At 38.5% G+C, this 143,870-nt stretch overlaps 9 protein-coding genes across 22 annotated transcripts in view; 6 read left to right on the top strand and 3 right to left on the bottom strand.

Moving 5' to 3' along the window:
* LOC112559929 overlaps positions 1-6,096 on the top strand; it is a 46,181-nt gene extending 40,085 nt beyond the window's left edge. For 2 of the 5 annotated variants that reach the window (XM_025231429.1, XM_025231431.1), the window contains exons 2-6: positions 2,973-3,067; positions 3,389-3,914; positions 4,917-5,166; positions 5,400-5,555; positions 5,962-6,096. In XM_025231429.1, the coding sequence (XP_025087214.1) occupies positions 3,041-3,067; positions 3,389-3,914; positions 4,917-5,166; positions 5,400-5,487 (891 nt within the window). In that variant the 5' untranslated portion in view covers positions 2,973-3,040 and the 3' untranslated portion in view covers positions 5,488-5,555; positions 5,962-6,096. Of the gene's footprint in view, positions 1-435; positions 1,059-2,972; positions 3,068-3,388; positions 3,915-4,916; positions 5,167-5,399; positions 5,556-5,961 lie in introns of those variants that run through there. The other 3 variants (XM_025231428.1, XM_025231427.1, XM_025231432.1) reach the window with 3 other exon arrangements.
* Positions 5,962-11,095, top strand: LOC112559930 (ETS homologous factor-like). The gene is made up of 4 exons (XM_025231433.1): positions 5,962-6,124; positions 6,298-6,483; positions 6,999-7,191; positions 7,344-11,095. Exons 2-4 carry the CDS (start codon positions 6,360-6,362, stop codon positions 7,453-7,455), a joined length of 429 nt encoding a protein of 142 aa, XP_025087218.1. The 5' UTR covers positions 5,962-6,124; positions 6,298-6,359; the 3' UTR covers positions 7,456-11,095.
* Positions 11,096-15,504: 4,409 nt separating this feature from the next.
* On the top strand, positions 15,505-47,656 carry LOC112559211 (Na(+)/H(+) exchange regulatory cofactor NHE-RF1-like). Of its 5 annotated transcripts, XM_025230257.1 has the most exons (7): positions 15,505-15,994; positions 22,729-23,178; positions 23,558-23,695; positions 26,438-26,500; positions 28,685-28,843; positions 42,013-42,059; positions 42,394-47,656. In XM_025230257.1, exons 1-7 carry the CDS (start codon positions 15,610-15,612, stop codon positions 42,610-42,612), a joined length of 1,461 nt encoding a protein of 486 aa, XP_025086042.1. In that variant the 5' UTR covers positions 15,505-15,609; the 3' UTR covers positions 42,613-47,656. The 5 variants fall into 5 exon arrangements, with proteins under 5 accessions (XP_025086042.1, XP_025086043.1, XP_025086044.1 ...); XM_025230258.1 differs by lacking the exon at positions 23,558-23,695 and having other exon boundaries at positions 15,507-15,994; XM_025230259.1 differs by lacking the exon at positions 28,685-28,843 and having other exon boundaries at positions 15,507-15,994.
* A 2,162-nt stretch (positions 47,657-49,818) lies between these two features.
* LOC112559228 (transforming growth factor-beta receptor-associated protein 1-like) lies at positions 49,819-64,204 on the bottom strand. Its single transcript, XM_025230289.1, is given in 28 exon segments — positions 49,819-50,930; positions 51,324-51,514; positions 51,779-51,851; positions 52,643-52,803; positions 52,958-53,069; positions 53,392-53,492; positions 54,162-54,296; positions 54,806-54,878; positions 55,248-55,316; positions 55,584-55,777; positions 56,655-56,846; positions 58,258-58,362; positions 59,143-59,238; positions 59,953-60,067; positions 60,069-60,107; positions 60,345-60,414; positions 60,417-60,504; positions 60,844-60,950; positions 60,953-60,977; positions 61,545-61,559; positions 61,562-61,651; positions 62,043-62,107; positions 62,110-62,128; positions 62,449-62,547; positions 62,890-62,924; positions 62,927-62,982; positions 63,313-63,365; positions 63,967-64,204. Coding segments are annotated over 28 exon segments (2,595 nt in total). The 5' UTR covers positions 64,042-64,204; the 3' UTR covers positions 49,819-50,788.
* A 7,463-nt stretch (positions 64,205-71,667) lies between these two features.
* LOC112559217 (beta-sarcoglycan-like) lies at positions 71,668-77,691 on the top strand. 2 transcript variants are annotated; one of them, XM_025230275.1, is made up of 7 exons: positions 71,668-72,946; positions 73,896-74,126; positions 74,482-74,673; positions 74,992-75,031; positions 75,548-75,699; positions 76,059-76,172; positions 76,468-77,691. In XM_025230275.1, the coding sequence occupies exons 1-7, from the start codon at positions 72,908-72,910 to the stop codon at positions 76,675-76,677; spliced, it is 978 nt and encodes a 325-aa protein (XP_025086060.1). In that variant the 5' UTR covers positions 71,668-72,907; the 3' UTR covers positions 76,678-77,691. The 2 variants fall into 2 exon arrangements, with proteins under 2 accessions (XP_025086060.1, XP_025086059.1); XM_025230274.1 differs by having other exon boundaries at positions 71,673-72,946; positions 76,035-76,172.
* Positions 77,692-78,935: 1,244 nt separating this feature from the next.
* Positions 78,936-91,522, top strand: LOC112559220 (dnaJ homolog subfamily C member 5-like). Of its 2 annotated transcripts, XM_025230279.1 has the most exons (7): positions 78,936-79,092; positions 82,585-82,666; positions 84,554-84,610; positions 85,455-85,607; positions 86,007-86,138; positions 87,546-87,635; positions 88,310-91,522. In XM_025230279.1, the coding sequence occupies exons 1-7, from the start codon at positions 79,064-79,066 to the stop codon at positions 88,511-88,513; spliced, it is 747 nt and encodes a 248-aa protein (XP_025086064.1). In that variant the 5' UTR covers positions 78,936-79,063; the 3' UTR covers positions 88,514-91,522. The 2 variants fall into 2 exon arrangements, with proteins under 2 accessions (XP_025086064.1, XP_025086065.1); XM_025230280.1 differs by lacking the exon at positions 87,546-87,635 and having other exon boundaries at positions 78,937-79,092.
* Positions 91,523-91,749: 227 nt separating this feature from the next.
* LOC112559225 (60S ribosomal protein L27a-like) lies at positions 91,750-94,171 on the bottom strand. The gene is made up of 5 exons (XM_025230286.1): positions 94,109-94,171; positions 93,187-93,253; positions 92,924-92,999; positions 92,115-92,286; positions 91,750-91,916 (listed from the first exon to the last, which is right to left on the bottom strand). Exons 1-5 carry the CDS (start codon positions 94,109-94,111, stop codon positions 91,788-91,790), a joined length of 447 nt encoding a protein of 148 aa, XP_025086071.1. The 5' UTR covers positions 94,112-94,171; the 3' UTR covers positions 91,750-91,787.
* LOC112559207 (DENN domain-containing protein 2A-like) lies at positions 94,156-115,997 on the top strand. 4 transcript variants are annotated; one of them, XM_025230248.1, is made up of 18 exons: positions 94,156-94,216; positions 95,128-96,862; positions 97,377-97,511; positions 97,842-97,962; positions 98,320-98,393; positions 98,644-98,784; positions 100,134-100,184; positions 101,945-102,024; positions 102,404-102,473; positions 102,925-102,996; positions 103,410-103,529; positions 104,447-104,509; positions 105,557-105,663; positions 105,979-106,156; positions 108,061-108,184; positions 108,471-108,589; positions 109,046-109,172; positions 109,534-115,997. In XM_025230248.1, the coding sequence occupies exons 2-18, from the start codon at positions 95,162-95,164 to the stop codon at positions 109,653-109,655; spliced, it is 3,405 nt and encodes a 1,134-aa protein (XP_025086033.1). In that variant the 5' UTR covers positions 94,156-94,216; positions 95,128-95,161; the 3' UTR covers positions 109,656-115,997. The 4 variants fall into 4 exon arrangements, with proteins under 4 accessions (XP_025086033.1, XP_025086032.1, XP_025086034.1 ...); XM_025230247.1 differs by having other exon boundaries at positions 94,178-94,268; XM_025230249.1 differs by lacking the exon at positions 100,134-100,184 and having other exon boundaries at positions 94,178-94,268.
* A 208-nt stretch (positions 115,998-116,205) lies between these two features.
* LOC112558692 lies at positions 116,206-143,077 on the bottom strand. The gene is given in 30 exon segments (XM_025229280.1): positions 116,206-120,787; positions 121,869-122,020; positions 124,157-124,290; positions 125,118-125,207; positions 125,695-126,399; positions 126,789-126,949; positions 127,226-127,304; positions 127,400-127,495; positions 127,789-127,994; positions 128,200-128,356; positions 128,859-128,966; positions 129,238-129,387; positions 130,023-130,103; positions 130,489-130,623; positions 130,995-131,028; positions 131,030-131,094; positions 131,653-131,749; positions 132,065-132,189; positions 132,323-132,403; positions 132,567-132,631; positions 133,142-133,835; positions 134,250-135,753; positions 136,896-137,005; positions 137,250-137,350; positions 137,739-137,814; positions 138,196-138,268; positions 138,395-138,454; positions 138,695-138,775; positions 139,731-139,788; positions 142,894-143,077. Coding segments are annotated over 30 exon segments (5,781 nt in total). The 5' UTR covers positions 143,063-143,077; the 3' UTR covers positions 116,206-120,653.
* Positions 143,078-143,870: the final 793 nt, after the last annotated feature.

Raw genomic sequence — 143,870 nt, 5'->3', positions numbered from 1 at the left:
TGATCGCGACAATCCCTTGATGGGGCTTTCCTGCCTGACCCTGTGATGGCCCCGCTTGTAACCCTCGTACATTTTTCATCGCAAGTTCATCGTGTCCTTGTAGCGTGTGACCCGGAAACAAGCTGAGCTGACCTTACAAATCTCTCTACTTTACACCGCAATAGACAAATGAGCTTATATAACATAACTTTGACTAAACAACATTAGCCTTGTTACCTGCAATTTTCATCTGTAACCTTTCGCCGGTGTTAGTACCTTTCGCACGATCAGGGAATCATTCAACATCATATGACGATGCGAATAATACATGAATTTTTTTTGTCAGTTAAGGTTGTTGTACTAGATAAACTAAAGGTGTCTGTCTGTGTCTTAGTCTGTCTGTCCATCCGTGGACGCTCACACACAGACACAATATAATTTCTGGTGTCATGAACACATACGAAGCACACATCAAAGTCAAGGATACTATTCTTCTATCCGTATTCTCCCCCCGCTTCCCTCCGCCCCTCCCAGTGTCAGCGAATCGTCAACTGCAGGCGAGCAGACGATCTGAGTCAGTGAAGCGTGACTGCATTTACAGTGGAACCTGAAACGACCAATCAGCGACGGCGAGACTCCCGCGTGCAGGGTGGGTGTGCGCGCCGCGGCTATGAATAGCCTTCTGTCTTTCATTTAAGTTTTCATCGCCGGCTCATGTGTCTAGTAAGTTTCTTCCACTCCGACCAGGGGGGACTTGTGCTTGCTGCGAGACAACAACGATTTGTTGACAATGTAGCGTGACTCGGGTGTTTATTTATTTGTATATCTCTCCATTCCACTTCGCTGTTGTACTTCTGAGTTTTGCGCAATTCTGCGGAGCTCGCAGTTCGATTCCGGTCGTGGGGAAAACGAACAGAACTGTGAAAACATTTCTTATCGTTTTTTCTCTGTGTGTAGTCGGGTGTGGGTTCAGTGGAGCAGGTCGGTGGAGTTTTGTGGTTACTGCTGGACGATATTGTGGTTTTTGTTCACGATGGTCTGGATAAACCGTTACCATGGTTATGCCCTGGCTCACAGAGGTATGAATTTCGAAAATCATGTTATAGTAACATTTCTTTAGCAAATGTGTTATCAAAAAGAGAACTATGTATTAATCAAAAACTAAGTGATTGACTCTTGTCCGTGAAACTAATTTTGTATCCACATTAATTTGTTATTCATTATTCTTTTCCAGGTTTTCAAACTCTCTTTCTCTCTCTGACTCTTTCATAGCTTGTGTTACATATGCATGTTTGTCATTCATGCCCTCCTGCAGGCACACAGCACACTCGTATCTACAAACACCTGTAACTCCAAATCTGTACACTCACGCGCGCGGACACACACACAAAAGAAAGAAACCACACACACATACAAACAAGTGCCCGCGTGCGCAGCTTCTCCCTCGACTACAGCGAGGCGCGTTTACTCGCTTCGTCGACCATCTGTATCGAGTACTTTTTTTTTTTAACGGAAGCCTAGCGCTCATTGCCACATGTCACCATGGCAACAATCACCCGTGACGTGCAATCTGACTGAGGAGATGGCGGAAATGTTCTCATTCCCTGAAACGGGATTTGACCCGCTGGATGGCGGAGACGATGGAGAGATGTGGATGTCTGACAGTCGCCTGTCGATACCAGGATCTGCTCCCAGTCACAACCTTGAGAGTCCTCGTAGGGTGCAGTTTTTAACGGCTTTGTGCACCTCGGTGTCATATACTATCTGGCAATATCTGGATGAATATTCCCTTCTATTTTTGAGACACACGCCCGCGATGATTGCCGTCCACAAAAAGGACGTTAAACTGGTGACGTCACGTTTGCTAAGATAACCGTTTGATTAAGTGTGGTCCCCTCTCTTGGAGGTAGCTTTGTACACCTTTGACATCCGATGCTGATGACCTGCCTCTATGTATGGTGTGATATTTGTAGACGTTTATCTCGAGAAAAATGGTGTAGAAACAGAAACTTGCACTGAACTTTAGAAGATGGAGGGAAGAGGGCACTCCATTAGACCTTTAAATGTGCAGTTCATGTCATACTTTACACTTTCCGTTCATTTCTTATGCTTATAATTGTTCAATATGTAAAGATCAAGTGTGGGTCCAATTCAGGAGTTAATTCATCATTAGTTTCAACAAAAAATTTTTAGGAAATGAGTTCGTGACAACAAAAACACCGCAAGAAAATAGTTGTAGAAGAAAGAAAGCTTTTAACAGAGATGAGGTTCAAAGATGGAAGCATGTCACTTCAGTGTAGTGCTGCTCGTTCAAAGATCAATCCGAAACCTTTTGTGCTCTCGCTCACCGAGAAACCACGAGATAGACCGACAGAGAGAGAAGAGGGAGGAGGAGGTGCACTGATGCGAGAATTCGTTGCTCGTTGATTTTATTAACATGGGGTGTCCCAGCCTCCACTTCCCCACCCTGCAGAGTACAACCCTGCTTTGGATATTGTTCCTACTTAACGGCTCTGTTGTATTATGTGGGTGGTGGACACGTGAGGGTCTTCTGTTGGAGCAAATGTAGTTTTTATGGTCTCCGCGGGACTTCATCAGCGGTTCACGAGAAAACATTTGACAAGTAGAGTACCATGCCCTCCACGGACAGGTGCTTGTCATCAGTTCTATGTCAGTGGTTCGAGTTCATCCAGCACAATTCATCAGGTGCATGTCATCAAGCACATCAAGCCCACTCCATCAGACACTTCACCTGTCAATGACCCCCGTCTTGTTCCACTGCTCATTGCAGCAAAGCACGGAACTCTTCACTGTCGTCTGCCTCTCGACCTCTGCCAGAAGTGTCTGATGCTTGTAGACATATTCTTTTGTGTCCTGTCTCTGGTTGTTGTATTAAGAGTTCACTGAGCTCGCGACACGTGTTGCTAGGAGATGGGAGGCGCAGGCAGGAACAGCAGGACATTCGATGATGTTTTGATGTTGTTGTGTTGCAGAACTCAAATTCCGACTGTTGTCGGCGTCGCAGCACCGCCAGCCCACAGAGGATAGCTTACTGCAAGCCATGCCATCAGCGAGTCCCCTGTACAATGTAAGTTCTCTCCCCTTCCATCTTACCTCCCTTTTCATTCTTCCTTCCTTTCTAGACGATGTAAATTTGTTTCTGAGCAGACTATTAGCTGCTATCACTAACCAAACGGTTTCCGTTGTTGTGAGGAATAGACATTTGTTCACTTTTTAAGGCCCAATAAAAGTTGCTTGGTGTTAGAGTTCTTTGTTATATCCGAAGAGCACCATCTTGCCAAACTCGTACGCTCTTCTTTTGAAGTTGAGTTTCACGAAAGGTGCACTGAACTTTAGACTCTATAATATAATATAATTTTATATTATTATGTTATATTATTGTTTACAGCAGTTTCCAAACGGTTTGGTCGATCCAGATTGTCCGTACCGATACCCAGGCAGCGGGGACCATGTCCCGTTCTCCGGCTGCCCGGTCCCCACAGACGCAGTGACCGGTGGAGGATCCAAGCTGCCCGCCGAGTACGATCCCTTTAAATACCTGTCCGCCATGACAGAGCAGAGCCTGTCGGACAGCTTCCCGTCCCAGTCGACTCACGCATGCGCGGCCGCCGCCAGCGGCTCCCAGTTCCTGTTCAACCAGAGCGCACAGATACACGGCGGCTACCAATGCACTGCCACGTCACCTCCGGCCGCCACGTCATCGTCGCAGCAGTTTTTCGCGTCACAGTCGCCAGGGTGCTGCATGTACTCCTCGGAGAATTCGCCTCACGCGCAGCGGATGGGTGGCTTCACGCCGGGTGGCACGGACGCAGAGGGCTTCGGCATGTCACAGACCGTCCGAGGAGCGGGAGGAGGCGGGGATCCCCCAGCCTGCAAGAAGAACTTTCTCTGTTCGACGGAAGAGCTGATGGAAAGTGAGTATAGGTCATTTCCTCTGCGCCATAGACAAACCAATGTTATGTAATTATCACTTAATGTGGTTTCACCGTTTGAACACTACTTGGATGTCAAGACGTTTGGCTAGTGGGCCCAGGTTCCAAGTCTGTGGGTTTGAAACTCGGTCCACCCATCGAACGAATGGTAGCTGAAAAGTAAGCAGAAGGATGAGTCTTCGTGATAGTCTGTGCTTTTGCCACAGCGATCTACTTATAGTTCACCGCCTCTAGTAGGACTAGACCATTCGACTTTATTTTATTTATTACATTTTTTTTTTTTTTTTTTTTGCTCTTTGATGCTAATATACTTATGACAACAATAAAATGGCGATTCCTATTTGTAAACAGTTCTTACCCCTTATTTTCTCTTTATTGCCGATCTCTCTGTTCTCCGTTCTGCTATTAGTGTGTCATGTCCTTCAAGGACTTAAAGAGCCACTTCACCTCCCCAGGCCCCTCCGTTACTGAAATATTTATCTCAAATAACATCACTTAACTCCCGCCCAGCTTAGATCATAGCTATACACTGGAGATTTCTATCTACCCCTGAGGTTGCTTTTCCGTAGAATTACAGTCCATAACACTAGGAGCCAAGTACTCAACATGCCGCAAGGCTGTGGGCTGGAAGTCGAATACGTGGTGAACAGGATCTTAGCTGACTGCCTCAGGGTTTAACCGTCCAGCTAACGCCTAGCGAGGTGTCGTGTCCCGGGCCCCAGAAACAGGACCTGCACCTGCTTGCATTTGTTGTTGTCCATAGTTGGCCCCTCTGGTCTATGGCTACGGCCTCACGAATGTCGGAAAATAATTAGTTCGTCAGTTTATAAAATTGAAAAATGAGTCATCATCATGATCATCATCCTCATCATCATCATTAGCATCTTATAATTTGCTTGGCGCTTGTGTATTCCACCTATCTACCACTATGAGGCTTAGAGCATCCCAGGATACAGTGACTGACATGACATGACGTCATTGCAGGCGGTGACAGTGACAGCCTCCTGAGCTGGACCAGGCAACATCCGGAACACTGGTCCCGGGCTGAAGTGCTTGACTGGCTCTTCTTCGTGGCGCAGGAGCGCGGTCTTCGACATGCAAGATTTCAGAGGCGAGGCCTTTCAGTCTCTGACCGGAAGTCAGCTTTGTCACATGACCATGGACGACTTCATGCTCCTGGAACCCAAATACGGAATCCTACTTTATCAAATGCTCAAAAAATTACTCAGTGGAGGTAAATATATTTTTACTTGGGTCTTGCAAAGACGTTTGCTTAAATCATTTAATTATTTCACGTGCTAAGACTGCAGTCATCATTTGAACTTTCGTACATCCAGTAAAGAAACTCTGCCATTCTTCATTGACACAGAACATTTTTTAGAAAAAAATTTCGCGATGAACTTGTCACTACAAATTCGCTTATTATGTATCTTTATTTATTTACTTATTTATTTATTTTTTGGTCAGTGTTGTTTTCGAAACCGGCAGAAAATCAGAATCTGCAAGCAGCTGGGGACTGCACAGACCTGTCGCCATACTCAGCAGTGTCATGTGACTCGTCACGTGACTCTCCGGACGCGGCTACGTTTCAAGGTTACCTGATCCCACGCAAGCCTTGTCCAAGTGAGTTACCCTTGCTTCTCTTCGTCTTTCCACCGGCATGTGAAATAACAAACAACATTTCAGTTCAGTTCGGCAAATGCATGTTCAGTCCAAATTCCATTTAAGATCAACACCTGCAATGGCGTGAAAAACTTTACCGTGCAATTCAATGCATTTTTTCTGGAACTTTCGTGTCCTTCTCTATGTAAAGCTTTCCTTTTAGTACCTAACATTTTTACCTTTTTGTGGAAAGTAGAAATTGTAACAGATTTACCAGGTCTTCTATTTGGAACATCGATATTTCTATGTCGTATTTCTTTTAGTTTTTCTTTCTCTTTCTTGTCTTTTTTCATTTTTGTCTTATTTTACCGTTTGTTTATTCGTTTATTCACTCACTATTCTTGTCTTTTTTCCCTTGTGCATCCAGACTTCTCGGCGCACGAAAATTATTGGAAACAGGAGAGGACAGAGTGGAAGCCTCAACGAACTGACCCTCTACAGTCTGACGTCATCGACATCGACTCCTACATCGATTTCGACCCCACAGAGGCGCCCAAACATCCCCGCCACGGCTGGGCAGCAACCCTGTTGTAAGTCCACGTGTTTGTAATTTATTGTGATGAATAGGGATCGTGCTGCTGCGTCTGGTAGGGGGTCGTTGTCCTCTTGGATGATAGTCCACGTCTGGTAGGGGGTCGTTGTCATCCTGGATGATAGTGCCGATGATAGCATTAGTGAAGGTCTCTGCTTGTGTTTGTTGCAGCGATCGAGCCCTGTCCGTCAGAGTACGAACCTGTCTTCACTCCCAGCTACCCGACTACTCCCATGAGGACATTTTGTTACTATCCTGGAAGCTCCTATCCACCGCAGTTGCCTAGGAGACGGCCAGGTAGACCACGAGTGAAAAGTTTACCTGAAGACGAAGAAAGGTCGAGCAGAGACAAAAAAGGTAGGACGAGAAAAATGTATGTGATGGAGTGGGTGCAGAATACATGTGATGTAGGCTTTTCCACCTGTTAAAACGGAAACAAAGAGTATCTTAATGGAACATTAATATGCAGAAAACACTGTAGTCCAGTTCTAAATTTGTTTATTTCTTTTTTTTTTTTTTTTTTTTGTAACAAGAGTGGCACCCGTATTTCATTATCGTGGGCTTAGTTCTTAATGTTAAGGAAAGAAATCTTTTTCAGGATATGATCTTTAGGACAATCCAGTTAATATGGCAAAAAAAGAGAGATAATATCTTTAATATCAGCACAGAAATCACAATTTGTATCTAACAGGAGATTGATATACAGAAAGTCATAAGAAGCCTGAAATTTACTATTATTTCATGTTTTTCTTTCTTTCTTTCAATGTATGGATGGATGGACGGCAAACTAGTTGCTTGCATCGATGTCTTTGTCGTCATTTTCTTTTTTATGATTAAATGGAAATTATTTTCATTTTCGTTTTCATTTTCAGTCAAAAACCAACACCTGTGGGAATTCATCTACGAAACGCTGCTCAATCCGCTGTACAACCCACAATACTTACGGTGGGAGAACCAGAGGGAAGGAGTTTTCCGGTTTGTCCAAAGCGAGGCTGTGGCCCAGTTGTGGGGTTCTCGCAAGAACAACGAGAACATGACGTACGAGAAACTCAGCCGAGCAATGAGGTACGAGCACTTCTACTTCGAGATACATCTACTTCGTAAATATTATTCCTTGATGAAACTTCTGATAACTTCATTAGTAATACTTATCATGATCTGCACGAATTATTGCAAACAGTGAACACGGAGGGTAATCTCTCCTTTTCTGTCTGCAGGCACTACTACAAGCGGGGTATCCTGGAGAGGGTGGAAGGCCGACGACTCGTGTATAAGTTCTCGCGCAAAGCTATGGACAGAGTGAGAGAGAAACGTCACAATTCCGTCTGATGTACGTCACTGTCACGCCACTTGGTCACCGCCGATTCTTGACGTCACACCGTGCAGATGCTGGACACCAGCGTGGACACTGTCGACAGAGATCGCCGTTAACCTTTTCCCTTGACCTTTGTGCTAATGACGGGCGTGTGTCATGATTTGTCTGACCTTTGACTCTTGCGATTGACACGTTACCTGTACAGAACGGTTGTCGCGTCTGCAGACTATTTCACTGAACCCCTTCCCCCCTACTGTACCGGTCAGTACATATGTTGGTGGCCTTCACCTTGGCCTTCACCTTGGCTCAATTGCTCTGTCTTATTCAGATATTTGTGCTTTCGTATTTGTTGACCCTTTGCTCGGCCCCTCTCAACTTTGGCCTTTGTCTGTACCTCATTCTTTATCATTGCAGGCTTTGAAACTGATATAGTTTTATAAATGACCTTTTCAAATGGCCTTGAACTTTGCTTTAGAAATGCACTCATTCCGTTAGCGATTCATATCATTGTGAATAATTTGAAAAGAAAATGGTTTTACATTAGAAGTTTGGTAATGATGGTGATCTAGGGTCTTACGTCTGGCCATCACTGGCTGCCTGTCTTTAATACTTTAGTCTCAATGAATTGAACCTTGTGGCCTTTGAATGTTGACATTTGACCCTCTTTATCCACGACTCCCGCACGTGAGAGTTTGTAATTGAGGTTCCCTCCCCTATGAATCTTACAGAACGCGTTACATGGTATGGTTATTGACTTGCTATGTTTATTGCTTTGCCCGAGAGCATTGTAAACACTTCCTTTCTGTCGATACCTGACTGTGTAAACATATTCTTGAAATCTGATTTCAAGAGAATAGCATTCAAATGCTGTTGCGCTGATGTTATGTACAGCATCCTTGTCTGTCGACTTACTCTTTGAAGTCTAGGGATAAAGTTTATGCCTTGAATTTTCTGATTACGGCTAATTTCCGGCAGCCAGGAAATGTTAATCATTTGATAAGCAATGCTAAGTTTTTTTGGGGCAATCTTAGAAAATATTTTATCTGTTGTTTACTGACACCAGAATGTGAGATGAGTGAAGTACGGCACCTCCAACCCTCCCTGTCTTTTGCTCTCTCCACCCCGTCCTTCTGCCCCTTCCTTCTCTGAAAGGACACGAACAAACAAAAAATAATGTGTAAAAGACTGAGCAAGGGTGGAGTTCTTTTATTTTTAGAGATCCTGGATGTTTTAGCTTTTGTGATACTTTGTGAAAGCACGACATTTTAACATAATATTGAAAATCGACAGTTATCCTGCCGCACTCACTATAAAAGTTGATATTGATTCCAAACGACGACAGTAGAATTTATTCCTGAATTTCGTATACGTTTAGGATATATTTTACTCCATCGCCATCTCCTTTCATCCTACTTTCCCCCACCACCCCTTCCCTCTCTCCACCCCGTCTTTCTTCTCTTCCTCCTACTCTTTACCTCCTCTCTCGCTCTGTTGTTCTCTCGCTCTCTTGTATCTATCTCTCCCGCTCTCTCTCTCTCTGTCTTTCATTGTTTTCATGATATCTCTCCCTCCCTGTATCCCCCCCCTATTGTTTCCCTTGTTTTCTTGCTCATAGAATGACAAGAATGAGTTTCTGTCGTCCCAACTGTTGATGGTGCTACCAACTACAATGTCCCAGTGCAGCGTGGTACCTGCACTTTAGTCAGTTTCTTAGGCAACGAAAATTCCTGGGTGGATCTGCAAGCGGTTGTGTCTCTGTGTACACGAGGTGACAAGATTTTATCCGCTAGGGTCCTCAAACTAGCTGCGAGCTCATTTCCAAACTTTATTTTCCTTCCACAACCTTGGGAAGCTGGACGTCACGCAGTCCGTCATGTCACTATAAAATCTGAAAAATGTAATGTAACCATTGCTGCTCTTTGGAGTGCTTTAACTGTTGTATTTTAGTAACAGTTGTTTGCTCCTGATTTTATTGGTTTGATGTACCATATGCTTCTTGATACGTGGTCTGGCACGATTGTCCTGCTGAGCTCAGTGCGACCGCCCCAGCGAAAGAATTTCTGTCCCAAGAAATTGCGCCAGAAATAAGAAACTCGATCAGCATTGAGCAAGTTGCTAGACTGAATGAAATCTCTCTGTCAGTGCTGAATGGGCTAATAATGTATGGACTCACAAATATGTATTTTTTGACTGTAATGAACAAGAACTGGAAAGAGAGAGAGAGAATAGAAATGGAGGGTGAGGGAGGCTGAGAACGAGTGAGAGAGAATGCTACAAATATTAACAAATATAACCACCCAACTACATATCAGAAATTGTTTATATACCAACACATAAATCGATTTATGGATTATGGAGACGTTGAATTTTTAGATAAATATTGTAACAATATAATTTATTTTTTACCACGAGCGAGGTCTGCCTTATGAAATATAGCCGTAGAGATCGCATCCCTGTTTGCGTTGTTTTAGCATGTCAATTATCGTGGATTGTATATATATATATACTTGTTTTAGTATTCAGTTGCTGTATAGATTGCAGTGAACTGTATATACATGTTATCTGCGGTAAAGATTGCGGCGTTGTATGTAGTGTTTCATTCAACGTCTCAATTGCTAGAAAAAAAAAACAAAAAACCTGGCAGCATTCTACAAAAGTCGTGTGGAGGACTGTGTAACATGTTAGCACATTTAGCATGTCTGTTCTTAACATGATCTGCACCATGATCAGCTGCGAATCCAAAATTTAAAAAAAAAAAGAACAACGTCAGCGATTGGCTGAAAATTTCCACTGCAGATATTACGTTTCTCTGTGCAACTACGTCACCGCTTATACTGGTATATCCTTCCGCCTGTTACGTCACTGGAAAGATGGGGAGCAAGCATGTTGTCAGTTGCTCCAACGATTTCTTGTACTTTTGCCCTGTTTTAGCTGCTGGAGGCTGTACAGTCGGCGTGTTATAAATATATACATATTTTTCAATTAAAGCTGTATAAGCGAAAGTAATGTATAGTGTCCTGGTGATTACATTGCAATGAGGAAATCTTGTATTTTACAACTTTTCGAGACATATCAGACTTTACTTAAGTTTTCTGCAGCTAAAATTAACAATAGTTTTGCCACTGAAGCTGTTTGTTTTGTGATAAAGTCGTTGTGTATTTGTTTCCTTCGGTGATGTAGCCAACTCGTTACATTGTGTCCACCAGCTCTTGCTAAACATAACATCCGTTTCTCGTGGAAAGATTACAGACAGGGGGAATAAATGTATAAAATAATGAATGTAAGTTTGAGGTGAAAAAGAAGTAAACTACGGTGATACCTTCACACTCAAACTGCTCCGGGCTCCAACATTTCGGTCCTTGACCAATATTTTCGAGAGAATCCTGTTTGGGTGCTCGCCCACTTGCTCACAATTCAACCATCGTGCATGAGATGCCACGCATACCCGTCACGCTTCGGGGTGAAACAAAGTGGCAAGCAACACCTCACCAGTTGATTTCGAGCAGTAAACACCTGTCCTGGTGCTATTTCACGATTTCGTGTGTTTTCCTTTAAACATATACATATATACATACACATCCGTATTCTCTACGGTCATGACAGCATCAAGACTCTTTCTAGTGCTAAAAATGAAGGAAGGAGAAAAAGTTATTTTAAAAAAAACTTACTGCCAAGTACGAGAGTGGCATGCGTGTGTCTGAATTAGCCAGACAAGTTGATAATATATAAGTTGGACAATATAAAAACATAAAGAAACCATTGAAAAGCAGCTGATGTAGGAAAGGAGTAAAGTGGGAATAAAGTAGAGGTCTTGTCTAGTTGAAGAAATAGAGTTATATTGGTGTGGATAAGGGAAAAATAGATATCCGGAAACAAATTCTTTTTATTTATTTTATTATCATTATTTTTACATATGACGTACGATAAAATGGGAAAGCTGATAGTCGACTGGTTAGAGCTCTGGGGTCAGAACTGATAGGCGCAGCGGTTCGATACCCGTGTAGCGCAGTAGACTTCCTCCTGTCGACCTAGCTGGTAGAAATAGGTACTTGACTCCTTAGAGGGTTGGGGAGAGGGAGAGGAGATGGGCACCACCCTCACGTAAAGCTGGCCCCGAGAAAAGTGAAGTCTTTCACGACCTTTCCTTTACTATAAAATACTACGAATAATAAAGGGTAGCTAGCTACTGGTGGGCGCCGGAACTAATTAAATCCTTCTTTATTATTCCTCATGGGTTTGACACTCGACAACCTTCCACAAAGGATTGTGTTACTCCACCTTGTTACACCCACACACGAACACGTGCATGTACTCACTAGAGAGAGCAAATATACAACAGCACTAGTCCACACACATCAGATTTAAATAGTTGCAGTTGTAGACATGAGTGAGTGTGATATATAGACACATACACATACATATAACACTAACATAGGCTGGCCAGTCTACCACATTCATGGCTGTGATGTCTTTAAAAGACTAACGTACCTGTTTATCGTATTTAAAGTAGATTTTATCTGTGGAAGCCCATTTTTCTTGCTGTCCCGTAAGAGGATATATTTGACACTTTCTTCAGTCGCTGGTAAAAGGTGATCCTTTTAATGACATGAAGACCAAGATGTGAACAACACACCCCACACGGACCCAAGTTTCCGGTGAATGTAGGGCAAGTCCTGTTTTTTTTTTTTTATGGATTCATGTGTAAACAAGCGGTATTTCTAAAGTAGGGCTCGCCTTTGCTACTTCTTTCCCTATTTTTGTACATCACAGTTTTCTCTTCTTCATTTTTGTCCGATTTTGGGTAGCATGTCGATCATGTCCCTGTTTCTTTTCAGGGCACTAAAATTGCCAGGTTTTTGGATTACCATTGCCTTCTAGTCCATCTTGAGCAGAACCTATCTGCTTAAATTGCATAAATGATTTTCATCGTTGGTGTACATCTCCTTATCCACTGTCAATGTTCTTACGAGTGCCATACTTTCCTGACCCAGAGGCCGCTCTCCCTGCGAGCTACGATATATCTGTCCTTGACCTAATCACAGATGCTGATGATCGCAGGTGATCCACGAGCCTATGACGGTCCCAGGTCTCGGCTGTTGTTTGTTTGTTAACCAGGAATTGTTTGCCTGTTTATCTTACATGTAATTTTTATTTCGTTTGCCGAGCGCTGTTATGTGACCGACTTCTCGAACAGGACCAGCAACGTTAACAGTAAGAAACGGTGTCATTGTGAATACAAATATTTCTCATAATTATTCACATGTTTCGTTTTTAAGACATTTACTATTATGTTTTCCAGCTTTTGAACGTTGGACAAATAAACGTTGCATTTTTGAACACCATAGTGTTTTGTGATTTGTATGCAGCTGCATTTCTTTGTCATATAAAACTCCCTATTTCACTCATTTGCTCTCTCGCTTATGCATGCACACATTCACTGACTCTTACTTGCAGGCACTCACAACACGAACTTGTATACACATCCATGCACACAGTGACCACTGTCGAGCTTTTCAAGTTAAATATCGCTTTCTCACTTTTCAGCACTTTGGATGCGCTGGTGGCAGCATAAAATGACTGATTATTTCTTTTTTCCGTTAAATCTGTCGATTAACACACTTCGAAAGAGAATAGAAACTCTTCCGACTTTTGTCTTTGGTTGGACAAAGGTTATTGTGAAAATATTTCCGTTTCGGTAAGCGAGTGTAAGCAGCTATCAGGAGTGGAAAAGTGATCGTACTTTTTATAAAAAGCGAAAGTTAATTTCTATAACAGCTTTTATTTATATACAACTATGAAAATAAACAGAACAAGTTTTTTTTAATGGTCTTAAACTGTAATCAAGTAATAAAATAGAGAAGGAAATGCTAATTATAATAAAAAGCTCTGAAAAGAAGTTGCGACGGCGATTAAAGGGAATGTAATCGCAAAAGTACTGCCTTGTCCTAGTTACGTCCCTTAGAACTTACTGCTGTTCGTCCTCTGAGTGAGAAACTTCGGGAAAACACCATATTCATTGATCACATACAGAATGCAACCGATTATCTTCTTATCCTGTGGAACAATCGTGGTCATTTTCATTAGTCTACGGCTAGGTTAAAACTGAGTGCCTTTGTCATATGTTGGTGATGTGATTACTCCTCAATAATGCCCCGCACCGCCACCAATACTCAAGCTTTCCTCCCCTTGATTGTTGAATCGTTGCACTCTCTCACACACACACACCTGTACACACACATATACAAGCAAATGAAATAAAAGTTATTTTACCTTTTCAGCGATATAGGTCAGTACTTAAAAGTGTCTCTTCAAGGCAGAGGGGATGTTCAGGGAGGATGACTTCATTTTGAGTCTTTTTGACCAGTTCCTAGCAAAGAAAGAAGACAGAAATAAAAACTTGTTTCTTTTCTCTCTTCTTGTTGGTTTCCTTTTATAAACTTAGATTTTTGCTTTGTGTTCTTTAAAAACACGAGTTCCCTATCAATGCCCAGAGTTACCGAAGTAGAAGAGCTATGTTCAGTCAGGCAAGTATATGACATCGTCAGCTGTAGTCCTCATATCAATGAAAGCACAACATTAATTAATTAATTTTTTCCAAATATACCATATATGATCATTTGATCCAAATTGTCAACTTGTACAGTATTATAGTGTTGCTGTACAATGCTGACCTCTCGACAGCCTATCTTTAGCTCTGCCTGGACCACCGATTGAAGAATCAATCTAAAATTTATTTGTGTGGTGAAAGATATATAACACTTTGCATAAAAATAAAAACTCATTTACACTCACGCTCGCAATTTTCAATAATTTGAGGACAAGCAGGTAAAATCGAGTAATTTTCTTTCTAAAAGCCATAGACGTCTTTTTCCGTACTTTGACAGTTATCATCAAACTCGATGCCAACTTTCGTCTGCTATATGCATCGACACACTTTCCTCTTTTTTTTTTTCCCAGTGATATGCAGGTGTGAGAAAGTACATGGTGGAAAATCTTAAGCAAATCACGTCGTTTACTCAAAGGAGCGGAACTGTGGGGCTGAACGGCTATTTCAAAGGGGCGTTTCTAGGGTGTAAGCAGTCAGGGCTGAAAAACACAGGCTTTATAATTATCCCGATGGCATTAGGACAGTAACAAATACTCTGATTATGCAGGGGACAATAAGGTGCTGAGTTGTGTGATTCGATCAGAGACGTTAATTTAACGTCTCTGACTCGATAGACGAGGAAAATCTCCTCAGTCCGTGTGCCCACCAAATCAGAAGTCACACGTTTGACAAAAGTCGAACAAAGCTGGTAGTCAAAACCAGGAAAACACACAGTTGACCCCAGCAGTTAGGACTTATTACAATGGATAGCATTTTATTATTATTGCTTTACACCACGATAAGACGTATATATAGTGGGATAAATTTTCGAAACTGTAAGGACCGAGGGTGGACATATAGTGGGTCAAAGTTTAACGGCAGCTTATAGTCGGGGGCGTGCTCAGAGCCAGGACTATTCGAAACGTAGATTTTTCCCCACTGTATGCGATGTACAGCGGCCCTTTACAATGAGTGTTGTATAGGCAGTATCACGTACGTACGTTGAATGGTATAAGTACATGGGTGATGATTAAAGTCACGCACTCTGACGAAGGATTTATGTGATCAGCTTTACACTTTTCAAGATCGGGTAGCAATAGCTAGTGCACCTCCTGAAGTTATGCGTGGAAAGTAGACTTGAGCAGCCTGGGTTGGTTATACCACATACTTGTATACACATCATGGTTGTACACTTTTAACCACCATGCACCACCACCCTAAAATATAATTGCACTGTAACAGAGAATAAGCAAGAAAGGGAAATTAAAAGGAATAGTTTGAATTAAGTAAACTTTTCCCTATCGTCCTCCTATTACGAGTATGTTCGTATGAAACTATATGAGATTTTAAAATCATAGCATGTTTCCATCTTCGTCCTAGAAATTTCGAGAGACTACTCTTTGACTTTCGTCGTCTGCATTTGAGCATCTCCACGTTACTAACTCCCGACGTACCTGATTGGCTGAAGCTGTCACATGACAAAAAGCTGGGCAGACGCCATTTTCAAGGCAGTGTCCATATTGTTGTTGCGACAGGTGGGCAGGGCAAATTTTCCAACAGGTACTTGCTTTGGCAGCTCAAGATGGACGACGTGGACGGCAGGAAAAAGCTCGTGCCTAGACTCTGCCACATCGTGCGGTGGTCAGATTTTGTGGGCTATGGCTTTAATTTGCACGCCGAAAAAGGCAAAGCAGGCCAGTTTATCGGCAAAGTTGACGAGGGGTCGCCAGCAGAGGCGGCGGGATTGAAACAGGGTGACCGCATCGTCGAGGTAAATGGTGTCAACATCGGAAACGAAAATCATCAGCAGGTCGTGGGAAGAATCAAAGCTGGAGGTGATGAAACCACACTGCTTGTTGTGGATCAAGAGACTGATCAGTACTACAAGGAGCAGAAAATAGTGGTTCGGGAGGATCTCGATGAAGTTCTGCGTTTGACTGCTCTTCGTGACATAAATGACACACCAGGTAGGTAAACCTAGCAGCTAAAGAAAAGACAAGAAATATTTACTTTTAAAACTTAGACACATTTATTTTCTGTCCTCCCTACCAATCGGTTAATGTTCATTTTATAGAATTTAGGCTGCTTGGTGACAATATTATCAAGAAACATGTAGATGGGAGATATAGTGTCGGGTAAGGCCAGGTGGCTTCTGCTCCCTACTCGTAGATATAAAATCACATGCAGTGACATGTTTAAGTGTTATACGTGTATAGTCACCCCTCCCAGTATTGTCTAGCGACGTCTTTGGATTAATAAGCAGACATATAACTCATACAATGAATAGAGAAATCACAGCCATTTCACTTGTTACGATGAGATAGTGTTTTGCGATTAATAGTCAAAACTCAGAAACTTAACAGCTAAACAATAAATCGTACCAATTTTTTTAAACTTGGATATCACTTTTATATCTTCCAAAGTAGTCAAGTCATATATGCTACATTCTTAAGACATTGTGATAGAAAGAACTTGCTTAATACTAATAGCATGTTGGGGAAAAGCAGTAAGATATAGTGTAGCTTAACTTTGTTTTCAAGTTACAAACCTGGCTTTTTGCAAGCATTGTTATAGTTGTTACTCTTAGTCCACAGGGTATTGTAAATCAGAATGGTCACACGGACGGATGAGGATTTGGTTTAACATTATGAAAAGCGTTTCAGATTTGCATTTTAAATAAAACTCAAATCAAATGCTTAAGAGCTACAAATGTTTAAAGATTAGTAGATGGTGTTGGCATTTTCAAGAGTAATATTTATGGTATTTTATTCTGTATTGTATTTGTACTTTCTATCCTGAGGGGGGGTGGACTGTTAATAAGCAGTTTGTGGAATCAAGACAGCACTTTTAAGTTCAGTACTTACGTTTGTATTACTTATATGCTAAACTGTGCTATGAAATAGTTCTTTTTTTATCATTGAGCTCATATATGTGTGATACCACAAATAGAGAAGTGTTTGACATGAGTGAGAAATAACATTTACTCCCATGACACAAAGTGTGCTTAAGAGAGTGTGTATTTGGTGGGTGTATTTGTAGGTGGGTGTGGAGTAGGTCAGTAGGTGTGTCATAAATGTGTACAGATATGTACATATAGTCTATGAATAGAATGCCCACTTTATGCTATCAGGAGACATGAGCTGGTAGATCTGTATACACAGACCAGTTTAATCAAGGGCTGCAGGTAATAGGTCAGCAGTTTAAAGTGTGATTTGCTTATGACACTAACCATGGATTTTAAATAAGATGGTGTAGGAATTAAATATTTTTCTGTAATAAAGTATTATAATATGGCTACTGGCAACATTAAACATAAATGCTTGGTCTGATTATCTTTTTTGTTTTTAGTGTACTAGGATTGTAAATCATTGTGAGAGCAAGTTATTAGAGAGTAACATTTCCACCGCGTGAGAGTTGCTAAATAAGCATCCAAGTTGTTATGTGGCCACTATATGGCTATTGGGTGTAAACTGTTTAGCTTCCTTCTTATCAGTTCAAACAGAAAATACACTGTTTGTTTAAGCAAAATGTGCTACTATACTCTTTGACTCATCTGTCATATTATTATAAACTTACAGAAGGGTGGAAAGATTGTTCAAAGATATATAACAACATTAGTCCCTATGAAAGATGGGCTTATATTATCGTTTACTCTGCAAGCTTTTCATTTTATCTATGAGTGAAAATATATTCTAATACATTTTCATCTGTTAACAACCAGATATTAGGTGTACATTAGACTGATCAGTTCTAAGCTGTGTACTAAAAGTCATGTAATGAATGAAATGGCATGCCCTTATGGTCATTAGTATACATGACTGGTCATTGTTTTCAAAATCAAGTATGAGATGGCCAATGTGAATACAACACAAGTTAAATTTTCAAATGGTTGGGATATGGTTAATTCAGTTTATTCAAACAGCTGTTGACACCTATAGACTGTTGGTTAATGAAAATGCCTTAAATTATTTGCTGAGTAATAGCATAACTTTTTTCACTTCTGGTCTTTTACTAAAGTCCATATTTCTTTTCAAGCTACACATATGCTTTTATAAAAATGTCTCAGCTAATGTTATCCTTTACACATACATAACACTTGACAGTTTATAATTATTTATGATGAAATCTGAATTAAGCATTGAGAATTAGTACTGAAGCATCTTTTAATGCTGCCATCCCTATTCATAGTATTCTTATCTATTCTTGGTAGTGGTGGGATTTTTTTTTTTTTTTTAATGTTGTCAAACTTTTGAGGAATATGTAGTTTAAAGTAGAAATGGTGGTAAGAGTAGGAAATACATCTGATTTAACTGATCAAAATAGTTATAATATAGTAGTTACCTGTGTTTTCCAAACACCACTTTAGATATACAAGTACATAAGAGAGAGGCAGGGAGAGAGTGAAAGAGAAATGACCAGCTCATCATTCCCTGTCAGCCTCAGGGAACGAAAATTTCACATACCTTCCCGCCCACCTAATCCACCCTGTCTGTAGCCCAAAGAGGTTTCTCCTAGACAGCTTGCCTCAAGTCAAAACCCAATGCTCATCCTTTTCTGATAGCAAGGGCTTGCCCTCCTATTATCAAACATGCCTCTGTGTAGCTGTCTAATGAACATCAGCAACACAACTATTACCTCACCCCCTTGACCCTCCAGAGTAGCAGCTGATTGGCTGAGGCTTGAAACTGAGCACTTTTGATGGTTTGCAAGGCTAGCTTAGGGTGACACCTTCTCCTGGATTTCCTTGTGATCGGTGAAGAAGAGAAAGAGCGCTATCATCAGTAGCATTATTACCTCAAGAAATTAGTGTGGACAACCACATTGTAGAGCTTAACTAGCAAGCATAAGTAGCTCTCTGTAACGTTTTTGGAGGCAGAAAGAAATAAAGCAGAACTGTTGACCTCAGTAATCAGGAGCTAATGGGTAAGGATTTAATCTCTTTTACTGATTTAGCTTATTTATTGATTCAGTTATTCATGGTGTTGACAATATTAGTTTCCAATAATGCTTTAGACAAAGGTGTGTGTGGCAAAGATGTATAATGCTAAAGTTATTGGCTACTTGTGGCATGTGTAAAATCATTTTTTAGTCCATAATGCTATCATTGCTTTGGGTCATTTTTGCAGTGGCACTATCTCATGAGGAAGTAAATAAATCCTATATTATTGTATAATTCTTGGAAATGTGGAATATGAACATTTGCTTACATTTAGAATTGTAGAAATATTTTGGTTCATTTTATTTCTTTTTAAGCTCTACTAAGTTATTGTTTAATTAGTACAGTGGCTTTTCCTAGAATGTTCTGGATCAGCACTGGTTTCATGTAGGGATGTACTTAACAGGAAATCTTTTATGGCTTGGATTTTCACTAGGCTGTAGACTTAAACAGTAACTTGTTACTTACCAAGGAAAGATTTTAAGAAAAGTATTTCATGCAGTTCACAAATGTTAATAAAAACAACTACGTTTGAGCAAAATCATTATAACCATAAAATGAGCTACTAAACTATTCAAAAATTTCTGTAGTTTTTACACCTTCACTTTTATTATCTGTTATTGTTATATGATTTTATTAATTATTTTAGGCAGCCCTTTTGGAAAAATTTGTATGATTAGCTTCTGCATCTTGTTATAAATTTCTCTTTCACTTGAAGGTAAATCAGTTTCTTTTGACTATGGAAATCGTACCACTCTGCCATGTAGCATGTGGTTTCTTCTCATGCCAGTCCATTACGTGATTGTTTCTCTTTCCTCTTTATCAGTTTACACCAGATTGCTTGTTCTCTTAATCTTTACCGACTCATCTATTTTTCTTCCTTCTTGTCAGTCTGCCAAAATCTTCCATTTATTCAGTTTTTCATATCTTTAGAAGATAAGCTGTTATTTTCTGTGGATTTTTTTAAATATTTTTTTTATTTAGTTTAGTTTATATGGTATTACATCTGATCTGAAACATTTTTTTCCCTAAATGTGTTTTCCCACATCTGCACACTGATCCAAAAACCTAAATGCCCAGAAAGATGGAGACATATTTTTTTTTAGAACAGTGGATGTTGTTTGCCTACTATCAATATTTTGAAAAGCATTGTAGATGCTGGGAAGGAGGAGGAGGGCAGTAGTGAACTGAATGGAATTTGAGAAACAGCACTTTAAGTGCATTTATCCTGCATGCATGACCAGCTGTCATCTCTGAAAACATCCTCAGTTTGGCCATCTCAAATACACTTGGCCTCATGCTGTTGTTTGTCCTGGCACTTCACATTGTCTTTCTTGTTGTCCAGAGTAAACGGCTGCACGATGAGAGTGATGTGCAAATTCTGGCAGACGCTTGGTTCTTTGCAGAGTTCCTCTCATTTGTGGACTTTGGTATGATGTCTGAATGCCAGAAAGGTGTGGGAGAGATGAAGAGAGCTTTTCTTGACTGAAGGTGATTACAAACCAAGTTGTCCAGTATTCAAAGAATGGCCTCCCAGTTTCTTTTCTTTTATGAGAGGCATTAATGCAAATAATTGACAAGTATGTCAGCAAGATAATATATGATATATAACTGATATATCAGTTTTGGCTTTGCTTGTTTTTCTCGGCAGTAAGGGTCATGTTGGGAGAAAATAATAAATTTCCAAAATAATGTCTGCAAACAAGGGACACAAAGACGTACACATCTACACATGCAGTCAATCATGTGGTTAGATATTAAAAATGCACTTTGTATCATACAAACATTCATCAATATCATGTTAGTATCACATAAGGGTGGAAGGAGCATAGTCATGGAGGATAACTTTTAATGTTTTGTTGGAAAGTTTTCCATAGTTTTAAAAAAGGGTTATCAGCAAAACTTTTGTCATAATAATGTGCTACAGTGGGAATTTGGTCACCACTAGTTGCCTTTAGAGTGTTTCTAAATGAATGGTCAACATGTAAATACACAAGTTTTGTGACATTTCCCTTTTCATTTTCGTCTTATTTGAGCATGTGTGCTCCCCTCCCTAATCTAACCAGACAGGCATACCTCAGTGTACCCTGCCCACAATCCTCTTATTTCTATTTAGCTGTTGTTTGTTCTCTGTCTTATGTGACCATGTCAGTTTCATGCTAATTTGCTGTTTTGGGGCCAGCTAGTGGTTAGATGACTAGGGACTGCTTTATCAGTGTGTGTGATTGCATGCATGCATGTAGTATGCATATACATTTATGATGGCTGAATGCAGGTAAAATGCTGCATGCAGTCAAGTAATCTATGGCAATACTATATCAGTAGAATAACCCACACACTTTTCCTACCCCTTTTCAACTCAGTCTTTCATGCCTCACAAAAGTATTTAATTTCTCAGTTTGCTTTGCTATATATATATTACTCTAAATGTTTGATGGATTATGCATTGCACAAATTTGAAATTCTTAAAAATATTTTGCTCTAGATATGCTTGCCATAAAAGACGAGGTGTAAACCTTTCAGAAAAATTGTCAAGCCCTTAAGGACAATCATTTTGTTGTAATCTGTGGCATAAATTGGCAACTTTCCCACAGGTTCTTTCTCTGGTCTCTGTTAAGCAGGTGCACACATGCATATGCATATTATGAGGCATTGACAGCTTTTGTGCAGTCTCTCTATTTTTCACTCAGGGCGGTCCAATGACGCCATGGTTAGTGCATGTGACCAATAAAGTGAAGTTAGGGTGTCTTGGGTTCAGCTCTCATCTTGGGCACATTGTTCTTTCTCTGCATATGGCAGATGTTTACAGGGCTGACTGCCTTGCTATGATATAGCCTTAGTTGCTGGCTCAGTGTAAAATACCAACCCTCCCCCCTCTTTTCACTCCCCTTGTCCCGCATTTGCTTTTAGCTAATCATGTTTGAATGTTGGTGTTATGATGGTAAAATGGAGGGAATCACCACTCATTATATCTTAGTGAGCGACAAGTCATTCATTCAGTGACCGCATTTTACACCCCCAAAACTTAAAAAGTAGTGTTTTAACTCTAGTACCATGTTTTTGATAACGCCTACTTCAGTATCCAGCAGAGAGATTTGTGAAAAGGAAGTCTCAGATAAAGGGTGTCCAACAAAAGCACAAGTACAGTTTTGCAAGAAGACAATATGGAATGGGTGTGTTGTGGTACTTCATGACCTACAGAATTAAGGTTTCAAGGCGTTGCAATGTGTACTAAAAGAATGTTTTACTCTCTGCATGAAAGACATTAATTTTCATTAATAACTCATTATTTCATTTATAAACAGTTGGTCTGTTTATGAACTTGCTCTCACCTTAGTACAGCAGTGGATAATTTTGTTGCATTTTCTGTAGAACCTAGTTTTATCTTCCTTTGGAAGTTCCTATGTATTAATGGTTTTCCAGAAAGGTCATCTTGATGTGAACTTTAACCTTTAGGAATGCCTGCACCCCTGCCAGAAGGAGAAATATAAGAAGCCATTTTAAACTTGTATTAAAGATGATAAATTACTCTGGTATCAAAATGATGCATGTGTAGTTTAATAAAGCATACACAGCCACACACACTTGTGAATGACATACTTGTCGTGTTTGAAATTTCAAAAAACAATTGGTATGAATGTTCAGGAAGACCAGATGTTCCTGTAAGCCATCATTTTTCAGTTTTGCTTTCTCTTATTTTTTTCTAGAACTATTTTCTGTAATACTTATAAGATATGTACTTTTTGTCTTTGTAACCTTCTCCAGAGCAAGAAACTAACACCAGAAGTGAATACAACAGAGAATCCGTTGCTGGTTCTAATGGAGATGCCCTTGCTGATTACTCATTGCCAGATGAGAGTTTAAAGCACCAGCCAAGACTCTGCAACCTCTGCAAATGGCCTGACTTTGATGGTTATGGGTTCAACCTCCATGCTGAGAAAGACAAGCCTGGGCAGTACATCGGCAGTATTGACCCCAACTCTCCAGCAGAGACTGGTGGGCTGAGGGAGAATGACCGCATCATCGAAGTAAATGGTGAGAACATCGAGAGCCTGGCACACTCTGCAGTCATTCAGAAGATAAAGGCTGGAGGAGATAAGACCAGCATGCTGGTGGCTGACCAAGAGACCGACAAGTTTTACAAAAATAGGGGACAAAGAATCTCCAGCTCTATGCCCAATGTGCGGGTCTACACTACGCCGCCACGATCATCGGGTGAGTGTTGTGTTTCTTTTAACTTATGAACATTGTGTATTACTGAAACTAAAAAATATTTCTTTCATTTTTCTATGTGTATGGTTTTGTTTTGGATCTGTCGTTCCTTGCAGGACAAATGATGAAGAAAAGCTGGGGGATTTTGTGCATAGCTGTGTCAGCTGGATGTGTAGCATACTTGTTTTTGCATGGTTACCTGGTCTGCATTTATGTGATTTTTTTTTTTCAGCTGGCCTGTTGGTAATTCATATTTTCCTGCTTCAAAATATATTTTGTTATGGTTTAGCTTTTGTTAAAAATTTAACAGTTAAACCATTTTACTATGATTGACCTGAACCTATGCTAAAACCACCAGTACAACATGACACTTGGTATTCAGATGTGATTTTGGACCCACAATGGTCCAAAGATAGGGGGGTATTGGAGAATTCTGCAGCTGAGGAAGGCACTACAGAGGTCCAAGAAGACATTGTCATAGCAGAGACTTCTCTGCCAGAAGCAAGGATTTCATTAGAGGGTAATTGTAGCAATTTTGTGCTTTCTCAAGGTAACACTGCTCAGACAGCACGGCCGTCTGAACATCAACATGCTTAAGTAAAATGGGAGAGAATAAGGCAAACTTGTTTTTCCATGCAGTGCAGCTTACAGAGACAATAAATTGTTGCATAACGTTTGCATTTACCTGGATATGCATGCATGTTCGTGTTCATGCACCTGCTGTACATGCACAGGGTTGTCCATTCCTGTGCACACATGCACAGACATTAGAATAGCAGGTAAGTTACTGTATTTGTGAAGTGCTTCTTTTTATCAACTCTTATTGCATGATTTATTTTTTGTAACTGTCCAGTATACATCTACAGGCTTCATACAGTATTCAAAACTGTTTGTATGTGTGGAATGTTGTGAAGCACATTGGATGCTAAGTGCTTGGAGTATGAAGACAGGAATTTTTATTTACTTTGAGAAGCGTGTCATTGTTTTGGTGGATTTCAAATGATAACTGGATACTAAGAGACTGTGGACAACTGTACTTTATAATGGTGTGTCTGTCTAGATAGAGCACAGCACTGGATGAAATGCAAACTCTAACAGTTCACAAGTAAATTCTTGTCATGAGAATGTACTTTATAATGGTGTATCTGTCTAGATAGAGCACAGCACTGGATGAAATGCAAACTCTAACAGTTCACAAGTTAATGCTTGTCATGAGAATGTGTTCACACACCCAAGATTCATTGTTCATTTCTTAACTCCTCAGGTGTGGCATTTGATTCGGGTAGCAATAATGATAGTTGCTATCTTTTATTAATATCTTGAGAAAAGTGAACTTATTCAAGTTTTAGGATGGTGAAAATGTATGTAAACATGTGTTTGTGATATTTACATTTGGCAACAGTTTGTAGAAATTTTCTGGATATAAGAGCCTTAAGAAATGAAGACAAATGTCAGAGTATCTTTGAGGACTTAACACCTTTATCATCTAATCCAAAAAGCAATAAGCTATTGAGGTTGGTTTTTTTTTCTGAAAACCCCATCCACGCCTTGTTTCAGTTGTTTAAACTGTTGTGTTGGATAGCAAAATACACAGTGCTAGCTTTGTCTTACTGTATGTTTTACATATTCATGGACATAAACATTTGTTTACTTTCACGTTGGGTTTGGGCAATACCATGGCCTTAATCATATGTTCTGTCCCCTGTCTCTGCATGCAGACAGTTCCATCCAAGTTGGGTTTTGGAGCATATATATATATTGCAGAAAATATTGCTTCAGTAAACTGTTTGCTATAGATTTGCTCTTCTTGCTGATTTTTAGAGCTATTGTTTTTCCTTATTTACAACGTACATTTGTACATAAGATATAGAGACCAAACTTCCTTCTAATTCTTTTCTGTGGCATTTTAGCAGCTATTAGGAACTATGTTGACATTTATAAGGGAATAAAAGTGCCACATCATCAGTCATACACACAACTATAAGAAATTGGAAATTAAGAAGAACATGTTTCTTCATAATTGTAATTTCTAGAGAGGTGTTTATATTCAGAACACATTTGTTGAGAGAAAATCACATATTGCTTTTCAAAGCAAGGTTAATTCATCATTTGTATGAATTAAATATCAAATTGGATGGCACACACTCATTTGGGGCCAGTCATTTTACCCCAAGACCATATGCCCCACGTGAGTCAGATTATTCCAGGCCCATAAGATAGGTCTGCCTCTCATAAAATGAATAAAGTGGATAAATAACATCTTTCTCTCCTCAAGCCAATGCTTTTCTATCAGATTAAATACATGTCTGTAATTCAGTGGCTCAGTCATTCTCCTAAGTTTTCATGACACTTGAAATTTGTTATTAGTAGTAGCTAATATATTAATGTATAGCAGTGATGTCAGTTTTGGCTTTACAAGTAACAGATCAAGTTTTTTTTTTACCGTATAAAAGGATATGTTGTAAAATGCTTATCAGATACTAGTTTTTTTTTTTTCTTATCTAAGCTTTTATGGCAGTCAAAATTTGTAATTAGTAGCTATATGTTGATGTCAGGGTTAGGGTTAGCATTGGTGATGTCAGCTTTGGCTTTGCAAGTAACACATCTGGGGTTTTCATGCTGTTTAGAAGATATTGTAAAATGCTTGTCAGATAAAAGCTTTATTCTTGACTGCTTTTGATGGTTTAGTGTCAGAGTTCTGATATATTAGTGCCATACCTCAGTGTTATAATAGCATGTCTATCCAACTGCTTCCTCTTCCTAGAGTTAAATGTCATTACTTCTTACCCTTTCCCAACTTCCACATTTTGAACTGAAAATACATTTGATTCATTTTCAAGTGGCATGTATATAGTAGATAACAATATTTCTCAGAACCAGAAAGAGTGGCTGAGCACAAGAAGTGGAACCTGCTCAAGAACCAGAGAGAAATGGTAAAATAGTCTGACCAACAGCTAACCTTTAAATTTTAATGCAACCGTCTGTTTATTATTATTTTTTATATCGGCTTTTCTTTACATTTTTGCTATTATTTTCGTGTGGTTTGGTTTTCATATATTTATTCTGTTTAAAACATTTTGATGACTTTTTTGTTGATTATAACATTTTTTCTTTTGTGGGATTTATAAGTTGTGCATCCATACGTTTGTCACGTATGGAGAAATATATAGTAAATACATCCACATACACACTTACATATTTGTGGATGTTCAATTTTTTCCTGACAAATTTAAACTACATGGTAGATGACACTATTTCTCAGAAACAGCGAGAGTGCCTGAACCTGCACAGCAAGAGGAGTCTGCACATGAACCTGAAGAAAATGGTATAAAACAACAACAAAGCTGCACTAAATATGTGTAATGTACCTGTCTTGCACCCTTGTATACAGCTGATGCAGCACCTGCTATTCAATGTGTGCATCAAAATACAGTCGTTGCATTTTAATTATCATATTCATGAGTTTTTGTTGAACTAAAAACTAAAGCAAAGGCAGCCGTTCAAAATGCTTGGTTATTTTAACGAAGGTCTAAACACTATCTGTTTACTTAACACAGATTCGAAGAAATAACTTCATTTCTAAAGTGTCAAAGAAAAGAATAAGTCATTGTTAGATTTCTCTGTGATTCGCCCCTTTTTAAGTTTTCAAGCTCTGATACATTGTGTTATCATTTCTGATGAACAGTTTGCTATTGGCATTAAGATTTAGTTGCAGAAATGTTTGATCTGGTTTAATTCTCTACTTCACTTAATGTGAAAGTATTTTCTTTTAAATCTGAAAAAGGACATCAGAATTTTAATACCAGGAACAAAACAGCTGAATGTGCTCCATGCAGTTTATTGTGTAGTTGCTTTATTTGTTTCAGCATGCCAATATTTGCATGTCTTACTGCAGAGTTGGGGCTGTGTATTGCAACATTTGCTTTTCCTTCTGTTTCTTATCTTATCATTATTACTACTATCATTATTCATGAGTAGGGAAGAGGGCTAGGAAGAACCTAAAACTTCTTTGTTGTAGTGACACAAAACATGTTGGGTATGATATGTGAACATAAATCTGCATTAGAAGTATTCTCAGTTACTAGCAAGTTAAGCAGTTTCTGTAGGTGGGGTCCTACATTTGTCCATGTATTTGAGAAATACCTTTTTAAAAACAAAAAATAGTCACGGATCAGAAGGTTTAAATGTGATACCTAAGTTCAGCGAAGACAAGAAATATGATTTTGATTGCAACTGACAGCCTGAATTATACAAAATGTCTGAAGATGCACTGCTGCGAACAAAGAGAGGTTATTTTAGAAGCCTAATTTGATGCTGCTGTAGTGTACAGCAAGCAGCCATTGTTTTGTGCTGATAAAGAAAACTAAGCCATTCACTAAGACTTTTCACTGAGAACTATTTGAGGGGTGGTGGCATGTCTTTTCTTATTTCTTTTGAGTTTTCCTTTAGAAAAAAAATAAAAGCACATATCAACATATAAAACACATAATTTATCAGCTCATTTTCACTAGAATTTCTTTCCTAATTTTTTTTCATTATTTCCTCGCTACCTTGTTCATGGGAAAAACTTAATACATTTATCTGTAAAGCATACATACTTATTTAAGATTGATGGTGTATGAACAAAAACTTGGAAAAAAACTCACATATCCATTTCATGCATGTGCAAAGGAAACCAGCCTTCATATTACTTGCAAAAGGAATGTTCAGATGACAATGGCCAGGGGTGTCTTTTCATATCTGAGTCTCATCGGCTTACAGGTGTTTTACTTGCTTTTGTTCGGCTTTGGGTAAATAAATGCTGCGGAATGTCCTAAAGCTGAATATATGATCAGTGCAGTCCCCCACAAGCTTTTTGCAGGGTCTTGATATAAAGTCCTTGTCCATCATCAGTATTGTTGAATTATTTTATCCAGGTATTATGCAGCCTTTCAGAGTTATTTTCCCTTCCATGCTTGAAAGTATTTTTACGTGCATGTTGAAATATTCAGGCATGCGTGCTTTACATTCCTGCATGAATCGTTTTATTATTATGAGGGGCCAACAACATGGCGCTTGATAACCAGATCTGAATGTTGCATCATGCTACTGATGACTGAAATTGATTATTACTAAAGTTCAAGAATGCCCTCTACTGATAATGTAAATATCTGTTTGGATAATAACTAATGGGAGGATATTTTAAGATTCTTAGATGGCACAGAATGCCAGTTCCATTAAGTTTTGGCTATGGTATGCAAAAGAAATCACACCTTCATACCAAATTTTCTGGAGAATAAAGGATTGAGAAGTAACTTTGCAAGAAGTCAATGCATGTGTGTGTGTGTATATAGATTTTGAACACTCTCTGATGGCTCCTGCTGCTTTCTTTTGTGACCTAAGAGCATGCCATTGGCAGCAATAGTGTAATATTTTTAGACTTTTTTTTGGCTGTTTTGTTTATTTCTTAAGACTATTGGTTGCGTACAAAATCCTCATTTTCTGCATGTTGCCTGGTGACCAATTGAAGGTACAGAAGAGGTGGGGGCCTTGAATGAGGTTGCTGGGCATGCAGTAGCAGAGACCCATGAAACTGTGGTGACAGCAGATGAGGCCCCAGTGGACCTCAATGCTTATGAGGAAGTCACGATCACAAGGTCAAGCCCTCCACCCACAGATGCCCTAGACGGTAAAAGCCACAGATGCTTTCCTGACACAAATTTTTTAAACTTTTAGCTTCCAGATTTCTTTTAGTTTATCTGGACTTGATCTTTTTGTTCCTGAGTATTGCTGGCGCATGGCAAAAAGGCTTTTCTGTTGTCTCAACTCTTACATAGAAGTCTTTATAGGAGTCAGCCCAATAGCATCATTTTGACATTGGTTGCCATTGGCGACTTCATAAAGTTTTGCTTTTTGCTTAAATTGCTACACTTTTTGTTTTAGAATTTTGCTTGATCATATGCTTTTTTATTTACTTTTTCACATTTTTCATTAGCATTTGATGTTGATTGCTCTTCTCACACAGATTATTGATTTCTAGTTACTTTTATGTCATTTTCGTCTGCATATAATGTTTGCAGTTTTTTCTAATTATAATTTTTGAAGAGCTGCAGCTGGTGCTTTTTGGAGGGGAGGGGGAGTGTCTTTTATTGTACTAGCAAAACATCTACCCGCTACTATTAAGATTTTCTTTTTACATTTTGCATTTTAAAAATGTAATTTCACCTTTTCCCCTTTTCTTGCCTGCACGCACTGTAAGAATTCTTTTCTTTCTTGATATAATTTTTCCTGGTATTTTTTTTTTAAGCTTTACTGAAATGGCAGTGTTTGCTTTCTGGTAGTTTTTCTCTTCAATAAATACTTAACACCGTTTGGGTCACCTTCAGTGCAAGCAGCATAAGGAAAAAATCTTGCACATGATCACAAGCACTCCTTTACTGATTAACTATCATCCTGCTTCTGTGAATTTCTTCTGGCAGTGCACAATAATTTGTGCTAACTTTTGAGTTTAGGGAAGTTCCTTCTATCAGAAACAGATTAGTGAAGAGCATTTAGCTGTCAGGCTTAAAGGTCTGGTGGGGTGCAGATTTTTCCCTGGTGACTGGGTAAAGCTTGGTGCAAGATGCTACATGTACTTCCCAAATGAAAGAGGTTGGCAACACAGACCTCAGGATTGCATGTGGATATGCTCATGTTGTGAAAGCCTTGAACAGTGGAAGACCTGGGACAGTATGTATGTACAAATGTACATCACGGTTTTGATCTCTTTCAATACAAGGTGATGTTCATAACTGTTTATCTCAAAAACAAAAGGTGAGTATTTACCCAGATTTGGGGAAATAGTATCTTGAACTGGGCTCTACCATTAGAAAAAAGTTTGCACCCAACTAGACCTTTAAGTGTGGGAGCTAGTTGATTAGCTCCAGTGATGTATAATGTGTCTTTCTGTGATGACTTTATGTTGTATTAGTTATTGCAAGTAGTCAATGATTTATGCATTATCTTGATATGATTCTGTCTTGTGTCAAATTGAAATGACATGTTGTGGTGGTGATGGATAGTTATTTTTATGTTGATAACAGAAATATCACAAACTACTGTTCGTCATATTTAATTAAGTTTTAGACCCTAGAGTGTACTATGTTATAAATATTTTCCATTCTTCTCCATGTCACTTTTTCCTTCATTAGCTCTGTGGGAAGTGAACAACAGGGGTAGATAATTTTTATGAAGTTTTTTTCAGGCTTATTAACTTCCAGATTATTCTACCAATTTTTGTATGCCTGAATAATCCCTTATTACTCATATTTATAATGGCTTCTTTTTATCTTTTAAGTGTTTGGTTAAATGTTTGTGAAATAGCAAAACATTTTTGTTTCTAAATTTAAGTATTGTCTGCTAATAAGGTTAAGACAAAGAAAACTCTAAGTTGCATGTTAATTGACATGAGATTGCTGTTTGTATGGTGATTGTGATGCGTCACTAAAAATATTTTTTTTGGCTTCATTTGATTTTCATTTGACACCACTTTTCTAGATTTTGTGTGATTTGTAGGGTGGGGGTGTAACAAGCTATATAAACATTATTTATTGCATTTCAAACTTTAACACTAATAACATTATCAACTGGTTTATTATGTCACAGAACTGTTGATTTACATGCTTTGGCATTACTTGTTTTTCTACAGGATCAGCCTGTTGTTGATTAGCTTGAGTGTTGTTTAGATTGTGTTATTCTAGACCATCATTATTCGTGGTGTAGATGATAAACCGGACTGTGCAATGTGCTGCATAAGTATAGGTCAGAGTTCATCCTGATACTGGCCCGTCTTGCGCTGTTTCCTCCACTGGCAGTTGGAGGACTTGCTGCACGTGCAGCCACGTGACGGTGACGCTGAGCTGTGTTGCAGTCATTTCATTCCCCTTTCCGCCCAAGTGAAAAGTTGTGTAATATGGCTAATGATTCTAACCGCGTGAATGAACACTAGTCAGTGTTGGCGAGCATTCTTTTCTTCTTCATATTATCAGTTTTTGTGTTTTTGTGGACATTGTGCATGGAAAAGAAATGTTTAGTAATACCTGCAGAGGCCTGTGGTCTTTGTGCCACTGTATTCCCACCGTTTCTCTTGGCACTTTGTAATCTTCACCGATCCTGTGTGGTCGTTTGATGTGTACATCTGTACGGTCTTGTGGCAGTTTATAGGGCAGTTTATATGCTTTTAATGGGCAGCCCGTGTATTTCTGTGAAAAACCGCTTGACGTAGTAAAGAGTTCGAGACTTACCGAGGGAGATGAGAAAGAGTGTTTGTTTCGGGTTTAAAAAAAAAATTCAATGAGCACTTGAATTAGCACAGTGTTGCCATTGTTTCCTGATCTATAATGCTTGAAGTCTCATACTTCTGGCAAGAATATGTACAAAGAGGTCTTTTTATTCAGGTAAATGAGTCGATTATTTCATTTTACTGTACTTGTATCCACAATCTCCCCTTTTGTATGTGTGTGTGTGAGAAAGAAAGAAATGGCCATCACTGTGCCAGTCATGCGACAGCTTTTCCATCTCATCCGGCTTTTTTTTTTTTTTTTAGTTCTTGTTTATATTCACTTAAATTTACACAAGAGTGTTGTGTGTAGTGGAGTAACGGCTTCTTGGATAAGCAGAGGTCATCTTTTGATTGAAAAAACCTCATCTTAACTCTCACATTCGTGCTTGACTTTCGCCACGGGGAGCTTCTGATTAGATAGGTTGCTAGCTGCCGTTCATCGTCATCTGTACGTTCATTGCGCCTCACCGTTGTTTGTTTTTGTTTTTTGGGGTGGTTTTTTTTTTAAGTCTCCACGGGGTCCGTCAACCTAACCCAGAAGTGCATGTTAAGGGCTAGTGAGAGGAGAGGAAGGGGAGAAGGCCGCTGTCCACTGCTGGGGCGGTTGTCAGCGAAAAAATCTCATTCTTGGAATCACATTCGAGATTTAGGTTGTAAGGTTTTTCTGTAGTGCATTCGATTTAACCACTTTAAGGGGAAACCAGTATTTGTGGGCCTTACTGTCTGGAATTGATGGGAGCGTACTTTAATATTTTGTTGATAGCAGGAAGATTTACAGAAGGTCCAACTTTCACCAACATGCGTTTGTGGTCTTGTACGGAGCTCCTTTCTCTCGCCTCCAAAAGTTAGTGGCTCCCTTCTTCTGCTTGCAGTCCACACGTTTGAAACATTTCCCCATTTTTATGTCAAAATGCAGTCAAAGCTGTATTTTAATCTTGCATTTATGGAGTCAGGCAGACAACAACATTTTAAGCCGAGTAGTGGCATGCGTTTGCTGCAGGGTGACCCTAGTGCTTGCGTCGTCAGCTGCTCGTCCTGATGTCCACTTTCCCTGGTGACATGCCAGCCGACTGGACTACGCCTGGTACAACAGATACTTTGTGGACTGTGCCAAGGAACATACGCCACGTGTACAACGCCTTCCTTGACATGTTGCCAGGGGACCAACTGCCACTAGCCATGTCCTGACAAGCCCGGCCATTAAATTATTGTCGAGCTTGACGGAGTCGTAAAACTTTTTGTGGAATTTCACTCTCCCCCCCACTCCACCTCTTTCTCCCCTCTTCTTGACTCGAAATCTTGTCGCAAGTTAGACCCAGTGGGCCACTTGCATCAGACGTGTCGTCAGCACCTGATTTCACCTGTGTAGGTGGTGATGAATGACTAGGCCAGCCTGGCAAGGAGTGCGCCCATATTTTTCCCCTTTTGTCAAAATACCTCCGCCTTATCTTCAGTGTGTATATGAAGATTCTTCAGCTACTCGGAAACAACTGTATTCAACTTTTCACCTGTGGCTGTCACTATGTGGTGGGCTGACTAGTGCTACATTCCTGTGTCCTCCTTTCTCAACACATTGCGTTTCGATGCCCGAGAATAATAGATGCGAAGATAATTCTGTTGATACTAATCTTAGCGATAGGAGGGGTCGTGTATGCATGAATGTATATTTCTTTCCATTTGTTTACTTCCTTGCCTGTTGGAATAAGTTTTGAATGGGGAAAGAAGGGGAGAAAAAAGTGAAGAGTGGCTTGAGGTTTGAGTCGAGTGAATTGTCAGCTGGCAATCTCTCTCATGGTGTCCCTAAAGTAGGAAGGCAGGTTCCGATGCATTAGGTATGCCTGTGTATCTCCTGCGGTGTGGGAATACTAGTAGCGAGGCACACTCCCCTCCGTCACGTGACACTCGCTCTAGGGTGACGTATCTAATCGTTCACGGCCCATTCTGTCCCTAAAACGTTTGTCAGCAGACGACCGAGAAACCGGAGAGACTTGAACTCTCCATTCTGCTCTCACGTGACACACTGCATCGTAAAGCGATCCTCGGGGCTTTTTTTTTTTTTTCGTGGGGGGTAATTTTGCGACCTCACCTTATTGGTATATTAATCAGAAATGCTTTCACGCGTTTCATATGTGAGGTGCGAGCGTGTTTAGTTGTTAGTAGGCCGTGCTTCTGTGGTGATGTCGCTGCAGTCGCATTGCCGCCATGGCAATCGTTCAGTGGTGCAAGACTTCGGAGGATGGGGACGTTCCCTGATCTTACAACGTGCTGCAGTTTAGATGGACGAGGACGTGGAGCGTGCTTGCAGAAATCTATCAGCAGTTGTCACTGTGCGAACAACAAATCCGTCACCTGGTGTGGTAGGTGCGGAGTGAGGCGGCTTTATAGTCAGGTTACAGTTGCTGGGACACGGAGATCAAGCAAGGACAAAGATATTAAAAAGATGGGTAGTTGTGTACCATACAGCGACGTCACGTGATGGGCTTGTGTTTGTCTACAGGTAGTTGACAGATGGGTGGTGTTGCTGTTGCTTTGTGAGAAAGGAGGTGAATAACATTCAAAAAGCGACCTATTTTCTTTATATATTCTCCCCCTGTTTGTCCTTCAAAAACCACCAGACATGAACCGTCTAATACGGATGATTAGGGAAAAGTTATACACGATGGTCATATAAACACAATCACATGATCGACAAAACTGTCCAGGCTTAGAACGTGGGAATCTTGGTCGTGCACTTCATGAAGTGTGCATTGTGGTGGAGTTTTATTGCAGGTCTTTAACCCTCGGTCGTACACGTTGGATGGCTCTTTAGTAAAGCAGACGCCTGTCCATCCATTGTTCTCTCACTGCATTTTTGTTTTTCACCTTGGCGAAGAATGCAAATATCTACTTATACGTGCGTACAGCGGTTGTTCTGTTAGTTACGTATGCCCGTGGTTTGGGTATCTTTGGATTTCCTACTTTACCATTATTATTTAAATCCAGAGACCTTTAGGATGTTGAGTAATTGCTCCCTTGAAACTGTCGATAAAGACCACCAACCGGTCCTCAAAATGCCACACAGTGCGTTGGTATTGCCGCTGCTGGCCTGCTGTGGGCTGTTTAAAGGTTATTTCATTTGGACAAGTGATGACCTCGCGTGGGACGTGCCATCAGACATTGCTATTACTGGTTCTGTCCCTTCTTATTTCGCCATCCTTTTACTCGCTTATTTCCCTCCCCGACACATTTTCTCTTTGTCGTTCTCTCCCTCCCACACTCAACGCTCACCCTTGGCCCATCTGCCGACCGAAACACCTTGTACCATCCCTGACCTGACCACCTTGTTGGGTGGCTTTCAGCGCGCGCCGAGATGCTGATGGTGGCGAGACTCGCATCCCGGGGCGCAGAGGACATTGTAATAATTCGCTCAGTCACCTGGAAACCCGAGACATTTTGCTGCTGCCCCCTTGCGGCAACTAGCTGCGCCTGAATGTCACAGGGTGCTGGCAAAATGACTTGGGGATAAGGGTGAAGGGGATTGGTCGGAGATACATGGAGGTCAAACATCAATCAAGAAGAGTGGGAGAGGCACTGTGAGCTAATGTCGAAATTAGAGTGACAGTGAAGAGTTGTGAGTTCCGGCAGGTTCCATAGTGGGAACAGTGAAGGCAACGAATTTCTCGCCTTGGCGACTCGAGGGGGACTGGCGGTGTGATTAGTTCCCGCCTGACAATTCATCTTAAACAGTTTGCGCAGACGACCTTACTGTCGGCTTATCTGGTCGGATGGCGATGAGATTAGCCTGTAAGCAGAATGGCCCTGGGGTGAGGATCCCCTCCGATTACGGACCTCGTGACTCGCACGGTCACACGAACCTGTTCCACTGGCCAGAATATAGGGGCTGCAGGCATGACAGGGGTCATCAAGTGATGAGGCGTGGGCGTAATGATAAAAGGCGTAATGTCTTTGGTTTTTTATGTCTTCTCCCATAATACTTGTTATTCCCCAAACCCTATTTCCTTTTCCTCCTGTTCGTCTGCTTTTTTGCTCGCCGCCTACTTCCACCACCGCCACCCACTTCATGCCTGGAGCAGCCGGAAGTGAGTTGTTCCTACACGACAGCGATGTACAGTTATTCCATATTCAGGGCCGAATAATGCCAAACTTTTTCCAGTGCAAGTTCATAACACTTGCTGCAGGAGTTCAGGGTTAGCTGCACGACATGTTTCTAAAACTTAAAACTGTTCTAAAAAAGTAATTTTAAAGAAAATCACTCCTTTGCCATTTAGATGCGTTGTTAGTCAGCCCAGTGTCACCGTTGTGTGTAAGTGAGAGATACAGGCTGATGTTAAAATTCTACGTTTCTTTGTCGGTTTTACTCCCCATCAACTCTTTGCTTGTGTTTGTTTCTTTACTCGCAACCTAATTCTCTGAGCATGTTTGGTGTGCCATAATGCAGACTAAGTCCGGTTCGTGAGCTCGCCAGGTACTGACTCATCCTATTCGGTCTTGTTTTTGTCAACCACCTGAATCGCCTCTCAGCGTTCAGAGAAACGATACGTACCTGATGCAGTTGTTGTTGTTGTTGTTGTTGTTGTTGTTTTTTTTTTTGTTGTTTTGTTTTGTTTTTTGTCGTGAGATTTGAAATATACAAGGGGAGGATCGCCATTGCGTACTCTTTGACACAGAATTTGAGTCATCTTAGTTGGAGGAGCAGGTCGTTGTCATCCACCTCCCCGCAGTCCATGTCGCCCTCGTATACATTCATTGTGGCTGTCAGTCGCTCGTCATGTCACCATGGATACATTAAGGGTGCACAGCTAAACACGCATTGTGTCCTCCTCACGACACTAGATGACACATCTCTGCACCTCGCTCCCCTTGACATGGGCTGGCCTTACACCACGAGTACACGTACAGTGCACATGATGTCATGTCGTCGCCTCATATTTTTTATAATTATTATTTGGATGTTAATTTTTAAACCCAGCTGGGCTAGCTCGCCATGATAAAGCCATGGTTGCTATAAAAGTAGTGTGTGAGGTAAGTCAGAAGGTCGGCTAAACCTGAGGTGATGGCTGAAATGTCAGGAAATGATGCTTAGTTGCGCAGCAGCTGATGACCGCTTGCTGCACGACGTGCTGGCTCTTGCTGCAATTCTACAACTGGACGGGATTAGTGCTTCTAAAGCAGGATGTGTTCTTTTAAATATGACAATTAAAAGCTATCGCACCCGCTGTTAACTTTAGATACATTATCTGCCCGGATGATCTCTTCCTGATGACGCCTGCCTTTGATTCCTGTGCAACCCAGCAGCATTCAAAATATTTTATTGTAGACTTTGTTTGCAGTGTTTCTTGCCTGCTCAAGCAACATTTTTTCTTTCCCTACAGGTCCCCGTGTGTGTGCGAGAGGGTGGAAAGAAGCGAGAGTAGAAACACATTATGAACGATGCTTGTCTGGAGTTTTCAGGAGTTCCCGGGTACAATACACATAACACCTGAATGTATGATCTCAGTGGGGTAGGAACTGGGGTGGGTGGGTGGTGGCCTCAAAAAGATACTGAGGCTGCAAAAATGTGAACGTCGTTCACTGTCAGTATGGAGTTAGCCCTCGCCACCCCCTTCCCAAAAGCCGAACATCTTTCTACACATCATCTGGAGGGACAGCTAACTTTTGTGACAACCCGTTTCATTCGTCCTGGTGCGCCCGGTGTGATGATGGTCGAGATGTCGGAGAGCGGAAGAAATAGCAGTCAAGCATGCGTTTACGACGAGAAAACTGGTGCGTGACTTAGGGCTGTGGCTGGCCACATCGCTCGCATCGCTGACAGGGATTACAACATTTGTGTTTTCCTGTCAGGGATGTGACGAGTGTGTTGGCGACACGTTCTGCACGAGTAACTGCAATCCTCGCGCCGCGGTACATGGGCGCCAAGCTGTGGGCGGCAGGCAGCAAGCAACTTGTGGTACTGCACCGTCCGTGTGGGCGTGCCTGTGTGCCCACTCGACAGTTCCTGCCGACACCGTGTCCTGCCATTGTCAGATTCTAATCTCGCGTGATTGTCGTTCGTAACCCTCCCCCCTTTTTTTTATTTTATTTTGCATCGGCAGCTCACAGGCCAAGTCGGATTCCATCCCCACCCCTCCCCCACAACAGAGCAACGGTGAGTGCCTGTCACCAATACAGTGAGAGTTGACTGTCCTGGGTTCAGCTTTCGTCTCGGGCACACTGTTATTTCTCTGCAGGTGGCATCTCTTTATAGGGCTAGCTGCCTTGTGATATAATCTTAGTTGCTGGCTCGGCGTAAAACACCCAGATTTCCCTTCCCCTCCCCACAACACTCAGTCATTGGGCGGCATGTTTGCTGTTATGGCAGCACATGGGGAAGCGGAAAGTACTGGCGTCAGAACCCACCTAGTGGCACGCTGGTTCGATACCCGTGTAGCGCAGCAAACTTTCTCCAGTCGACTGCACTGCGATAGTGATCTCTGTAGAACTCAGATTCAATCTTCCCTACTCTCTAGTCGCCCAGCAGTGCAAAAACATACAGATTCAGTCTTTTTGCAGCTGCAAAGTGTGTAACCTGTGTGTGTGTGCTGTAGTCCTCTACCTTTCCCATCATGTACCATTCTTGTAACAGCTGCACACTGCGTAGCCTGTCTTGCAGCTGTCACTAGTAAATATGTACTGTAAGTATAATCCTGTTGTAACTTCACACCTAACGTTCTATGTAACCTTTAGTCCAGTGGTCGACAGCTTTGATGTAAACCTCATGCCCAGAGGCCAGACTAATCTTCCCGATGTTCTCACCGTCAGGCAGCAGTCGGGCTCTACACACAGGGAGGGATCCAGAGACGTGAGTGGTGTGAGTGGTGTCAACGGCCGCAGCTTGTGGCCTTGGGTCAGCGTTGGGGTACGTGGTACGTGCACAACAAGCCGTGGACTGTTTACCTACCTTCCTACGTGATCGGCCCCCTCTGAAGTATGAAATGGGGCTGTGAAGGTGGGAAACAAGCCAGAGAATGTCGGTTTTGTTTGGTTTTTTTTTTTTTTTATCCTGATTGCGTCACAAGACAGTGGTACCTGTCCCGTTCGTTCGGCTTCATTTTTCGCTCTATATTTTCCGCACACTTCATCCATCATCTGGATGAAAGTGATGCTGAGTCGGCAGAAAAAGCACATTTCATTCAGAGGAAAAACTATGGGAAGAAGTAGTGGGAATAAGCATTCTACACAATAATGGCTAGTTCTTCCTCCTGTTTAAAACTGCTGCACGAGCGAGCTTATGTCGCAATAAGAAACTAAGATTATGCCATCAGTTTCTGCTGCCGATTAAGAATCTAAACGTTTTCACTTTTTTGTTTCACTCACCTGATTGGAGCTGGCTTTTCGATTAATTCTGATGGAGTGTTTTAGGAGATGTAGTTTGGCATTTGTCCCTCAGTCTGTTTTTTAAACCTCCTCCTGATGATCGAAGAGAGTGTTCAGCCTTCCTCACCTCACTGTCTTCCTCCTGACAGACATGCGCGCTTCTTCGCTTGTTGGTTCAGCAACCTTATATCTCAAGAAAACATTAAAGCGGTCTTCTCTTGCTGCGCGATGTCCGCAATGTCCAGAGATGTAGACATGATGCTTTACCTAGCTTTGAACCGACATTTTATTGTGCGAGAGCTGGGCGCAAGAATCTTCTTACGCATGAAGAAAGTGGTTGCTGAATGGAAGATGACTCGCGAGGTTGTGTCCTCTACCTTGCTTACCGGTGGCATTTTTCTCACTGCAGCAACGACAGTGGTGGAGAAGTACGCAGTTGGACACACGTACCAAAAGTACGTGCAAATACTGTAGATGTCTCACGTGCAAATACTGTAGATGTCTCAGGTGCAAATACAATAGTTGTCTCATGGCAGCACGTGCGTGCTTCAGTAACCTGCCCCTTCCCCCAACCCCAGGCTGTGGCAGGATCAAAGAAGAATGTGGCTGGAGGATCTGAGAGATTAGAACTTGTCATACTGGTCCCAACCACACACACCCTCCTTCACACACACCCCCACACTCCCGTTGTCAGTACCAGTTAACAGTCTTAGCCAAGACAGAGGTCATCAAGAGGCGTTGGAGCTAATATTGGAATATTGGGAAGTTGAGTAAAGTGCCCTTTATAAACAACCCCAGAACAAGTACCTCTTTCTTCAGTACAGCTGCTTTACCCCTTCCCTATGTGGCTAAAGCGCTTTTTTTTGTGCCCATTCTCATTGCATAGTAATTTGAATCCATCCGTGTACCCACATAGGGAGGAGGTGAGTTTGTGGGAGTGTATAAATAATTCATGTGATGGGTGAATGTTGTATGTAATCAAGCACAAAAGAGGAGCTCCAGAAGATGTTAGGTGAATATTTATGCACAGCAAGAGAAAGGGGGAAACCTGAGGGCTTGGGATGAATGCAGGTCTACCTTTAACTTAAAAAAAAAATAAAGGACTGTTGAGGAAAGTACCACCTTGTATTCTAGACTTGAGCATTAGCTTTTAAGCTTTGAATGGAGCATCACTGAATGGAACTTTCAACCCTGGAGAGAATGTTTCTTCCTAAGACAACGTCCTGCATTTGTAATACTGAAGAAGAGCTTTGGTTGTGTGGTACAGTTTTCACCAGTTTGGTAAAACAGGTCGCAAAAAAACAACAAACTGCTTTGGGAAAAGGAATTAGCTGAAGATCTAAGTTTCTTGGGGATATCTGCAAACTTAAGTGGACACTTTCTCCTTAAACTGAGCAGACATGCCAAGCTTTGAGTATGGCTTAGATCGTTGTAGCCAAGTTGTTGAAACTATACAGGTGTTTGCCTGAATCATTGTGCATTTTTAAATTTTAACATTTTGGATAGTTTGTCTAAACAGAAAGCAGGAAAAAAACTTGACAGCCAAACTGCACATGAATATTCCAGACACTAAACAACATTACAGCTGCAGTCCAAGCAAGAATTCAATTGTATATAACATGACAGGTTTATATTATGCTTCAATTTTTAAAAAAAAATGAAACCATTGATTATGCCTTATGCAGGCTCGAAAGACGTTTGAGGAGATAATTGTGTTTTTATAGCAAGTCATCAACTAAGCCGTGAGGAGATGGCTGTGTTTTATAACGTCAGCAACTAGGGTGAGTGGTCTGTGGTACAATAATAAACCACTGGTCACTAAGACAAGATTCAGGTTAAGATCTTACCTGCAATGTGTTTACAGGGCTGTACTTGCTCCCTGTGATAGAGCCTCATTTTTATGACTGAATAAAACGTCAACATCTATCCTGTCAGTAAGGCTACATTGTTTGTAGCTAGTCTTGGCCTGTAGAACTAAGGGTTTGCATCCAGAAAGAAATTTCAGATGCCAGATGTGAGATCTGAATCCACTTGTTTTACCACTGGCCACAGAAAGGAGAGATCTGGCTAACTTCCAAGAAGCTGTCATTGTTAAGTTTGGCCAGTTGTGAATGATGCTATGCAGCAGCTTTTCATTTGTTCAAAGGCAATAGCTTCACCTCTAAAATTTTCTGTCTGTGCTTTAGGTTATATGCAGTACTTAACATTTATCAAAATAATTTTTGCATCTTGTCCCTTCAAAATTTAGTTGAAGCTTGCAATTAACATTAGAAATCATGATCTCATTAGTGGCACTTGCATGGAATTTGTGACCCTCTGGTCTACATGTCATAGTTTCCATGTTGAAGTATAAGAGGCTTCAGATAAAATTTAGAGAAGTTTGTATCAATAAGGTTAAAGTCTGTGAGTCATAAACTATCCCAGCTGTAAAACAGCCAGTGGTAGTGGCCTTGGTATGTTATTTGTTCTGATATGTTGTTTACCACCTGCATCTTGAACTGATTTGCTGACTGGTCATACAATTTTACAGCTTGACATTGTCAGTGAAAAACTATTTGACTGTGTGATGATGGGCTGTGTTAGTTCATAAAGGGTAACGTGCAGGACAGCATGACATTGCAGGCAGCAGTTGTGTTCCCTTGTGATGGCATGAAGATCAGGGAGAATGTGTTGAAGTGTTTCTCTATGAGCTTTGTGTGTTATTACATGTAGTTGATATTACTGAATGTTAATGCAGATCTCTTCAGTGTAACTGCCAGTGACAAGTGTGGATATAGTTAGTGTTTGTGATGTGGTAAATAATGTTATAAAATATTTTCTGATGCTAGCATCATCAAAAATCTTTACATTAAATCTATAGGTAGCTGCGTTTTTAAGCTTATGACTTGTGCAGGGAAAATATGTCAGTAGTCTTGTAAAGCATTTATTGCTATGAAATTCTGGCGAAATGTGTCTATCTTCTTGTCAGATGTGTTTGTTACCAGCAGTTGTGTTAGAAATTTTGTCCATTTAAGCATTATTATAGTAGAATTACAAATGAGAGACAAGTATTAAAAAGAGATATAAACCATTAAGAGTATGATTGTAAATTCTTGCTGCTGTCAACAGCTATTACCCTCCAAGTCTAAACACTCACCCATAGAGAGAAAGAAACTCATCCCTGTGTGTTTTCTTGTTTCTTGTAGGCACCACCAGTAATGGCATCAATGGACAGAATGAGGTGAAAAACAAAGTAAGGCATTCCAATTCTATTTTTAAAAAGTCAGTATTATTGTTTACAAATGTCAAATAGTATTATTGTTTACAAACGTGTCAGATGATAGTATCATTTACAAATATGTCAAAGAATCTCATCGTTTACGTGTCAGACAGTATCATAGTTTATTAATCCCAACCAGTGAACATTTTTGATTTGCCAGAATGTCAGTCAACTAGGAAATTACAGCATAGGCTGCTCATACCCATAGATGGTGAGAAGAAAGTTTGTGTAACTTCTGTGTGTGTAGATATATTAAGATATTTCATGACATAAATTTAGCTTTCATCTAAAAGTATTAATGTAACAGGTGCAGAGCATGCCATCAGAAGTTCCACCCTCTGCTGCTCCACATTACGATGAGCCCACGGCAGTAATTCGCTCCCAGACCACTACTGCTGTTGTGGACCTGAACCTAAACCTGACAGCAGCACAGATGAAGGAGCAGCTAAAGGCGCGTAGGAAACAGGACCCACGTATGGTCAAGCAGACCTTTGAGCAGAAGCATCAGATGTTTGAGAAGCTGTGAGAAACTGCTGGACCAAGATAGGGGCTTGAAACGGGGAGGGTCATTTGAATTAAACTTCCTTGCTTTTCCAAATTTGATTCTGTTGTTGTCTTTCCCTTTCCTCCTTTCCCCCATACCATACCCCCCACTCATTAAATATTCTTCAGTCAGCTGTTCTCTCCCCTCCTCCTCCCCTCACCCCAGACTTGCTGATACCTCCAACCTTGCTCGACATGTTCATGCAAAATAAAGCAAGTTTCTGCCTCGAACCAAACATAATGAACATAAATTTGTGATGCAAGTTCCTTAGCTTTAATTTTTTTTCTTCGCTCTCACCTCCTTTCATTAGCTATATCTGGCACTGTGACTCTTGAGGTCAGTGTCCGATTGTTTGCTTGTTTTAACTAGAATAATGCAATAGCTGGCCACTTGAAGTTCTCAGTAACTGAAAGCACCAAAGATTGTTAAGAATGGTGGAAAGGCGGCTGCTGAGATTTCATTCAGTAAGCGGTGCTAATTAAAAACATGGCATCTTCGCTGTGTAGAAGATGATGCCTTGTGTGCCATGCTTCACCAGGACTCATCGATCTTGTTTTTATTCCAATGAAGCTTAAGTCTAGTTAAGGTCCGAAAGATGCTTCATGACAAAGCAAATGTTTTTTATACTTGTATCAAGGAGTATTTTGTAAATACATTAAATCAAGTGAGAGAATGTTGTTAGAAGCACTAACAAGGGTGCTGCCCTTTCGATCTTCATTGTACAGTTTAAAGTCATCTTTCTGTGTGTCAAGGCTAGCATGTGTCTTGCACATTTGTTGACTGATGACACTGCATAATTGCACATAATTGTGATGCTGCCTCGTTTGCTGCTATTTCTGAGGTTCTGCTGGAAAACACTTAGCATGCATTGAACACTAACAATTCTTGCCAAGGGTAAAACCTGAAACCTAGTAAATGTAGGCTTAATTCATGATTTGTAGAGCAGAAGTGTTCATGATTATGTGGCAGTGGCCTGTTCATCACCAGCTTGTCATCAATTCCCCTATTTTTTTTTTTTTTTTTTTAGATGAGGTTGTCATGGTGACAAACAGATCGATGATATAGTGGTCGCTGTGCTTTGTTTTTCATTATACACACACTCTCTCTTTGTAGTTTCTTGCTTAGGCTTTGCATGAAAACATTAACTGTTGTTGGTGAGGGTAGGTTTACTGCTTGCATTTTTTTCCATCCTGTTGTCTCCACCCCCCCCCCCCTTCACTTTTGAAATTTTACCCACCCACGCTGCTATATCCACCATACAGTTCTGTTTTCGATCATAGCCATCCATACAAACAGTCTATTGGGTATTGCTTTATTGTGGTCTTGCATTGCTGAATTCTAGTGTACTGATGAAAACGTTTCAAACAAAGGATTTTCCCTTTCAAAAAAAAATTTGTAAACATTGGTCGCTTGTGTGTATTCAAAACAATTCCATTCCCCACCGTTTCTTCCCCTTTCTGCTCACCAATCCCCACCTATTAATTATCCTAGGGTTGTGGTACTTCATAGCTTTATTCCCTCCTATCAAAATTTTGTTAATGTGAGATAACCAGAGATTGCTGCAATCTTTTAAATAAGGTAGTCAGCAAGGAAAGAGTGTTAGGAGTTGATGCAAAGGGCCATCCCCATTGTTACCAAGTGTGCATTCATACACATTTCCAGTAACAAAAGCCATGCTGTCGATCCTGGCTTCCCCATGCATGGTATTAAAGAGCCAATATTATTCTCACAGCTTTCAGAAATTTGATATTTCTGTAGAAATGTTGATAAAGAATTTTGAGTGGGAGCGTTATTTCCCTTTTGTGTATTATGCATGAAAAGGGCAGTTGGTGTTAATTTAAGCAGACTTCATACTGCAGATTTTTTTTTTATTTGCATGATGCTTGAAATGAATTTGTCAGCTATATTTTTCTATGATTTGATTTCCATGATAGTGTTTTCTCTAATAGAGAATTCGCATTTGAAAAACATTGGTATTTATCTTTGTTAACAGCCAGTTCTTTCATGAAGGATGTGTCAGTATTCAGTTTTTGTTATATAAACATTTAAAAAATGTCTCCTACTCTACATATCTTTTTCTTATGGGGTGATGAAGAGAAGAGGAAGAAGTATGCTCATGATTGATATTTTGATATTTTTCAGTTGTTTTTTTTCCCCCTCCCCCTGTCCCCATGGAATTCTTTGTTTAAAGGTATTCTAGCAGAATGTCTAGGTGTGAGGGTATAAGGAAATGTCTAACTTATTTTTTCGATTGTTATTACATTTTACCAAATAATGTGGAAAAAACATTTGCTGAGAGTAAACATTTAAGTTTCTTTGTCATGTGCTTTCATTGTTGCTGACTAAGAAGTATGGGGCACAGGTGTATTGAGATCATTTGTTGCTTTCCCTTCCTGGTGCCTCGCCCTAACTTACATCCTGGGGACAGCTAAGGAGTTTCCATACACATTAGCACCATGTGTTGTTGAAGGTGCATACTATTCTTCATCTTTGAAAGGGTTCACCCTTCAAGAGTTGTAATCACACTTAAGAGAGCAGTTGTGAGAAGTGAAAGGGAGGAATGTTGAACTTTTCCCCCCTTGGATTATTAACAAAGCTTATATTTCTGGCTTCAGAAAGGCAAGAAAAAGCCAAGGTTGTCACTTGAGGAACCAAGACGCTTATATAAGTTGCTCATTACAGTGCAGAGTTTCTTTTCTCTCTCCATCTCTCCTCTCGGTAGAAAGACCTGTATTTTTTATATTCTTTAGTGAATAAATAATTCTTATTCAGACCAACTTGTCTTAAGATGACCAACTTGTAATAATTCCCCTGAAACCACGTAATCCTGTGAAACAACTTGTAATATTGACTCTGTATTTATAGAGTCAAAGATCAAATAAACATGATCTTTCGGCCTTAGCCATAATTCCTGGTAATATGTAATGACTGTGGGGAATATGTAAGGGTAACAGGCCTGGGGTTCATACGCACTGTTGTTGTTTTTTTTTTTTTTCCCAATTTGGTCCTCACAAACTCGTAAAGGGAAGTCTGTTTTGTATTTTGCCTCTACTTGTGGGAACATTCCAGCACCTAGTGCCTCCAGAATTTCGGGATTTTAGAAATAAAGTGAACTTTCATGTTGCGCACAATATTATGACATGTCTGTTAAAACGTCTCTGTGATGATCATGGGACCAGAGAAAAGGCAAGATTGCATGAGTGCTCTGTAACCTCTGGTCACTGTTAATTTTGCATTACTAAAACAAAGCACATTTGCATGATACAGATTTTCTGTTTATGAAATGATCAGGATTATTTTCTTGCTGTAAATTAGTTGTAGTTTTTTCTGTAATTTAGCAAAAATTATCTCATTATAGTTTGTACCAAATATTTTCTTATTAAACACTGTTTGTAGCTCACATTACTGCATATTTTGTTGACAGTTTTATTTTCTATGATTGGTATCTTGTACATGAACATGCTTAGCAAAAATTGGTCTACAGTTAATTTCTGCTGATTTGTTTCTTGTGTCAAGTGTCGGTGAGCAAAGTGAATAATAGAAATGAATATCTGTCAATTAAAAAAGGAAAAGTTTTGAAAGGTAGTTGGTTGTTTTGTGCTAAGAATGCCCCATTACGATTCAGTTGATATTTGAAAATTTGTTATTGTCGGCATGTTCACATGACTTACAGTTTGGCATAAACCAGTGCTGTAACTATCTCACAGTCTTCAGTCTTTCTTACATCCGTGGTACAGATTAATTTCACCAGACATTGCCTTGTTTTTCATTCATGTTGGAATTCATATTGGTTTTGGGTTTAAAAAAATGAGCATGTTTTTATTGAGAAGATTGCTGATATACATCAAGACAAGTTTCTTTAAAAGTTAGTTAAATAAGTGAGAGGTAAATATGTGGTGTAAATCTAAAATATTCTCTCTTCCCTGTGTGTGTCTTTAGGCAATCTCTGAGAAATGATGATTACGATAATATCCAGCAGGGATCTATGTTTAAGGACAAGTAAATTGAAGTGTTTTATGTTCCCTCGATACCATTTCTTTACCCACCTTTTTTTTAAACTTAAAGAGTGTGTCACTGCTTGGCGCCATTTTTTCCCAGAGGGTTGTACCCCGTTTTGATGGGGTAGTTTTTGAAAGTCGATCAGATTGTCCAGTCCTGAAAACTTACATTTTGCCTTAATTTCAGGAATGCCAATTTTGCTTTGCATTGTACAAGTGAAGCTGGTTCCCTCATTCCCCTCCAACTCCTTATCTCTTTTTCTACGTATGCAAACATTTTTGTACTACATTTTCAGCCTTGTCTGCTGATCAATACAACAGTGGACATAGTTTGATGAGCAGAGCGACAGAAGTGGACATGGTGTTAAAGGAGATCACTTGATTCCTATACAACCTTTATTTTCAGGAACACTTTAATGGGCTTGGACTGGAACAGGAAGTGTTTATATGTTCATTTTGGCACCTACTTTTGTGCCCACCAAGCTGCATACAAAAATATCATCCGAAGAGCTCTTTTTAAACAGAGATGTTGTGCCAGCATTGAACTGTTTCAAAGTGTTCATAGTTGTGTTCAATTTTATGTTTAAAAAGAACACTTTTTTAAAAGAAAAATTTTGTTTAACTGTAATGTTATTTTTAGCAAATTCTCCTTAATTTTTCTGAGCCGAATTTGTTTTTGATGTCAAAATTGGTAAGAAGTATTAATTTTGTTTAGGGTAAGGTAGGTGGGCAAGAAACAATACATTCTTAAGACTAATCAGCAATCTATTGAACTTTGTACTCTTTTTATGGCTGTTCTTCCTGGTCGTTAGATTTAGCTCTGCTGATGGCTGAAGACCAGTTGACACTGTATAGGAGCTATTGAGTGACTGTGCGGTTCAGTCTACCCTCTGTTTATGTTAGCCAATTGCTCACTTTAAAATAATAAAAGTATCATGCATATTCCAGGAACAAATAGCAGTGTAATCTATACACATATATATTTTGTTAAAAATACACGAAAGAAATAAAATTGTGTTGAAATCTTTTGTGTGGGTTCTTGCATAGGATTATTTGTTATCGGTGAGAGATTTGCTTAGAAATGTTTGATGTCATTTGAATGTGCTATGGATGTTATGGATGTGGAGGAGGGGTGAAATACTCTCTCGATACTCATACTTTCTCATGCTTTCCACACTTGAACCGTGTTCCCCTTGCTTCCATACATCCCTTAATGTTTTCATAGGTGTTTAAACTCATACCAAGTGTATGAAGAAAATATTGAGGTTAGTCCTCTGTCCACCATGTAGCTCTCACACCTAAATGCTACTGGGAATGTGGCATAACCCAGAAAACCACCACCTAACCAATATGTTTCCCAAACGTGCATTTCATACATTTGTGGAGATGTTAGCTGCCGTGGACTCACTACCTTCCACTTCCCTCTTTCCCTGTCAGTCTTTGGCTGTTAAATAGTGTGCTCTCTCAAACTACAATATTGTCCTTGCTACGATAGTAGCATAGTAGATGAATGTGGAAATACCTTTTGGGAAGCATATTTTCATTTGAAGGCACTATCGGATAACAAACGAAATGCTTTATGGTAACATCCAGTCTATTTACTGGACCATAGTTGAAAGGAATATTTCTGCCCAAGCTGTAGATTTGCATTTGCTTTGAGTGCCACTTCTGTCCTTCACATATACATGCATGGCCACACACTGATTATGTAATGCAGAAACCTGCACTTGATGCGAAGCAGCTCTGGACAGTGTAAGCAGGCGTGTAAAATACCTAGATATGGAGATGATCTGCAAGATGATTTTGTTCAGCTGGTGTATCCTGTAATATGTAACAACTGTTCTTTTTACTGTGCATCAGTATTCAGCATGTGTCACCAGTTTGTGTGATGCCACCTCAAATATTAATCACAGAGAGTGAAAGCTTGCTGATTGAGACCGGGTTAATTATTCAAGCTTTCTGGAATTACACGCCTTCTTCCAATCACCATCCTAAGTGATTCAGGGACTCTTGCTATAATGTGGAGAGCATGAGTTTCTTGTCATGCGATGGTTGCATAATGCTTAATTTCTCAGCCACTGGCTTGTGCGAACATTTTCTATACCATCTTTTGCTTGTACAAAGACATGGTCCTGTGGTCAGACTGAAGAAGGCTGCTATTAGGACCCAAATGGGGCTTCACTGAGCTTGCCAGTAGGGAGCCTGACTACGGGAAGAGAGGGAGGGAAATAACGTTCTGCAGCATTTGTGCATGATCATGTTTTGGGAAGGTGGATATTCACCTAGATTTGGAGAAATAGTGTCTTGCTTTATCCAATCAGAAACAATTTTTGCATTCCACCTTTCGTCCCACACCTGGCAAATTTTGTCAGCAACTCCATCCATGAACAAAGACTTTGTAGTCCATGAACTAAGACATTTTATCTCCACAAAGAGATAACAATGCCTTTGTCCTTGGGTTTGCTGTTGTGCACCCTGGCTGGTAGGGGGTTGACCCCCCACACCTAGCACCTTCTGATGACCGAACTGTATCTAGTTATCACACCGACTGCTTACACTGTCCTTGCCGTGACCTCAAAATATTATCAAAGAGCAGAGGTAAGAACTGATCTAGATTAAAGGCTAGTCACTGAGATGCAAGGGTTGGGGCAACTCATGGCAGAGGAGGAGAGATGCCTATGACACTATAGCGGCAGGCATGCTGGGCTGACCACTGCATTAATATTCCATTGGAAAATGTTAACACTTGGAAATAGCCTAATTGTGCGGCTGTCATGCATTAACGTGGACAAGTTATCAGCTCTAGTCTTGGTGCAGCTCCAAACTTTGCACCCAATTCTCTTATCGCATGCACACACACATAACCCTGAAGGCACTGCAATCTACAAAACATCACATTTTGGGGAGGGAAGGAAGGGGGCAGATTGAGGGCCAAATTGTCACCAGATAATTTCTTTGCCGGGCACTCTCATTAGCCTCAACTGATCCATTGGAGCTGCTTTTTTGCTTGTTGTGTAATAAAGCCAGGGTGCAAAAAGCAATATGGGTTCACAGAATGCTGATTTCTATTCTCAAATACTGCATAAAATAGTTATTTGCTTACATAGTCCAAAGTCATAACAAAAGATCTGCATAGTAACCTAAGGATACATTCCAAATAGCTAGACACAAAGAAATGAAACAAGTCAGGTGAGGTGACATAAAACTGTTTAATCGATAATGGGAGGTATTTCACACATCCCATCAACAGTTGATCAATGGTCATCCCGTCATGATGAATTGCTCTTTCAGTGCCATGCGATATCTCTTACTATGGCAACAATAGTCATAAAATTAATCACTTCTCCCAGTGTTATTGCTATAGCCCTCCTCTCTTGAAACACACTCACACATGCAGATATTCACCAACTCTATATAAACATACCAGTTAAGCTCTGTGTACAATGTTCTATTATGACATTCATCAGTTGCTCCTTTTATTACATAAGTGCACAAAGACAAGAATAACTAAATATTCATACACACAAGCAAACACATGCACACCAACACATACTCTCATCTCACTCTTCTGACACAAGCACCAAAGCTTTACTCATTTCAACATACACATGGCATAAAAGCTCAAAATAAAAACGCTCTTAAGGGTACAAAATATTAGCTCTTGGAGTCCTTGTATTTAGAAACCTAAACAATAATACATTAATACTCAATTTTTACCATGAAAACAACAATAGGCCCTCTTTCCACACCTGTCCTCACTCTCACACACACTTCACAAGGATGCATGGATAATACATACACCAACCAACAAAGCAAAACCCTTTTCATTGATTTGGGTGCACAGCTTATTCCATATTAGGTGTATTATCTTAAAAACCAGTTTGTATCCCATAAACGAAGTTCTCTCAAAGGAATTCTTAAGATGAGGCTTCACACCCTATATTTCCACCCTGATGAACCTGTGATGTCATTTTCCTGTTTGTTTAGTTATTAAAATGTGACCACTGAAGTAACAAGTCTGCTGACAACAGGGATGTAGTCAAGTGCTGTCTCTGCTAGACTAGCAAACCTCTGTTCGCAGGATCTTTGGTCAAATTCTCACAGAGATAAAGCCAGAGAGACCCCAACAGATAGAAATCATTCCCCTGGCTCTGTATCCGTCAACTCTTAGCCGAACTGAAAAGTCGGCCTGTAACAGGGCAGATGAACTTGTTTTTGGCGCAATGCACGTGTGTCACAATGCCATTGGGGTAGCGGACAAATGTGGGGTCATTGAAGGCTCGCTTGCACACAGCACATAACCTAAATAGAAAATCAACATATTAATCTATGTGGAATCATGCTGTTAAAAGGCTCACTTCATGAATACAGACAAAATCATCTATGATGAGTCATGCTGTTTGCAGCAAAGTTGCCTGACCATAACACTTTCAGATGAGGATTAAAAAAGTCATTAGCGCAGCCACATGAAAGCTGTGCTGAAGGAAAATATATAGTATCTTTGTTTCAATGCACACAGCAAAACTAGAAAACTTGCCTTCTAGTGAATTCAGATTTACATTGCAAGTATATAAATATCTTACTGGTTAGACACCTAAAAAATAAATATCGGTGTGTCTGATACAGATACAAAGAGAAAGGAAGGGAAAGATAACCAGATCCAACAAAATCCAAAACTCTTATTGGTGAGCCTACCTTTCTTCATTCATTACAATGGGGTCTCGCTGCAGCTCGATGCACGCCTCCTTTGCACGTAGATTTTCAACCCTGGCCATCATGCGTTCAATTCTTGTCATGCGACTGTTATGCATGCTGGACCGCACAGCACGTGTCAAAAATTGGTTCAGCAACCCTACTGACCATTTGTCTGGTAACAACTGTAACACCTGTAGAAAGCACACACAAACAGGTTACTCATCTTGCATCAGCAGGCCCTGAAGCTCACACAAACCAAGCTTCTTTCTTAGAAATGAAATAAATCTTTTGACCCACTACTCTAGAGGATGTTTCTGTAACGTTGCTGTCAGCCAGACCAACTGATCAACCACCGGGTCCAGGCTTGCGATGCAAGACTTGCCTGTTACCATCTAACCCACACCTGGATTATTTTACATCTATAAATCTGGTGCTGAGTAGGTGAATAAGCATACCTTGATAGTGTCAAACTCTGCTACACTGCTGTTGAGCAAAGCCATAGCTGGAGCAACCAATGTATCTCTTCGCCTAAAGCAATTAGACAAACAACACACATGGTGTCAAATACCAAGAAAGTTTCCTTTTCGACACGTCTTGTTCTAGGCATGAACTTTTATGGTGCTATACCAACATTCAAGTAAGGGATAACTTATACAGAGTCTACTTGTCTCTATTTCACCAGCTTTGACACAAGAACCTCTTCCATTACCTTGCCAGCAACTGTTAGCCTCCCAAGAAATGAAGGGAAAAAACACTGACGCGAACAAAATTTTGTCAGTTCAAATAACCAAGTTAGACAATCTCAGTGAAAAATTCCTGAGACTACAAATCAGAGCAAAAAATGGTTGGGATGCACATGTGGTCCTCCACATGGAGAAATACACTCTACACATTCTATCATCATAAGAAGACCTGGATACAAACACAGATGTGCCACTGTGTTACTATAAACATCTACCCAAACCCAAATTATTGCAAGAATTAGCAAGTCAGCTTAAAATCTGATAGCAACTCTACTAAATAATGTTAATGAACTTCAAGCTTTTAGTCCCTGTTCATAATTGTCTTCAATAGCAGCTATCTTCCTAATCATTATCTCTTCTTCTATGTTTTTCAGATTGGCACAATGCAATTTGGGTTGGATTAATCCTTTTATGCCCATAATAATAACAATTCTATAGCACCTTTCTCTACCAGGGGAAGTGTGTCATTGTTACAAAAACTTCATTTAACTTCATGTAGTTATTGATAATCTGCTTCGAGAAGGTTGTATGTCAAAAGTCACCAGCTTAAAATGCAAGGCCAGGAGATTTACTCACTCATAGCTGGAGTCAAGATAAACACTCAGAAGAATGTGAAAAAGACGTTTGCGGTAAGCTGGATCTTTCCCTTGGGAGTTGACTAGACAGTAGTTCTCAGCTGCCCCATAATCTTTCAGTTTGTGCACAAGAATACGGAGAGCTTTATCATGTTCCTCAAGCTGTCAGACAATCATCAAAAGGGGGCTCAGTATTGACTAGAATGCCACAAAAAAATGTAGGCTATTTAAGGTGTATGCATGCACATTCTGTATATGCCCATACTCCCACGCACGCGTACACACGTCCATCAGATGTGAAAGAACTGCACTTCACCTTGCCATAAAGAATGGCACATTCAGCATGCATATCGCTCTCTTTGGCCTTGCCCAGTATCAGCTGTACCCTGTAAAGGTTGGACATCTGCAGCATGTGGCGCAGCTTGGACCTGCCAAAACCCATATCAACAACTAGAATGACATCAAACTGGACCCACCAAACAACCTCACTGCCAAAATTAGTGAAAATGACTCTATTTCGAAATGCTAAAGAATTAACATACCAAAGACTTGGAGTCATTGATAAGTAATGGATGCTGACCTCTATGTAAACATTTCCTCAATGTTGTGATATAGTTTGTGCAAAGAAGTGACATTATAACCATGCATCACAGCATTACCCTTCCCTACTCCTCATCCATCTATCATTATTTCCTGAAGAGCAGTTTCACTGATTTCAAGTCATTAGCTGGCAAGAAGAGACTCTCTCACCGGGCTATATCCAGTTCCTCCTTCTTCACACCATCTTTCTTAAGCATTTGAAGCACGGTATCCATGTATAAGACTGCAAGATGTGTGTGGTATTTCTCCTTCTGCATAAAAACAAATTTTCTTTTTACAGATTCTATTCCCCTACCTCCTGTAAGACAAAGTCTTCTTACCTGTGTATGTGTTGGGTACATTCATGTGTGTGGAAATAGGAAGGACAGGTATATATGCTGTGTGTGTGTGTGTGTGGAGTTGGCTGTGGGTGAGTGTGCATGCATATGTGTGGTGGGTATTATTAACTTATAAGCATTAATGGGTATTAATGCTTTTGTGTGTGCATGTGTGTGTATGTGCAATGTACAAGTGCGAACAATGTATACATTAACATCTTTAGACAGAAAGTGATTGTCAATGATTGAAAATATCATTGTCACTTGCCCATAACTTTTTTCTTTTCATTTGCTAATATTTTTCACTGTTCACATCTTTTAACGCTGCACCTTGCAACAAACTTTATTTATCATTTTTATTTCTAACTTTTACTTTGTGACTATAGCACCTTCCCATGTTCAAATAGCCCACTGGGACAAATAAAGTTGGTCACTGTCAGTGAGAGACAGAAAAATTATGTTGAAAAAAAAATGATCCTTTATTTTTATGATCCCTGTTATTCAGTTTTAATCTTTTGACAACGTAAACATCAAATTACAAAAAACATGCCCATCTTATTTATTGGCAACATAGTTTATCTGCTTCGAACTTATGCACGATACCTCTAGTTTGCGTTGAAAAACTAGATATTCCAGGTAAGTGATGACAGCTTTTGGAAATCGGTGTAAATAATCAATAACTGCATCTGGTCTCAGTCGTTCTGACGGAGGCTCATTCGGTGGTCTTTCTGTTAGCACCTGTTTTTTTGGACCATAATTTTCATTAGTAAATGATATTAGAATCTTGATGAATACTTCAAAATTAACTGTATGAGACACATTTTCATGTTCATATTTGTTAGTGGCAGAGTACATTTCTTGCTATTTTTATAATTATAAAACTCTCATGATCTAAATACGAAACCTACGTGTTGTGCTGCTAAAGATCGGCTCAGAGCATTTCACACTTTGTACTTGAATCACTTAAGAATTTAGTATTAAAAGGATTACAATGCTCTATGATTACTTAGCAAGGTTGAAAGAAAAATGAAAGATAAACTGCCTTCATGCTTTTGATTTTTCTATTCAACTACTTTCTTTGGCAAAAAAAAAATCACTTCATGATAAGCAAGCAACAAAAGCACCAATAGAGATCTGTCTTTGATCTTTCTGTCCAACTGCTTTCTTCAGTCATTAAAGCAAGAATAAAAAAAAGCCTGTTACAAGATCAATAATATCAATCAATCAAAAGGCTGTAGCAGGCAAACCTTAACTCCTAGCTCCTCATCCTTTTCAAGAACCCAGTCAATGTATTTCCACACAAGATCATGGTCACTCAAGCTGAAACATTGTTCACAAAGCAGTAAGTTGAGCAGGTATGCATGTATCTCAGGTGTGCATGCACACGTGTTTGTGCTCTCATGGAAAGAGACAAAATTTTTCTCTCAGAGAGACCAAAACAAGAAAGCTTGGTGCTGATTGTGATCATGCGCAGTGAAAGAGTTTCAGCATTTCTTCAAAATTTGCCAAATTACTAAGCATGTCCATTCAAGTATGAGTTTTTGTTTGTTTGGTTTTTTTTCATGAACCTTTACCATTATCACCTGTCTCTGATAAAACATAAGTTCTTGTTCTTTCTCTCTTAATCACTCTTCACTCTCTTACACACACTCTCTCTCTCTCTTATACACACAACTTTGATATACTTACTTGGCTAGCACCTCTACAACAAAAGGCAATCCTGGAAAAGCTTCATCCTTTACTCCATCATCCACAAGCCTGAAAGACCAAATCAATATTGTGCAGACTTGCCAGTGCTGCTAAAGTAAGACTATCTTGTAAAACCTATTTTTTCTTTCTTCCAACACTCCACTTGTAGCAATCATGTTTGCTGCTGACAATATTGCCCTTTGGTCTGAAAAAAGAACCTAGTTCTTCCAATGCTTTTATCTTCAATAAACATTCCACTTTATCTGACTTGTGCGCTGGTACATACACAGAAAAATCCATATTCAGTCTTGACTGTGAAAAGCACAATACACTTACTTTGTCCAAACACCTAAAGCCTTATCGTGTTCCCCATGGTACTTGTATAGCAATGCCAAGATATGGAACCTCTGATACTTTGTCAACCACTCCACACAGTCAACAAGATCACAACCTGTATCCACAGCAACCAGTGTCTGGAGCTCTGGCGAGTTCGTCTCAGCATAAAGTTTTAGCAGAGCGACATCAATCTCCTGCAATTAGCAAAAACTATTTCAAATTCACTTCACACATGGCCAGAACAGCTCCAGAAAGCTCTAGCATTCCTTCCTCTTTGTCACTTCCGGGAAGACGACAGTAGTTCCCAAGAAGAAGTTTCATCTAAATTCTAGCTCTTTTGATGGCAGGTGCACTACAAGTCTAATTTCCCTACTTTTGATTCCTCACATTGTGTTCAGCGTTTGATCTTGACCAGCTCCTGATCAATGACTTCCCTGTCTCATCATGTGTAATTCACAACTTTTGTTGTTCTGCTCACTGGATGAGAAAGTTTTCATTCACCCAAGGAATAATGTTTATTGCATTCATTCAACATGCAACAATTAGCATTCATGCTGTCTCACACTCCCTAGGGCATGAGCACTATGATGGTCTGCGCTATTTTTTTTTTCCAAGTAACAAATGATGTTAGGACATTGTATACATGATTCCTCATGATTTGTGTAAATTATAGCTGCATACGGTCTGTTGTTAATTTCACACTTCTAGACTTAGAATCATTAAGTCATGCAGACAGCCATCTATTAATAGAAATATGAACTGCTCAATCAACAGTATGTTGTGTTCAAACACATTATTATTAATCTGTGAAATTTTGAAAATTCTTTCTTGAATTAGAAAAAAAAAATGTCTCCCTGCTAGAGCTTTACAATGTTAGTACAATGCAGAGAGACAGTAGACTAATCCAACAGGAAATATGTTCATTTCTTTTTAATCTGTTATGCCACATATGAATAGCATTACATTAACATTTTTATTGACCAATAATGTAATCATATAATGTACATGACACATGTTCTTTCTCTATTTAGACATCTTACACTCATAAATGATGGACTGAAAGCTACTCACCAGCTTGAAGCCATAGGCTGCTTTGGTACCTCTAATGTCTTCCAAATATGTCCGCAGAAAGTACTTGTAGTCATCAATAACTGATTTATCTCCCCTTGCAAGTTGGTTGACATCAGCTATCTCATGCAGAGCAGGTACGGATCTTGTAAAATTAGAGCTGGAGGGCAGTAAATGGGGATATACACTGATGAGCTGCACACAAAAATTCCCCAGTTTATAAATTATTAACTTACAAGCATTAATGGGTATCTTCGAGAAGATGGTTTCTCAAAGGCCTCAAACTATAACAAAAATTTAGACAATCAAAGTCGCAATCATAGGGTATGTAGTATGGGGACACGCAGTCCTTTAACACACTAGTCCCAGAAATCATCTAAAGTGGACTTAATGTCCGCAAATGTCCCTCTGTAACTGTAGCAGTTTTTACTACATGGCAAAGTAGGATCCAGATATTTTTGGATACTAGTCCCTTTACAGTGTTTACCTGGTAAATAGGCTCTGAGTATGACAGCATGCAGATGCAGGTGCACAATAAGTTCACCTACTTAACTGTAATCATGAAGAGTAGGTAGGTGAAAGCAAAGGCCCCAAAACATAGGAGCTGGGGAAGCAATAGGTGTCTCAGCATGCCTAAGGCACATCTGCCTCATATTCCTTCCCTGATAAATCAGGTACTCATTTTCACTGAGCAGGAGAGATTTCCAATCACAGGCTGTGCAGACCTAAATCCTAGGCCAGTGATGCCCAACCTTTTTCGGCCTGCGGGCCATACACATTTCCGACATGCATGCCACGGGCCACTTCACCGCAAAAAATACAAGAAAGAAAAAAAAAATAGAGCAGATACCATTTTATAGAAGCAAGTTTGTACTGATGCCATTAATTATGTAGTAATTAGAGGGATATTTGAAGTTGTTTACCCGAAACCAACTTCTGAATGTCAGTGCATCGTAGAGACACCAAGTCGGAGCACTGAATCGAAATGTTCATCCATCGAAAAAAAGATTGAGAGACGCCGCCTACGTAGGGATAAATACTTTCTTCTTCCTTTTTAGTTTTTTTTTTTAAGTTTTCTTTTTTATTACTAAATGCCGATTTCGACTGCACTGTGGGCAGAAGTTTTGCGGGCCGGATGGCACCGTGTCGCGGGCCGGATATGGCCCGCGGGCCGTAGGTTGGGCATCCCTGTCCTAGGCCATTCTAGTCCAGTCAGTGCACAAACCACTAGACTAAGAAGTCTTCTTGTACAGCACCATATACTGAAGATGGCTCCTCTTCCCCTGTTTCAGTTATACCTACACACCTATAAGGAAGAGCATGAGCAAAGTGATCAGAGCAATTAGTGTCAGGCTGAAGGTGCACACAACCAGCCACATTGATACGACATCAGTGGTGGCAGCATAGTTTCCCCATGACCTCACTGATTGAAGGGTACCTAGGAGGATTTGGGAAGGAGAGAGTAGAAAGGCACTGCCCTCACAAAAATGTTGGACTGAATTAAGCATGGTCTCTAACACCTCACTCCTCAACAACCAAAAGTTATAGGACTGTCTCTAAGTTTTCTTTAACATGGCCAAAGAGACACATAAAAACGATTCTGTACCTCTCTAATGTCAATCTCACTCTCCTTAAAAAGAGTTCTAGCCTCTTCAAACTCTTGCTGAGCAAACATGATAAATGCTGCTTGCTGCTGAATTCTTCGGTACATCTGCAATAGCATATGAATATGTTATGTCAATACTATAGTAATTCATGTAAACATTGTAGTTGATAATAAATATTATTACTCAGAGAAATCTGTAAATATATTTGACATACATGTACCCTCTACACACACACACCCCCCCATGCATTCATGCAGGTATAATGTGAAACCAGAAAGTACGAAACACAGATGACCATGTGGGTTGGATGAATAATCTTGTTTAGGAATTTTTTTTAAACAAAAATGAAGAGCAAAGAGTTAGTAACATATTTACTACAGCAAGGGATTTATTGACATTCTTTGGACCTCCCACAAACATCCAGTGTGCTTCCCTCTTACACAGTTGTTTATAAAACTACAAGACTGAAGAATGGAAAGCCTGGTATTTCTTCTCTAAATTTATCATGTCATTTAATTGGAACTGTTTTAATTAACAAATGTTAACAGCTGTCAAACTGAGTAGTTTTTGACCAGAAATAGCAAGAGATAGCTGAAATTATTGGCTTCTAAGGCAAATCAAGGTTAAAAAAAAAATCTCTTAGCCATTTGAAACAGCTTTAAGCCTGTAAAACACAAAGCTATAAACTAGCTCAATAAAGCATAAGTGCGAAATCACTGTGAGGTGGAAGCACTTTCCCTCAAAATCAACAAAAGCAACTATAAAACATTGAACACAATTGTGAACACATTATTTATCCAAGAAGTATTCCAAAGTACAATTCTGTAATAATAAGCAGTTAAGAAAAAAAAAAGCATGATGATTTTTAACTGGGGAATAAATACCTTCAGAAACTTCTCTCTTGTCATGCCAGTGCGGTTAGCATTCTTAGCTAACTCCAGTGCCTCTGTCACACGCTTGTCTGCTAGAAGAGCTTGGATCTAAAACAAGATTTTATGCTTTCACAGGAATGCTTGTATGCATGTGCAAACACAATTTTGAACATGTTTGTACCACAAAGAATAATATTTATGCACAAATTACACACAGTTAAATGAATCGGCACAAATGAACTCACAAATTTATAACTAAAACTGGGTTGACCAGGGCTGGTATTTACAGAGAGTCTGCAACTACTGACTTAATAAAACCTGTACAGCATCAAGACTTAGTTCTAAGACAAATGATCTCCTTTTCTCTGTCAGTTTCTTAGTACCTTAAGGGCGGAAGACAAAATAAATCAATGAGTGTGAATATCCCACAAATGATTGACTTCACAGGCCTATATGAGTGTCATAAGCTTGTCATCAATGACTGCTATGCACAGGTAAAGAGTAAACACAATTTGCTTATTTCTTCAAGCAGCTCTACTAGAAAAAGAGACAATTACTGATGGAGATCAAGCTGAGTTTAGCCCTATTAATGATTTAATATCTATTGTCAACATTCTTGTGTTAAGTGCTTTCTGTTTTTTATTAATGCTTAAGAAACTATAACGCATAAAATAATGTGTGTGTGTAGATAAATGTGTGGTGCATATTAGGTGACAATAAATGAAATTTAAAACATAATAAGTGACCTTATAATCACACACAGTTGAATGTGTCCTTGATATAGGCATACAATTTCCTGTACAAACATCAGGCACACAATACCTGTACAAACATCAAGAACACAATACCTGTTTCAAAAGGGACAGGTAGAAGGCTGTAAACTTCTCGACTGGAAGCAACAAACAGCCGACCATCAAATCATTTAATGCAATACCCCCTTGGAAGGTATGGCTTGTTTCTGTTGCTGATCCAGAATGCTAAAGAAATAAAGATAAAGGGCAATAGAATCAGACTGAATTTGAAATTAAATTACATTCCAAGTAATTTAAATTAATTTCAAAACTTATTTCTGATCATATAATGATGAAAAACCACACTTAACGCAAAGTTATAGGTCCATATTCAAATTTCTTAATCTCCATGTTTGTCCATATTCAAAACATATTTTCAACCAGAGTTAGCAGTGCATCAAAGTTCCAATTCTCAGAAATTACCTATGAACTGTGATAATTCATCATTCATGGTCCACGATGTATGGATGGACATAACCAACAGCAATCAGTTGTCTGACCACTGCATAGGTGGACGCTGAGATATACCTGCTGATGTTACAAACATTCCAAGGGCACTTGGACTGCTTAAAAGGAACTCCTCCTGTTAAAAAAAACACCACAATATAAGTATATAAATTAAACTTACCAGGGTACCCAGTGTAGCCCAGGTACTCTGTCCTGCAAACTCTTCCAACTGTGATTTTATTGTCAGCTTTTTATCTTGAACTTCAAGTCAGGAATAATGGCAATTGGACATGAGAGACAATAAGTACAGAAATTGTGAAAATGTGTGTTCTTGCACTTGTTGAGGTCTACAGCTCATTTTGGTCTGAAAGAGGAAGGTAATGGGGAACGAGGGGATACAATGATTTTAAGTCAAAAGAGATAATTGAACAAATTATCTTAATTCTCCAAAAAAAGAACAAAACTGAGAACTCACCTTACTAATGCGTTTGACAATAGGACTGGTATGTTCTGTGTCAATAGGAAAGAGGTCTGTAATTTGTCCTGTTTGTGAATTGATCATGCAGTACTGAGTAGTAAGTGTGCACACACATGGATCCCATCCATTCCCTGAAATGGAATTACAAGACATACATTGAAAATCACTGAAAATCGTGAAAGTTTCTACATGGGGATTAACATACTGTTATGTGGCTTATGCTGGAAAAGTTATATACTGTAATGCTCCATTACTTATGAAAGGTTGTACCCATGTATGAGCCAGTTAGCTTACTCTGCTTGGCCTCACAGCCCTTTTTTTTTTTTTTTGTCTCAGGAGATGGTGAAGGAGAAAGTGTCCATGGCATTCCAGAATGCATCTTCTCTGCCATGTAACCCCCATACCCCCTGCGCTAAAGCCCGGAGTCTTCAGCAGTCTTTCACAGATAAAATCTCTACTGTTTATCAGCTACACTGTCAACTCCACCCCCATCTTGACTTGGTGAAATCTATAAATAGTTAAAAAAAATTTTAATGTAAAAAATTTCAGGTTGATTCAGTATCACATCTGCTCAGTAGGTCTGTTTTCTGTCTATCAGTGATCAGTATTTAGTTCATCTATGTTTCACAAAAATAACACTTTAGATCCTTCTTAGAATGTAGCTGCTGAAACTGAATAGATTCATCAGTTAGTCATACCACAGCTATTGGCTGGGTTCAGGAACATTCAAGTCTCGGAGATGCAATCAACGGTCCTCTGTAACTGTATAAAGCTGAATAACTTTCTTCTTCAAAGCCACACATATCTGTTTGAAAATCCAAACTGAAATCTAAAAGTGCTGAAATAATTTAAAGGACCCATACTATCTTCTAAAATATACAATACTGATCTATTTCCCATTAATACTTTCATTTCTAAAAACTGTTATAACAGGAACACCTTAACTTTTGAAAATGTGACATTTTTAGAATGACTTGTGGATGATAATTTTTTACTTGTGTTCTGATATAGTTTTTCAAGCAAAAAAGTTAAATCTATATGCCTCTTGTAAATTTTACTGGCATTTAAAATGACAATCTCATACTAAAAATAAAATCATTTTAAAGATCTTTAAGCATATCAAACTATGTAGAAAATTGTTTATCGCTCATCTCTGGTATGAACATGAGAGGTAATTATGAAAAACAAAATATTACCTCTACACTGAATGGATTTGTGCGGATAGGGTTTTCATTGATGCTGAAACAGCTGACACTTTTACTTTGGCTCCTGTCATGACTGGCTGCAAAATAAAATTTAATTTGCAATTTAATCATTTAAAAAAATACTTTTAGCAAACTGAACCACAGAAATAAGTAACAAAGTGATGCAAAAATTTAAAAAGTATATATTTAAATCCGAAATACCAAAAGAAATTAACATGCAATGAGGACTGAACTTACAAGGAAAGCCACTCTACAAATTCTATTATTATTATTTTTCAATTATATCGCTATGAGACAATCAATCAAGACGACTGCTTAAAAACTGAGGTTGTACAAGAACAATATGTGTATTTATTTTCCTTTAAAAACAGAAAACAAATTTACAATGAAAAAATACCTCAAGATCAAACATATTCAGCAGGGTGAGGGTGTTGTCACAGAGAATCATTATTCTATTCAAAGCAGATGCAGCTTTTATCTGCACGACTGGCTTTTTCTGCAAAGAAAAGCACGATAAATGATTCTAGAATCTAACATTTTTCTACGCCTGAGTAAATAAATAAATACATTTAAGTAAAAGAAGACTGGAGCAAGTTTACTATCTCGTTAAATTTTGGCAATGGTGAAACATAAAAGAGTTTAGATATTATCATGTAAAACATTGTGTAACTGAAAAAAAATATGACAAATAATATAAAAGTACATGGTTAGAATAGGTGGGTAGGACCAATAACCCCCTTCACTCAAAAGTCAATATTAAACATTGTAATAAAGAATGCTAATAAATAACAAATTGCTTAATTTGTTGATTAACTATTATCTTTTTCTCTGTACTTACAACCGTCAAATACTTGTGTCCTTGTTCTCTGCTTTAAAAGTAATGCGGCCAAAATTGTTGCTTTGTTCTTCTAGATTGTAGTGTACTACAAAACTGTGGACAAGGTAATAGCGCATTATTCACCTACACACTCCAACTGCACCAGGTGTTTAGAAATACACATAGCAAATTGACTTAAAGCAGTTGTTGCTTATAACCAAAAAACCAAAGTATTAGGTTTAGTTACTGAATCTTAAGAATCCTCTTAAAACAGAGAGTTAATATAATGAAAATAATCACTCACATATCTTTGACCAACACATGCACTAATAAAGCTAAATAGTAGTGGTCTTTGATTTTAGTCAACATTATGAACGCTGATGTGTTAATAACATTTTAAAATGCACAGTTTCAACCAAGGAAAACATTAAAAAAATATTTTACCAGTCATTTGTTCCAATATATACATTTTTTCCACACACATCAATGCACTCAATCTGAAACAGATGACCATTACAACTTACTAGCCTTGCCCATTTATCACCATACAGATGCTAACAATTATAACAACCCAAATCATCAGTCTAGTCTTCAAGATAATATGATTGATTGAAACATTGATAAATCTGTATATCGATTGCTAGAAAGGCCCTTAAATATTTAGAACTTTGTAAACATTTAAAATTCTGAAGGAAAAACTTAATTCATCCATCATTTGTGTGTCTCTATAAAGCTAAAGAAGAATGTAAGTATATCTTTCTTTATAGTTGGCTCCAGAGATCGTGATGGCACTGTTTAATAAGAGGCGAAAATTTCTATCTCATGATGCTTGAAGATTTTGTGGGGACTGCTGATACGGAAATGTATATAATTCATTAAAACAATTAGGGGGTGGGGGTAATGGTAAAATGAGACAGCGAAATCTTTGTCTTTACTAGAAGAGCAGAAAAATGAACAGAAGCTAGGATCGCTAGGTCAGTATGTAGTTTCCGCAGAGTATGTAAGATTCACCTAACTAGTACTAGTTATCACATTTAAAGTTACTTTAGAATAGCATCCATCGACCACAAATTTAAAGCAAAAACATAATTTACACACCTGGGTCCTCGCTTTGTCCGACATAAGCTTCACACGCTCAATGGCCGGAACAAGCTCGAAGCCTTGAATACTCATGGCTGTGATGTTTCTAATCTTACCAAAATCCAAGAAAGAGACTGTAAACACTAAGGCGAAGTCTCAAAGCCTAATTCCACAGGAGGGTGACATCTTGAATTGTGTGCTGCCGTCTGCCGCGAGGTGCCTCCCACCGCCACAGTGTGTCATGAGGGGAGGTCACTCCCAAGCATGGTGCAGCCATGTCGTCTGCTAGTAACTGTGCATTCCGAGCTTGCAAAACTATTGCCATTCACACTCCTCTATTCTAAATAAATTTTTACAAAATAACTAAGTCATTTATATATTTTAGCAATATATTTTTTATTTCATTGTTGATATCTAGGTCCTTCGTTGAAAACAAAATGGAAACAAGGGCGGACGACTTAGCTATCCTTTTCCTCCCCAGCATGTCTTTGCATAACCATGATGCGTGGATTGCTGTCTGTCCGCCAAGACCAACGCTAGGCCTCTTGCTAAGGTCTCCGCTATTAGTCTCGGCGAGCCTAAACAGAGAATGTGACTGAACCGGAAGCTTTGTAGTAGCATGCCTCGTTTTAGTAGTTAACTGCGCATGGATGATGCCAAGCTGATTGTCCTAAATACTGATCTGTACAAACACCTGGAGAAGCCTCTAGCTAGAGTTAGTGTGATCTTCTGTTGGTTGATTTCTCTTCTGCCTTTAACACCGTGGAACTCACTTGGGGTTTTTTCCCCCTTTTTTAAAAAAACAAAAAGGCAGCAAAGATAAAGTTTCGATCCGTTAACATATGCAATGGTCATCTGGGCCCTGGGCCCTGCTGTCAGCCTGTACGGCCCGCGGGTTCCTCTCAAAGCCACTGCTTGTTCCCATTACTATTTATACTACACGTATACATTTTGACAGTTTAGTAGCACTCTGGATAGGAGCTTTCTTATAAAATTTGCTGATGACACTGTCTCGTAGTCACTCTTGTGTGATGAACGTAGGTTTATCCACACTCTTACTGACATTGTACGGCGACGTGCCAAACACTTCCTTTACTTGAATGCGCGGAAGATATTGGGAATATATTTTCACTTTAGGATGAACAAGCCTGGCGTATATTACAATACACTGCAACTTTATTGGTCCCAAACCCCAGGGGAATTCAAGATATAGTGCTCGTACTAGCAATAATATATACATGGTATGAGAGTAATATTCGTGGTGATGCCATCGAGATATAGTTAACAGTTATAAATATTTCGGCAATATCTTTGAGAATCAGCCTAAATGTGACATAAACAGTGTCATGATCCTGTCGGATCTAGCAATGCCTGTAATTCCTATGGAAACTCGGGTCTTTCCTTGTTAATTACCTCTGAAATTCTTATACTCGCCTCTATCATGCAGTCGTGTGCAGTGTGATAATTGACTCGATCGGTTACATTTTTTTTTTTTTATCGGATTTCAGCTGGCCTTTAAACCACCGTCTCTCATACTTTATTCAGAGTCTCATAATTTTTTTCTGCTGGTTCCACAAATTTTCCCGAGGGAATAGAAAATGTCTAGTCTCACCGGAACTTAAGCAGAGTGACTTAATTGGCAATCTTAATCAATGTAAAAAAGAAAAAAAAAAAACAACTGACTGACAAGTCTGATGGAGTCGTTAGCGGCTGCCTTCAAAGGAAAGTGAGCGACTTCAAGCAGCTTCACTTTACACAACAAAGTCGGCATGTGAAAGCCGTTATGTACTCATTTGTTGTCCATTCCATTATCACTAGGTTTGGGGTGTAGTCACCTGGCGTGGGGTTAGGGTAGGGAGGAAAGTTAATGCCACTGGGAAGTGGGGGAACTCGGACAACCGTAAACAAAGAAGCTGACACCTTAAAGAGGGACGAGCAGACGACCACCGGCGATGTACCAGCGGCGCGTGCAATAAGATGTCGGCCGGCAGGTCATCATCGTCACGGGTCAAACACCGGAGCCCGCAGAGCAACGAAAAGTAAATCGGGATCAACAAGACACCGCCAAAACCAAAGGCGTGGATGCGAATCAGTGAGCGTGAATCAGATTTTTACAGACATGCGGTGGCTGGCCAGCCGGTGCGCAAAGTGCGTGAGCGACTGAGGCTGAGAGATTTGTGTATAGACGTGTGTGTGTGTGGGGGGGGGACTTATTTGCTGAATCTGTATTTTGGGGGATTTTTGTGTAGCTATGATATGCGCTTAGCGTCTATGACAATGTTAGGGAATTCTCTTTGTGTAGATAAGGTTTGGCGTCTGTCGGGGCTGACGACGCTGTTGTTGGAACGGAACAAGAGACGCTTGTGATTCTATATGCATGGCCGTAGAATGTAAAGGGTGATGTAACTATTCTCTAAATTCTCTGCATACTGGATGTATTACATGCGTTTTTATTGTATTTTTTTTTTTATCAATCTGCACAGCCCCTCTGTAGGCCCATCGCGATTGCAGGAAGGAAAGCTGCGCATGCGCGCGGGTGTATGTGTTGATTGCAGTGCCAGAGGTTGTCGCGTAAGGCGATCGGGCGTTGAGACTCGCTCTCTCACGTACACACTCGCAATCACACAGACAAACCTCCGCGCACCCGACGCGAGCAGCGAAGCCAGTCACTCCCCAGTGAAGACAAAACGCGCACACGAAGCAACAACACAAAACTAAAGTATAGTGCGACCGCCAGCTCAAAATAAATAAAATAAAAATGTGGAAGAACGGAAAGAAAAAGAAAACAAAACCACTTTCATACAGGTGGCCAAACAAAATAAATAGGGGAAAGCCCCACCATAACACGCACGCACAAAGAAAAAAAAAACAAACAAAAAAACAAATCAGACACAATCCCATGAACATGTACACCCGCCCCTCTAGCTAATGGCGCTCGCGTGGTCCCACAACTGTCACCGCAGTTCAAAAGGTTATTTCCCCCCTTCCAGGCCACTGCCTGAGTCACCCGCCGTTCACAGCCAAGTCTGTTACACTGTATGGCAGCGGTTCTCAACCTGTGGTCAACTTGTTTGTGTTTTATGCCGTGCCAGCAACTAGGGCTATATCACGAATCATACAGGTCAAAAGGATTGTGTCTGTCACGAAACACACGTTCCCTCTTTAAATGTCTATATCATCATTCTAAAGCACAGTCGTCTCAGAGAGCTCTCTGGTCGTCTCGCTGCCATCGTCTGTCACTCTTCACACGAAGAAATCAGAATCGTGCTAACTTAAGTCGCCCGACTCAGCTAAGTAAGGGTTTATACCTGGGGGAGGGCAGTCTTAAAGTTGAGTAAGAAATTTTGTACTTTGCGGACTTGAGTTGTCTTGTGCACACCGAGTTACTGTACTTAAAGTTGAGTCAGCCAACTTAAGCTTAAGTTCATGTTTGAGTTCGCTTATGCACATCAGCCCAGGTATGTACAGCGTCCCCACAAAGGTGCATTTAATACACACAGGATGAAAACCTCCTAAAGAATATTTTAATCACCATTTAAATCATTTTTCAAAGCATCAGCACTGTTAAACACCCCCACTGTCACCGAGATTCCTTCTTCTTCTCCTCCTCCCCCCAACTCACACACAAATGAAACGCTTTGATCTCTTTGTGGTATGTAGTATTTTTAATGTGTCAATTAAAACGAATTAATTTCAACAGACGCCTTCAAACAAGAGAGACATGGTTTTCTCCTTCTCGGACTTTCAAAACATCACAAGATTATCAGAAATCATTAACAGCCAAGGATGCGTTTACCGCTGGCATCATAGAACTCGGCATTACATCCTCCACAGTAGTTATCCCTGGCAGGACGAATTACCAAGACACGTGAATTAAGTTGAAATAGAAAAATAGTAAATAGTGGATTTTAAGTAAAAAAAACAAAAAAAAACAACAAAAGTATTGCTAACAACATGAAATATCTATTTACAGGAACTGATTAAATAAAGACACGGTTGCTTGGTAACAGCTGTTGAACATGTAGATAGTTGTTCTTATTATAATCAATATGAAGATAGCTTAAAGCAGGGATGCCCAACCTACGGCCCGCGGGCCATATCCGGCCCGCGAAACTTCTGCCCACAGTGCAGGAAATCGGCATGTTAGTAATAAAAAAAGACCTAAAAAAAAAAAAAACTAAAAAAAGGGAAGAAGAAGTATTTATCCCTACGTAGGGGCGATCTCTCAATCTTTTTTTCGATGGACGAACATTTCGATTCAGTTCTCCGACTTGGTGTCTCTACGATGCAGCCGGAAATTCAGAAGTTGGTTTCGGGTAAACAACTTCAAATATCCCACTAATTACTACATAATTAATGGTAAGTACAACTTGTTTCTAATAAAAATGGTATCTGCTCTATTTTTTTCTTCTTCTTTTATTTCACTCACTCACTCACTCACTCACTCACTCACTCTTTTTTGTCACTGTCAGATTTGAACACACCACCTTTCAGTCTTCAGGCCTTGTCGGTAGCCACCAGGCTATTCAGCCGTTACCAACTAACGTATCTAAACTTCGTGAAGAAGTCAAGTTCGCCGTTTACAACAATGAACAAATCCGCTGAACCGTGACGCACACGCCCCACAACCGGTGACGTCATCGACAACGAGGCTGCTGTTAACGAAGATGACTAGTGCACGACGGACCACAAACACCCTGCTACTGTCCCCCTAGGTGCCTCCAACTGCCAGGAACACACACGTCATACTCAATGGAGTGAACAAGATCGGAGTGACAGACGGCAACAACCTACCCGATCCTCTCCCCTCCAGACATCATTGTACGCGTGGTCAGAGTTGCCTGCCCAGTCAATGGAGGACATCGGAAACGGACAACAGTACCCTAGAAAGAACACCAACAAGAAATAAGTGACAAGATGGCCGGCCCTCCTCAGTTCATGACAATTGCTATCCCATAATGTCGAGGACTTTGTGTGGACGGCAAGACACAAGCAAGACAAGGGAGAGAATAAGTTCCACTGACCCAGTGACTACGCGACACGAGGTGTCCGTGCTAACGGTCACCAGGACACAGCACGGGACTCACCCGTGAAAATATTTCACATCTTCAACTGCGACATCGAAGGTTTGCTCGTGAAAACACACTATCCTGGCTTTGTACAAAGCATTAACGTGTTTGTTATTGTGTCTGACAGACATTGCTTGACGTCAGCAGTACACTGCAATGTTTCTCTGACTTCCAACGATACTTCAGTCCTGCTTCTACACTTACATCGCAAGGAAGAGCTGCCGGCCGATATCCTTGTTTTAGTAAAAAATGTATTTAATAAGTTTTTGCATAGACTGCAGTGTACGGTTGACAATTTGATTTTATTGCAATTTGACACCGAGTTTAACCAGACAAGTTCTGGACTTAAACCCACAGGTGAAACGCAGGGTTCGGAGACAGACCAGGAGGAGATCGATCCTCGGCCCAGAACCGGATCCGCTGGGGTGGTATGGTTGCGGCACTAGGAGGACAAAGAAGACTAAAAAGATAAGTGGGTTTGTGTGTGTGTGTGTGTGTGTGCTGCTTCCACCATTTTGTAAGTCTATGATCATGTTGAAAGCACACTTACATCTGGACTTACAGGCCTACCACAGAGACGTTAATATTCGAATACCACTTCTACCTACCGCAGCGTTCTCATGGCAACCTACTATTTCTACCTACGCATCTGGTTTTGTAACATCATTTCTCATCTCCATCTCTTCCCCAGAAGCACATTTTCCCGAGTTCCTCGACCATCTCACCGGAACATGGAGATGAAGCTGAGTTTGTAAGGTGGCCAGTGACAAATCACTGTCATGTGACCCCTAACTTTCATGCTCGTTGACCAACGGTGACCTCGCCACCAGTTCTGTCCATTTTTCACGGTTCCTCAAAGCCCCATGGGGAGTTAATCACACCAGCGCTGTCCACACTTTCCATGTATCCTCCTCCCTGTATCTTTCCTCTTCTTCTGTATTCTCTTCTCCACTTTCCTTATTGTTTGGGCATCGTGGTGTTGATTCCCTCTCCGATTTAAAACAAATGATATCACAGATGGTTGGCCTCTTCGAAAGTGAGACGTTTGCGATTTGTTTGTGGCTGTCGAACCTTTGCAGTCAGATGTTCCGAAATGTTTGTAAAGGAGACATGCAGGACATATAAGTCACAGGGCAGAGACATTCATTTTGTCCTTTTCAGTTCGGAAAAGAATTACCTGCAGCTGATATAAATTACATCAAGCCTTATGAAACTGATATAAAGCCTTGTGCTTACTACTTCATAGCAGCTCTCAGTTCCACGTTCGCTTGGCCCAGTGACAAGAAAAAGCTCTTCTAGGAGCCTAGAGCCAGTAAACCACTCACAGTTAGCCCACTCAATGTATCATCATCGTTATTTCCTAAGATAGCAGTTTCATAATCCACTTACCGGAAATTGGCCGGCTGGTCATGAAGCCTTTGTTGAAGCGAGACATTCGATGAGATAAAATCTGAGAAGAAGGGGAACTGCCAGGGTCAAGACTGGAACTGTTTTCCCGTCAGACAATGTTTCAAAGTACAGCACCCTTTCCTTTCTTTAGCAACCAGTAGGTGAGACAAACACAAATGTTTAGCTTAGTCTCGGGATTTTTTCTAAACCGAGTATATTTGACGGCGCCATCTTTAGGACAACAAGGAAAGGACTTTCTTTGAAGTTATAAGTTGTCGGTAGCCGTGAGATCAGATCCCGTCCCCAACACACCTTTGATATATATAGAGATACAGTGGAACCTCGGTTAACGAACTTAATCCGTTCTGGAAAGCTGTTCGTTAACCGAAATGTTCGTTATCCGAAACAATTTTTTCCATAAGAAATAAAGGAAATAGATTTAATTGGTTCCTAGCCCCTGTTGACTCGCTATTTGAAAGTTACAGGCTGTATATATATATAGGTATTTGATTTAATGAGAACAGTTATAATGCAATATAAATGGAGTTAAATAAACATAAAAACATTAACGAAAGCATTTAAACAGAAAACTTGCCGTTTTGACGGCGTGGTTGGAAGCAGGTGTGGGGAGGAAGGGGTGGAATTACTGCTTTGAATCCCCCTCCATGAGCACAGGTGACATTATAAAATCGGGGAGACTTCCCTTTTCTGTAGCTTTGAGGTTGAAGAAAAAAACTTGTCCAGTGTCTGCTTCTTCTGCCTTTTTTTGTAAAACTCTTCGGTAATACGACATCATACATCCGACAGACGCATGCCACCTTCATACTTTGAAATCATTTCCTTTTTCAATTCATTTGTTGGCCGCGTCCTTGTCATTACCTCACTACTATTAATTGCTCTTAATCTTCTTTGGAGCCATGATTGAGGATTATCTTATTAAAATAAAGCACAACAATCACTAAATAAGAAGGATGCGCACAGGTAAGGAACGACTGATCGTAACTGTCTCGAGCGCGAATGATTACATGCTGGTCGGTCACGTGTGGTTCACGTGGCTGTTCGTTATCCGAAATTTTGTTCGCTATCGGAGACAAATTTTTAACGAAATTTTTGTTCGTTATCCGAAATTTTGTTCGCTATCCGAGACAAATTTTTAGCGAAATTTTTGTTCGTTAACCGAAAAATTCGCTATCCGAGGCGTTCGCTAACCGAGGTTCCACTGTATATATGAGTGAGTGAAAAGGGGGTGGATGGTTCTGGAACGCTCGACGGGGAGAGAATAAGTAGTGTAGCTTTATACCTGAGGGAGGCTTTTTGATTTTGGAAGTGAGAGTGGACAGACGGCAGGCCAGCCACCGAGTGAAACTCTAAATAAAATCTATGGGTATGCGGCAATTTCCGTCATTGTTGTGTTCTTGTACGTCTAACCCACCGTACGTAGCCAACTGACGTGTTGGTTATATATATAATATCTAAACTGTTTATATATATATATAACTATATATTCACCGTATTCAAAAAACGTAGGCAAAGTCGTTTCATTTGAGCAGTTATACGTACCGATCTCACACACGTACACACTCACACATTAGTATCTCCCCCTTCACTATATAGAAATTAAATGTCATACGAGTTCTCAATTACCTGTTGAGTTAGAGGAAAAATATCAGGAGTATGTATATGTGTTTCAATGTTTAGCTACACCAAGGCCGCGTGAATAAGCATAATTATTGATGCAATGGAAGTGGCAGATATAAAGTTGACAATAAAATATGGCAGTCCCTGATCAGCTAGTCTATGTTGCAGCATATTTCTTTATTCTTAGAGGACCGCATCGTGAGCAAATTCTAATTATTGTTCTTACCTGGAAAGCTGAAGGCTTTGAAATTCGATACCCGAGTGGCGCAACATCTTTTCCACTATATATTGGACCAGTCGTTGAATCTTGATCTGAAGTGGGATGTTGAAGATAAAGGCAGTAATGGAGAACAGGTGTAGTCATTTAAAAAAAAAAGAAAAAGTATGGCCCCAGAAAAGTACAGTCTACAACACCAAAAGGGTGTGGCGGTTACAGAATGGAACTTCCACGTACTGCTTTTAGTCGAGAATCTAAGGGATATGATGAAGCTGTGATCGAGTCGAACGATCGTTGAAAATATTTCTTCACAACTATAAGCATGTAAAGGGTACTTGAGTTCACTGATTAGTTTGAGAGACAGCACGCCATGGCGTATACCGGCGAGAAGGAACGTGCAGTCGTGTAGTATAACCTTTCACCTCATTCCACATTAGTGCCAGGAAAGCTGCGAGCTGCAAGAAAGATGGAAAAGATTAGGATAGAAATGGAAGTCATTACAAGCCAGTGAACATTTTCGCGAATGTGAGTGTTGCCCAAAGCTGGCCCGCTCGCCCATTATTGGCAGAAGTTTGTCGGGGCACGAATATTACGGGTATCCGTTTTGACTGAGAAGAATCCCAGAATCCCAGAATTCTCTGTGGAAATGGAAAACATGGCGTCGTCGGAACTGGACGTAATGGAGGTAAGGCAATTTCGCTCTTTCTGCTATCGATATGTTTAGAACCGCAAAATTTTAACTTGTATAAATTAATTAGTGAGTATTTGTAAGAACAATCACGACGTTTCGTCCTCTGTCTTGCGGTTCTAAGAGTATTAATTGTTGGTTTAATATCGTCCCCCTTCTCCTCCCACAGAAAAAAAACTTTTTCAGACCCTAGATAACACTGCAAGTGTGTTAAAACTCCGTTAACATATATGCTGCTGAAGAACAACTAGAAGTGACGAGAACTGTATCCCCTTTGAGATTCACTCGTTCTAATGATACTTGAAAAGACGTTTCCCTTATATTTATCAAGTTTTTGGAACAAGTTCACAAAACTTGTAAAGCCATAATTGTTTGCATTTTTGTACGCATAGCTGGTGATTGCTATTAATTCGATCAGTGTTTGTAAAAGTGAATATGACACATAGTCGGCTTGTTCGTGTATATATATATTCCTAACAGCAATGAAATTTGTTATGAGTTACGGAGAAAGTTTGGATGGTGGTCCACCGGGAGCTATTATATATATCTTTATTTAGTACGTTCTACAAGTGTATGGCGCTATTTTGAAAAAGCATTGCTCCCTTGAAATAAGGGTGATAGTAAGTGGTGTGATTTGAGAAGACAATATAAAGGAAAGAAACTGGTAACAACGATCAGCACCAGGTCTTTGATCGTTCGATCAGTCACTCACACAAACCACACATATAAACAAGAAAAATGAAAGGGTGGTGAAGGCAGGGGGATTTAGGTAAAGCAGACATGACATTGTCAAATTCAACCAGACAGAAAATTTTGGAAAATGGTTGTCTTCTTCATTTTCTTTTTTCTTGCAGCTATTAAAACTATTATTAAGCCTATTAAAAGACGACTGTCTCCTAATTCATTCTCTCTCGTTAACACTCTAATTTTTATGTTGTTTCTCTAGACAAGCATGATGTCACATTTATCAACAATGTCAGCACCTGCACATTTGTCCATGCGTGAGAAGTCTCAGCTGAAGAGACAGATCACAAAGGAGCACAACAGCAATTTCCGAGCTGGATTTGTTTCAGTTAATGAGGATTACCTGCACAAAGCAGGGATTCGTGGTAGAAAGAGATATATTTTGTATGTGCTACTTGTGGTGCTGTTAACTGTGGCCATTTTAAACACAGCGGTAATTGATAAATACATTTCTTAGATTTTTTTTAAAGTTTTGCTTTCTCTTACAGTTATTACAAGTCCTTGCTCATTTATAGCCATGATTCATGATAGGATGAGTTGTGCAGGGATAATATAGTGATCAATGGTACTAGAACAAAAATGCTTTTCCCTTATAAGCTACTTTTGTACTAGAAGTATTTGACAATGTTTTATCAAAACAGTGAAGTAGTATACAAGTGTAAAAATTGCTTGTATATGCAGATATTAGAAAGTATAATTTTGGAATTTATTGTATGCCTAATTATTTTGCATAATTTATTAAAGATTCTTTTTGTCATTTTTATGTTGGAAACATAACTTTTTTTCAGCTCACAGTCTGGCTCATGTGGATTTATCACATCTCACATATTGGTATGGAACCACTGGAACTTGTGCAGATTCCAGGAGGTTCTCTAACACGCTTTATGGACACTACTTGGTTTGATTCTTTGTTGCTCAATGGAGTCTTCCTTGGAAGCCGCTACAAGCAAGATCTTGTGTTACAAACTGTCAATTCAACAGTAAGTGGAGAAATAAAAGATCTTAGTTTATTGGTAGCTCCTCTGAGTTCTTTATGATAAAAAAGAAGTTAAATATCTCTTTTGTGTCCTTTGTGTCTTTTGGAAGAAGTTACATCATATCTCTGTAATGTGTGGACAACTTTTGATGCTTATCACATGTTTACATAAAACTGAAAACTAGGGTAACCTGGGATCAGCAGCCTCTACCTTGTTCAGCACCTACTCATGAGAATGACCTAACTTACAGTTTCAAGAAAGTGAGGTCTAATTACACTAATGCATACAACTGCTACATTCTTTATTTTTGTTTTCTTTCAGATTATTTTATCTACATCTCGGAGCATGAATGATTCTATGGGTAAGAAGTAGTCCGCTTCAAAACTTTTAATTTGCTTTCAAGTCAAACATCCATTTCTTGGACTTCACTAGTGCATATAACACAGATTGAAAAATATGTCTTTTTATGTGGGAAGGGGATAAGAGGATAAATTAAGTGGTGGAAATACTTAAGGTCAGATCAAGCCCTAGAATAATGATGACTTGAAAAAAAATACTTAAGCTCTCTGTTGCTGCTAGCATTTATTAGTACTTTAATAAATGTTGTGCTAACATAGAAAACCAAATATAATTTGAAGTTAATTTGATTTGTGTGCATATATATATATGACTGTGACATGAACTTAGAATTATTAGTCTACTCATGTAAGTTAACAGTAGTTTATTTCATAGATTTTACTATTTACAGATTTCTGGTTGTAGATAATCCATAAAACAAACTCAGAATGTTTATAAAAGAACCTGAAATGATACATTTAGATCACTTGTTCAAATAATTTATTTTAGACTTTTACAATATTTCCTACTTTTCAATCAGTTATGGTGAGAGAGGATGGAATAGAGTTCAGAGTGGGAGATTTACAACTTGTCACTCCATCTGGAAAAGAATTCTTCTCACTTCAAAACCCAAGGATTGACAGGCTGATGAATGTTTCAAACCTGTTTTCTCATGTTGTGGAAACTAAAGAGGTACATTAGCAGGAGAATCCTCAGAAGTTTAGCGTTTGGAACTGAATCCTTGGCTGGAAGCCAATATTCTGTTTGGTGCTTATTCTATTTTTATGTCCTGTGTTGAAAGGCTATTATAAATGCATTAATTTTTTAACTTATTTTGTATGTTTCACATGCCTGCAAATAACTTGGATGTATGAAATAAGTTATTGTGGTGAGCATAGCCATGCAAATAGCATTGTAAAACTTGACAGTAAGAAACTTTTTAATAACCATTTTTCATAATCTTTCATTCACATTCTGTGAATCTTTCTTACTGTTTGTTTCTTTATATTCCATCTGAAAAATTGCAGATAAAAAATGTTCCAAATTTTAAGGACCTGAGCATAGAATCTTTGGAGCGAATCACCATTGAGGGTTCAAAAGGTGTGGAATCTGAGAGCAGGAGAGAAACCATATTACAGGCAAAAAATGTTTCCATCAATGCAATAGTAAGTATTTGTAGAGAAATGTAAAGTCATCTAAAGTAATCTTAAATCATCAGAGCTATATTTTACTGACGCTACTGCTCATTGACAATGACTGTGCATGTATTTGAGCATACCATGCATTTCTCTCCAGGAAAAGAACCTTAATGTTTGGAAAGGATTGGTAATGTTTGATGGTAATCGAATACTTTGTTAAGAGGAGATGAATTATTTGGATTACTACAGCAAGTTTGTGCAGCAAGCCTGTGGCACCAAGAATGTCTTTGTTAAAAGAAAGTGATTTTATGTTTGTTTACAGAAAGGAGCTGTGAAAATTGAAGGTCATGTGGGTATATACATCAGCAACCTTATTCCACAAATAAAGGCAGGGTCTCCAGGCAATTTATCTGTTACCAGTGCCAAGCTTTGTGTCTGTAGTAAGACAGGCCGACTTTTTGTAGTTCACATCAGAGAGCCTGGAATGGGGTGTCACACCATTAGTGAAGACCAGAATCCCTGTTTGGCTTAATAGTGTTTAGATGCATGCCTGCCTCGTTGTGCGTCTGTGTGTGTGTGAGAGAGAGGTAGACTATTAATGCATCTAGACTGCTTTTAAATTGTTTGAAATTAAATGAAATCATAAATTTGTTAAATAATGCAATAATTTATTTGCAAATGTATTTATTTTCACTAAAAATGTCTGAGAGGGTGCTTCTCAACACATGCCAGTGTGTGTACATATGCCTATATTATTGCACATTCATGTGTTCATGGGTATATATATATATGCAAGAAGATCAAAGAAGTGAGGTAGTAGAGGGCTATATTTGCTTTAAAATAGTAAGGTTAGTTATGTTTATGCCTCTTGCAATATGAAAATTTTATGTATGCATATTATAGATTTGTACACACTCATATACATGTCTTTACTGTATGATAAATAAAATAATTTATACAGTGATCTTGCTTTCTTTTAAAACATATAAAGTACCTTGGGTGACTTAAAAGCTTTTTTTCCTACTTATTTCTACTTTGATACTGCAAAGAATTAATGTTTATTATAAAGTTATTTTTATAAATTGCAGGGAAGTGATCTAATGTTATACTTCAGCATAGATTTATATCTTACATACATGTAATATATCTTTTTGCAATGAAGGTATTTCTTGCTGCCTATGCCATGTATTTAATGTACAGATATATAGTGTGCTCGGTGGTAAGACCACAGTTGTTTACTGCCATGCAGTATAACTTTAAACAATGTCATCTTAATGTAATTATGATATCAAATTTGTGCTGGTTTTCTTGTCACAGAGTACTGCTTCTACTCCCCAGCAAACACGAATACTTGGGCCAAGCTAAAAACATAGTGTTTGCTGGGTCATTTGTCTGAAATAGGATGAATGTATCAGCCTCAAATGGGGTTCCCAGTCACTTAATCCCCAGACACTTCATCCCCGACACTTCATCCCCGACACTTCATCCCCTAGACTTTTAATCCCCAGACACTTCATCCCCAGACACTTAATCCCTAAACTAAATCCTTAACTATAAAAATTATGAAGTCAGCGAAAAATTTAATTGAAATTCAAATTCAAATCATGCTATTAACTTCAACGTCATTTGAACATCTACAACATTAGTTAAAGTTCATATAAGCTAGTAAATTTAATGTTCTTCAACAATATGATATGAAAATTGTTCTTGAGTGTCGGGGATGAAGTGTCGGGGATGAAGTGTCTGGGGATGAAGTGTCTGGGGATTAAAAGTCTAGGGGATGAAGTGTCGGGGATGAAGTGTCTGGGGATTAAGTGACTGGACACCCTCAAATGGAGTGATGTAGTGAACTATTTTTCTTGTTCATAGAATCAGGAAATTTAATTTTTTGCATTTGAATCATATCCCAGCTGTAATATTAATTAATAGGTATAATGAAAAATAGATCAACACTGTATTGTTTATGAGGTTTTTCTTTTTTATTAGTTTTTCTTTTATCTTCATGGTACATTGAACTTGACAGTTTGTAATATCTTGCTAACAGGGAGTTAATTGGACTAAAAATAAAATTTGTTTCAAGTTTCAGACAGTACAGAAGTAACAAGTGTTTCTAGTGATCTCTTTAAAGGGTGAGGGCTAAATGGAAAAAAAAAAATTTCTTGCTTATTTTACCTCTCGTTAATAAAGAAATGGCATTAATTAATTGTCATTGTCATTGCTTGTGCAATTGTTTTTCATATTTAATGATGTATAGCACCTGTTTCTTTGAAGTTTTGATTGAGATACAGTGGATGTGCCTAATTTTCTCTTTTATGTCAAGTGAATAATAAAATTTTTATATGACCATTGATTCAGTTTGTTTTCTTATGTGAATTAATACACGTAGCTGAATGATGAAAAGGGTTCACCAAAATAGTACTTTAACTCAGGGGAGCAGGACAGTCCATTTTTGTGTGAGAAATGTAGCTTTATGCTGGCAATAGAAATATGTGTCTTTTATACTTAAATGCACAGTTTTTTATGCTTGTCTGTTCAATGACGCCTTAGGTCAGAATTGAGCTACTAAAATGCTGCAACGCTTTCTTGTCCTGTGACTTGTCCCCATTACTTGTTTTCAATATTAACAGAAGTACGAGGATATAGTGAACATTCTCAACACTTGCATGTTTGAATAAAGCTATTTTAAATACTTTGTGCTGACTAAACGTGATATTCTAAAGTAATTTTGTTTAATGCACTACACCATGAATGTTACAAGGGGCGTAACCCTTGTAGAGACAAGTGATAGTCTACCCAATGAGCATTACCTCCCGTCTTGAGCAACATGGCGCACCAGTAATTATGAAGCTTCTCGCCAATGTTGACTCCTTCGGAACTTTCTGCTAAAGCTTCAGTGTGATAGTCCAAGACAATCTATTATGTCGACTCTCCGGCAGAGATCGTACTCGTGAGTATGGTATTTACCGGCTGTTTTAGTACGGGTAAAATTGTGATAAATGTTAAAAGTCCAGATCCTTGCTTTGCCTGCTTACCTCTGCTATTTAGAGCTAGTGCCTTCATTTTCTCGATTTCGAGATTGAGTAAAGAGCAAAACGTTATACCGGTCCAACTTTATCTTATAGACTGTGAAGTACAGCTAGGATTTATTTTTTGTATAACTGTGTAGCATGTTTCCATACATGTCATTAGCTTTTACTGCTGACTACCAAATAACGAATCTTCGATAATCAGTTTATACATAAGCGGTGACTTAACTTGATCAATTATATGTGTCAATTTTATAAGTGATAGAACGGCCGATTATTTAACATTTTTTCATATATCTGTTTCACTTTAAGAGAAGTAGGTATTATTCGCTTGCAGATGTGCAGACAGACGCACACACCCACACAGACAGCAATAAAGTACAAATTTTGCTTTGAGTAGTAAACTATGGCTTTGTTTCATGAACACCCGTATCCATATTTCCTACATAATAACAGAAAAATGTTTCACAAGGCGAATGGGTACTTTTGACTGTTTTGTGCATAGAAAAGAAATAGCAAAGCTCATGTGACCTAACCGTGGAAGATGAGCATGATTTCAGCAAAGGTCTGTACTGACAGATAATTAAGAACGGGTGCAAAAGTGAATGCTTTTAATTGTACTGCTATCATCTTCCAGCATTTTAAATGTATTAGGTTATACAGTTATGTCCCTTTAATCCAACTGTAAAACATTCACCTTTAAAGCAGTTTTTGAAATTAGGTTTTACTAATCTGGAAAATAAAGAGGTACTGTTATAAGTGTAATTATTTAATAACACTAAACGATGTTAAGATTGTTCAATCTTAAAGAATATTGGTGATAACAGCTAATACAAAATTGTATATGAACATGACTCAGTACTTGTGTTTACATTTGTTTCTGTATTTGTAAATAGCAGGACTAAAATGAAAAAAAACCCCAGCTTGTGCCTTTCATTAAACTGCTAAACTGTAATAGCATGCATTTTGAAAGCCGTGCTAATGGCTTTTGGGCAAAACAAGCATGTTAAGTAGACTGTATTGAATTTACGATAGAACACACAAGATAGGGTGAGTCAAGATAAAGTTGACATAAAATTGAGTTAACATAATAAAATGATGATATACCTTACAAAGGATTTGTCCTAGAAGTCAATATTGTAGTTAATAAGCTATCCTTCATTTACATTCAGGAAGGGAATGGAAATTTAATGCATGCACAAAGGAAGCAGCATGTGACTAAAAAGCTCCACCATGAGCTCTGTATGGAATAATGTAAAGCTGTAGTTCTACTTCATTCAATCCTAGATTTGTCTTTGTCAAAAATTCTCAGCATCTAGTTTTCGTGTTGACAAACAGTCCTTATTTGTTTCACTGCAGACTCAAAGTGTATGCGGAGTGGAATTATGACTTGTGAACAATAATGACAAAATACAAGCATGAAAAAGAGTCACACTGATATTTTCATTAAAAATATTTCAGCTTGAATGAGATGTAAAATCGTAAAATATGAATTCTTACACCTTAAAACAAATAAATCACTGTTTAGACAGGTCAGGAAGAAAATAAGCTGGAGCAGCTGCATTATTGCCTGCTGTAAATCATAAAAAGAGGCCAGCGCAAACAAACCCTAAAGTCTTAACAAAAAGGTGTGGCATATATGTGTGCCATGAATGCTTCCTGTCCCTTTACCTCTAATTCTAAATCTAATGGCATTAGAGAGATTAAAAAAAAAAAGCTGGGCTAAGAACAGATTTTCGTAATATTTCTTTGTGAAAAGTGGGTGCATGTGAGCTTTGAGGACATTTCTAGTGTGCATGTACCAAGCATCTTTTGTTCAGTGTTTCACTGCATACTGTGTGTTTATTGTTAGAAGCGTCTTAAGTCTTATCCATCGTGTACTTTAATGTACATGCATTAAAACAAATAGCTGTCTCTTACTGATGCTTACTCAGAAAACATAGGTTACTTCTGTGTGTGTGGAAGTGGGGTGTTGTAATGAATAGCAGAGTAGTCATGATCTGTAAATGCCAAAATTACAGAAGCATGTGCAGGAACACTACAGTCCTGCTTCTCTAATTAGACACACCACCAAAACTGTCCCTTTCAATCCTGTTGAGGTAATGAGTTTGGCAGGGCAATTATCATTTGGCAGCTTCATTTTTTTCCTTGTGTAAGAGAAGAATGTGCTCAGAGGGGTACTCTCAAACACTTTAGACATCTGGCATATTTTAGTACAAGTAATACAAAGTACTGCAGAAAGAGAGAGTGTGTGTGGAGGAACTGGGTAATCTAAGTTTAAAAGTAAAAAACACTGTTCAAATTGTTGGGTAAAAACTCCAAGCTTATCTGCATATAAGAGACAAGGCATACTGTTTGTTTTATTATACCTAATTTCATTCTACATGACAAGATTCAGTCATAATAATGGAAGGGTGCAGTTTTCTCTGTTCAGTCTTGGTTCTGTCCCCCTTGTCATAGCAGAAGAAGATATGCACCTTAATTAATTTTGAATATTACACATGATGAAGAATGTTTTTAAGTCATCATTGATACTTAAAGAATGATAAAGCTCAGACATTGGAAGACCTTGGTGGGAAAAGCATATGGTTGATTGGTTAGAGCACTGGCATCTGAAACCAAAGGTGTGTGGTGCAGCATACTTGCACCTAGCTGTTAGGAATGGGTTCTTGTCTCCATAGAAGGTTGGGGAAAAATAAAGCAGCAAAAGTGAGAGGAGATGGGCACTGCTTCCACTAAGAAAAGCTGGGCCTGAAAAAAGTGTGGGTTCCTTCCAATGATTTGAAAAGGATAGGGGACAACCTTTACCTTTTTTTAACAATTTTTGTTGAGATTCTCAAACCATACTCTGTTGTCATGCTAATGGATAATGATTATGACATTCACATGCATTTCCTGGTGGTTGGGAGTAAGAAAGAAAAGAAATTCTAGTTGTTTTCAGTTTTTAATTATAGTTTTGTTTTTTTAATTTTGAGTTGTATACCTTTTCTGACCCATGATTCTAACCTTCATTTCACTCAGTGTACAGTTACAAGCTGGGTGCATGTTGGTAAGACTAATGCAGCACTCCTGCTTGTGCTTTAGGCCTTTTCAAGAAACATTTTTCCATTTAGCTAAATCAAAATACGAAGCCTCAGATGAGTGCACAGATTGTAGGCTCTAATTTCTGTTTCAGGTGACTAGTTACCAAACATCACCCACAGCCTCAGACTCATTTAGATTGTTAAATGAAGCATGCAGGAAAGGAGACAGCTGTAATTAAACTGCTACATAATAAGCTGACTTTTTTTTTGCCACGTCTCTTTTACCAACAACAATGTTTTGAAAGGCTTTATACTCACTGTATTAAAAAAACTAAAAAGTGAGCTCCAGAAGTCAGTGTTTCGAGTTTAGCTATGAACTTATTGTTGCAGCCGGTCTGGGACTTCTTTGTATGAACTTTTGGGACTTCAGAAGGGGGCATCATCAGACGAGATCAAAAAAGCCTACAGACGGGTAATATGTGCTATAATAATAATATGATGTGGAGCTCATCAACACCGAACTATGTTCATTGTATTATTATTATTCAAGGAAGAATGCATAACTACTTAATTCTGCAAGCTATGAGTGCTTAAGAAAGAAAATTTTCAGTAGGCTTAGAATATAATAAAGAGCTTACTTTGACACAAGAAAAGAAAGACTACCTATGCCTACACTCTCTGCAACATATCTCAGAACAGCAAGCAGGAATGCAGCTTGGGGGATGGGGACAAAACTGATCTTGCATCTTTGATTTTTTAAAGTGTTTCCCAGTGCGGGATTAAAGGCAGGAAGCAGGGAACATCTTGGTAGAACAGGAGATAGAAAGGGCTTCCTCTTGTTTGCATTTGTGCTTGATCCTTTCAAAGTATATTTCATTTTGTTTAGGGCATTCTGTTTGTGATTTGTTTTAACTCTTTAACAGTGTGTCATAATGTATATTATAGCAACTGAATATAAATAACAAATCAAGGGTTCAAAATAATTTCTGCAACTTTTAATTAAAAATTGTCTGGTTTTATTTAAAGACTTTTATGATTTTTTTTAGATGGGTGGATTTAATGCATGTGTAGTTAAACATTGCATTAACTGGTTGCATTCAAACTAAGGTCATTTGGAATGCATCCAGTGGGCATTATTATAATAGGCATAAAAGCTTAAAAATTGTCACAGTCAAAAATAAATTTATAAAAATTACATTATATAGTTAGTTCCCAAATTATGAGAATCATTATAGAAATAGCATTTTTTTAAACTCAAGTCTGTTGGACAAGTAAAGCTAAGTTTGTGTCACGTTTGAAGTTTTACCAGTATTACCATAAAGATATGTATTTGCTTGGCTTCTGTCAGCACCACAAGTAAAATACCTTTCTTAGGTTTCTTGCCTCAAATCACTGATTAAGTCAAGATGTAGAATGCAGTTAAAAGATAAAGCCAGCAAGGAGACAAAGGCTGAAATGTATGTCAGTAAAATGGGATATTTATAATCTATCCATTAAAAATATTTGACTTCAAGTGGAAAGTAATTGATAATTAGCATGCAAAGTGCCTCCCCCACCCTCATACAAGAAATTCCAGAAAGTAGTATTTTAAAGAAAAAATTTACAAATCTTAAAGCATGTTTTGTCATTGTTATTATTATGAGGGAAAATACTTTTTTTAATATTCATGTATCAGAAGCCTAAGATAAGTCAGAAAGACCTTATATTGATTCTCATTGCTTTTGTTTCCATAATACAAATAATATAGTCAACAATTTTTTTTTTGTTATTACCAGTAGTCTTCATGACAGGGACTAAAGAGGTGGTGCCCAATCTTTTCTCGCCTGAGAGCTGCACTGGACACGATATAAAATCTTATGGGCCAGAATCATGACGTTAAAAATGAAATTATGTTGTGTCTGGTTAAAATGAATGGGCCAGATGAGGCACTTTCATGGGCTGTAGGTTGGGCACTCCTGGGTTAAGGCATTAATACAATTATTTAGACATTCTTCTTCATAATAATAAAACTTTTTTTGCAATAAAATTAACTACCAGATGAACATGATACAAGTGTGTGCATCCCTCTTTATGTCTTCCTTTATCGTCATCAGTATTTTATAAAGAATGTTAAACAGTTTATTCGGAGTGATAATGTGTTTAAATTGTCTGAAGGTGTACAGATGATTTTCTTTGAGGTATAGTTGCGTATAACAGGATTATAATCTTATGAATAGAAAGTGGTGTTAATATTCATATAATTTGGTGATCACACGAGAAATGATGAACTTCCTTTTTATGTAACCAAGTCACGAAATACAGTGAGAATATTGTGGAGAAAATCTTGTTTGTCACAAGTACCTGGCGTGTTTTGTTGCAGCTGGCTTTGCGGTTCCATCCAGACAAAAACCCTGGAAACCCTGATGCTGTAGAAAAGGTTTAAATTACTTTCTCAATATTTACATTATAATTAGTAGTCTGATTATTATACACATTTTTTTTCCTGAAAGTAGTGCGCACTTTTGTGTTGGCGTGTAATTTGTTTAAATCAGACATATTCCTTTCAGAATTATGAATGCAAGATATTGTATTTAATTGTCAGCTTTGTAAGTCCTAAAATAAAATGTTGGTGGAGTTAGCTGTAATACTTAGCATTATGCATGAAATTCTAGTTTCACTTGCTAAGCTGCTCTAAACAGATTATTAGCACTTAATGTCATATAGCTTAGACCAGTGATGCCCAACCTTTTTCGGCCTGCGGGCCATATCCATTTCGGACAGCCGTGTCGCGGGCCGTATCCATTTCGGACAGCCGTGTCGCGGGCCACTTCACCGCAAAAATACAAAAAAGAAAAAAAAAAATAGAGCAAATATAATTTTTTATTAGAAACAAGTTGCACTTACTATTAATTATGTAGTAATTAGTGGGATATTTGAAGTTGTTTTCCCAAAACCAACTTCTGAATGTCCGGCCTCCAGTTTGTTTGTTTTTGTTCTAAACCCCTCTTCCACTCCCCTTTAGAAGGTAAGAAAGCATATGCAATCATCTTTAGTATATGTTACAGAAAAAAAAATCTGCAGTGGTAAAAGTTACCAGTTTTCTTGAGTATCTCTTTGTCCACTAATTGTTTATGCAGAATTCCATTAATTATAGAGAAATACTGGTGTACAGTTAATGTTACTTTATCCCACAAACTGTGGCTGATCTAGTGTTTCTTGTATAACTTCAAGTATATTTGTCCTGGATCATTATAACGCATGCAACATTTTTTTCCTCACAGTTTAAAGAAATCAACCGGGCCAACACAATCTTGAGTGACAGTTCAAAGAGGCTCATCTATGATAGATATGGATCCCTCGGTATTTATGCTGCTGAGCAGTTTGGGGAGGAGAATGTCAATGCTTACCTTGTTTTGACTAGCGGTTGGTGCAAGGTAATAGAAAAATTTTGTTTTAGCCTCTGAGTTTTTTTCTGTCTTGTCACGTTCCTTTGGATTAAACCATCACAAACTGAAAGTTTTAGAAAAGAAGACTGTTGAGTATAAGTGACTTAAACAAAGTTTGTCATGTGGCTTATAATTTCCTAAGTTCATTTTCCATTAATGTATTAATTAATTTTATCTTCAAAACATCTCAAGATTATAACATATGCACCATTATTAGTATTCATGATCATCATCTTCATCCCCTGTTTTAAGACATCATTTAAAATAAATTAAAACTTGAAAGTTATCATCTACAGTTCACATTGTATGTTCCAATAGTTGTTTTTTTTTTATTATTATTACTATTAATTGAACACATGTAGCTCACAATTCTGCTGTGTCTCTCAGGCACTGGCCATCTTCTGCTGCATCATAACAGGCTGCTACTGCTGTTGCTGCTGCTTCCTCTGCTGCAACTTCTGCTGTGGGAAATGCAAACCCCAGGCTCCTGAAGATGAATGTGACTATGCTAATTTACATGTAAGCGGGCCTTTCAGATCATGTTTAGAAAGATTCTGGTTTATTATAAATTATAAAGGTTACTGTACAGGGTGCGCACAAAGTTTGTATAACCCTATCTTTGGAAGGATTTTTAAAGGTAAAGATTACCTCTTAGGCATCCAAAACATCTGTATGGGTCCCTTCATGATCTCTGCATAGCCAAATGCTCCACCAGGTTCTCCTGCTCATGCCCTGCAACATTTGTGAGGTGACTGTCTGGAACACTGCACAAACTGCATGCTTCAGTTGACACTGTGTGAACCACATGTTTCTGAACTGAAATATGTGATTCCTGCAACGTTCCAGAAAGTCACCTTGTATACAGACATTGTGCATTCCCTGTAGACATGAATTTTAAAAATTATGTTATTAATATCTTTACAAATAAGACATATGGGAGATGATTATATAAGTTTTAACTCCTCTTGGTTCCTGTACAAAAGTCACTAGCTATGGATTTGGAAAAAATGTTTATACATTATTAATAATATTTTCATTTTTCTGTAGGAGGCTGATTGTACTGCTATTCACCCAGCTCCATTCAGAAAGTTGTGTTCTTTTTCAGTTCTGTTGAGATACCGTGCTTTAGGCAGGAAATGCTTCATAGTGTTAAGACAATGTATTATCCTTAGGGAGGCCTTATGTGCAACCTGATGCAGAGGATTAGATAGATAGATTATCCTTAGGCTTACAACATGTCTTCCACATTATGACATGACAGTATTCATTATTTCATGCAGGCAGACAAAATCCATGTGAAATCTTAACATTTGCAAGAATGAGAAGCAGGCTATGTACCAGTGATCAAAAAAGCAATCACAATGTTTGCTTTTGTTGTTCAGGTCACTGTGGTTATTTTCACTTGCTATCCTGTTCAGGAAGATCTTGAAAATGTTAAATCAGTGTACATGAAGTTTAAAGTCTTCAAAATTAACAAGGATCATGGAATGAGAAATTCCACCCAGAAAAAAAATGCTTAACATAATAGTACAGAGAAATATCCTTTATAAATGACCTAAGAACTTATTTGGTTGGTACAGGTAAGTATAAGGTCAAATAAAGACTGGTTGAAAGAAATTTAGCAATCTTGTCATCAATGCGAATTAAAATCGGAGTAAAACAGCATAGCATTTCTGAGCTTTGTCAAAGCTTGTCAGTTTAGCAGGGAGCTGAGGAGACCAGCATGAATAATATAGTGTAATCCGCTTGTATTGATATAAAATCCAAGAAAGATTGCCTTGCACCGTACATTATAAAGATGTGTCAGGGTGGGCACCAAGATTTGTGCTGTCTGGGAACATGAGATTTTGTTAGTGGAGAATATCAAAAGTTGGAGCAAGTGCTGATTTGATTTGATCAGTGGCTATGGAAATAATCTCTTCACAGACAAGAGTAAGAAACAGACAGAGCATGGAGGACACCGTTATCATCATTATATCTGCACAGCGAAGAAGCCTTGGCTCCAGATATCCTGAAGTGATTATGAGAATGAAGCTGTTGCAATACATACTTTATTGCATCTTTGTTAATGATTTGGTTGACATTTACACAAAAGATCTGGGCATCGAGTAGTTTTGGGTTTCATTTGTGATTTAGCACGGAATCATTGAGTGCTTATGTTTTGATTTATAGTCTGTTATACATATATACATTTTTTTGTTGCTAGTAAATGTTGATATTTTAAAGTCTTCTGCTCCTTAAGTTATGTCTTGACGGATTATGTTTTTGTTTATCATACTATATTTCTTTTTGGTACTTTTAGTTATTTTTGTCATTTTGTTCATAATTTCTTAAATTTAACAAGCAGAATTTTAATAAATTTTTCAAAATATTTTTAGCTAGGTTTTTTTTTTTTTTTTACAGAATCTTAATAAATTGTGTGAATAACTATAACAATAGTAATAATAGAGCCTATATCAAGCCTGCCATTGATTGGGAAATTGAGCCGTATAATGGTGATTGTTATAAAAGTCTATTGATTATTAAACTGTGTTCAAGTTGCCAGAATGTTCAGAAACTTGCCAAATTATATTAGTATGTGCTTGCGTATATAAAAATAGATAATAATATTAATTAACATTTCACATCAAAAAGAGTATTATATTGCATGCCCACTTCTTGTTTTATATCTGTTCTGATCTTGATTTTAGGAAGAAGACAGTCCGTCGCCACAGGGAACACCCATCACAGCACAGCCATCGTCTGAAATGCATCAAGCAGCTCCTATTCCTATGCCTGCTCCAGAAGATGCAGAATCCTTCGAAGCCGATGAAAGAACGACTTTAAACACAGACTCCAAGCCGAAGTATGGGGCTGGTAAAGAAGGGACTTCACCATCAACAGATGCTAGCTAGTGATAAAAGATCTTGGATGAGTGGGCTTATGGCTGTAATGGGACAAGGGAGATTACTCTTGAGCTTCTTTATTACCATAAAAACTAAACGATGGGACTTTTCCTTTCTTTGTTACATTTTTCCAACTACATTATTCTTTATCTCTGCCTTTGTCCCAGATATGACAGTAATGTGACCAAAAATGAATGAAAGAAAGACCAATGCAATATGATGAAAGATTTACAACACAGCAGTGTGGACACCATTATGGAAAACTATCAAAGGGAATTTACTGTAGAAAAGATGGGTTTTTGTTGCTGTAAAGGAAAGGCTGGATACTATTTATGACTTTTTTTTAAGTGAGTGGCGTAAAGGCACCTTAGTTTCCCTCATCAGAAATCCTCCAAAACATGATTCTAACGTCACTGACACAAATGCAGTCTGTGTATATATTCTTTTGAATGCACAAGTTCTCTGGAGCCAAAATACAAGTGACTAACCTCTTTGGAAAGCAAGACAAAACAGTTGTTGTCCTCTTTTAAACGGCCTTGATCAGTATCTGTGTAGAAACACTGTGTGCCACTTTTATAATTTTTTGTTCAGAATCAACAGATAAAAGTACTAAAATTTATTTTGGCAGGTACAATTATACTAGACAGAGTATTAAAAATAAATTCTTCTGTCTTCATACTAATCATAGTTTCTCTGATGTACTCTGCTTCCTCGGGGGACAAGCATGCTACAGTTACACCTGTCATATGATGATGATGACAAAGAAGATTACTCAAAAGGGTTGGTTCCATAACGGCTCGAGTACTTTATTTAAAAGAAAGAAAGATGACAAAAAAACAGCATAACGTGATTCTGCAGTATCTAAACAACTAAGCACATACTATCACTCAAAAAAGCATCTTTAGCTGCTGCTTAAATGCTGACAATAATGTTGCATGTCTCCGCTGTAAAGGGAAGGGGGTTCTAGACAGCTAGGTAAAATGAAGGCAGTGATGAGACATTCAGAAGCCGGTGAGACCTCCTGATGCAGAAACTGCCACAGGTGGCTGAATTTGTTTTCACCTTTCTTTCCCATGATTATACTCAGGGGCAGGTGTTTGAAATTAAGCTGTATGTGTCATGTGCATGTTGTACATGGTAAAATAGTTGATTGCACATGAAGTATCTCTTGCTTCTGTGGTTTGTGACAATCAACTGTATAAACCTCATCATACCAACATTTCTCTGTGAAGATATAGGGAAATGAATAAACAAAGAATTTTTTTTTTTTAAAGAGCAAAGAAAACAGCATTCCTCCGCATTTAAACTCTATTAGTTTGTTTTTATGAAAACAAGTCTATGTAAGACAGATCTATTTTAAAAAATGTACCTTTTAATGCAACTTAAATGATTGTGGAGTTCCCCGGGTAATTCGTCCAGATTATTTAAAGGTTGTGTACTTTTGCATAGTGTATTAGGTTTAAAGGGATGTCTTTTTATAGTGCTTAATTAGCTGTCCAGGGTTCTTTTCCAGACGCCTTTGAAAAGTACCCAGGCCTTTGCTCTAGAAATATAATTATGCATCTCGTGAAACCAGAGGTGAATCAGATTGTTACAGGCTGTTTTTTCGGTTGTTTATTTTTTGTAAACCTGCAGTGAATCCTTACAGATATATTTGATCTAGCTACTTCATTCACTTTTGTGAATCAGTTGGGAAGCCTGTTTAATATAACCACATATTTTCTGCATATATATGTTGTCTCATTGTATCAAAGATGTGTTGTAAAATTATTTTGCGTTGAACTCTATTGCACGGAACTTTCCAGAGAAGATTTTTGGTTTTTTTAAATTTTTGAGTTGGGGGCTAGAAGGAAACAAGATTATTTTAAAGTATTCCAATAAATTCCAGCAAATTATAAGCATTAACTCCCCTGAGGCAGTTTAATGTAAACATGAACTATTAAGTGTCCTACCCATGTGATTGTAAAGTTTTCATGTGTTCTTCTACTCCCATGACAAGATACTGGGGTAGTGCTGGCAGTGTTCATTGGTAAAGGAAGAAAGCTTGCTACATTAAAACAAAAGTGTGATTGTATATCTTTCATCTCAAATTGGATGGAAGGAGTATGTCTATTCATTCAGCTGGGTTTGTTTTCTGGCAAGACCATTAGCAGATATTTTGTTAATGACTCATCTTGGCAATGTTTGAGCATGACCTACAGGCAACATGCCTAAGCTTATCTTTATTAAAATTAGGTATGTGGAAGGTAGTTTTAAGGCTTGTGTACAGTACTTCCAAAACCCTTATTGTAGGGTTTTGGTTTTCATTAATCCATGATTTGCTAATCAGAATTTTTTTTATGTAGAAAGATGTTTAGACATCAGCTTGTCTCTTTCAGGTGGTGAACAAAGTATAGAACTTTCACAAAGCACTTTTGTAGGTTACAAGTGATGCGTTTGCATCAAGGACCATTTCATGTGATAATTGCATTTCATTTGTGCTGACAAGGCTGCATGTGCAGTGATTGTCTATTTCTTTGCTGATGCCAGTTCGTGATAAGACTGCCTTTAATTTGGAATCCTATACCTTCTCCCATGTCCTTGTGCTGTTGGTTGTTAGGATCTTTATGACATAGTGTGCATGCTAAAACTGTTCTCATCTGCCCAGTAAAGTGTTTTGTGAACGTCCTTCAAGGTATTATTTTTTTGTTTGTGAAGTACTTAGCTGTTATCATTCAACTTTAGCGTATAAATTTAAGCAGAGATGAAAGATATTGTGCATATTGCTTTCATTATGCCTGCCTTATGATTCCTCTGCTTTTCAGCATCCAAATGTTATGGCCTTTTTCCTTTCTATGAATTTTTAGGCATAGGAGCTAAATCATTTTTACTCACACTGAATTAACACATGTTGCGTAGACTTAACCCTTGGGCATAAATTGATATATGAAAGGGTTTTCAAAATGTGCAAGTGATGCAATTTCAATCAGGAATGCATTGAGTGGGTTTTCCACTATAAATAAATCGGTCTATACTAAACCTGAGCATCGTACTGTTTTAATCATAACGTAAATAGTAAAATAATTTATTTGAACTTGCCTTTATGGAATGTTGCAAGCAGATATGGACAACTGGCTACTACCAACATACAAGCTACGCATACACCCCTCATGTCTCGTTCTTTTAAGCACCAAAAGCATGCTCACCATGACAAGTCTCATTAACATTACATCTTAGACAAAAAAATATCATCACAAAAGACAAAATCTCGCTTCAGGACAAACAATTTTATTCTGCAGCATGATCAGGCGACTAAGACACAGGCACCTCCAACATCCTTGATACGTTTCTCGGCAGTTTTGCTGAAGAACTTTGCCTTGACAATGACTGGTTGTTTGGGCAAATGGCCTTTGCCAAGAACTTTGTAGTAACCCTGCAAGCAAATGCTGTTTGTTAGCCACCTTGGTTGAAAAAAGTATAGGCAATGCACAGTGAACACAACGGTAGCTTTCCTGATGTTACATTTCCACACACTGTAAATTTGTAACCTCACAAGATCAACTCTCAAGAACTTGCAATGGATTTCTTAAAGGATACAACTAATCATGCCAAATAAGAAACATCAACTCACTGCTCTGACAACATCAATCACAGGAGCGACATCCTTTTTCGTTTGGTAACGATCCCGTGTCTGCTCAGACACCAAAGACCAAAGACGGTCCACGTTGATGGTTGGACAGTAGAACTGGTTGTTTGTCTTGTGGAAATATCTCATACCAACCTTGCCAAAATAACCTGGATGGCTGTTGAAAGAAAAGCAAATATGTATCCAAGTGCAAGCAATGAAACATCAAGAAAATATCCCACTGACCTAAAGTGTGACAATGCCATGACATATGTAACATTCAGGCTTCTTATGGCATTGAAGCAAACATGCATGTGATCTATTACCAGGAAGTCATAATCTGTGACCTCATCACGTCAAATATTTTAATTAAGCAATATTGAAAACTTTATGGGGCTGATGTAGCAAGATAGGACCTCTCCTCAAGAATCAAACTCCCAGCAAGGTGTTGTAAGGACAGAACCGAGCTCTCAGCGAGAACCAATGGTCTCCTCATACTACAAAATTAAATTTAACAGTAGATAAACACGTAAAACTTTAAGGTTCAAATAATTACAGCTTGCAAAGAGATGTGTATAGTGGGACTATTTTTCTGTGATATCACTGCGCAAGTGCTTTATTTTTGGTTTTGATAAAAAAATACCACGAAAATGTCTGCTAATCCATTCAGCAACACTAGAAAACCCAGCGTCTGCATACCTTGCTGGGAGTTCGATTCTTGAGGAGAGGTCCTATCTTGCTACACCGGCACTAACACCACCAGCCTTTCTCTCCATAACTTTCTTTGTACAGAATTTTTGTCAACGAGTACTTACTATTTATCATAGTTGATTCTGTGATGCTGCAACCCTCCAGCATTACCACGACCACCAGGATGTTTTCTGTGTTTGCCTGCAGACAAAAACAAGAAAGTGCAGATCTCACGACATTTCTCGATTACAGTTGTACATCCAGCTCTATTAATTGTATTAGTACTCAATGACCCAAAACAATAATATACAGATATTCTGGCAGGTAAACTTACTATATTATCCGTGAATATTTATTTAAAAATGGAATACTGTAAAGAAAGTCTTACCCACACGTCCGTGTCCATGGCTTACATGTCCACGGAGCTTTCTGGTCTTCTTTCTCTTGTTCAGAGCCTGTTCAAATAAAATAAAGGGAAATTAGCAACCCTGTAGCTAACTGTGCACACGATGCACTACACGAACGTGATGCTCAGACATGCTGTTATATGCAAGTGCACAGTGCAGCAAGCTTTCACATATAAGTAAATGCAATTAAATCGAGAAAAATGCGTACAGAGAAACTGTATACAATAAGGGGAAAATTTCTTAAGAGACTACTGTCGAGCAGAATCATCGCACATAAACACCGACGCATGAAGAAATGATTAGATCGCTACATATTGCACATATATAATTATATATATATCAGAGGTTTGGAAAGAAAAAAGTAAAACTGTAGCTTAAGATTTCCAGTAAACTCTTAAGCCAGAACTATGAAAATTATCAGCCAAGGCGGCAGAGTTCGCGAGAATAACAAACGAGAATTGAAAACATATACATGTAATAGAAAAAAAAACCCAACAAAAACTGACAGGACTTTTTTTTAATGACCTAGCTCTAGCCGGACTCACTGTATGGGCGCATGAGTCCACACCTCTTACAGTAGGCTATCAAATGCATCTTGCACAGACATACACACAAAAGGCATACAGACAGCACAAAACACAGATGCAAGTTATAACATAATTCACTTCTCATCTCATAAAGTTTACAAGCAAGCAAAGACATCTTGCTGCATGCCTTGCTTGTGATAATGTAAACTATTGTGGACTAAAATGTTAGAGATTCAAGCAATATTTTAGTGGTTATAAAGCCATAGACAAGATACTGAGATAATGATCATCAAAAGTAAATTTTATTTTATAATGGAATTTAAAAGAAACTGTCGGATGATTGAGATTTAGTAGAGCTAAAAGCAAACCCACTCACCATTTCTATTCCACCGATTGAAGAGACCGGAAGCGGAAGAAGGACCACCAAGGTCCAGTAACTCTTTTTGTTGCCAAACGGGGGCCTCCGAGAAGTTGCTTCTTGCAGGTGGGTGTGGACAACTACAAAGCGTTTCTCGTCTCCCTCTGTTTTCACAAAGGTATTAGATGATTAAAAATAAAATAGGATAAATGAGTAGCAAACAGTGACCAGCATATCATATTAAGGGTTGAGCATTTAAAGTTTCAAATTGAGAAGCTACGGATTATTACTTTTGTTCCAATGTTTATGCTGTATATGAATACATAGATTGATTCCTTTGCAATAAAGACCAGAACACAGTAATACTTAACTGTAATAGAATTTTAGATAAAGATATGAACAGTAATATTTTATCAATGCAGTTTTGCTTTTCATTATTTGAAGCCTTCTGTTGCTGGTCTCTACGTTTGTCATTACGAATATGTCAGTGTGGCAATTTATAATTAAATCGTTAATATTTTACTGTCATTAGCAAAACTCGCCATATTTTTTTTTCATTCAAATGACCCTAAAATGTGAAAAAATACAGCTTTAGCAGTTCTCAGCTGTTGATCTCTAAAGTTCTGCTTTTCAGTTTTTGAATCCTTGATCTCTTCGTTTGGCATTACGAATTAATCAGTGTGGAAACACAATGAAATGTTATTGTCAGTGTTATAGCTATGTTGGGTCTAATATGTTGAAGATATTTGATGGTGCTCCCGCCCTTGGAAAACTATGTATTTTTCATCCCCTTTTTAGTAAAAACAGACCATTTTATTTGGTTATTTTGGAAAGGCTTTGGATAGGTTGGAAAGGCAAGGGTATGCTATAGTATGGTTGTTTTTTTATTACTTCATTGATTTACATTTGCATTTATTAGCTTTAAAAAACAATTCATTTAATTTAATCAGATATAAAATCAACTTGAAAGACATGTCGTGTTAGTCCATGATTTTATTCCCCCTTTGACATGGTTATCAATGGCTGCTTGTCCATAGAGCATGGGAAGATGGTCATAACCATTGGACCATCATGTCCAGGGACAGCAATAGCATACGCAACTTACCTCCAGGGAAACTAAAGGATATTAAAAAGCTGTTTGAAGCGGGGACTAATATTCCAGCAGGTGGAACACTTTTTGGCACCCCAGCTCAAAAACCAGCACTTTTTCCACGACCTGTTGTTGAGGCACAGCCTCGTCCTGCTCCACGACAGTTGCCTTCAGCAAAAAATGTGAGTGAACATGGAAGTCAACATAAAGAAGAAGGTGAAAAGCACCTATCTGTTTCTCTGCCTTATGCACAACAAGGATACAAGGGTGATTGGTTTTCTAGCATAGACAGGAAGTCAGTTTCAAAGGCTGGCTCAAAAGCACTGAGTCCAACTGTTCAACGACGTGTCACACAGTTCATTGATGCTGCAGTCTCAGATGGAGAAAAAGTGACAAGGCCTTCTATAACAACGGGTCACATGGAGGTACATCGTCGCTTTGTTTCAGCAGGAGCTTACACTGGAAGCTCAAAACGAAGATCCGACCCAGGATCTGACCAAGATTCAGGAAAGGAATTGAATGGGTGTAAACGTCCTATGGGTGAAAGGCGACGCACTGTGGATAATGTTGATCTGGGTGCCGACAGTGATGTAAAGGAGGTAAAAGTTTCTGAGATGTTAAAAACATTTGAAAAGAAAGTCCCATGCTCCGAAAAGCCAAGTCTTCCTAAAAAACCCACAAGTGTAGCAGTGAACCGAAGTCACAGTGGTGCTCAAGAGACTTCTCACAAACCTCCAGTAACTGATGAAAACTATGAAGCCCCATGGGATTCAGGAAAAATAATAGAACGATTCAAGATAATTTGCTTGGAAGGAACTGCTTCCATGAGTCAGCCAGATGTGGTAGCTATGGGTCGTGGACGACAGCCCCCTGCAGCTATGTCAACTGGAACGACATCATCTCCCAAACATCCTCGATCAATTGCAAGACCTACAGAACAGCCCCCACCTCCCCCTTCAAAGCCTCCTCGCACTTTTGTGCATGATAAATACCTCAAAGTTAAAGGACCTGCTCCTCCAGATGCTTCCACAGGTCAGGAGAAGAAAAAGGTTAATATTCATTCAGATAATGTTAGTGAACCATACAACAAGACAGGGAAAGAGAGAATATCAATTTGTGCTGATGAGAACCAGGAAAAATCTCTTACATCTGACCAGTACACTCATCTAAATAAATCAAACAAAGAGGGCAGCTCTGAAACTGTGGGTATTCGTGAACACCCACCTGCACGTCCGCCTCCACCCCGACCACGTCCACTATCTGAATTTCCTGCAAGTAGGCATCTGCTTAAAGCATTAGGGGACAGTGACTCAGAGAGTGAAGGCCCAGTTGTGATTTCTTTAAAGCAAGGAAAGAAGCTGAGTCGGCATAAGTCCATAACAGGACGCCGTGACCCCAGTGACCAGCTTCCTGAACCACCAGATGGCATGGACAGCATACAACGATTTCCTCTGAGGAAAAGCTTCAGCTCAGAGTGCCTGAACAAAGGCTCTTTGTCATCTCTTTCCGATGGAGTGGGAGAAGATCTAGTGCTGAAAGACTCAATGATGAGAAGCTACCATGCTAAGGAGGTGTCTGATGCTCCGCTGTATGAGGCTGTCATTGACCCTGAAGGATACGCAGTCCCACATCAGTTTCTTCGTATTCAGCATTCTACTGTAGACCCCCTGGCTTCTCATAAGGTAAGCTCAATTGTCAGCATGCATTTTGCAAGTGCTTTTTTTGTACTGCAAACTTATCAATAGATCAGATCCCAAAGCCTGTGTTTAGCTTTAGCTTTTTATTCCATGATTATCTTATCTTCTCCAACCCCGTATGAAGATATGTGCCCACTCCACAGCTGGGTCAATTGGGGGAAGTAACTGCATCCCATGAGTGTTGAACCAACTAGTATGTGTGTGTGTGTGCCCTGTTGGGTCAGATGTCATTGCCCTAACCGCTAAGCTATCTTCTCACGTATAATAATCTTAGACCTGCCTCCAGATGTGTGTAATTTAAATTCTTTAGTCCACATACTAGAATTGTTTTTTGTTGTTTTTTTATTTCTATCCAATTTTATTTTTTTGTGGAGTTGGCAGAGAAATTTTGTAATCAAGAAATCTTGGGCTGGCTGCAATTGTTACTCTTAATATTGAATCTAAAGAAACATGAAAAACTACTATGATAACTAAGGATTTTGGTGTCTGTTTGGTTTAGCCATTGAGTGGGATTGGGGATAAGACCAGATTCCAGAAACTTTCTTCAGGCAGTCCAGTTTCAACTACCACAAACACAGCAACACCTCTCAAAGACCAGGACATCAAAAAGGTTTCTCAAAAGAAAATGACTCTCGTAAGTTCTGCACTTATTTAAAAATGAATAACAACACATTCTAAATATTATTACTTATTAATTATTTGTAGTACATTGTTCATTCTTTAAAGCTTATCCACTAGGGCTAGGAAACTCAGAAGTAAACGTTCTTCCTATACACTGAACTAAAGTGCATAAGAATGATAGCCTGTTATAAAACTGCATTGTGGGACTTTTGGCTTGACAATATTGTCAGTGATACCTAGACATTATAGAGTGTTTGCACATTTATAAACATATAATGATATCTAAATTAATGTATTCATATACATTTACAATAGCTTTTAGTATGTTTATTTTAAATGTCAGGTTCAGAGAAAAATTAACCAAGCGTACGAGACCTTACAATTGCGCAAAAAGCCAGAGTCCATATCCGAATCGGATCAGGATGGAACAGAACAGCATATTGCAGCTGATGAAAAAGACTCAGGTTAGTAGTAAGTGAGTGTAAAAAATGTATGTGTCTTCTTTCTTTCACTTGATGTCTTTTTCTACGTTTTGATTTATGACATAAAAATGTTGCATTCCCAGTTCTCCTGCATTTGAAAAAAATCTTTAACATCTCACCAAATATTAAACATAAAAAGTCATCAAATTTCTGTTTAAAATGAGAAAAGAGCTCTTACTGTTAAGGTCATAAGAATGCATTAATCATGCAAGTCATAGAAGTCAGATGCTGACAGGGTGTGATGTGGAATATATGTGCTTGTAAGATGTCAAAGTGTTTGAAAATTTTCATCATACAGGCCACTTACAATTTTTATTCTGACATTTTCTTTTATTACAGATTCAGACAGTATTGTTGACATAAATGAAATAAAGAAACGTGTGGTATACTGCTCCACAATTCGCATGAAAACGGTAAGCTCAATATAGTTAACTTTTTCTGTACTGGTAGTCCCATCTAGTTTTATATACATTTTAAAATTCAAAACAGGGCTGCAGATATAAAGAAGTTATGGAATATCCAAAGTTATGGATTTTCCTCTACCTTATGTTTGTTTTCCATGTTGTGCTGTGTGTATGTATACATGTTCATGTGTGTAAAGTGCTTTGAGCCTGTCATCACATGTAATTCAAATCCTAATCCTGAAGTTTTCCTGTTGTTTAGCACCAAGCTTCACTGAAAGCCAAGCAGTACCTTGACATGATATACCCACAGCTTTTTGAATATGCTCTCATTGTGGGCCTGTGTCCAAAGACTGATGATCCTGGGTATGAACCTTACATCATCCACAAGTTCCCACAAACAGTGAGTGAATTTTTTTATGTTCAATTTTTCTGTAATGATTTCAAGTTTCATGCTTTGTGGTTTGTAAATGGTGTTTTTTTTCAGCATTCTAAAAGTCCTTGCTAAACTCACTTTTTTTTTGGCTTATGGTCAACATGGGATACAGGCATCTAGTTCTTTTTTCTGGGGAAAAGATCACTGTAGGATTGTGTGTATGAGCAGTCTTTTATGGCAAATCAATGTTTAACTCTATATTTTGGTGAGGCACTCAAATCGAGAGAGAAATTGTTCCCACAACAAAACCTGAGAAAAAAGGTAAGATCTCAACCTAGGATCTATGACCATCGTTGTCTTGATGACAAACACTTTTCCTCTTTTTCTCCAGAAGGCTTAGTATTTGAAAAAGTGGGTGGGGGACTGAAGGAGGAAGGTCTGTGGCTAAGATCCGTAAATAAAGCAAGTACATACAAATAAGGAAAGGTCGGGTGTGGAAGCAAGGATAATAAGACAGCAATAACACTTTTGGTACATACAAGAACAGTAAGTTTGCCACTGCCAGGTACCATCAGAGGAGCCAACATAAAAAAATTTTAATTTCCTGTTTTGTAAAATGGTGAAGACACTAGAACAGCGGTTCTCAACCTGTGGGGCGGGGGGGGGGGGGCGACTTGCTTACAAGTGGGGGCGCGAAGGTGGTCATTTTTTAAAAGTTTCTTATACCGGTATTAGTGAAATTCACTTACATTGCTGGCTAAGGGGGGGGGGGGGGTGGTGCGTGGATGTACCTTTGTTTGTCAGGGGGGCGTCACAAGTAAAAGGTTGAGAACCGCTGCACTAGAAGACACTCTAATGGGGTATTGACTAAGTGTTAACATTTCCTGTACTTACAAATTACAAATTAAATTTCAGAGGGCTAAATGCCATTTGTACTTGGAAAATGTAAAGCCTCATTTATCATTTCCCTTAAGCCCACCGTGGGTACACTCTTTTAGTAAAGGTAAGATTTGTAAACTGAAAACAGATGTGAAGGTTACTTTTGTTTATATATGCACATCTCCGTGCAAAGCTTCTGTCCTTGGCTTGTAATCTTGGCATTCCAGAATATTTGATAAAATTATATGCATGCCTGTGTCTACATGCATCATATATTCATAATAAAAAAACCCAAAAGCTAAAACCTTCCACTGTGGTGTAAAACACATCAATGAAGACAAAAGTTTTACTTGCTCACTACCAAAAATGAGAAAAGAACCAACAGCCACAACAGTCAAAACAAAACAAATGAACAGTTATAAAGTTTGATCAGCTAGGCTGGTTCACGTCGATCTTTCACTGTATGCTGATTTGTTTCCTGCTGCACTTGGCAACAGAGGACTTATAAAGTTGGACAAGAAGGATACCTTCTTTTCTGTTCAGAAATGGTGAGTTTGTAACACACTGCAGTAATTGTAATGGTGGGTTTGTAAAAGTTACAATAGTTCTTTTTATTGTTGAATCATTTCAAGCGATTCATTTGCCCTGAAAGTATATTAGACAATTGTGTTGAAGAATTTTGTTGCAAATAAATTTCCTTTTTTGCTTTGTTTCAGAGAGAGAGATTGTGTTTATATGTGTGAATGAGAGCAAGAATTTGTGTAAGTGAAAAAGAGTGAGAGAGTGACAGCAGAGTGTGTGTGTGTGTATGGGGGGGGGGGGAAGAGAATGAATGCTATTTGAGCTTTGAAAATTTTGTGAGAGAGAGAAAAGTACAAGGAGATAGAAATAAAGAGTGAGTAAAAGAGATGTGACAACAGATTTCTTTTAATGCAATGTTTTCTCTTAACTTTGTTTGCTTTTATGCAAATGTATATGTCTTAAAAAATAGGCAACCCATCTTTCAAGTCTTGCATGTCAGTTCCAGTATATTTTTTGTTTTATACATTCGCTGTTATAATTTGATTTATTTCATCAGACGTTTTCGGTTGTTAGAGATATTTCTTTCATGGATCATGTCATTAATACTGTTTGAAATATATCGCAACACTGCAGCTGACAAAGATGAAGACAAGCAATGACATGTATGCTAATACAATTTTAGGGAAGAAAGCAATATCTATGAATAAAATTTTGTAAACATTAGCAAGTGTATAGAGTGCATTAAGATCTCCAATATAAAAGTATGCATCATGTCACTACATTATAAAACATTACAAAAATAGTCTATTCCTTCTTGAATATTTTAAATATTATGCATGCATCCGGTATATCAGTTGTACTCATTGCACACAGTACAACAAAGGTGATATCTGCTTGCAAGTTAGATGAGGACTTGCAACACAGTTGAGAACTGAGGCTGTTGAAGGGAGAGATAGAAAGATGAAAACAGCCTCCCTCCAACAAAAAATTAAAAAAAAAAAAGAAGTATGGTATTTTTTAAACTGTGGGCCCTAAGTGAGGAATCATACATCTTTTGTTCTCTTTTGTGGGTGTGTGAGAGTGTGTGAGATAGGTCATGTTTAAAATGTACTCAAACAATTTTATACAATCCTTTTTTGAATCTTATTTTCCAGAGGAAGGTACAGGTATAAAACAATAAAAATATGGTAAAATAGTCATGAAGCTTCTGCATGACATTTATAAATGGCCCAGCAGCACATTTTATGAAGTATGGTTTCTATCACAGCTGTTGTACATTGTGCAAAGTATAGCGTCCATCACAGCTGTTGTACCTTGTACAAAGTATGGCTCCTATCACAGCTGTTGCACATTATTCTCTCTCCCTCCTTTCTCTCCAGTTCCCTTTTTCCTGGTTCTTTTTCTTTCTCTTTATATCTGTCACATGTGCAAGCAGAGATGTTCATGCACAGTATTGCATATGCAGATGCACACTGCATATGCCCTCTCAGCCACACACACACAATCCTGCATTGTCAGGTCTGGTAAGATTTGAGAAGATTTATTGAGATGAAAATTCAAAGTTACTCATGTAAGCACAAATATATTTATATGCCTGAAATTTTACATACTTCATGACTCTTCATTTTTTTTAAAATATTGTATTATCTGTAATTTATAAATAAACAAACTTCCTAAATAAAACTAAGTAAATTATGTGAAAAAAGTGAAAACTTATGAGGGTTGAAAAGAAACTGAACATTAAATAATTTACCAAACTCTTGATTATATTTTATTCTGCATTCAGGTGAACAGTAATGTGTCGGTTCCTAAATTCTGTTTCCCGGATGCTGATGAATTTCGACCTGGCACAGCAGTGTCTATAAGGTATCATGAAACACTGACAATAGTAAAAAGAGAAAGATGAAGACAAAAAATTGTTTAAGGCACACACACTTCTCATCTGTCTCCAAATTCATATAAGAAGCAGAATGTCACCACAAAATGAAAAAATAAAATTTATAATTTATATGATTGTTTTATTGTGGCATAGTTTGTTGATGAAGTTCCTTCCATAATTAGAGACCAGCTGCATATTTTGTGTGTGTGTATGTGAGTGAATGAGAATATGTTCTTTCATGAAGCATTGGTTTCAGGATCTACTTGGTGTTTTAATTCCATGCTTACAGTGCTAAGACACTAATATTTATGTCACACTGATAATGCCTATCATGTTTTCACATGCAAGCCATTTTGGTGCTTTCAGTGAGTCATACTCATTTGTTCTCACCAACATAGATGGTGGACGTGTTTATGGCTATTGCAGACGAATGCAGGTATGGAATTTGTGGAAGATTTTCATTAAAGTTTTGTAATGTCAGTTTAAGCTTGTAATTAACTGCAGTTTTTTGCCCCATTTTATATTTTGCTCTTGCTCTAAACTTCAGAGCTAATAAACGTGACCTGGAGTTGTTATTTCAAACTAAACTACGTTTTTGTGTATTCAAAAAATATATTAAAAAAAGTTATATTTATTTACATCAGTGTGATGCAGCACCCTACAGTCACATTCCTTTTCATTCCAGTCATAACTTTTTAATGTTTATTGATGTTGATTTCCCTGAAGAAAACTATTTTGCATCATAAGATGATCACCAAAAGATTGTGAGGGTAAGATTGTGCCTCCGCATATCCATGGTTGATAATTTACATTAACTTATTCCATCTTATCAGGCAGTCTCTTACTGATCTTTGCTTATTATATTACCAATGCTGTGGATGTTGTAGCCAAGGGATGCCAGCCTTCCAGAGGTCATATGCATTATAAGTCCAGTTGATGCCTTCAACATGTACAACAAGGTAAACAGAATAAATACCTATCTTCCCATCCTTCTCTTAATCACTCTATCTTTCAGTATAATGGTTTTTGTACTTTAAAAGGCTAGTACGTTTAAAATTTGTTTCTAGTGAGTTGGTAAAGCTGAAGATGCTAGTTGCAGTCATTTTAAACCCTTTTCAGATGATGTAAACATATTAGCAATGAACAGCATGAAACCCCCTCTGCCTTACATGTATAATTGTGGAGAAGGCATATGCAAATGATGCAGGGTTAATAAAAGTTTGATGATTGTCACAGAGTCTGCCCCAAAGTTTTCGCATACCATATTTTCAGGATCATAAATTACTTGTTATTTTTTACTAGTCTTCAGCTGCTGTTGAAAGGATATGCACTAACTCAATGCTGCTGTGTTTGTGCTGTCTGGTTTTCTCAGCTGTTAAAAGAAATTGAATCTCGCCGTCTAAAGTCAATGGATAATGCCCAAGAAATAATTGCAGCATCGTTTGGTCGACCACTCCCAAAGCCAGGAAAAGTCTGTCACATCAGATGCTTGGTCAGTAGCACCTTTAAATGTTTGCTTGGATTTTATGTTTGTTTGCTTCCACTCACTGCTTGTGTATTTTGTAGACTTTGTAATCACCCGACTTTAATTTTAAATTACTAAATCCTACAGTAAATGTTTTAAGGTTTATTGATAAGCACTTTTGTTTTTGTTTTGTAAATGTTTTGGCAAGATATCTTGGAATGGGTAATTAAGGGCTCTTGCTTAGAAGAATGCATCTTGCTTAGAAAACTGCATGCTGGTAGTTGAAGCCTGGTTGACTGAAGCTAGTAGTGTTTTAAATAAATGTTTCCAAAAGTTTCATCAAGGAGTGATGCAAATTAGCATCAGTTTTCAGTGTTTATTGAAGTATATTTAAAGTTTAACATCATACTGCTTGTGTTAAATAATGTTTATATTTTAGGATTCAGAAATAAGATTACAGTAAAAACCGCATGAAACTTTTCCCAGCATGTATGCTTGTAGTTTAGTTTTAAAACACTTTTAAACTGCATTCATATTTATAAATAAAGCATCCAAGACTTAAATATGTGTAATTAAGTTTGTATATATTACATTTAGGCAATCAATCATGCCAGTTTTATGCTTTGTTTGCAAATTTTGTTGCTAAACAAAAATGCCCAAGCTTTGTCAACATACATGCACGATCTTTTTATTGCCTTTGTCATTTTCTGTCTCATGTCATGTTTCTGTCATGAAAAAATAATTGCCAGTAGATTATTCATTTTCTGCTGAAAAGAGTTAACTCTGATAGTGAATTACCAGCTGATCACTTCTGCAAGCAAATAAAATAAAGAAACATAGACACATAACACATAGTCAGTTAATTATGCAAACCTTGCAAGTCTTTAGCATAGATTTGTTTTAACATGTGCTGCATGCTGCTTTGCGTGAATTATGGGGGACAGGATGAAAATGGTGAAATGGAAACACTCTTCCTGGAAAGGCCGATGGACATTCATCTAGTGCACGTGAGTGTTTTGTCCCAAATCTTGCAGGAGCTAGAGCTATTAGAGACTCTCCTCTGTCTTGGCTACTTGCAGTATCCATAGACAGGGTTAACTGCATAGAGCTTTGGTCTTAAACGCATTATTTTAAAAAATACTAAAAATAATGAAAGCCAGAGAAGCATTTTGTACAATCTTGTTTCTGAGTCCTGGCGTTTCTGATGGTGAAAAGTAGTGGGTATGTCAGACTTTTTTTGCAGTCAGTCAGATAAGATTTATAGAAAAAAATCTGAGAGAACATTATGAAGCCAATCAAAATGTTTTTGTTTGAGATGACTTGTTTAACCTGACAGCATGGAGATATATTGATCCAAAAGTACAAATTTTGATTGTGTTCTGGTAAATGGCAAACCTATTCTATGCATGCATTTCAAATAAATTACAGAAAAAACCCACTGTTGTATACATAGTTGTATGCATGCAATGTAATAACAGTTTTCAGAATGTGTATATAACGGATACAGCAAGATAACTCTACTTCGGTCTTGTATCCAAATGTAAAGAAGCAGGAAATAATGCAGAAATGAAGGCATTTATTAATGATTTGTGTGTAATATTCTGTGTGTGTATGTTTTGAGATGCAGGAGATTGATACTAAATGTCTAGCTTTGCATATAAAGATGGTGATGTTCACCATGAAATACATATATTTTGTCATGTCTTTTAATTTCCTTATGGATCATTATACAGGAAGCAAAAGTAAGGAAAGAAAATTTGAAGTGAAGAATGTGTCTTTATCATCACAACTATAAGCAGTAACCAATACTGTTTACACTGTTTGGTTTGAAAAAAACCACACTTTTTATTATTTGTAAATATTGATTGGTTTATCTTATTGGATTAGAGCTGAAAACATTCAATAAAAATGTGATATGTTAACAGGAGGGATTTGCCAGTCAAATGTGAATGTTTATATGTATCTTAATGTCATTCTACTTTAACATATGTAGCTTGTCCTCTCATCATAGGTAGAGGAAATTTGTATTTCTGAGGGTTTGCTTGAATGTACAGGTGAATTATGAGTCACTCATTTGCTACCTGGGTACTGAAAAGCTGATCAAGGTGTTTTCATCTATGCTAATGGAGCGTCGTCTCATTCTGTGCTCTAACCAGCTCAGGTGGGAATATTTACTAACAGTTTAGCGCAAACTTTGCAGCTGTGGCTATTATTTAGATCATTTTCATTTTTCATGAGAAGAGTACGTTATACCATTTAATGTTTTCCTCTGTGGATGTTGCCAGAAATATTTTGCAGCATAGCATTTTTTCAACCCTGCGATCAAGAATTGTCCACTTAATGTACTTATTTCCAGTACATTGATTTTGGTTTTTTTCCTGTTGCTATTCTGTTCAAAATATCAAAACTTACTAGTTTTTGGGAGGGCTTGTGATTTTAAAATTCTTGTGAACAAAGGAATATTTGTATTTTTCAGCACTCTCACACAGACCATTCATGCCTTGGTGGCACTGCTGTATCCTTTCACTTGGCAGCATGTTTTCATTCCTATTTTGCCACTGGAGATGATTGAAGTTTGTGCAGCACCGACTCCATTTATTATAGGCATCTTGCAGACTCACCTTAGCCGTGTCCTCAGCTTGGCACTTGAAGATGTGAGTAGTCAAAACCCTAACCTAGAGCATTTTATTTTTATCCATTTCTTTTTTTACTTTATAGGATTAATTATTGGTGGGAAAGATCAGTCCTACAAAAAGGCTGAATGCATTCTCAAACAAAGCCTGCATATGGAGTTATCCCAATCAGCTACCTCAATTCCAACTATCTAATAGACCTGACCAATAAATAGGGAGAACACAAATTTGACCAACTCCCCATTCCCCCTCATCTCGCCCTTGCCAGTCAGTGAGCTCTCGCTAGTTATTTTTGTCTGGCTGAGAAACCCACAGTGAGGAGGTGGGAGGGAGCTAGTGAGTCATGTCATCTGGTAAGTACTCAAACAAAGGAATTTTACGTCCAAAAATGGCATTTCTTCTTCATTTGTCCCAGATGACATGACTATATAGAAAATAACAAAAGGTGAGGAAACTAATAATAAGAAAAAAATTACATATCCCAATTCCAGTTGGGTGGCATTGCGTGAGGCCCTGTCACCAAACTGATTTACTGAGGAATGAAGGTAGGACAGGCTGGTGAGCTATGCTGTGGGCAATATGCTTCTTCGTAGACACAGTGTTGACTGTGTCCAGAAAATCGGAAGGCACACCTGATCTCTCAAGTAGAACCTATCGAATGTGGAATCAGAACACCAGCCCATTGCCTTAATTGTTTTTTAGTGCTACCTTATGTGAGAAAGGCTAGCTGCTACAGCTTGAACATCTTAGGCCTTGATCTGGACCAGGAATCTGCTCTGGGAGAGAGATCCATTTAAGCTGCCTGAATGACACTTAATCCAGTTCATAATAGTCTCCATAAAAATGTCTACCCTAGCTTCCCTCAAAGAAAGAAATAAATGAGATCTTCCTTACTTGTAGGACTCCATTCTTCTAAGGTAAATGCACAAAGCCAGCATTGGGTCTTGCAGCCTGGCGGGGTCATGTGGTGTTGCCCGTGGCAGCGGAAGCAAGGTGACCTCCTGAGGACCTAACGAAGGCAACCTATTCTTAAGAAAGTTACTGAGCCGTCTGCCCTAAACTGTATACTGGAAGAGTCTGTGGACAAGGCATGAATCTCCTACACTCTTGCTGCTGAAGCAACTGCTGTCAAAAAACAAGTTTTCCAGGTAAGTCCTTGTAACTCTGCTAAGGACAAGGGCTCAAACATCTTGGAGTTCAGAAAGTTGGAACCCACCCAAAATTCCAATATAGAAATAAAACACAGCCTACCATGCAGTCTTTCCCTGGACATATTAGCCAAAAGGTCAGACAAATCTTTATTTCCCACACATCCTAAAGTTTCTGAGGGATTGTCGTGGACAGGGCTGCCAGGTTGAAGCTCCATGAGTGACTCCCATTTATCAGGAGATTGACTTTGACACCCTTCACTTTTGCCAGGACCTTGGACAATAACACTTTGGAGAAAAGGCCCTGAGAAAATTTTTTGGAAAGGCACTATACAAGTCCTCATTCTTATTATTAATAGGCATATGCACTGAGACCCTCTCAAGGTGTAGATAAGGCATCCACCACACAGGCCGCCGGATCAGGAACCAGCAACACAAAGGTCGGTAACTTGTTCCACCAAGTGGCAAACAGATCCACCAACGGCCGGAAGAACATCTGACGTGATGAAACACCTGAAAGAATGATCTGCCCTCTTTTGCTCAGTGACTGGCAAGGATGGGAGGCGGACGAATTGGTCCAGTTTGTGTTCTTCATTTTTGGTCAGGTCTGACCAGTCAGGAGTGGATTGATGGAATTGAGGTAACTAGTCAGGATAACTCGATATGGTCATGTCATCTGGTAGAGTATGAAGAAGAAGGTAAGTAGCATCTGAAAGTGAATGAAAGTTGACTCAGTTGTTTTGTTTTGTTTTTTAATATGTGCACTTAATTTTCTAGGTTATCATCGTTGATCTGGACAAGAAGCTAGTTTTACGATGTGCTGGTGATGAAATGACCATAATACCCCCCAAAGTTCTACGTGCTCTGAAAACAGCCATAAACATGTGCAAAATTGATACAGGTAAGAGAACTAAAAATCCCCTGGACCATTGCAAAAGACCTGCAATTCAGAACTTGAGAGTATTGAGTCGGCATTTCAGCACCTTTTTTTTTTTTTATTATGTTTGGTGCAACAAGCTGCACCTCCCCACTTGTAATGGAGTGATGGTTAGGTGATTAGGTATATTATTCTTTATAGAAGTGGTGGTTAGGTACACCGTTGTGTTTATTTGAGCGGGGATGATGTATATGCTGTTTGTTTGAGGGGTGGTCGGGTGCACCATTAATTTGTTCATGTGTGTCTGCAGATGCTAAAAACTCACAGTGGCTGATTGTAAAAGAAGCTTTCCTGAGAATGTTTGTGGAAGTTGTAGGCCACTTTGGTCAACACATTACCACCCAGCAGGATGGAACGAAAACACTCTCGGTGGGTCATCATGCAAGCAATAATTGTACTGGATGGCTAGTGTAATGGGATCTCTTAAAATGTAACTAGTGTTCAGAAATATTAAAAGAGAAGAATACATGAGAATGAAAAGGTCAACTTTTGGTGTGTACAACAGCATTAAGCACCCTCATTAAATTGTTAATAGCTGACATACTTTCAAGTCGTAGCTGATTTGTCTTCAAGAGGATTGAAAATGAAACTATGTTACAATGTTCTACCTATTTAATTTAGTTGTATGATTATATATCTGTCAACAGTTTCACATATTGCTGACTTTTTTTGTGGTCAAGATAACTTCTTTGAGTTGTTGCTAAATCCACAATGCAATTTAGCGAAGTGCTTCAAGCAGAAATTGAGGCTAAAATGTTTTTGCCATCTCCGGTCAAGCTAAATAGCCATTGCATCATTACTTAAAGATTTCTTATTATCATACAGCGGGAACAGTTCATAGCAGGTGTTCAGTCAAAGAGCATCCGCCAGTTTCTGGAATGGTTCAGTGAGACACAGATGTTTCACACATTCATCAACATGCAGCTCGAGCGACAGGAGTGGGCCACGATGGGTAGGCATTCACTCTTTCCTTTTGATCAATCTTTAGGAAAGCATGTTTATTCACTTTTTTAGTGTGCATGTATCCTATGGGTATGACTTCAGCTTCTTCTTTCACTGCCTTAAGATAATAAGTATGACTTTACATTTTTCCTCTGACTGTATTTCCCCATTGGGGTATAACTTCACCTCTTCTATCTTATTGCTGTCTTCACCCAGTGGGGATCTCTTTCTTTTCACAAATGGTTTTGATTTCATCTCTTCCTTGTAATCTCTGCCTTTTCTATTATGTGTCAACATTACTGGGAATGGGTTGTGTGACTTTACAGGTTAACCCAAGTATTTTGTTGATCTTGTCAATATATTATTTCCAGATCTCTTCATGACACGCCTAAAGGAACACCAAGAACAACAGATGGACACTTCGAGATGCAAAGGTATAGGTCAAAAGGTGAAAAACATTGGGAAAGCCATTAAGACTAAACTTGTCACCTAATATTGAATCTCTTCATAGCCCCTTTTGTGAAAAAAGAGAAAAGCAAGTGCTATCGGGTGTCCTTTGCAGCTATCTCCTGCTTATGCTGTTCCTTTTTGAAAAAAAAAAGTTTTGATATAGAGACTGAAAAAGAATATGCCAATGATAATAGGTTACTTGCATTCAGTTTGATAGATTTTTCTTACTGTGAGATTTTAGGAAGTTGGTCTGCAAGGAGCATCAGAATCTTTTAAAAAAACCTGAAGATGGTTCAAGTATTCTGTAGTTTTGTTTTTTAAGTGTGTCAACTTTTCCTAGCCTAATACTACAAGGAAGATGTGTGGCATTTAAAGTATTTTGCCTCTTTTTATGTATGACAAGAATTGGCATGAATTTTTTTTTAATGGTTGCATATTTCATTTTTTGGAATGCAGCAGATGTTGATGTGATACCAGAAATGGCTTGCTGAAAGATTAGTTCTGAAGATTTGCATGCATATCTTCCATCAGCAGTCCTTAATTTGTCTTACGGACATCATAATGGCTAAATAGGCTGATTTTTTAAATGCATTGTGTTAAATATGAGAAAGAGTTTGTATGTCAGAGGTGAGGTCTCAAAGCACAAGAATGTTTCTGCTCATCAGCTGTTGTTTGCTGAACTCTAAACTTCTTTTCATACATGCTGCTGAATAAGCTGAAGATTTAACATTTCTTTTCATCAGAAATGAGTAAGACATTTGAAAAACTTGTACTGGACCTTTCTTTTAATCATGATATGCATTCTCAAAATGTTTGTGGGGTATAAGTCTTCGTGATGGTGACGTAGTTTAATTTTAGCTTATTCCTTGTTTACTCCTGGAGGAGCATAGGGCCACAACAGATGGTGATATAGCAAGGTTAATTATGACTCAGAAAACCTGTGTTTACTAGTCCAAGTGTTCCTTCAAAGAGCTAAAAAAATGTTTTCGTGGCAATAGCAAAATCAGATTGAACAAAATCGGCACAGAGACAGAAGTTTTTTTTAGCTATTGTTGGTTGGCTCTTTATGACACAAATATATAGATATGCATAGTATGACATGCATACACTTGCACACACAGACATACTCATGCATACAAAAATCCAGCTGTGTGTAGATGTTATTGAGAACACACAAAACTGACAAAAAACTGCATTTGAAATAACAATAGGAATTCAGAAAGATGTCCTCATTTATCAGTGGTGGAGTAGACCTACCTCTAGAATATGTGTTTCTTACCGAGTGATTTTTTTTTTTTTTCTTTGAATCAGATTTTCTTGGTGTGTGTCTCTTCTATTTAAATTGTTCTCCCTCTTCTATGGATGCATGTGCAAATATTTGCTACTCCTGTTGTGAATCTAGTTATTATACTATATGGCATACTTCATCATGTTTGAGAGCATGTTTAAGTGGACAGTTCCATGATGCTTTGCTATTGTGTGACGCTCTTCAGGCATTTTGAGAAATAGCTCATACTCATATGTGAGTAAATTCCTCCTCCCATGAGTGATTGTATTCACTATCGAGGAGAGAAAAAAAAAATCATCCAAAGATCTTTTAAAGAAACTCATTGTAAATAATTATAAATTGTTGTTTATATCATCCTTTTGATGGTTATCATTGTTGATGTTTAACTGTTTTGTTCAAGAGCCATATTTTATATTTTTACAGGTCACCAGTGTTTTGCTATTTAGTTTAACAATTGTGTGCCACACAGTTTATTTTGAGAAGAGCATTTTGATTTATTCAAACCCAGTTTCAGATGTATATAGACTTGAAATATCTGCGCACTGTATCTGATTTTGCAGTGACAGTTTAATCAATGTAGCTTTGCTGTCAATGTAAAGGTACTTTTTGTAAGTGTTGTAAAGATGACGAAGATGATTTTAAAGTTATGAAGAAGGCAGCAACATCTACTTTAAATGTGAGTGGGACAGATTTACTGAAAGAAAATTCTTGCTAACAAGAAATACAATTTTTACCCTAATTAAAGCAATTTTTGCCACTATATTTCCTATGATAATATGAATGCTGAATATAGCACAGGAGAAGGAAAATTCCCAGCCTCCCTGGTAATTTGTCTCATCCAGATTTGACTGTAGTTTTGTGGATAAACTAATAATCCTCTCAGAACACAGTGGTGTGTCTCAGTGTGTGGGGAGAGGTATATCCCAGGTCATTGTTCAAAGATTATTATCTCACAGGGTAATGAGACAGAGCTCACAAAATACAGAGATGGGTGTGATCTGCCTCACCAAGCTGTATGCTGTCTGAGTTAGTGCATTCTTCTTGGTTCTGAGATGTGCTGCAGAGCACGGAGATGTATCACAGAGTTGCTCATCTCACAAGGAGACGTATCATAGAATGTCATTCTGTGACATCTAGATGACCTGAGAATATTACAAGATTTTTTTTCCTAGATTCAAGCTGCATCCTGTACAGCCATGGATATCTCACAGATTATTAGGTTGTGTCCCATGGAGGCATCCCACAAAATACTATATATCATATAGAGTTGTATAGAGTGTGTAGTCCTATAGAGTATTGAGTTTTGGAGTGAGAGTTGTTGAACACAACATTGGGCATATTAGCAAGATATTTCATTTGCTACGAGTAACTGTCCTGCTGATTTCAGTCTTGATTTTTTCCCAGATGTGTGTTTCGTGCGTATTATCCTTTTGATTGTTCTATAGTCTGTCAAGGGAATATTTTGATGTGTGATAGTAAAACTGTGATACCATATGAGTTGTAGCAAAACTGTTCAAATTATAATGTAGTTTAGGATTTGTTGTCTTGCAGTTTATGTAGCCTGTTCATAATGTTTGTAGCTGGTCACACTAGGTTACTTTAAATATGAAAAGCCATTAATAAGTTTGATCAGTGTGGATTAATAATGCTGCTCTTGATTCTTGACGAGGAAGTTTGTAGCTGTACATAGAACTTCCAACAAGCAAGTCCCAGCACTTGGCTATAGAAGTGTGCATGTTTACTGAAAGGGGAAGGACTTCAGTGCTTTGTGGGATCAAAGATCAGCTTCTGAAGACCAGCAGCTTTTGTCAGAATTAGATTATGGTCACCGTCTATATAAAATTATCACGAAGTATGGTTATGTTGAAAACAGCAAGTAGGTGTCCAGAGAGAGCAGACAATGAAGCATTGTGACTGGCATGCTGACACAGGAGCTGCACTTTAAGGGGGAAAAAAAAAGGAACACCCTGTTATGATCAACCCTCAATTTTCTGAGAAGTGGTGGTGATGCACTTGAACAAGTTAATGGGTTAAGCTTTGCAAGGCTGGGGTGGGTTGAACACTTCCTGCTTACCCAGCATGTTAGTACTTGATATCTGTGAGGATAAAAAGCACTGGAGGTTGGGGTGCACTTTTTACATGACAAAGCTTGGACACAATGAACCATTCATATTCACTTTTCGTATGGACTATGAAACATTTTACTTCTGACTTTTGTGATTTCTGAAACCAGTTTTGTTCTCACTTTGACAGTTTCATTTATCTTGCTTCCTGGTGAGGCTAAATTTTAAAATGAAAAGATGAATTTCTCCCATTTGCATATTTACTCTTGCAACATACTTGACACCCTGTTACATGTGGCGTAAGACCTTAATTTAGCATGTAACTGGTGATATTGTCCTGCTTTATAGTACATACCACCTGTCATTTAACTCATTGCTTATTGAAATACATTGTCAGAAAGTTTTAGCGTATTGTATTTATAGCTTTGTAACGATTTTTCATATAATCCTCCTGTTTGTTGTCAAATGAAGTGTGTTGTTACCCATTTTCAAAGGTTCTTATTGTAACTGTTATAGATGTGTCTACTTGTCAGTTATGTCTTTGTTGTCAAATATCTGACTTGACATTAATGTGACTCAAAGTAATGTAGCTGAAATCCTAGGTCAGTTCACTTTCAGTAAGAGTGCTTCTTATGTTTCTATTACTGTGCTTTAACGGATAGCTGTTGTCTTAGCTTTTGTGATTGTGAAATGAATGTGTGTGTGTGCATCCATAAATGTGCATGCAAACATGTTTGTTCATTCATAAGAGATCATGTCAATATGAGACTAAGTCACTTATCATGAGACTTGTGCCACAGGCACTCAAACTTCAGCTGATTTGAAGAGCTGAAAATTGAATGTGTTCATTAAGACAAGGTGATTTGCCGGCCTTTTTTTTGTGTTTACTAACATTGCTGATTACCATGAGAGGGTTCACTGTACCTTCCATGCTGATGTATATCAAGACTTGGCTAGCTTTCCATGTGGCATATGTACTTACAAAATTCTATGAGAAAATCTATTTGCAGAATGGAAAAGGGGCATTTAAATGCATGAGCATTGCATATTTCCATTTATGGCTTCGGTTGCTTTCCATTTCGGATAGGAATTTGTCCCTTTCTTTCTGTGGACAGAGTACACTAACAGCATTTTGACTGTGGCTTACCTTAGATTTTAACAACCCAAAGCCTTAGGAGTCTGTGATATAATAGCTCCCACCCTTGCTGCTTGTTTGTATTGGATTAATGCTGTCAATCCAGTCAGTGAACCCACATTTATGTTACTGAATTGTTTTTTTTTTAAGACAAGTAAACAGCAATACATACTCCACCCTTTAGAACCTACAATCAGTTTTGTGTTAACTCAAGCTTTATGCATGGATTTTTCATGTGTTTTTCTTTAGGAAATTTAGCCCAGTTTGCTTAGTGACCAGCAAACAAATTTTTTGGTTTGCTTTTTGTTTTATCACTAGCATAATTAAGGCATTGCTTCTTGTTTGTTAAATAACTATTAACTTGAACCTGTGACAATCTCAAGTGGTTTTTGTCAGTGGCTTACAGTTATATTTACAAACACTTTTGGTAATAAAATGCTGTAATATAGGGCATAATTCATTTAAACATTCAAGTATGTAAGTGATCCCAAGTCCCACAAAACATTTCATTTAAAGCTTCTATATGATCATTTTGAGCTTGTATATATAAAGCTTATGCTTTTTTGTTGTTCCCTCTTCACTGCCACCACTGGAGTGTCATATTTTAGCCACCAGTCATTTCAGACATTTTTCTGTATTATTTTTCTTTCAGTGCACCAGCAGAAATGCGCAAAGCTTTGATACATGTATTTCTAAATTTTTACTTTTGTTAAAAATCCATGTAGATGATTCAACTGTTTTATCAGCATCCTTGAGCTGGTATAATTTTGTTTACCGTTACAAAACGAGGCGCTAAAATAAACTCAAGAGGAAACCACTGTGCTGTTAGTTCTCAAGGCAGATGAAGAAGAAAGAGAAGGTGCTGACTGTATTCTTACTTTCCAGCAAGTGTTAGCAGACTGATGAGGGTATGACAATTGTGACATTTGTTGATAATATGATTTTATTCACAAAGATTCATGGTATAATTCTCTAGTTATATGTTATTTATTATATTTTGGTTTGTCTACTAGTCAAAGAGACACAGAACTTGCTGTTAAAGAACAGCAGTGAAGCACACCATGACAAAAAAATTATGAATTGTAGGTTCAGATTTCATCTTTTTACACACATTATATCATTGGATATGGTATATGTTTATAGGGATCTGCTTTCCATGTTATAACCTTAGTTGTTAGTTTGATGTAAACCAACAATGATTGTGCCATTAACCATCAGTGTCAAGACCTTAACCCCTGACTTACCAATGTAAAGGAGTAGACTGGTCATCCCATGCAGGACTTGCTCACCATCACTCAAGACATGTCTGAATGGCGAGCCTTGTCATTTGTGTCTGTTGATACGACTGGTACCAATCAAGGGATGAATGAATGTCATGGTAAACGTAAATTGTAACCTTCAATAATGTAGCTTGTCTCATAACAGAACAAACCATATACAAATAATTTTACAGTTTAGAATAGCAATATGCAAGGATTTGTGAGGTTTAATGCTATCAAAAAGTTGGAGTATTTTTGTTGTGGAGAGCACTGGGTTAAACTTTAACATGAGATTACCAACAGGTAGACAGATTTGATCCCCAAACTTAAATGTCAAAGATGTGAAGTACAAAGCATGCTGTCACTGTAACTTGCTGTGGAAATTTATAGCAAGAGCTTACATACACTGACAAAGCTCATAATTCTGACTAGAAGTCATAAGTAGTCAGCCAGTAAAAGCCCTACTTCTGTGCTCAAAATGGATCAAATGGCAGTGTGGCTTGGGATGAGTTGACTTGCTCAAGACGGATACAGTACATATAGGATCCTGTCCAGTGTCATTTATTCATTTCCTTGTGATCAAGCTGTACTCATTTTTCATCTGCCTGTAACTATTAAATATGCATTTTGGCTTCTGAAATCAGTTGTTGTTATTCAGGCTATCTGAAGAGTGACGGAAATTGAAATCATGCATCCTAACCCCCTTCCCCCATGCATGCCACACCACTCCATACAATCTTTTTTTGGCTTTTTGTGTGAGTGGGTAATTGAAAGATGGGTTGTGTGCGTGTGTGCATAAAAACAAGACAAATGAAAGAAGTAAATTTAAGCTGATGAAGAGCTAAATGTATAGAACCATTATAATACTCTCTTTATTAAAAGTCAAAAATATATACACCCTCATATCCATATGTACAAGTACATTATGCTCATCATATGCCAACAAAACAATCTGTGGGTCAACAAACTGTTAAGAGTATGCATCTGTTGATAACCTTTTGATCACAGCAACTGATCCTTTCAACATTCCTACACAACATCTGACTGCATTTCTGCAATCTGTTTGCATGTACTTAAAGGCAATCATTCTGGGGTAATTTTCAACACTTCAAGTGACATTCTAAACAGTCTAACAGGCACCTTCACAAAATATGTTTTTCATATTCTGCATGCTTGTTTGCAAGCACACTGTACACAAAGTATTCAATGGAAAGAATAGTACAAATGTGCTCTGAACATCAGCAGGATAAAAACATCCAGAAAAAGAAATTGTTCATGCACAACTGCTCAGCTTTTCATTCATTGATGCCTCTCTGTCATGAGCAAGAAAAGTTGCAGTTGTGAAAGATACAGAAGGCCGGAATATTCTCTAATAATTTCTACAAAATGCACACATCATTCTGTAGATGGTTTGTCTATTTTTTCCCCCTCATCTATTGTGGTTACTAATTTTTGAAACCATGTCTGTTTTTATCCTAAGAAATTGTAACAGTTTCAGTCAACTGGTGCAACAATCTGAAGTTATTCAATGGATGTGGTGGTAGGGAAATTGAACATTTGAACATTGGCTAAACTGAGTATGACAATATTTCATTAAAAACACCTCAAGCTTTCAAAAGTTGTCAAAGATTGTTGCAAGACATGTCTATGATAATTCCTTTAAATTTTGTAAAGGATATGGTGTAGCTCTGCAATGCTGGTGCTGAGGTAATATGTTTTAAATAAAGTTTATTTACAGGAAAATAGTTTAGAATTGGCCTTTACAGATTTGGCAGAGAGGTGTCCAGACTCTGCTAAAGGACTGTAAAAATTTTAATATTTAATTTTAATACACAAAATTCAACTGCACAATATTTTTTTTAAATTCAAACAAACAGCTTAAAACAACCAAAAAGTAGAGCATTCCTCTAACAAAAAAAAAAATTTAATAAAATTTTTGTACTTTTTGTTTGTGCATGATACTATAAATTAGTCCCATCATACATAAACATGACAATATTTCATGCATTTCCAATTTTTAATAATTTTGATTGCATGTTTGTAATTCATCACAATATAATAATTTTACAATCAACAAGGGCATGTTCCACAAGAATACTGGCCCTGACCTTGAGATATAAATTCAGAATTCTGACAGGAAGACATGTTGAATAGAAAATTAGGACAGCAAACTGCAGTCTGATGTAAATATAGACCAACCTGTGGCAGAAAAGCCAAAAGAGGTTTGTCAACACACTTTTGATGATGACAAAATAATTCGGTGGGAAAATAGAGCTCACAAATTAGGTCATTAAACTCCTTTGATTCTTGGCATCCTGCAAGTAAATATTTTTAAGCTTTGCACACATATACATAATTTTTATATTTGCATAGTTGCAACACATGGACAGGTTATTCATTTTAATGCACTAAATTGATTTAACTGCTCTTTCCGCATAAAGTAATCTTTAAACTGCTTTTATCTTACAGAAATTTTGACTCTACATTCTAGTACTCCTCTCAGGCACATGCATGCCTGCGCACACACATACACATACTTATCCTACAAACCCCTACCTCAATTATAAATGGTTAGCATCCTCCTTTTTTGCTTTAATTATTATAAAAGTCAGATCTTACAAACGGGAAATCTATATTTAGTTAGATGTATGTTGTTATGATGTCAGCCAATCAGAGCTGGTACTATATATTAGGCATATTTCTGGATAATAGTGATGTCACAAGTTGGACTTCATTCTGTGCATGGTTATATTTGTAGATGTATGTCTCAAGAACAGGGGTAGCGACTCATCCACATTTGGGGAAAATCTCACCCTGCACTCAGCTCAATCCAGTGATTTAAAAAAGACTTTTTATCATGCTAGATCTTTAACAGGAGACATAAATGTGCTACAGTTTATGTTCATTTGAACTAAACTTGTTAGAGTACATAAAAATTACAATGGGACCTGTCATAAAACAATCATCAGAATATGATGAACGTATAATTAAAAATACTTGCAATCACACACACAGCTTCAAAGTGAAAAATGATCTTCACAGGTGAAGTTCTACAAAAATGGCATCAAGGTCCAGTCCAGTAACAAAATATTGTCTTTTACTCAGCAGAGTTACTGATGACTTGTGATTCAAACAATCTGCATGCTCACAACCAGTCTTTTGTACTAACTTTTTTTTCTGTTCCATGAAGGCATGTTTCATGCAGTTTAGTAAACATATCTTTTTGTCAAATGTTCTTGTAACAACTATTTTCCTGTTTGTTATACGATATTCCTCAAATTATATTTTATGGATATTTTCTATATATTCATTGTCTCCTGGAAGAATTAAAACACTTTTATTTTTTAAACATAACCATTAATGTTTAGATGTTTCAAAAATGATACTTTTAAGAGCATATTTTGTAGAAATCACCAAACCTTTTATCAGCACAAGCAGACAGCTGCAAAGACCATGTGAATTTCTTGGCATATAAATTAATGCAAACAGTTTAAGGAATTATGCATTAAACTCACAAAGTGAATCAGATAATAACTTTAAAAAATACCCTCCTTGTATGAAAATTACTGAAAATAAAAGGTTGATACAGACTCAAAATAGTAAGAGACAGAAGGTGCACCAACAACATCTTTCCCTTCAGCTCTCTGGGATATATATATATCCATAACACAACTAAAGGAGAATGAAGATACATTTTAAAAAGTAGCTTCATATCCTCAAGGTTTGATCGGTGTAAAGTTACAAGATCTTTTTGCAGTGAAAAAATTGTAAATTACAGAATAATTTATAAATAAGAGTATTGCAGAAATGTGGTATCAACAAGATTCGTTGTTTCCCCCCTTGCACCCTGGTATGTATGTATATTGTTTCATTGTAATGTGCATTTGTACAAAGATATGTTTGCACTCTACAATATGTAACATATATACATTACAAGCAGATAAATTCTGATTTTAAAGAGCACTTATTTTAAGAAACATACAAAACTGTATTTTATTTTGGTTTGTGGCTATAGACATGAAAAGCATACATGTTCTTAAAGCAAAATAGCAACAATAGGTACAAAGTCTATGATTAAAGAGCCACTTATAAAATTGTCCAATACCATCAGTGCAATCACTTTCTGTGATTATGAGCAAGCCATGATCTCCCTTTCAACACATCTGATCAAACTTGGGGAAAGATTATTTTCATGGCTAAATCCTTCCAAGGGAAAAAAAAGTTTAGGTCACAAAGTGAAAAAAAAATTTCAGCAGTATCTTCAAAGGGTTCTGAATATATCACTGCAAGTTCACCATAAAGTGTGACCATCCTGACATTCCGGTCACTTAATTCACCAAACTAAGCAACTACTTGATCAGGCTTTTGATCAAACAATCTGACAAAAACTTCTGAGTGAGGTATACAAATACGTAGATAAATATTACACCAGAAGCAAGTAAGAAGTTTAAAACAAAAAATAAAATCAAAATTCATGTTGGCTTAAAAAATTGCTGATCTTTTGCTAACGATTCAAGTGTTACACCTCAATTTTGTCTTTAGACTACAAAATACTGTATTGGGCAAGAACTGGTTTGTCACAACCAAACAGCAACATGACTGTATGAGCGCAATGCAAATGATATGAATGTTTAAAAAAAAAAAAAAAACAATGGAATGAACAGTTAATAATATGCATATCAAGAATAAACTTCAGAATATGCTAGCACAGTTACTTTTACTCACAGGCATCTAAAGAAAATAACAGCAAACCTGTATGTAGGTGTCTCTGTCTTTCTCTGATTATGTGCATGTGTGTGTGTGCACATAAGTGTGTATGCAAGTCAAGTGCATGAATGCATATGTGTGTGTAAAAATGTTAACAATCTAAACTATATAGCTTAGGCTACCCCCCAAAAACAAAGCTACACAAAACAGCTAAATACTCTAAAACAGCATGACATTTTAAGATACTGTATACTACAACATCAGCAGCAGCAGCAGCAGCAGCAGCAAATTAATGCAAATTTAAGGACAGTTCGTTGCATGAACCTCACCAACAGCACAAAAATAAGATCTGATGTCACAAGTGAATCCATTTTTCTCCACAGTGAACATTTACACCGCACACACACATGCATGTGCACACACACAAACACAAGTGCTTATACAAGCACACTTCTCTCTCTCTCCCCCTCCCTCCATTCTGGCAGTATTTGAGAACTGCCGAATGTCTCCTAAAACAGCAGGAATGGTGATACTGGCCAGACTGGTGAAACTGCTCTCATTTCACAGACATCTCTGTTTGCTTTGTCTTTCAGAGAATAACATTGGCTTGTCGGCTGATTCTACTTTTAGGGACAAATTGATCAGGATTGGCAGTCAGCTCTGCTTCATACTGCTTTTTTATATCTGCTAGCTGTCCTCCAGACCAGGTCTTGCGTCTTTCCGCTGACATCATTTGAAAATTTAAAAAAGCATGCATTAATTGCCTGTGGCATGAATGTTGTTAACTATATTACTATCTGTATAGCAAAAATGGCAATTTGAGAACATGACAAATAAATCATCAAATTCTTTCAAAGATGTTGCTGGGGTGCTGGGTCCTTTTAGCAGGCTTTGTAAGGTCTCGAGATGCTAAACAAATGACTATATTCCTCTCTCAATTCAACAGCTGGACCAATGAATAAGTCAAAAGCGCTGTTAGAAAATCATCGTAAACAAAGTCTTTTATCCTTTGTATGCCAGTTTCTGTAGTTTGTCTGTCCATGATAGGAACATTTAAAACAGTACTGTGCATATTTGTTCTAAGAGTGTCAAGCAGATGAACCTGACTTCTTTTCTGATTAGTAAATTGTCAAATAGGTCCATACCAGAACATGCACTAGATGATCTGTCTTACAGAGTTCAGGCAAACATTATGCTATGCCTGTATCATCTGTACCCTCCTCTATTCAGCTGCTCAGCTATAGATAAATTGTTTTAAATGGTTTTAGATGTAAGACTGCATGTTTTTGTGTTTTACTATGAGACACCATTTGCATTATCCTTATCTAGAAACAAGCAATTTTTTTCTGTTTTTCATAACAGAGCATAAGTTGGTCATTTCACTTCAAATCAATGTAACATGAGTTTAACTGCACATTTAGTGAAGATACTGGTTACCTCAACAAGGGGCAATACATGATCTTCAAAGACGAAACTCCGACCATTCAAGGGTTTTTTTTTCTAAGCATGTCTGTGTGCAAAGATTTCCTAACGAGGGGAGAAGATTTATAATAAGCTGTTTTTTGCAGAGGACAGAACAACATAAAAAGCCCAGCTAAAATCTAGTCCAAGTCTGCATTCAGTTGTGAAAAGTTTTGGAAATACATTTTCCAAATGTGGACAATGCTGCGTCTCCTTTGCTAAGTGGAGGAGAAAATTTTTTTAATTAACTTGGCCTTCAAACTAATGTGCTAATATTAAGTGCAATGCCATGGAGAGAAAAGACACAATAATCTGGCAGAAAATGCTGAAAAAAGCCACACACCTGCTGCTTTCTTGCTGCGCTGTGTCACCTGGCGTGCCAGTTCTTGGTTTAGTGTCAACAACTCTGTGCGTTCCTGTTTTTCCCTTGCCAGCTGGCTGTGAGTGTGGGATACTGGCATCCCGTTGATGTCTGGCTGTGACATGGCTAGGATGCTATGTCGAGCAACAAGAGGTGGAGAACAAAGGGAATGTTGATGATGCAAGATCAGGGAAGATCACAATTAACAGACTAAACTGTCACCATTCATGGTGTGCTGAACTTGCATTCAGGCTGTCAAGTGAACATGAGCATTGCAGTAGTTTGCTTAGTACTCTTTACACTATATTCATTAACTGCTATCAAATTCAGAGTGAGGCCATGCCTCGAGAGTGAGTCATTCTATTTCTACTCATCTCTGTTTGTGGAAGAAAAACATGACAATAACACCTGTACTTTGGGTATAAAAGGTTAATTTCTAAATGTCATACATGCATAAATCTAGATGTCTGATGGACACATACTATCTCTCTAAGTTGTACAACTCTGACAAGATCAATGAAACATAAATCCCTAAATGAAAAACTTTCTTAATAGACAATACTGACACTTTATCTTCTGAATAAGCGATTAAACTTGAAGCAATAAAAATAATTCTAAATTTGAGTGTTAAGCTATGTTATTAATACTGGATGATCCTGAGGTCAAGCTTAACATTTACTTTCTGACATAAAGTTTGACAGAAAATATTCTTCAATTCTTCAGACATACACAAAGTAGGTCTGTCTTCCTTTAACAGTGGGTATACTCTAAGGCCTGTATAAGTGCACTAGAATTTCCCTCTACCACATATTACATCATGCGATGATTGCTCTCCTGTCTTTAATTTTAATTACTTACCATGTAAGCACAAAAGGGTTAATTTCTCAGCATGTAAGAAAAACTTGCTTTGTAATAAAAAATTTCTGAACAATTTTTAATCAAAACATAAAATATAAAAGGAACAGAGATGAGAACACTTTGCATTTGACTTTAAATTCCATCTGACTTTAAATTAAACTTTAGTATTTATAAACACGTTTGCAGTTTCTGTCTGCTATGGAAATTCTGATTTCTGAACACTTTTAACCTGGTATGCCCAACCATAAAAAAAATTCTTTAAGCTGAATATAAAGAAATAGCCATGCCAAGCGGGCATCTGGTTAAATTTTACACTTGTCAGCATGCATGCACACACAGCAAAGCAAAAGGGGAGGAAACATGCAAATGAACTGCAGACAACACAGTGATCTGGCATCATATTTTGCTGAAAACATTCGAAGTTCGAAGCCAACTAACTTTTGCACTTGACTGCAATATGGACAAATTTGTATGTCTTAAGATCCTAACATTAAAGGCTTCACACTGTAGACAATGCTGGGAAGGAGGTGAAAAACTCAACAACACCCAGCCAGAAGCAGCATGATTTTGTTTTTGTCATTTTTGAGGGGTGAGGAGGGAGGAGGCTTCAGTAATTCAAATATCAAGTGTGGAAGTTACTCAAAAACAATTGTTTTTTTTTTAAATGTGGCCAAAATCAGGAGTGCACTAATGGAAACGTCTAAAACAGGAAACTACAGTCTCAAGTTTAAATAAAATGTTTCTGGATTTTAAGGGGACAGGCAAATGAAGACATGGCAGGAAAAAAATAAGAAAAAAAATTAAAAATAAAAACTTACTGGATTACATCAACGTGAGTGCAACTCTCTGCCTATTCAACGTGAGTGCAACTCTCTGCATGTAATGGACAATCACTTCCCTTATAGATTATACGTGTTGTCACAAAGATTCTGTATGAAGACTGGAATAAGTTACTGCATAACATATGCCCCGGTGTGGATAATTTCACTAACCAGTGTATTAGTGTCAGGATGCCTAGCCAAATGTAAGTTCGTGCAGCACTGCTTGATTTCTTAGTAAGACAAGCCAATCCAAGACTTGTCCATAAATTTGAAGCAAGTTTTGGACATTATGCTGGCTGGACATCAACAGCATATAGTATATTCTACTATGAGCTATTTGAAAACATTGGTTGTATTGTTGTTTAAAGGGATGAATATTTATGTTATAAAAACCTGCATGTGGAAATGCTGTCTTCATAAAGAAGGAAAAGACTATAGAGCAATAATTTAGTACTTGTCTCGGCCTATCTCAATATATATCCGTCATAAAGTACAATGAGCTTAGGTCTCCAAGGGGGACAATTTCGCTCTCTTCTGGCTGGGCAGATGGAGTGGCAACCTCTTTCCAGGGACAGATAATAGATTGTATACCTTTGATGTGCCAACATGCGTTTGATACGCTCAGCTTTCTCCTGCCGTTCAACTTTCTCCTCTTCTGTCAACTCTTCAGCATCGGCTTCAGGATCATACCGTTCAGGGATCTCAACCTTTTGTGGCTTGTAAAGCTGTTAGGTTGTCATAGAAATGAGTGAGATGCAGTCATTCTGTTTTGTGCATTACATGCTTACTTTTGTTAGTTTGCATAAATGACATGGAGTGAAGATTACAAACACAATGGACACATTTCTCATCACCCACAAAAAGAAAGTTGGGATTCCTCCCCTCCTCTACTTCATCTTTTGCCTCCTCACCCACCTTCCTTCTCATTCATTAAGACCTGAGATATGAAGTTTCTTAAAAGCCTTTATTCCCACTACAAATTCTTACTTCCTGTCACCTACTTAATAGATGTATTTTTTAAAAGCCTTTAACTACTCAAACATAAATTAAAAAATAAAAGCCTAACCATCACTGCTGCACTTTAACTACTTTAAGCTTACTGATCACTCAACATGCAATATACTCCCCATTAGTACCCGTTTTCATGCACGTTATGACCCTTTTGACTTTATACCATGCATTTTAATCTAGTGTCATCAGGAGTATATGCAGACAACAAATATACATTCAGTATCTTGGATATTGGAGAGAAAATCTGAGCAGAATGCAAGTACTAATCACAGAACAGTGGCAAAGAACTGCAGGTAAAACAAAGAGTGGCAAAAATGCCAAGCAAACCAAAACCTGCCCTGAGACTGAAACAAACATTTATGCATTTATGTAGAAAACAGAACATGGACAGAATGTCTGTTCCCAGCAGACCCGAACAGTTTGCAAAAGAATTTTTTGGGCTGTTATCAAAAAATGCTTATTCCAAACACTTATTCCTCTACTTGCAATAAAAAGATTGCATAATTCTGATTACTACAAGCAACAGACTTTATATACTCACAATCTCTCGTTCAATGAGGCTTTGATCTATCTGGTCAAGTTTGTCCATCTGAGTCTGGGAGCTCTTGACGATATCAGGCACATTGTCAATCTAATGTTAACAAAGGCAATAATAGTATGCACATGCATGTATGAACACACACATATGCACATGTGTTTACACACATAAACATTCTGACATCAACAACTGTTCTTTTTACCTTCTAACATAAAAACTTTTCTGCATGAATACTTTAAAAATCCAAAGAAGACTGCATATAGAGTTCCTCTATTCATTCCCCTCTATCACCATCATTTGCAGAGTAAAAAATACATGAACCATCTATTAATAGACTTTGTCATAAATTACATGCATTGTACTAAAAGACAAAAGGTTTGATTCTGTAACATGAAGCATGTGTGCATATATAAATACATTAGCATAAGCATATCTGCATATATAAATAGCATGCACATATGAGTGCATACATGCATGTGCACGCACATATATATATATGAATGAATCAAAATCTGAGTAGAAAGTTGTAAAGGGGTAGATAATGTACATGTCTGATGACATGCAACATGCTGTTACCCACCTTTGCATTAGAAATCAGATCACCTGCAGAAGAATGGAAGGATGAACTCAAAAACGCCTGGGATTCCAAGCGTGTTGGCTCACTGGATGAGATCGTCAGGTAACGGCCTGTTGGGGATCTTTTGGCATCTAACATTCCTGTATCCAAAGCTGCCAGTTCTGTAGACCATGGGGGCAGACCAGGCAAACCTGAGTTGTTACCTCTCTGCGCATATGCTGGTAGACTGGATGATCTACTATGAACTGGCTCCTGCAGGTGAGAGTCCAGCAACACATCAGCAACACCTGATTGACCATTGCTCACACGATCCCTCGTGCCATTGTTCACATTACTAGCACTACCCCGCAATCCCAGGAAAGATGAACTTGGTTTAAATCCACGGATCACACTCTCTGGGGTATGCTGTGCACCAAAAGGTGATCCTGATCCTGAACCAACACCTAAAGTACTGAGAGCAATTTCACTCCTAAATGGTTTTGACGTTTTGTCCTGATAAGGTGTAAATGGTTTGGGGGCCAAAAGTGCTAATGATGACCGTCTAGAGTTGCTGGCTTCGCCTCCATTGTTGAGTGCTGGCATTGACCCTGATCGTTGCAAGTTTTCATAAAAAGGTGCCGCAGACAACTGAGGACCGCGGCCAGAAAGGTCAAGGCTGGACTGGCTGCTGGTGTATGATGGGTATCGTGCATGAATGATTGTGCTCATCTGTCACAAAAAAGATCATCTTTCACAGTTAATTATATCAAGCACTGATCTAAGATTAGGTGAAAGATTACCTGGAGTTCTGTACTATTCTGATTTCACTTGAATAATTCGTTAAACTTACCATTTTATTTTTCACTGTGACTTTAAATTAGTTTTATTGTTAATTTCAAATAAACAGCAAAAGTAGATAGCTATAGTTTAACACTCTTCATCAACCTTTAACGTTCAGAGCTATTTTTGTATTCAGTAATAAGCTAAGAGGAAAAACTTTAGTGTAATATGTCCACATATTTAAGACACATTATTCACCAATAATATACCATCATGACACAATTATGAATGGTTAAGTTTCCAGCACTTAAACAGAGTAAGCAACAAAGTGCAAATACCTCACTGTCTGTCGAACTGACTTTCAAGGCCACTTCTTGCAAGTCACGCTCTTGATCATCATCGGGCCCTCGCTTCATTTTCTCCCTTTCTCGACGTTGCTCAGATTGCCGTTTGACATCCCGCACTGTAAGTCCCCGAGGCTTTTCTCGTGGCAAAAGACCTGTAGGTCGAACACACAGTCACGTGGAATATTACACATTGTACCATTTTATAAACATTTAGAAGACAGATTTTTTAAAATTCATCACAATGAAAACTTGAGCAGATAGCAATGAGATGCCCAGCAAGCCTTAAGAACACCGAAACTTTGTTGGAGACTGGTTTGAACTTGTTTTCAATGATACGATAAGAAGATCATGTTTGATTAATTCCTTTCAAGGAAATGATTTTCAGATAAAGTAATATGCAGGATTTTCTTCACAGAAACAAAAACTACACTGCTCCACATCCTGGCTTGACTTTCTAGCTCTAAGCATTAAAACACCTGCAACATGAAACAATGAGATGCCCCCTCCCTTGACAAAAAACAAGAAAAGATAAAAAAAAAAAGCCACCCACAAACTATAAGATTTGAACTCACTAGACCACACACAATAATATGCTCACTCACCATAGAACCGCTTGGTGTTGTCATCTGCATCACCAATATCCCATTCCATCCTGCATTATCAGCATTGGAAAAACTGCTGCTGAGGTCTAATGTACCCTGAAAAGAAGTGAGAAAAACAACCACTGCAACATTTTTCGAGGTCAGCTGTTTTTGTTGCCCCTAGCAATGATTGAACGGGAACAGCAAGACACTGGGTTCATATAAAGGTTAGAAATCTCGGGGTACCAGGGGTAGAAGGTAGAGAATGATTGCTTAATTTTTTTTATATTTTTATTAAATTTACTCCTTTCACATTAAACTGATGATGCAAGAGCAATTAAAATAATTAAAAAAAGTTAAAAACATATTGGTGAAAATCTTCTAGTATAACAACAGCATCTCCAGCTCACATCTTGTCTCCCATGACTGATGATCGGACGGGGAATGTCTGAGGCAGCAGCATCAGGTTCTGGAGGTGAATATGGTAATTGTGGAGAGGCAGGTGACAGAGGTGACGCTTGTGGGATCTGCTGTGCCAGGTCAATCTGCTCCCCAGAGTCAACATCCGTCTCAAAGTATGTTCCTCTTTTCTTTGCTTGTTCCTCTTCATCTCGCTCTGTCCAAAAACAAAAAAGTTATTCAGCCTAAATATCACAGGCTAGTCCACTACTTCTTATATCATAAACACTCACAAGTAACAGACCCCACCCTATCTTCGCCAAGGGCCAATGTTAAAAAAAAAACAACCCCAAAAACAAAAAAACAGATATTTTGAAATACGAAGCAGCTCAAAGCAGCAGTCTCTAGGGAGAAATACCAACCGAAGGCAGCAGCAAGCTGAGTTCCAGATGATGTTCGTCTGATAGTGCTCATGGCCTGAGAGAGTTTTTCCCCTTGCTGTGACAGCCCTTGTAGCATGTTCTGTACACGTGCCAATTCCCGTTCCATCTTGACTTTAGTGTTAGCATTTTCTGATGCCTGCAATGTCCAAAACAATTTGCAACCATTTATAAATGATGAATTTGAATAAATTGGGAAAGACACTGTTTAGAATTACAAGTAAGGGCATATATCCAAACATAAGCATAATAATACTTTAACATTTCTCTTCCTCGTGCTCCATCTTCCCCTCTTTTAAACATCCATACCACAAGTATATCATTAAGATGTACATATAAACATCCACACCACATCATACATGTAAAGATCTACACCATATATACAAACATGCACAACCACTATCTCTTTAGTATTTCTTTACTTGTAAAAGTCATTTCTCATGTGAAGTATAATGATGTGTATACATTTTTTAAGGATTTAAATACATTTTTACAACTGTGTTTAAAGACACCTTGACAAAAATATGAAAAAAATTGAGATGAAAACATGTAAAGATGTATTCTGACAAAGAAAAATTAAGTTAAGAAACAGATGTTTTTCAAATACTGAAAGTAACTGCTCTTACAGCCAATGAACATACCAGGGAAGGAGCACTCTTGCTGCGCTTGAGTTCACCATGCACTTTGGTCCGCAGCAAAGCCACTTCATGTTCAATTTTGTTGTTCTCAGCAGTTGTTTCCTCTAAAGCCTGGAAGTAAATTAGATTCTAAATTACAATGTATATTTATGACCCTTTTTTGTGAGGGTCTCCCTCCCCAGTCATTTTTAAGTGGTCATCTACCCTTTCCACGTCCAGATCAACTGGAAGTGTGGTGTACCATGGATATCAAACTTTTCCCTAATCTCAAGTGATAGTATTCTAATCTATCAGCTATCCACTTTCTCAAAATTCTGAGGAGTTGGTGGATATGTCCTAAAACATTAATAAAAAAGGAGTGATGTCTGTCTTCAACACCCACCTTAGAAGCTTCTGCAAGTTCCTGGGTAACCCGTGACAGTTCCTTCTCCACTGAATTCAGCTGCTGAGTTAGGTGTCTTTGTTCCTGTGGGCTGTTCTGGAAGTCTTTCTTCTGTCGCAGAATTCCTGCCAAAGCCTTCTCAAGAAGTTCCTGAACATCAATTAAGTATGAAAGATTTAATGTCCCTTTTTCAGGTTGTTTGGGGAAAGAAGTATTAGACCATGCATTTATATGGGGTCAGCATTTTTGACGGTGATGCCCTTTCTTCTCTCTCTCAGTGGCTACCTCCCCTACCCCTGTATGGAGTCTGTACCCATTCCCAACAGCTGGGTCAATTAAGGGGAAGTTTGCTGAACCATATGGTATTAAGCCATGTGCCTTTCAGTTTGGATGCCATTGCTTTAACTGCTCAGCTGTCTACTTCTCCATTTTATTTTTAAAAACAACACAACAATTCATGATGAAAATTGACAAAAGTCTGTCTCAAAATCACTCATCTACACCAAATCATAATGGCTTTGTTCATTCTCTTTAATTGGATGTTAGCATCAGCATTACAATGAATGGTTATCTGACAATATATTTTAATATATCTTGGACAACCAAAATGGCGGCTTCTGCGCAATAAAAGTAGAAATAAAATGTTCTAGACAATAAGAATAATCATTAGAGATTAATGTTAGTATTTCAACTGTATCATAAAATTTCTTTTTGTTTGATCTATTCTTATCAAATTTAGAACTTTAGTAGGCCTGTTTAGTTTATCAGTATATTACATTACTGACCTTATCCTCTCGAAAACTGGAGACTTTGAAGCTCTGCTCTTGCAGAAGACGATCAAGTTCATTTAAGCGTTCTATTTTCTCCTGAAAGAATGAAAGATAATGAACTTCTTAATCACTATAGTTTCTTTTTAATGGTGACTATTATAATGTTTTCTAATACAATAAAGTTACAGGTGGTCTTAAAATGAAATAAGATTACCACAACTTAAAATTGGAAAAATTTATATGGATTCTACTAAGATTTTTGCTGTCCAAGTTTTAATTCTTTTACTGCATCACAGGACTGCCAGTTTATAATAGTGCATGGAAAAAGCATTTGAAAATAAAATGTTGTGGGCATTCCAAGCAGTTAAAAATTTTTGTTATGCCTGCCTACAAAACAAAAGCACTACACTGATATAAGCTGCAGAACCAAGAAGCATCACAACTCTAAATGTCATGACTGGCACAAAGCAATGGAACTTACTTCAAGGTCGACCTCTGTTGCTGTCAGCTGTCGGATGTCATTCTCTATGCTGGCAACAACACGCTCCTCCTGATACTTGCGAGAGAACTCTAGCATCTTACGGGGAGGCTGGTACTGATCTGGCCGAAGCAAATGCTGTGACAGAGATATAGGCAAAGCAGGTGAAGGGTGGCTCATGAAGGGAGGGGAGGAAGGTGAAAGGATAAGACTCCATTGCCTTATGGCCCTTGTGACAATGAACTGCTTGTAGTTCACCTTGTCTAGTGCACTGCATGAAAAACACAATCCTGTTGCTGCATTTTTTACCTCCCCTGATAAATCAGTCATCCACCGCTGCTGGGTGAACACAAGGCTACCGAGCTAGATTTTTGTGAAATACGTACATAAAATGTTTGCTCTCCTTTCCCTCCAGAACACCACACCCACCCCATCACACCAGTTAAATCTACACGCTCAAGCAAACTTCAAGCACGTTCTCAAACCTAAAGTAAAAGACAGAAAGAGACCTTTCTATATTGAGTGGCCAGCATGAGGTTGTCCACCATAGAGACTGCCCATAGTAACCATGTTGTCCACAAGGCTGATGATTGGGCGATACACTTCCAGCTGCCAAGAAGCAAAACAAGTACACAGATAAAACACATGACTTGACAGAACCTTTTGGATAGGTCAAATAAAGAAGTGGGTTGGAAAGATTAAAATGATTATAAACTGTTATTATGAATTAATTTAAGTATTATAATTTTAATTAAATATTATGCACATTATAATTTATAATATATAATTTATAATACAATTGACAAACTGATTTTAAATAAATGATTTTAATCTTTACCTCTTTCTAAATTCCTGAGTAATCCAACACTTTCTATCAGTTATATGTAATAAAAGACATAACTGAGAGAGTGACACTTTTAAACATTATATACATTTGCTTCTTTTTGTCTCTTGTAGTCTTTGAGACACTAGATTCACTTCAGAAATCTTTCTCAGCAAACCCATGTGCCCAATCATGTTCTAATTCCCAATGGTAAATTTGATGACAGCTCATCTCCAAAGTTTGACTAAAATCAATGAAGCACACATGTGTCAAAAGACTTTCTTGGGGCTTACTGTTTACAATTCCTATTAATAAGTACCTTACAAAATACTAATCTCAATCACCTTTTTCTCCACTTCATCCAAATGTGTCCGAGTGTCAACAAAGCTCTGATGTCCCTCCTCTAGGCTGCGATCCATTTGTCCCAGAGAATCATTGCGTCTAAGTAATTGACAAGAAAAAAACGAATGTGACAAAAGTAAGGGCAAAGTTGTGATTTATACATATTAGTTGCTGTAAAAAAAATAAAAATAAACAGAGGTCAGGTCTTTATCCATAAAAGGAAACACTATAAAAAAAGAACACTATTAAAATGCAGAATCACAGAATCGATTATATATTTACACTTCAATATACAAAAGCAAAACATTTTATCTGTTTAACATTAAAATTAAACAAACTATAATTCACACCTATTTGATATGTTCACCTTTGAATTCAGATTTAATGCTAGAATTCTCTAACCAAAGCACTTACTGTCTGCGGTATTCTCTTTCCATGGAGCGAGATTTGTTAAGCTGTTCACGATAAAAGTCACGTGCTTTTTCTAAGGCCGCCTGATTCCTTCTCAGCTGAATCAGCAGCAGGACAAGCTCATCATGCTATTAGTGATAAAAAAAGCCCCAAAAAACAAGTGTTATAAAGTTCATGAATGGAGGTTACGCTTCTTTCTCCATAAGCAAAACTGTGAAACCATTTTTAATAAGAAATGTTAATATTTTTCATGAAACTCACTGTCTTTCCTATTAAGTCTCCAGCAGATATGCTCATTCGAAGGCGTACTCCATTCAACTTGTTCTTCTTCAGCTTGGTTTCCTGTTAATAACAATAAAAACAATCCCATGTTCATCACCAACTTAGCAGCTTGTCTGTGTGGACATCTTCTCCTTTTCCCCAATATCAGGTACAAATAGCTAAAGAACAAACAGGAATCTCCTTTATTCACTCACTCTACAATACAAGTACTCAGGGTACTCACCAGCACTTCACTGTCAGGCATATCTGGTTCCTCCTTGACAGTCTGAATCTGTCGTTTCATCTGGTCTGTTAATTTAATAAAATTTACTGATGTACCATTGACAATGATGCCAAAGGCAGCTTAATTTTATCTTCATAAGTGAGTGTGTGTTTGTGTGCATGCATACTGCTAAAGAAATCTTCATAGATAATGGATGAAATGCATGAAAAAATAAACATTTAAAATAAAGAAAAGGAATGAGGCAAATGAAACTGTTGAATGAGTCATACATGTATGAATGTATGAACAGTTACAGTTACAAGATAAAATAATCTTTTGATCTGTTATAGACAGGTCTTTGCTATTTGAGACGTATAGTTAATACTAGACTATGAAAAAGACATGCACAATTTTACAATGTAAGTACCCCCCCTCCCACAACCATTTTAGTCGTTTAGAAACTTTTAAAAAGGGGTAAAATATAATTTATGATTTCCTTGGAAAAATACTCAACAGACTGCACGTGTAAATCTTAAAGATATCAATAAATTGAGCTAAATAATATAATTAAAATAACAACATTGTTTGTGACTTACTATCAGTGGCACTCTGCCGGAAAGACTGAACCCTTCCAAAGGCCTGGCGTAAGGTTCTTGCTTCCTGATCAGTGGAAGATTTTTGTGATGGAAGTGCATTCTGATCAGTGGAAGATCTTTGTGATGTTTCAGTGCCATTACTGATCCCTAATGACAGTCCTGCTCTGCTGTCAACAGCTGTCCTGCGGCCATCTCCTGTCTCCTGCTCAAACGAGTCACTGAAACGCCCCGATCCAGAGTCCTGGCGCCTGTTGCTCTGCTTGTTATCATCAGAATAGGCTTGATTTGAACGACTTCCTCCCACATCACTCTGCTGTAACCCCCTCTCACTAAACTGCGCACCAGATAGGCGCTTCTGTGAGTCACTGTACTGGGACAGGCGCTTTTGTGAGTCACTGTACTGGGACAGGCGCTTCTGCGAGTCATTGGACTGGGACAGGCGCTTCTGCGAGTCATTGGACTGGGACAGGCGCTTCTGCGAGTCATTGGACTGAGACAGGCGCTTCTGGGAGTCACTGTACTGGGACAGGCGCTTCTGGGAGTCACTGTACTGGGACAGGTGTTTTTGCAAGTCACTAGAATGAGACAAGCGCTTTTGCGAGTCACTCTGTTGCAGTAAGTGCTTCTGTGAATCACTGGACTGGAACAGACGCTTGGCAGGATCTGCCTCCCTATTCTCATCTGGCCTTTGAAGCTGTAAATAAGACAGGTAAAAAAAAAAATCAAACAATCAAAACATGCGCAGAGACCACAAGCAACTACACACATACAAATTCAGAAACTCATGTTTTTAATAATATGGCAGTCAGTCTATGCATGCATGGTCTGAAAAATCCTATTCCACATAGTCATAGTACTTCACACTTTGAAATGGATGCATAATAATTTAAATGGTACTTTAGTGAAATTCTAGAAAAACCTGTAAGGAGAATAATGCAAGAGCTTAAAGAAAAAAAAAATTAAAGACTGTGAGATAAAATGGCAAGTCAGAGCACACGAGTACATGTGATCATGCACGCACAAAAGTTTCTTTCTTTATGGCTGTTACTGATAAGCACTAATAATGAAGTGAATATCTGAGTTATCTGAAAACTTTCTTTCCACTTACTTTACGCTGAGTCTGTTCATGTGGAGGTGTTGGGTACTGAAAGAATGGGATTTGCTGCATACGTTCCTTGTTCAACTCATTAGCCGTCATTAGGCGTTCTGCTGTTGCAGGGCTGTGAGTGTCCGCTATTTCTCTGACGATCTGATCTCGAACGGCTGTCGGGTAAGGGGGACGCCGGGGTGGTGGTGAGTCACTTCTCCGTTCTGCCATCCTAGACATCTCAGGCAAGTTGACGTAAGTGTGTCCCTGCTCATTGGCATGATGCTGCGCAGGTAATGGAGGCATGCGTGACAAACTATTTTGACTGGCACTGGAGTTATTTTCATGAGGCTGCTTGAGACTTTGTTTTGATGTGTGGTGACCAGGGATGTCTGCATGACTGCTTCCAGCCAGACTGTGCCGGCCAGAACTGGCATAGGATGCACGAGGGTCCTGTGACTTAAAAGACTGAGGGTTCTGGGCCCCAGGTGGCAACTGTCCTCGAGAAGGATCGAGGTCACTGGATGACTGGCTCTTCCCTTGATATGATTCTCTCTCTCTGCCACTATCAGGATATCTCCTATTTTTCTCTGGAAACCTAGCATCCTGTCTCTCTCTTGGCGACATAGGTCCTGCAGGCCTTCCACTACCCTCCCACCAGCCTCCTGGCTCTCGGCCCTTCACACCCCCATCCTTACTTACATCACTCAGTGGCCGGTCACTGTTGACTCGGTATGACCCTGAAAATTCAGACTCATCACTAACACCATGATTTTCATCCACAGAACTTTTACTTTGGTCTCTACGTGCACCACTGTAATATCCATCAGGCCGAGCTTCAACTGGCAATCTCTGCCAGCTGGCATAGCTCCCTCGATTGGAGCTGTCACTTCGACCTTGGTCACTGACTACAGAGGACCTCTGGTAGGGGTCACTTCTGCCTCTGTCTTGAGGAAGACTAGGTATGACACCTGAACCAGTCTGAGTCACCTGGGACTGAGCTGGAGAAGTTCTGTAAACATCCCCAGGCAAGCTTCTCAAACTTCCTTGGGGATCATTCAGGGCTCCATTAGCATCTGCCCTAGGATGGTGCAAAGGATCCTGTGAATGTCCCCAAGGTCCTGAATTACTTCTTGATGAGGAACCATTTGCAGTCCTGTGCATCTCTGGGGGCAAACTATGTAAACTTCCATGTGGGTCATAGCTACCATCTCTTTGTCCCATTCTGGGGTCATAATTGTCCCGGCCAAGATCTGGAACGGACCTCCACTGAGCATTACCCATCCAGCCATTTGCCGGATTGGGTGGGGGGCCTTTTCCTGTGTACATTGGCTGATTTTGTCCAGGGTTAGGGTTCTTCCAGTGAGGTTCAGCCCAGGACTCTAAACCCTGCTGATGACCATCTATGCTGTTGTGATGATTTAGAGGCTTCTCAGCATATGTATTTGGATGATCAGGGGGAAGGCTGTTGGTGATCCTTTGATGGTTCTGTGCTCTAATGTTGTTATTGGCTTCACGCACAAATCTGCACACATTAGTGATAGGGTATAACCACAAAGGCAAAAGAAAAAAGACAGAGAGGCAAAAATGTTTTTGTTTAGGTAAAATAACTGCTTATGAAACTGTCAAAACTATATTAACAAACATTAATTACTTTTTTGGTTTTTCATTTTTTTTTGACTAGCTGCACTAGATGTTGCACAAGATGAATGAGATGCCTGGTGCTTCAGATTTGGAAAAAAATGAATCATTCCAAACTATGTAGATCATGAAAAACATTTCACCAAAAATTTCCCTCATGCACTATTACAAATTTTTCTTTATTTCTAGAGCAGCATATTCAGTGCTAAAAGGTTCAGTCAACTTGGACTTTGCATCCAAATCAAACTGGCACATTTGTAACAGACAATAATGTCAAAACAATTCTGCGTATTCTAACACATGATAGCATCACTCAAATGTCAGGCAACTGAATCAAGCTACAGATGGACAGTGAAACTGTCATGCTCTTCTTGACAACACCCTCCATACTTCTTATATTTAGTGACAGGATAACTGAACCTGTCAAAATACTTTATTGTATTCATTTACTGCACACACATCCACATGGGGAAATGCACTTTACACTTTTTATTTACTACAATTATCTGGTTGTTATACTCATTCCTGATTCTAGTCTTCAGGGTTCAACTCCGATTGTTTGACAGACTGTTGTCTCTTAATTGAATGACACTTAAAACATCAATAATGTAATATCCTGATATAAAACTAAACAGCCCTACTAAATTTCTAAATTTGATCAGAATAGATCAAATGAAAAAGAAATTTCATGATACAGCTGAAACACTGTAACTCATTAATCTCTAATAAATGTTCTTATTGTCTAGAACTTTTTATTTTTACTTTTACTGCACAGAAACCAGCATTTTGGTTGTGCATTTTAAGAAAGGTGGTAATACCTGGCTCCCAATCACAAACACAGTAACTGACAATTTTATGATCATTATTCATCTCGTGTTTTGTTTCAGCTGTTAATGTCACAAAACAAAGAACACATTATTTTACCATACATATTCATATACACACACAAAAATTCAAAAACAGGCATGCAGCACTATAAGCCCCCTACCACCTAAAAAGTTTAAAAAAAGGAAACTCAACACTAACCCACTATTCCCTTTCATCATGGCTGCTTGCTGGAGACTACTTATCCAGCCATTGAGGTCAGACTGCGTGTCGGTATGGAAGTACACTGTTTTTGTATTCTCGTGTTCAAGCTGTCAAGAGAATTCATGCATATCACTACAAAGTTGAGACTACAATTTAAAACATAAAAATATTGAAGCTCTCGCTCTGTAAAAATGATTTGTAAGGAAAATCAAATACTGTGTGGACAAAATCTTCATTTCTACAACAGAGGAATGGCTCTAAAAACATTGCTCGGAATCCCAAATTGCATGGAAAACAAAAACTTGGCAAATTTTTAAGCTAGTAACTATAGGTGAATTATCAATAACATGCCTTGAAAGCAAACTCCTTCTGTATGCGATCTTCTATAGTGCAAGGGTTGATTCTGTAGCTTGGTAACAGAATAGATCCCAGGCTTGCTTTTTCATCATCACCTAAAAATGAATTTAAAGAAATGTAATAATAGCATAACAATATTTTTGATTGAATGCAAGGGATACAAAATCAGAATGAAGATAAAGGACTACAAAATGAGCAAAGAGGACCTGGTTATGACAAAAGAGTTATACTGTGCATATATTGATGGCCAAGAATGATATGCAAATTCTCATGTAAGCACTGTTCAACAAAATGATTCACAAGCAATGGATATTAATTATTACATAAGAAAACCCCAAAACATAGTCCGTTTATTCAATCTCAGCTAACTTTTCAGCAGTAACAGACTAAATCTCACAGATGCTTTAAAATACCAGACATGCCGTCCTAGCTTATAATGGGTCATAGTTAAGACAAAGATATTATTTCTACAGATAAGAATACCTTTGTAAACAAACAAAGCAAAGTCCGCAACAACACACCATCTTCGTTTCCAGGTCTTGGAAAGTCCACCACTTTCCTTCAACATTAAATCACTGGAATTTAACTTTTACATTCTGGCGTATGGATGGATGTGCACACATAAACTAGTACATAATCAAAAACAGATAAAAGCAAAAAAAAAACACACACACAAAATTGTTTACTCAATTCTTTTCCCTGTGTGTGGCAGTAACAAAACACCCTTCACCAGTGGAACATGAGGTTGAATTAAGCTACATAATAAACTTTACCACCTCCAACTTAAAAATACAGGTTATATGAAATAATTTTTTTAAGTAGAACATTTAATGTTTTTATTAGATTTACGTAATGCATAGACTTATCCAACTCTAGTCTTCAGAAGACATAACAGCACTAACATGAAAATATATGCTGAAGTCCGAATCATGTGACTTACCAGCCTGTACAGAAAGCCACTTCTCATCACCCGGGAAACAGGATTCCTCTTGGCTGTCGGAGCTTTAAGGCTCCTGAGGAATAAAACAACCAATAAAAAGTGGTTGTGGTGGTGTGATGATGTTTTGTCAACACAATTCCAGGGAGAGAATACCAATAATATCTGTTTGCATGTCTAGTTTATGTGTTGTATCGCTTACCTCTGTTTTGCTGTCCCCCTTCTAAAGTCAATGTCATCTACAGGGCTTAGAGGTGGTGAACTAAAAAAGGAAACAAAAACAGCTTAGAATTTATATCTGTCAGTTTGGTTAGAAGGTTCTTTATTACCACGTACTACATAAAGAATTAAACACAGAGTATAAAATGTACAAGTGAAATATTTGCTGAGCCCAATAAATTTCCTTGGACAGCATGTGTACAGGTGCATGCAAACATACACGCGGGTCCACAGTCATGTAGGTTCAGATGTACAATGTATGTACACTTCTGTATGCACCTACCTTGGGGGAGGAGGAATGTTGTCTTCAGAAAGAGGCTTGCCAGTTACTGGATGACTAAATGTAGTCTGCTGATTGTTATGGCTGAAAGCAGGTTTTAAATAGCTGTAAATCCATAAGCTGCTGTAACAATATGCTTTTAAACATTTCAAGGAAATTTTGAAAGAGTTTACTGATTATACACAAAATTACACCTTAACTTTTTACATATATAAACAGCATATCTCACCCATGTATGACACACAAGTTCATTAAGTCTATGGTAGCACATGTTTACATTTAAGAAAAGCTGAGCAAAATATTACATCATGGAAAAACATCTCCATATATTAAAAGTAATAAATCAATACATATAAAACAATATGTGATGAAGAGTGAACTATTTATTTAATCATCAACAGGTTTTCTTTAAACTGACTAGTTTTTAAGCTTTGTTATCCATTTCCTGTTGAGCCAACCTGTTCTGCTTTGCAGGACATGCTGATCAGGTGTTGTGCACAGACAGAACAAGAAGCTGCCATTAGCCACACTACACCTGTTAGCACATCCCTTTCCAACAATGCAGTGACAGGCAAACTAAAGAGGACAATGCTCAGCCCACACAGCAAATACACCTCACCAGTTTGTCTCTGCGCGGAAACAACTCCTGTCCCCCTATATTCATACTAAGACCATAAAAGCTAAAAGTTCTAAGGCACATCCTGACTATGATGCCTTTAGGATAATATTGTTTCTGGTCACATCACCATCACACACCAGAGAAGTGAAACATACTAAGGGCAAAGCAAACTAAAATCATAAAAATGCATCATTAAAAAAAATAATAATCAAAATATCCTTTATGTACATTTTCCAGGTTTCTGAAAGGTTTCGCATATTTCACTCCGGGGCTTAAAATCTGCTTATACATGCCACATGGCTGCAAGGAAGTATTCATTCCTTTGCATCCATCAACAAATTTTCTTCTGTTCAATGCTCATTTAGCATCCAATGATCAATTTATCGTCCAATCAGAAAAAAGGTAGTTTTGTAAGCTTACTCAATAAAATATGCAACTCCTTCTGGTGTGTAATCCAACTCCCATCCTTTAGGTAGACCTGAAAAAGTGGAAGACAATTCAAAGTTGACTACTTCATAACTGATGTTTCATAAAGGTACATGAATGTCTGACATCATGAAAATGTGAATAATCAATGAGAATGAACAAAGAAAGACAAAATGAACTTAAGAACAAAACAAAATTGTTTGCCTACTTGATCAACTGAATGAATAACCAGACAAATTAGCAGAAAGAGAGTGAGAGAAAAGAAAGCATCTGACTTCACTAACAGTCCTCAGTCTATGATGAACTATGTCTGACCTCCCTAACAGCTCTCAACATATGAACTGTCTTCCATCTCAAACACATCAGATTTTAGCAGGTGCACATAGAAGGGAGATGTCAAATATGCTGTGACATTCTTATAAACAGAACGTCAGGTGCACCTCACTAACCAAGTGTGTTGCACTAGTTCCCCACCACTTTTGTCCAAAAAACACTACATGCAACTAACAATGTTTCTTGCATGATTGAAAATAATAAAAACAATAATAAAAAAAATACACGGGGTCATGGAAGACATAGCCTTTTGCCTCATGAGAGGAAAGCTTTAGGATTTAAAGAAAAGAAGAAAAATGTTTAAATCTTCCAACTAACAAACTGACATGCATTATTCTAGTGGATTAAAAACAAAAGACAAGTTCATCAGGATGGGGACAATTATTAGAATTTATTGGTCCTATTTACATCTTGGTCCACTGGGAATTCAATGCACTTTAGAAGATGTAAGGGGGAGTAGGCATAGATGCTGTGAGAAGGGCATCACATTCAGGCACACATACAAACACGCATGCACAGTTATCAAGTTGCTTCAGGTGGATGTGCAGAACATAGGGAGAAAACTCCTTCAAGAGATTTGAGGTTTGAAGTAACAGGTAGCAATTTAACAGGTGTTATCTCTAGCAAAGTAACTATTTTGCCCAGCTTATCAAACTTCTGTCCTCACAATGTAGGTCATCTTTAGTTAAACAGAACACTTAATGCAAGGCAGAAGAAGACTTGCCAAGAAAATGCCACTCACAAATCTCTGAGCCAATGAATGAGCTACACTGATGTTCACTGTAATTTACATGAACGTTGAAAGATGAATTGACTGCAAGCTTTGGGCTGGTCACCACAGCCTTCACCATGAAAGATTAGGTAAAAGGATATATGTCATTATATATTGACAACAGCATGTTCATTATCCACAAAAAACTGCTTCTGTGCACCCAGAGAATGACCGTTGACTTTACTTGATGAAAAAGAAAGAATAAGAAAAAAAAACAGGTAAATTATGGTGATATATTATATTCATGCTGTGCATAGTCTGGTTGACTCCAGCTTGACGGTTCTGGTTACAAAAAAATTCAATGACAACAATCCGACCAATTTAAATAATACATTGCATCCAAGTATCAGGTTTGTATGAACTTGGACAGGAGTAAAAGCCAGTAAATTGGTCTGACAAGGAATAAGAACCATAGAAAATTGGGCCTAACGATAGCAACTATTATTAAATGTCCATCAAAAGTCTGCTCTACTCTCCTGAACTGTAAATTACTTTACATTTTAAACACATATACACCATATATAGTTCAGGAACGATTGATAGAAAGGGATAGCATGGTAGGTTTATGGTTTATTTGCTACAGATAAGCTTGGGATGGTGATTCTGCACCATGGGTGAAAGTGATTATGCTAGTTCAGACAGAAGCATGTGTCCAGAGACCAGATTTGAATCAAGGACTTTCTTTCATCGGTGACTAGCTAATGTTCTACCACAAAGCACCGATATTAATCTAGTCCAAGAAGGAATGGGTGATGTGTGCAAACATAGGGGCGGAAGGGATGGAGAGAGCCTTCCCTTAGAACTCTGAACACCTCAATCTCCCCACCCTCCCATATCGCCTTCCCCATCACCACCTCTCTCCTTCAAACACTTGTGAGAAAGCGACAAGTGGAGTGTTCAAGGAGAAGAGGAACAAGGCCTTTGGCTGAATATTGCTCATAAGAAATGCAAGCTGCCGACGTGTTTTTGAAGGGCATGTAAATGTCAAGATCCATGAATTCCTGCGTGGTTTCTCACCTGCCGCCTTTACTCATCACCGCCAGTCGCCGCCGTGACGTTAGCGGCAGGGGGAGACAAATAGGGGAGACAACCCGAACGTTGTCCCCCTTGTCTAAACCTTCTCGGCGTTTAAAATAAAAATCTGTCTCCTTTGTGATCCTGACAACACTCACAGCCAAGCATTTCAGATAAAGCAGCATCCCCGGGCACACTTGTGGGCTCGCTGAAGAGCTGATTTATCTGCTTATCCAGGCAGGCCTGCTCAACATGTTTATTGAGCTTTCTGGAGTGTTAAGATTACAGTCCTTTCATCTGTAAACTCATAGAAGAGTGCATTTCCTCTTCCTCTTTTTTATTTTTAAGCTTAATGAACGTTTTAGACAAACGAGTTATTTGACCGTTATTTTGTGACATCACAGAGAAAACCTAATAATAATGAAGAACGGCCTGTATTAGCTTGGGCGCCGGTCTGTGGAGTGCGCATTTGTAAGGGAGCCGGTCTGTGTAGTGCGCATGCGTGCGAATGTACGTGCATGTCCATCTGCGTGCACGTTTGTGTGATACTTCTACGAGCTTTTGATAAGGTGCATAAAGTCGTCTGGGGCTCTCGTCGTGAAAGGGAAAGACCAAACATTGTCAGGGCTCTGCACTCACCCGCACAAAGCTCAAGCTCAATACAAGAGATGGTAGATGAGGGGAGGGGAGATGGGAGGAACTAGAGCCAGCACCCGCCGTTCAGTGTCTCGTTAGTGTCCTCTCCCAACTCTCCTGCGATCTTTGCTACCTACCTTCATCCACCACAACACACACAATCTTCCTCTGATCAGGTGATTTTGGGTGGATTTGAATTCCTAGCGGGAGGGTTCAACCTCATGCTCACCTACACGTCCAACCCCCCAACACCCAACACCCACACACTTCCTCCAAATGCCACAGAGATTAGACAACTGCAGACGAGTGTTACGATAAAAGCCTGCACAGATGAATAAAAGCAAATAGAGCAAAAATACAAACCTCGAAAAAAAAAAAAAGAATATTACAAAATGTACGTGCCTCTGGACTTTCCGCTGTTGTGCACACAATGGCGGAATTCGTGTACAGAGGACCCGAATATTTCCCTGCCTGTGACAGCACTGTGGCTGAGTAAGGACAACATACAGGAGAAAAGTATCACCCTAGTATCAGGGCAAGGCAGCAAAAAGCCACCTGTTTTATTAGTCATATATAAGCTGAGCCTTGGCAGGTATGACACGGCGCTCACCTCTCTTTCTCCATCTCTCTTTTCAGTTTTTAAAGCGAGCTCCAGCTTTAAAAAAAAAACTAAACCAAAGGAAAGAAACCCTGCTGTATAGCACTTCTGACGCACAATACGTATTAGGACTATTAGAAATAACGATATTTCCCAACCTTAATTAGTTTGTATCTACGTGGCACAGAATTAACTGGATAATTAAAAAGAAATTACGGATACCGGAGAGAACGAGAGAGAGTCATCGCACCCTGATTTTTCTACAGTTTACTGTGGTGTGCCTCAAATAAACTTTCTCGAGCCCACGCACACACCCACGCGCGCATAAAACACCAACTGCTGGACTTTTCGTTCGCCCAAGATAACTGCACACAGGTGATAGAAGCCTTTGTCCGTTATCGCCTCTCACACTCTCACAGACATCACCTGTCACTGACAACCGCCACTTGACCCTTCCCGTTCTGTCAGCTCGTTTGTAAGCCCTGTGGATTGTCCACCATCCTTATCAACTTCATACCAGCCCTGCCCTCGCCAGACACACCCTGGCAAAGCTGGACGTGACCCACCACCTACGCCTACAGGGTCATTCTATTATGGGCTTGACACCTCTGTAACCTGTGCTGATTCAAAACACACACAGCTATAATTATTCTCCGGAAATTCTGATGACCTCGAAAGAATAGTTCACATTCCCACCGTGAAGTAAACATAAGCAATTCACTACCATTCACACAACAGAAACTTAAAATAAACTGTATTCTCTACTCCTCGTTCTGTCGCC

This window comes from Pomacea canaliculata, linkage group LG3, assembly GCF_003073045.1.
Source record: "Pomacea canaliculata isolate SZHN2017 linkage group LG3, ASM307304v1, whole genome shotgun sequence".
Lineage (NCBI taxonomy): Eukaryota > Metazoa > Mollusca > Gastropoda > Architaenioglossa > Ampullariidae > Pomacea > Pomacea canaliculata.
The sequence above is the reverse complement of the archived record's forward strand: the minus strand, read 5'-3'. Positions and strand labels throughout refer to the sequence as shown.

Bases quoted from the DNA above. Each gene is read 5' to 3' on its own strand.
- LOC112559220 (XM_025230279.1), top strand. From the start codon at position 79,064: ATGTCGACTCTCCGGCAGAGATCGTACTC. The intron at 86,139-87,545 runs GTAAGCGGGCCT...ATCTCTTCACAG, and splicing joins GTGACTATGCTAATTTACAT to ACAAGAGTAAGAAACAGACA. The intron at 87,636-88,309 runs GTGATTATGAGA...TCTTGATTTTAG, and splicing joins TTGGCTCCAGATATCCTGAA to GAAGAAGACAGTCCGTCGCC.
- LOC112559930 (XM_025231433.1), top strand. From the start codon at position 6,360: ATGAGGACATTTTGTTACTATCCTGGAAGCTCCTATCCACCGCAGTTG. The intron at 6,484-6,998 runs GTAGGACGAGAA...TTTCATTTTCAG, and splicing joins GTCGAGCAGAGACAAAAAAG to TCAAAAACCAACACCTGTGG. The intron at 7,192-7,343 runs GTACGAGCACTT...TTCTGTCTGCAG, and splicing joins AAACTCAGCCGAGCAATGAG to GCACTACTACAAGCGGGGTA.
- LOC112559207 (XM_025230248.1), top strand. From the start codon at position 95,162: ATGTCCAGGGACAGCAATAGCATACGCAACTTACCTCCAGGGAAACTA. The intron at 102,474-102,924 runs GTATGGAATTTG...TGGATGTTGTAG, and splicing joins GCTATTGCAGACGAATGCAG to CCAAGGGATGCCAGCCTTCC. The intron at 104,510-105,556 runs GTGAGTGTTTTG...TTGAATGTACAG, and splicing joins TGGACATTCATCTAGTGCAC to GTGAATTATGAGTCACTCAT.
- LOC112559217 (XM_025230274.1), top strand. From the start codon at position 72,908: ATGGAAAACATGGCGTCGTCGGAACTGGACGTAATGGAG. The intron at 72,947-73,895 runs GTAAGGCAATTT...TTGTTTCTCTAG, and splicing joins CGGAACTGGACGTAATGGAG to ACAAGCATGATGTCACATTT. The intron at 75,032-75,547 runs GTAAGAAGTAGT...CTTTTCAATCAG, and splicing joins GAGCATGAATGATTCTATGG to TTATGGTGAGAGAGGATGGA.
- LOC112559225 (XM_025230286.1), bottom strand. The intron at 93,000-93,186 runs GTAAGACTTTCT...TTTTGTCTGCAG, and splicing joins CCATGGACACGGACGTGTGG to GCAAACACAGAAAACATCCT. The intron at 92,287-92,923 runs GTAAGTACTCGT...TTCTTTCAACAG, and splicing joins AGAATCAACTATGATAAATA to CCATCCAGGTTATTTTGGCA.
- LOC112559211 (XM_025230257.1), top strand. From the start codon at position 15,610: ATGGACGACGTGGACGGCAGGAAAAAGCTCGTGCCTAGACTCTGCCAC. The intron at 15,995-22,728 runs GTAGGTAAACCT...AACCTTCTCCAG, and splicing joins TGACATAAATGACACACCAG to AGCAAGAAACTAACACCAGA. The intron at 23,696-26,437 runs GTAATTGTAGCA...ACTATTTCTCAG, and splicing joins AGCAAGGATTTCATTAGAGG to AAACAGCGAGAGTGCCTGAA.